At 41.6% G+C, this 144,179-nt stretch overlaps 3 protein-coding genes across 17 annotated transcripts in view; all 3 read right to left on the bottom strand.

Annotated features, from left to right (window-relative positions):
* LOC118401971 (protein-L-isoaspartate O-methyltransferase domain-containing protein 1-like) overlaps positions 1-14,178 on the bottom strand; it is a 20,200-nt gene extending 6,022 nt beyond the window's left edge. The window contains exons 1-8 of one of the 7 annotated variants that reach the window (XM_052476793.1): positions 13,774-14,178; positions 11,417-11,514; positions 11,035-11,073; positions 10,800-10,886; positions 9,855-10,177; positions 9,406-9,572; positions 9,075-9,177; positions 2,015-2,186 (exon numbers count right to left, since the gene is read on the bottom strand). In XM_052476793.1, the coding sequence (XP_052332753.1) occupies positions 2,015-2,186; positions 9,075-9,177; positions 9,406-9,572; positions 9,855-9,994 (582 nt within the window). In that variant the 5' untranslated portion in view covers positions 9,995-10,177; positions 10,800-10,886; positions 11,035-11,073; positions 11,417-11,514; positions 13,774-14,178. Of the gene's footprint in view, positions 1-2,014; positions 2,187-3,783; positions 6,858-9,074; positions 9,189-9,405; positions 9,573-9,854; positions 10,178-10,799; positions 10,887-11,034; positions 11,074-11,416; positions 11,515-13,773 lie in introns of those variants that run through there. The other 6 variants (XM_035799711.2, XM_035799710.2, XM_035799712.2 and 3 more) reach the window with 6 other exon arrangements.
* An 18,954-nt stretch (positions 14,179-33,132) lies between these two features.
* On the bottom strand, positions 33,133-97,408 carry LOC118401970 (suppression of tumorigenicity 18 protein-like). Of its 8 annotated transcripts, XM_035799704.2 has the most exons (24): positions 96,878-97,408; positions 96,423-96,508; positions 94,833-94,989; positions 61,463-61,581; positions 58,846-58,897; positions 57,885-57,915; positions 57,267-57,460; positions 51,483-52,289; positions 50,339-50,473; positions 46,828-46,918; positions 46,644-46,736; positions 45,571-45,857; positions 44,954-45,150; positions 42,933-43,181; positions 42,050-42,162; positions 41,314-41,376; positions 41,074-41,142; positions 40,679-40,741; positions 40,326-40,406; positions 37,672-37,896; positions 37,467-37,555; positions 37,172-37,275; positions 36,945-37,091; positions 33,133-35,408 (listed from the first exon to the last, which is right to left on the bottom strand). In XM_035799704.2, exons 3-24 carry the CDS (start codon positions 94,981-94,983, stop codon positions 35,268-35,270), a joined length of 3,501 nt encoding a protein of 1,166 aa, XP_035655597.1. In that variant the 5' UTR covers positions 94,984-94,989; positions 96,423-96,508; positions 96,878-97,408; the 3' UTR covers positions 33,133-35,267. The 8 variants fall into 8 exon arrangements, 7 of the variants coding, with proteins under 7 accessions (XP_035655597.1, XP_035655598.1, XP_035655594.1 ...); XM_035799705.2 differs by lacking the exons at positions 96,423-96,508; positions 96,878-97,408 and adding an exon at positions 95,432-95,877; XM_035799701.2 differs by lacking the exons at positions 94,833-94,989; positions 96,423-96,508; positions 96,878-97,408 and adding an exon at positions 79,319-79,506.
* A 6,128-nt stretch (positions 97,409-103,536) lies between these two features.
* LOC118401969 (RB1-inducible coiled-coil protein 1-like) lies at positions 103,537-125,295 on the bottom strand. Of its 2 annotated transcripts, none has more exons than XM_035799699.2 (23): positions 124,904-125,295; positions 123,363-123,495; positions 123,122-123,248; positions 122,767-122,937; positions 120,870-121,072; positions 116,868-117,285; positions 116,505-116,675; positions 116,121-116,305; positions 115,749-115,935; positions 115,494-115,575; positions 115,302-115,366; positions 115,088-115,191; positions 114,385-114,517; positions 112,344-114,271; positions 110,708-110,900; positions 109,537-109,645; positions 109,004-109,319; positions 108,378-108,432; positions 106,978-107,025; positions 105,474-105,532; positions 105,105-105,232; positions 104,672-104,760; positions 103,537-104,475 (listed from the first exon to the last, which is right to left on the bottom strand). In XM_035799699.2, the coding sequence occupies exons 2-23, from the start codon at positions 123,431-123,433 to the stop codon at positions 104,398-104,400; spliced, it is 4,920 nt and encodes a 1,639-aa protein (XP_035655592.1). In that variant the 5' UTR covers positions 123,434-123,495; positions 124,904-125,295; the 3' UTR covers positions 103,537-104,397. The 2 variants fall into 2 exon arrangements, with proteins under 2 accessions (XP_035655592.1, XP_035655593.1); XM_035799700.2 differs by having other exon boundaries at positions 104,672-104,742.
* Between the last annotated feature and the right edge of the window lie 18,884 nt (positions 125,296-144,179).

The following is a 144,179-nucleotide window of genomic DNA, read 5'->3' as shown; positions in this document are numbered from 1 at the left end:
ATGTTAACACCAACCCACTAGACGCATACCAATCATGTTAACATCATCATTCCACTAGACCAGAGGGTTATCCTACGAATCAGGTTTGAGGAGATAGCGAGGTAACTTTGGTCAACTCCGAGTTCAACTGCGGACTCCAATACAAGTGTCTGACCTTTCAGCCAGGTACATTTTTATGGCAATGAATCCTTCAATAATAACCTGCTCCGGGCAGGCTAACTCACGACTCCGCTTACCCTGAATGAAATGATTGAGCTGCGAGTTGATGACAAATTAAATCAGATTCCATCCCTCTTGCAAAGAATTTGCGTCATCATCACCTTCATTTGAGGAAGACTGATTAAATATTTTATTCATCAAATGTTTATTTGGTGTAAAAAAAATAGTGTTGGAATATATCACATTACACATTTAGTAAAGATAAAATGCATTTAAAACTTCACACAATGTAATACCTTTGTATGACTTTATAATTAAAAACAAATATTGATATGTGTTGGAGAAAAAAGTGTTTGTGCACACCAAAGAAGACATTACAAGTAAGTCATAAAATAAAGACGGTGCTTCTGAAAGCCTTTTTCACCTGCTGAATTTGCAAGATACATTTCCTTTCATTTTGATTTGATTTCGGCACAAATGAAAATTTCTCACTCACCCGCCCATGGATTTATGTTTCAGCATTGTCTGAATGAAGAGTTCGGCATTTGACTAGCCATGTGTGACATGCACGAGCAGTCACAAGCCTGCTAGAGTTAGCGGCAGGTGGACAATCAATATCAACCGTGGTAATACGGAGGAAGCCTGAGCTGGAATGTGAATCTAACTTGAAGCTGGTTAGCTTTAGAAAACCCAAAGTAGATCTAGCTTGCAGTGTCGGATATCCCTCAGGGGTCCCCAATTACATTCAGCTGCAGACCGATTTTTTTCTTGAGCGGATGGTTAGGGGGCCAGAACACAATTCTAAACGATTTGTACACTTCAAAATGAATGCAAGAAGCCCAAACAGATATAGTATTTGACAAAAACAGAATCATTCAAAACCTTGATTTCATTGGGATACGATCACGTATGCCTCTCTATTTATGCGTGGGAATACTTAAAATCACTGAGCTGATTTCTTGGTAATTTGACAGTCTTAATCTTCAACAACAATTTAGGATGTTTTTTTTTATTTTATTAGAAAGCTTGGGAGGGCCATATAAAAATCATGTTGAATTTGGAGTACCCAGCACTAGACAATGGAAAAGTTACACCAATCATAATAACACCACCACCAATACACCAAGACAAGAGGGACAAAAATCACATGTATTATATGCATCTTCAGTTCCACACCAGAAAGAGACATGGCTGCCTTCAAATATCTACTTGACAAAAAGCTGGTTTTGGCCATCACATGGAGGTGTTGATCCAGAGAAACTGTGGTGGACCTGAGCTTCTAAGCTGCCTCAGCCCTTGGCCTCAATTCTCCATATCAAAACCTCCCCCCTCTTTATTGCACCACCACACAAACCTGGCAATGCAGGAGTTCCAACTGTTTCCTGAAAAACAACATAAGCAGCTAGACTTTCCATTTCACAAGATGACAGACTGTGTGGGCTTGTGCAAGCCCTTCAAAAATGTTATTTCTCTGCTTGAGTGCCACACAACGTCATCCTTTTTCTAAAGTGTTTTTGCTATTTTCCAAGTTGTTAGAGGACAAAAATAGACCAGACTGATGGCGTAAGTACCAGTTCAGGGCCTTCTGAGGAACAATAACGATGGCGGGGTATCGTAACATCATTGGTCATGCAGGCCAGGGCTGTATCACTAACAGCATCCCAAATGGCACCCTATTACATATATAGTGCACTTCTTTAGATCAGGACCCATAGTGCTCTGATCAAAAGTATTGCACTATATAGTGAATAAGTTGCGACTTCAGACGCAGACTCTGATTACCAACGCAGAAGGCACCATCATGAATAATGATGTTTATAATATCTGCATTATTCAGAGACATTCTACCGCTTACCTGATCCTCTATAGGCATCACTAGAATACCCCCAACTTTGAGCAGGATTTTCATGTCATTTTCATGATCCTTCTGCACCCCCGCACCACAGTAGATACGGTCGTATTGGTGACTGTCTGACGAGATCTCCAGACAGTTGCCCACCACAAAGATGGGTTCACAGAACTCAAACCTGACAAAAACAAAATAAAGTAAAAAGGTAATAAAAGCAAGCCAAAAGGCATCCACAAAAAATGTGTTTTTCCATCAGTCAGAAATAATGTAAAAAAGATTTCAAAGCCTTAAAATGTATTCAAATGGCAAGACACGTCTTAAAAGATGCTGTCCAGGATCTTTAGCACTTACAAATTCGTAACATATTGTATGAATTAGTATCTGTAACATACATTAGGAATTGAAAATAAATTATATACGTACAAGTAAAAAGTTTGGACACACCTACTCATTCAAGGGTTTTTCTTTATTTATACTATGTTTTACATTGTAGAATAATAACTATGAAATAACACAAATGGAATCAAGTAAATAAAAATGTGTTAAACAACTCAAAATATATTTTAGATTTGAGATTCTTCAATGTAGCCACCCTTTGCCTTGATGACAGCGTCGCACACTCTTGGCATTCCCTCAAACAGCTTTGAGGTAGTCACCTGGATTGCATTTCAATGGACAGGTGTGCCTTGTTAAAAAAGTGAATTTGTGGAATTTCTTTCCTTCTTAATGCATTTGAGCTAATCAGATGTGTTGTGACAATAAGGGAAGATACAGAAGATTGCCCTATGGTAAAAGTCCAAGTCCATATTATGGCAAGAACAGCTCAAATAAGCAAAGAGAAATGACAGACCATCATTACTTTAAGACATGAAAGTCAGTAAATCCTGAACATTTCAAGAAATTCTGAAGTTTCTTCAAGCGCAGTCGTAAAAACCATCAAGCGCTATGATGAAACTGATTCATTTAGAATTCAAGGCACACTTAACGAAAACGGCTACCACAGCATTCTGCAGCAATATGCCATCCCATCTGGTTTGCACTTAGTGGGACTATCATTTGTTTTTCAACAGGACAATGACCCAAAACACCTCCAGACTGTTTAAGGGCTACTTGACCAATAAGGAGAATGATGGAGTGCTGCATCAGATGACCTCACCGACCTCACCGACGGTTTGGGATGAGTTGGACCGCAGAGTGAAGGTAAAGCATCCAACAAGTGCTCAGCATATGTGGGAACTCCTTCAAGACTGTTGGAAAGCATTCCTCATGAAGCTGGTTGAGAGAATACCAAGAGTGTGCAAAGCTGTCATCAAGGCAAAGGGTGGCTACTTTTAAGAATCTCAAATATATTTTAATTAGCTTAAGACTTTATTGGTTACTACATGATTCCATATGTGTTATTTCCTAGTATTTATGTCTTCACTATTATTTTAAAATGTAGAAAATAGTAAAAAATAAAGAATAACGCTGGAATGAGTAGGTGTGTCCAAACTTTTGACTGGTACTAAACTCAGCAACAACTGTGTTTATTTTAAGCTAATTTAACATGTGCAAATATTTGTACGAGATTCAACAACTGAGTACAAGATTCAACAACTGAGACATAAACAAGTTCCACAGACATGTGACGAACAGAGGGGGGTCAAAATCAAAGTAACAGTCAATGCAGCTGGTGCATCTCCTCACAGTTCTTGCTGTGAGATGTTACCCCACTCTTCCACCACGGCACCTGCAAGTTCCCAGACATTTCTGGGGGGAATGGCCGAAGCACTCACCCTCTGATCCAACAGGTCCCAGACGTGCTCAATGGGATTGAGATCCGGGCTCTTTGCTGGCCATGGCAGAACACTGACATTCCTGTCTTGCAGGAAATCACGCACAGAACGAGCAGTACGGCTGGTGGCATTGTCATGCTGGAGGGTCATTTCAGGATGAGCCTGCAGGAAGGGTACCACATGAGAGAAGATGTCTTCCCTGTAACGCACAGCGTTCAGATTGCCTGCAATGACAACAAGCTCAGTCAAATGATGCTGTGACACACCGCCCCAGACCATGACGGACCCTCCACCTCGATTCCGCTCCAGAACACAGGCCTCGGTGTCAACGCTCATTCCTTCGACGAGAAACGCGAATCCGACCATCACCCTTGGTGAGACAAAACCGCGACTCGTCAGAGAAGAGCACTTTTTGCCAGTCCTGCCTGGTACAGCGACGGTTGGTTTGTGCCCATAGGCGACGTTGTTGCCAGTGATGTCTGGTGAGGATCTGCCTTACAACAGGCCTACAAGCCCTCAGTCCAGCCTCTCTCAGCCCATTGCGGACAGTCTGAGCACTGATGGAGGGATTGTGTGTTCCTGGTGTAACTCGGGCAGTTGTTGCCATCCTGTACCTGTCCCACAGATGTGAGGTTTGGATGTACCGATCCTGTGCAGGTGTTGTTACACGTGGTCTGCCACTGCGAGGACAATCAGCTGTCTGCCCCGTCTCCCTTTAGTGCTGTCTCAGGCGTCTCACAGTACGGACATTGCAATTTATTGCCCTGGCCACATCTGCATTCTTCATGACTCCTTGCAGCATGCCTAAGGCACGTTCACGCAGGTGAGCAGGGACCCTGGGCATCTTTCTTTTGGCGTTTTTCAGTCAGTAGAAAGGCCTCTTTCGTGTCCTAAGCTTTCATAACTGTGACCTTAATTGCCTACCGTCTGTAAGCTATTCGTGTCTTAACGACCATTCCACAGGTGCATGTTCATTAATTGTTTATGGTTCATTGAACAAGCATGGGAAACAGTGTTTAAACCTTTTACAATGAAGATCTGTGGAGTTATTTGGATTTGTATGAATTATCTTTGAAAGACAGGGTCCTGAAAATGAACGTTTCTTTTTTTGCCGAGTTATATATATATATATATATATATATACATACACACACAGTTGAAGTCGGAAATGTACATACACCTTAGCCAAATACATTTCAACTCAGTTTTTCACAATTCCTGACATTTAATCCAAGTAGAAATTCCCTGTCTTAGGTCAGTTAGGATCACCACTTTAATTTAAGAATGTGAAATTTCAGAATAATAGTAGAGAGAATGATTTATTTCAGCTTTTATTTCTTTCATCACATTCCAAGTGGGTCAGAAGTGTACATACACTCAATTAGTATTTGGTAGCATTGCCTTTAAATTGTTGAACTTGGGTCAAACGTTTCAGGTAGCCTTCCACAACCTTCCTTGATGGCCACTCCGCTACCTTGGCTTTGTTGTCCTTAAGCCAGAACGAGTCTACTTATTGAGCGGTATGACGGCTGCGTGGTACCATGGTGTTTATACTTGTACTATTGTTTGTACAGATGAATGTGGTACCTTCAGGTGTTTGGAAATTAGTCCCAAGGATGAACCAGACTTGTGTAGGTCTACAAGTTTTTTCTGAGGTCTTGGCTGATTTCTTGTGATTTTCCCATGATGTAAGGCAAAGAGGCACTGAGTTTGAAGCTTGGCCTTGAAATACATCCACAGGTACACCTCCAATTGACTCAAATTATGTCAATTAGCCTATCAGAAGCGTCTAAAGCCATGACATCATTTTCTGGAATTTTCCAAGCTGTATAAAAGGCACAGTCAACTTAGTGTATGTAAACTTCTGACCCATTAGAATTGTGATACAGTGAATTATAAGTGAAATAATCTGTCTGTAAACAATTGTTGGAAAAATGACTTGCGTCATGCACAATTTAGAGGTCCATTTCAATTAATATTTTTGGTTTATATAAAATGTACCCATGGGATGCCACTCAAAAGAAAAACTCTATGTATTTCTTACTTTTGTTTAAGTAACAATAGATTCAGTATTAACCCACCCCCCCAAAACAATATACAAGTGGGCCTCCACCCCCAACCTCCCTCCTATTCACCGAACCAACATGTGTCCATCCAACCACAGTATATTTGTCCAGGCCTCAATTGTTCTTTGACTAGCACCATTAGTTATTGCTGTGGATAATTCTAATGTTTTAATATCTAATAGTAACTGTATCCACTGGCAAATTGGGAAAGAGTGAGGTGAATGCCATCGAAGAGCCAACATCAGTAATTGTCTTTGATTGATTGAGAGATTCAAGGAGCTATCATCATTAAGTAACATGGTAGATGAAAAGCATTTAACTGCAGGGCACTCCCACATGATATGAAGGAATGTGCCTACTTGATTTAGGGGACACAGTGAACAGTTGGGACGAATGTCATCGTAGAATGTTTCCTCTGTCTTAAATACAGTCTGTGAACAAACGTAAAATGTTTAAGTTTATGGTTTAGATTACAGGATGCCAAGGTCATATATTAACATATTCTGTTCTAGTTAAAAGGGTTGTTCAGATTCAATTAGATCTGGGGCCCATACTTTCTTTATGGCCAACTCCCAAAAGTTGTTTATATATTATAGAGATCAGTCCTCTTGGGAGCCCAGATCATGTATTTTTAAATCCCATAATTTTATGGGTTTCCCAAGGGCCTCCATAGGCTAGCATAGCTGACTTCAATTGTAAATATATACATAACCAAAATATAAACGCAACATGAAACAAACATTTTGTTTTGAGTCACAGTTCATTTAAGGAAATAAGTCAGTTGAAATAAATTCATTAAAAACGTGGGACCAACACTTTACATGTTGCGTTCATATTTTTGTTCATTGTAGTAAAATAGAATCTGTGTATAATGAAATGAGTGATCAGTAGATTTGAAAGAATGTGTGTTCTTTCCTTCGATTGATGAATTGCCTTGGGCAGGGGTTCCATGGATAATAAAAATAGCAAAGTAGAAATTGGATCGCCATGTCTGCTGCTTCTATTGATTCTGAAAGGAGAGGAGCAGATTTTGCCTGTTATAACTATGGTTGTGGAATTGGCATATAGCATTTTAATCATATTAATGAAATTGGAGACAATTCCCATAGGTTCTAAGACAGACCAGAGATGACCATTCTAGTCTATTAAAAGCTTTATCTGCATCGAGCGATTAAGCAGCCCAAGGAGCTGTATGTGTTTAAGATCTGTAATAATCGATGGAGGTTATCCAAGGAAAAACTTTTTTTAACAAACCCATCCTAATTGATTACAAAATTTGAAATAGAGCTCAGAAGAAATACCATCCCATCCAGGTCATTTGCCTTTATTCGTGATATCCAATGCCCTTTTGAGTTCATTGAGAGAGATTTGGGCTCCCAGCGAGGTGGCTTCCTCTGTTGAGAGAAGAGGAGTTCTTATTATTTTAGAAAGGATAGTCTTGGCTTGGTGTGGATTTAAAATCAGAGGTGTACAATTCTTTATAGAAGTGGGAGAATCTTTGATTCATTTGGGTTCTGATATTAATTCCCCTATTTCAGATTCAATAGTTGCTATATCAGTTAAATGATCATTATTGCATAGCTTTTTGGCCAGTAAACGCCTGGGACGATTTCCATGGAATTAATGGTTGAGTCTGACTCGATGAATGGAAAATTCTGCTCTCTGTATTATTCATAAATTAAGCTCGGTCTTGACTTAGAAAATAGTGTTTGTTGAGAACACTAACGCAAATAACAACATTTCCAATTCTGCTATCTTTTTTAATTGTGATTTATTCAACACAGATGCAAATGCAGTTCCATTATTTTTTATAAAATCTATGATGGCATCCCGTAGAATCCGGGGTTCATCGACTGAATCTTTATTGATCATTATGAATTAATTTAGTTCAATTTCAAATTGATCACAGAATGTAGGAGTTTGTAGTAATGAAACATTGAAACGCCATCTTGTTGCGTAGGAGATTCTGAAATTTAAAAAGTTGGCAGTAGTAAGCATGGTGGTCAGTAGTTGTAGACTGTAGTTGGTCTTATCAGATTTGTCCCGCATGTCCAAAATGGCATTCATGTCTGTCCCGATAACCAGATGGAATTCAGTTAATTTGGACAATATGCTATTCAGAGAATCAAAAAATGTAGGATCATGAGTTTAGAGTGTACACATGAATAAAAGGCCATTTTCTTTCCATTATGTATACATTTAAGGAAAGTGATTCTGCCTTCTTGGCCTTCGTCTTTACCCAAGATGGTGATTTTCAGTTTCTTATGTATCATTATGATTACACCTTTAGTTCTGTTTGGGGCTGATGAAAAAGCAGCCAGTTTGTACAAATGATTCTCTATTCTATGTGCACCCTTTTAGAGTAGGTGTGTTTCTTGGAGCATTGCAATATCAATATGGTTTCTTGCTAGGACATCAAGACAGCTGGAACATTTGATAGGACTATTAAGGTCTTTCAAATTCCAAGAGAGAATAGCTAGCGTTGCCATTGTTTTTCAAAAAACAATTCATTATTAATGATGAATCTTTAGTGTTAATAAGCCTATGGATGTGAAACAAAAATCAGGTCCCACAGGGGAACCAACCCATTCGTCGTTTCCCATCCAGAACCACTCCCCTGCCCCGCAGCCCCCCCCCCGGTTCTCCCCTACCTGCACTGTCATTACAGGGTTGCAGCATAACGGTGAGTGGCAGCTTTACATATGAAATCTCCAAAGCAGAATATTTTTGGGGTTATTGAGAAAGAAAGAAAAAGTAAAACATAAAATAAGTAACCATTTAACCTTTCAGACCTTTAAAGTTAAGTTTCCAGACTTGTTGAGTTAGGGTGGGTAATGAAGAAAAATAAAGGAAAAAAGTATTTCTATTAAGCATTTATGTGCTCTATACTATTTCCCAAAAAAGAAAGACGGTATCTACAAGAAATGCAGTCTATAATCTAGATCTTCACAATAGTTAATCATGGCCTGTAGGCCAAGTCCTCCCTGGGTGATACATTTAGTAGCGGAAACAGAGGGGGAAAGTCAACAACAACAAAAAAATAATAAAAGGCTGAAATTATACAAAAGCTCTGGAGCATCACTGTAAGGCAATTTCCATGTCTGAAAATTGGCAGGCAGAAAAATACTATCTGAACTGCATCTAGTTATTTAACCAGAGTTTCACTGCATGCACCATTACACCCTATATAACATGTGTAACGTTTTGATTAAGCTTCCAACTCACTTATCAAAGCTGTCACTATTCTTGATGAAGTCATCTAGTTTCTCCTTGGCGTATTCCACCACATCCGTATGGAGCTCCACTCCATGGTTCACACCAAATGGACCTGCAAAAAAACTATTAAAAGTTCATTTGCAGTGATTACACATCACTTACGACCGGTTAGGTGGGTCTGCGTTCGACTTCGTATGCTATCCATGTGTGTTGCCTTGTGTTGTTTAAGCATAGGTTAACTCATTAGGGCTAGAGCATTGATGTATACCATCACCATATAATTGTTAATCAAGATTTAAATGAATATCTCAACACATCATAAGACAGGGAAAATCGTTACCTATTATGAGTCCCACCATGGTGCTGAGGTATCCAGTCCCACTGCCCAGATTGAGGAAGGACAGTCCCTGCTGGAGCTTCAGAGCCTCCATCACCTCAGAGTAGATACAGGGGGCAGAAAGGTGGATGTTGCCATGCTTCCACGCCAGGTCCTTATAGGCATTGTCCCTGTAGTGTAGGTAAGGAGATGGAACACCCTTATGTTAGCTCCAGGAAAATGTTTACTAAGATAAAACCATTTTTTACAGAGCATTATAGGTAACAAGGTTGGGGCAATACCTTTTCAATTCAGTTGATTCAGGAAATACATTGAAATTCACATTGTATGTTTTGCTTATGAGAAAAATGAGGAATTGGAATTTCTGTTTACTTCCTGAATTGAAATGGACCCCAAACCTGATGTTGATAAAACTGTATAGGTTGTATAGAGCATTAAGGGTAGTGTAGTACCTGTAGCCATCCAGGTAGTAGTCCCCGCGGTCTATGGCCCTGAAGGCCTGCTCCACGCGACCTGTACGGATGTACTGCGCCTCCTTCAGGTTGTCAATCAGATCATTGTTGTCCTCCCCAGCACTCACTGCACCCCCCATGGCGAGAAAGAAACGGTAGAGCAAAAAGAGGGTGCAAAACTCCTCTTTCCACAAGTGGAACACTGTGTTGTCTTCTTAGCGGGGCATGGAGTGATGAAGAGGACAGTGGGACACCTGAGGGACTTGTGTTCTTCTTTCCTGAGAGCCACTTCACACCATTGTCATATCAAGATAGGCTAACTCCTGGGAATTGAGAGAGAGGGAGACAATGATAAAAGAGAGATAAGATGATATGTGTAGTAGGGGGTGTCAGTCTATGGAGAAACCATAACTACACAGCCTAGATGTCAATACCCATGTTTCTACAGTGCAAAGCAAGCAACTATGGAGAAAAATATATGTTGTGAGTTTCTGTGTAAGCACATGAAGCTAGTGTTAACCAAAATTGTTAGGAGTTCATTGATGTTAACTACAATGAGATCTTCATTAATAATTCTGTAAAACTGATGAAGTATAGTGTCCTGTTTTTATGAAGCGTGAAAAACACTGCGGGACGGGTGGCTACTTATCATTTCAGTTACTAAAAAACATAAGTGAAAAACCTAGCATGACTCGAATGAGTATGGTCTGTGAGGAGATCATAAAGCCCATCTACAGTGTATGAAAGACGGGGCAGAGGAAGACACGTTTTGAATTCTCTATCAGCCTTCTCAGCATCTCCACCTAACACATCTGAGTCAGCTAATAAAGATTGCATCCAGAGGTGACATTGTAGTACAGTAGCTAGTAGGGCTTGTCGAGAGGTAATTTTCCATTGGCTCTTCTTTCACACACTGGCAAAAATAAATAATTGATTCATTCTCACCCTTGTATGATAGTACTGTGTTACAGGAGCAGATTTTTGTTCTGGTTTTATTCATCCATCCCTGAAATGCATAGTCCTTTGAGTTTTCTGCAACCAAAAAAAAGGGCTGTCAAAATGGGTCAAGCAGTAAAGGACTGAGTAGAGTACTGCACTGCAACCATGCATGCTGCTGCTGACAAGCCTATGACTTGTCTTAAACATACAGACAGAGAAGGGTGGGAGCTAATTTAGTTACCTAAAATAGGTACATGTGGTTTGAACTTGATCTGAAATCCTGCAATAGATTCAGATAACCTAGTTAGCTAAATATACACACAGAGAGAAATTATATTTGCCTATGCTTTAAACACCTATGTTCAGGGCTGCATTCAGTTGGGCACAAAGTTGTGGACCGTTCAAATAAGCCAGAAAAATCCCATGTAGAACAAACACACCTCTAACAAGTAGAAGATGGCGCCGGGGAAGATGGCAGATGTTTTACGTGCCCCCAGCCGATTGTGTTTTTTTGTTTGCTTATTTGTGTTGTTTGTAATTTATTTTTTAAACTTATTTTGTACATAATGTTGCCGCTACCGTCTCTTATGACCGAAAATAACATCAGGACTGTGATTACTCACCACGGACAAGTAGAATCCTCTTTTTCCTTTCACGACTCTGACGAGCCCGACGCGAAGGATACACTGCTTCCTCAGGAACAGGCCCTGATCCCTGTGATCTGTGTGAAGAGGTGGAGAAAGAGGGGCCGAATGTCGGGCTACCTTCTGAGAATTCGTAGGCGATCGAATAAACCCCCACTTCCCTCCATTCTGCTAGCAAACGTGCACTCTTTGGACAATAAAATCGAAGAGTTACACGGAAGATGGAACTACCAACGGGACATTAAAAACTAACATCTTATACTTCACGGAATCGTGGCTGAACGACGACAACATCAACATACAGCTGGCTGGTTATACGATGTACTGGCAGGATAGAACAGCGGCGTCTGGTAAGACAAGGGGCGGCAGTCTATGTATATTTGTAAACAACAGCTGGTGCACAATATCTAAGGAAGTCTTGAGCTATTGCTCGCCTGAGGTAGAGCATCTCATGATAAGCTGTAGACCACACTACCTACCGAGAGAATTTTCATCTGTATTCTTTGTAGCTGTTTACATACCATCACAGTCAGAGGCTGGCACTAAGACAGCCAATACTTAGTCCAATACTCTACTCAGCAAATAGGATGCAGTCTATCACAGTGCCATCCATTTTGTTACCAAAACACCTTATACCACCTGTATGCTCTAGTCGGCTGGCCCTCGCTACATATTCGTCGCCAGACCCACTGGCTCCAGGTCATCTATAAGTCTATGCTAGGTAAAGCTCCTCCTTATCTCAGTTCACGATAACAACACCCACCTGTAACACACGTTCCAGAAGGTATATCTCACTGATCATTCCCAAAGCCAACACCTAATTTGATCACCTTTCCTTCCAGTTCTCTGCTGCCAGTGACTGGAATGAATTGCAAAAATCGCTGAAGCTGGAGACTTTTATTTCCCTCACCAACTTTAAACATCAGCTATCTGAGCAGCTAACCGATCGCTGCAGCTGTACATAGTCCATCTGTAAATAGCCCACCCAATCTACCTACTTCATCCGGTTTTTATTTACTTTTCTGCTCTTTTGCACACCAGTATCTCTACTTTCACATCATCATCTGCTCATTTATCACTCCAGTGTTAATCTGCTAAATTGTAATTCTTCACTACTATGGCTTATTTATTGCCTATCTCCTCATGCCTTTTGCACACACTGTATATAGACATTATTTTTGTCTACTGTGTCATTGACTTGTTTATTCCATGTGTAACTATGTGTTGTTGTCTGTGTCACACTGCTTTGCTTTATCTTGGCCAGGTCGCAGTTGTTCTCAACTAGCCTACCTGGTTAAATACAGGTGAAATAAAAATAAATAAATAGAAACTGCCTTGTCCAGGGGCAGAACGACAGATGTTTACCTTGTCAGATCCGGGATTTAATCCAGCAACCTTTCGGTTACTGGACCAATGCTCCAACCACTAGGCTACCTGCCTATTTTGGGTCAGTAGAAAGAAAAATCGACTTTTAATTCCCCTGCACTATTTACAGAGAGAATTGTCAAAGAACAGTAGACAGGCTGCCAGATGACGTTTTCCATCAAATCATCTTGCCCTGATATCTCAGCACTGCGTTTTGTGGAAAACAAAAAAACAAACAGGAAATGGGCTAGCCTCTTTTCTGGTTAATTACCTTTCAAATTGATAACAATAACTGTTTAAAATATTACATTGAATTGAGTGAGCTTCATTCATGATGTAACTCGTTGGCTAGCTAAGAAACATCAACTTGCTAAATTTCATACATTGGCTGAAACGGTGTTATTGTTGCGTTATTTTAATCATACAACGCATGAAACAAACAACACGACATTGCAGACAATTTAACGTTACCTAGTTAACGTAACTAGCTAGGCTTTTAGCTTCAACAAATGTCAGGTTAGTAGCTAGAAACTCTAGTGTTATGTAAGCAAGGCGTGACAAAACCAATTTCACAATGTTTGCGACATAGCTAATATCCATCAGCATTGCAGTAGGTTCGATAGTTAATGTGGACCAAATAGAACGATACATATTGAACGTTGCCAGCTAACGCCAGGCTCCATTTAGCAGTCTATTATGGCCATAATCAACTAACGTAGGCTAAACTAGCTAAGTATTAACGAAATCATTTGCAAAAAATACATTGCGATTCGTGGTGAAAGGAAGTGGAGTTGACAGATGGACATTGGTGTAAACAATGTCAATCGTCTCTAGAAATTAAGTTTTGAACACATGCAGGCCCAAACAGTCTGTGTGTCACCAATTCAGACAAAGCCATGGTAGTTAAGCGAGTAGCCACTTTATAAAAGACAAAATGTCGACATTGCACTTTTAGATTGGAAAATACTCACAGCGCAGAGTCAATGATTCAACGCAGTCCCAATAGCTATGGAGTTTGGGATTAGCAGGAATGCAGTCGGTTACACCACCTTCTCCGTTGTTATTGACTGGAATCCTTGCAAGAAATGGAAACAAAGACTGAATTTGTACTACTTAGCCAGAGGGATAAATGACAAGCCAAAGCCTAGGGAAATAGCAGTTTTTAGACGAGCTGGAGAGATCACATATACCGACCCGGAAAACAAGAAACTGGTCGAGGTGATGAAGGCATTGGACAACTACTGTGCACCACGCAGGAATACTGTGTTCGAGAGACATTAATTTTGGGCACACAACTTCAATGAACAGGCAGGTATTGACAAGTGTATAACCTTACTGAGAACACGCGGTTGTGAGTTCAAAGACACCGAGGATTTAACCCTAGCTAAGGCAATACATGTTTGCTGTACAAAATACATTACATCAACTCAGGCTACAGTACCAGTCAAAAGTTTGGACGCATCTACTCTTTATTTTTTTACAATTTTCTACATTGTAGAATAGCAGCCAAAAAGTACTCAGCATATGTGGGAACTCCTTCAAGACTGTTGGAAAATCATTCCAGGTGAAGCTGGTTAAGATAATGCCAAGAGTGTGCAAAGCTGTCAAGGCAAAGGGTGGCTACTTTGAATAATCTCAAATATATTTTGAAATATATTTATATTTGTTTAACACTTTTTGGGGGTTACGACATGATTCCATGTGTTATTTCATAGTTTTGACGTCTTCACTATTATTCTGCAATGTAGAAAATAAAGAAAAACACTTGAATGAGTAGGTGTGTCAAGTTTTGACTGATACTGTATGTTAGCTAGCAATAGCACAGAACAGTTTGTGCATGCTATGGAAGAAAAGGGCCGCCATTATACAATCACGAGCACAGTCAGAATAAAGGCCGCCCCCATGCTCAACAAGCGAGCAGCAGGCAAAGACTTGTGGAAAAACACACAAACCAAAGAGGTGTCCTGCATTCAATGTTGAATGTAAAAAATGTGGCAAGATAAATCACTTTGCAGCTGTGTGGAGGTCAAGGACAGATGTTGCTCCTTTTGAAACAGAGGTCAAGGAAGTGGACATGTTTTTCATAGGTGCAGTGACACAAGCGCTCAAAAAAGATGCTGGCTGGCACACAAACTTGCTTATAGGGGGACAGACAGTCAACTTTTCAGTTAGACACAGTAGCTGAAGCTTATGTGCTCCCACAGGCAATAGCTGACAAATTGCCCAAGCAATTCAAAGTGAAAGAGACTGAGACTGTACTCATAACCTATGGAGGCACCCGCATTAAACCAACGGGCATCATGATATTGCAAGTTGCCACGTGGCACAAACAAGCCCATCTACAGTTCTATGTTACAGATGCATCTGATACCACTACTAGGCAGAGACCTGTGTGCAGCTTGACCTCATCAGAAAAATGTCAACAGTTGCATGCCATGCTCTGCCATGCTCCAAGAAGAGCTACTCAAGCCTCTTAAGGATCTGCCCCCTTTTTTTCACCTAAAATGACATACCCAAACCTAACTGCCTGTAGCTCATGCCCTGAAGCAAGGATATGAATATTATTGGTACCATTTGAAAAAGTTTTTGGAAATGTGAAAGGGATGTAGGAGAATATAACACAGTAGATCTGGTAAAAGATAATACAAAGAAAAAACCAACTGTTCTTTTGTATTTTTTTTGTACCATCTTTGAAATGCAAGAAAAAGGCCATAATGTATTATTCCAGCCCTGGTGCAATTTAGAATTTGGCCGCTAGATGGCAGCAGTGTATGTGCAAAGTTTTAGACTGATCCAATGAACCATTGCATTTCTGTATAAAAAAAAATGTATCAAGACTGCCCAAATGTGCCTAATTAGTTTATGAATAACTTTTCATGTTCAAAATTGGGCACTCTTCTCAAACAATAACATGCTATTATTTCACTATAATAACTACTGTAAATTGGACAGTGCAGTTAGATTAACAATAATTTAATCTTTCTGCCAATATCAGATATGTCTATGTCCTGGGAAATGTTCTTGTTACTTACAACCTCATGCTAATCGCATTAGCCTATGTTAGCTCAGCTGTCCTGTGGATGGGACACCAATCCCAAAGAAGATTTATTAAAGGACTCTGAGTTTGCAGGCCTGCACCACATCTACATTGATCCAAAAGTCCCTCCTGTTGTTCATGGATGTAGGAAAATCCCATATGATGTGCTTGACCAGCTGAAAGAGACATTGGACAGTCAAGAGCAGAGGGGTGTGGTCAGCACAGTAAGAAAACCATCAGCGTGGTTGAAGTACCTTTGGCAGCAACTATAGCCTTGAGTCTTGGGTATGACGCTACAAGCTTGGCACCTGTATTTGGGGAGTTTCTCCCATTCTTCTCTGCAGATCGTCTCAAGCTCTGTCAGGTTGGATGGGGAGCATCTCTGCACAGCTATTGTCAGGTCTCTCCAAAGATGTTCTATCGTTCAAGTCCGGGCTCTGGCTGAAGCCACTTCTGTGTTGTCTTCGCTGTGTGCTTAGGGTCATTGTTCTGTTGGGAAGTGAACCTTCGCCCTGTCTGAAGTCCTGAGTGCTCTGGAGCAGGTTTTCATCAAGGATCTCTCTGTACTTTGCTCTGTTCACCTTTCCCTTGGTCCTGACTAGTCTCCCAGTCTCTGTCGCTTAAAAACCTCCCCACAGAAGGATTCTGCCACCACCATGCTTCACCGTAGGGATGGTGCCAGGTTTCCTCCAGACGTGATGCTTGGCATTCAGGCCAAAGAGTTCAATCCTGGTTTCATCAGACCAGAGAATCTTGTTTTTCATGGTCTGAGAGTCCTTTAGGTGCCTTTTGGTAAAATCCAAGCGGGCTGTCACGTGCCTTTTACTGAGGAGTGGCTTCTGTCTTGCCACTCTACTATAAAGGCCTGATTGGTGGAGTGCTGAAGAGATGGTTGTCCTTCTGGAAGGTTTTCCATTCTCCACAGAGGAACTTTGGAGCTCTGTCAGAGTGACCATCGGTTTCTTGGCCGCCTCCTTGACCAAGGCCCTTCTTCCCAGCTCTAGGAAGAGTCTTATGTGGTTCCAAACTTCTTCCATTTAAGAATGATTGAGGCCATTGTGTTCTTGGGGACCTTCAATGCTGCAGAAATGTTTTGGTACCCTTCCCCAGATCTGTGTCTCGACACAATCCTGTCTTGGAGCTCTACTGACAATTCCTTCGATCTCATGGCTTGGTTTTTTTCTCTGACGTGCACTGTCAACTGTAGGACCTTATATTGACAGGTGTGTGTGCCTTTCCAAATCATGTCCAATCAACTGCATTTACAACAGGCTGACTCCAATGAAGTTGTAGAAACATTTCAAGGATGATCAATGGAAACAGTATGAACCTGAGCTCAATTTCGAGTCACATAGCAAAGGGTATGAATACTTATGTAAATAAGGTATGTATGTGTTTATGTTTAATCAATTTGCAAAAATGTCTAAAAACCTGTTTTCTCTTTGTCATTATTGGATATTGTCTGTAAATTGATGAGGATTTTATTTATTTAATACATTTTATAATAACGTTGTAACGTAACAAAATGTGGAAAAAGTCAAGGGGTCTGAATACATTCCGAATGTACTGTATGGTCTATGGACCAACGTCTTTGAACGCAATATTTTCAAGTATGTAAAACAACTGACCAGTAAACTTTAATGTGGGCGTGGGCTGGCACATAAATGTATATACACCAGTACACATGTTACAAACCCTGACAAGACTCAACATATGCGAGCATGTTCAGATTGACCACAAGGGAGCACTACAACAAACACATATCTCTTGATCTGTTTGACTCAGTGTTGAAATTGGAAACCTGAGGTCTGGATTGTGATTCCTAGGATTTCAGTGACTACTTATTTTGAACTTTGTTTGTTTTATTCAAAAGGAGAAACACTTTTACATCCAAGGCTATAGATTACAGATTGAGAGACAGAGAAGTTTGTCATAAAGTGGCTGCAGCTTGCACCAGACAGAGGCAGAAAGGAGAGGACTGAACACAGCAAGGAAAGGGCAGCTAGAACCAGAGACACACATTTACATACACACATAAACTCAGCAAAAAAATAAATGTCCTCTCACTGTCAACTGCGTTTATTTTCAGCCAACTTAACATGTGGTAATATTTGTATGAACATAAGATTCAACATGTGAGACAAACTGAACAAGTTCCACAGACATGTGACTAAAAGAAGTGGAATAATGTATCCCTGAACAAAGGGGGGTCAAAATCAAAAGTAACAGTCAGTATCTGGTAGAGGTCGACCGATTATGATTTTTCAACGCCGATACGCCAAATTACAACCATACTGAATGAACACTTATTTTAACTTAATATAATACATCAATAAAAATCAATTTAGCCTCCAATAAACAATGAAACATGTTCAATTTGGTTTAAATAATGCAAAAACAAAGTGTTGGAGAAGAAAGTAAAAGTGCAATATGTGCCATGTAAGAAAGCTAATGTTTAAGTTCCTTGCTCAGAACATGAGAACATATGAAAGCTGGTGGTTCCTGTTAACATGAGTCTTCAATATTCCCAGGTAAGAAGTTTTAGGTTGTAGTTATTATAGGAATTATAGGACTATTTCTCTCTATACCATTTGTATTTCATATACCTTTGACTATTGGATGTTCTTATAGGCAATTTAGTATTGCCAGTGTAACAGTATAGCTTCCGTACCTCTCCTCGCTCCTACCTGGGCTCGAACCAGGAACACAACGACAACAGCCACCCTCGAAGTAGCGTTACCCATGTAGAGCAAGGGGAACAACTACTCCAAGTCTCAGAGCGAGTGACGTTTGAAACGTTATTAGCGCTCACCCCCCTAATTAGCTAAAGTGCTGTTTGAATGAATGCTTACGAGCCTGCTGCTGCCTACCATCGCTCAGTCAGACTGCTCCATCAAATCATAGACTTAATTATAACATAATAACACACAGAATTGCGAGCCTTAGGTCATTAATATGGTCGAATCCGGAAACTATCATCTTGAAAACAAGATGTTTATTCTTTCAGTGCAATACGGAACCGTTCCTTATTTTATCGGGTGGTATCCATCAGTCTAAATATTCCTGTTACATTGCACAACCTTCAATGTTATGTCATAATTACGTAAAATTCTGGCAAATTAGTTCGCAATGAGCCAGGTGGCCCAAACTGTTGCATATAGCCTGACTCTGCTTGCAATGAACGCAAGAGAAGTGACACAATTTCACCTGGTTGCCTGCTAACCTGGATTTCTTTTAGCTAAATATGCAGGTTCAAAAATCTATACTTTTGTGTAATGATTTAAGAAAGGCATTGGTGTTCATGGGTAGGTATACGTTGGAGCAACGACAGTCCTTTTTCGCGAATGCGCACTGCATCGATTATATGCAACGCAGGACACGCTAGATAAATTAGTAATATCATCAACCATGTATAGTTATAACTAGTGATTATGATTGATTAAGTTTAATGCTAGCTAGCAACTTACCTTGGCTTCTTTACTGCATTCGCGTAACAGGCGGGCTCCTTGTGAGGCAGGTGGTTAGAGCGTTGGACTAGTTAACCGTAAGGTTGCAAGATTGAATCCCTGAGCTGACAAGGTAAAAATCTGTCGTTCTGCCCCTGAACAAGGCAGTTAACCCACCGTTCCTAGGCCGTCATTGAAAGTAAGAATTTGTTCTTAACTGACTTGCCTCGTTTCATAAAGATTAAATAAAATCGGCGTCCAAAATTACCCATATCCGATTGTTATGAAAACTTGAAATCGCCCCTAATTAATCGGCCATTCCGATGAATCGGGTGACCTCTAGTATCTGGTGTGACCACCAGCTGCATGAAGTACTGCAGTGCATCTCCTCCTCATGGACTGCACCAGATTTGCCAGTTCTTGCTGTGAGATGTTACCCCACTCTTCCACCAAGGCACCTGCAAATTCCTGGACATTTCTGGGGGGAATGGCCCTAGCCCTCACCCTCCGATCCAACAGGTCCCAGACGTGCTCAATTGGATTGAGATCCGGGCTCTTCGCTGGCCATTGCAGAACACTGACATTCATGTCTTGCAGGAAATTACACACAGAACGAGCAGTATGACTGGTGGCATTGTCATGCTGGAAGGTCATGTCAAGATGAGCCTCCAGGAAGGGTACCACATGAGGGAGGAGGATGTCTTCCCTGTAACGCACAGCATTGAGATTGCCTGCAATGACAACATGTTCAGTCCGATGATGCTGTGACACACCGCCCCAGACCATGACGGACACTCCACCTCTGGATCCCGCTCCAGAGTACAGGCCTTGGTGTAACGCTCATTCCTTTGACGATAAACACAAATTCTACCATCACCCCTGTTGAGACAACACTTTTTGCCAGTCCTATCTGGTCCAGCGACGGTGGGTTTGTGCCCAAAGGCGACGTTGTTGCCGGTGATGTCTGGTGAAGACCTGCCTTACTACAGGCCTACAAGCCCTCAGTCCAGCCTCTCTCAGCCTATTGTGGACAGTCTGGACACTGATGGAGGGATTGTGCATTCCTGGTGTATCTCGGGCAGTTGTTGCTGCCATCCTGTACCTGTCCCGCAGGTGTGATGTTTCGGATGTACCGATCCTGTACAGGTGTTGTTACACATGCTCTGCCACTGCGAGGACGATCAGCTGTCCGCCCTGTCTCCCTGTAGCGCTGTCTTAGGCATCTCACAGTACGGACATTGCAATTTATTTCCCTGGCCACATCTACAGTCCTCATGCTTCCTTCCAGCACACCTAAGGCACGTTCACGCAGATGAGCAGGGACCCTGGGCATCTTTGTTTTGGTGTTTTTCAGAGTCAGTAGAAAGGCCTCTTTAGTGTCCTAAGCTTTCATAACTGTGACCTTAATTGCCTACCATCTGTAAGTTGTTAGTGTCTTAACGACCGTTCCGCAGGTGCATGTTCATTAATTGTTCATGGTTCATTGAACAAGCATGGGAAACAGTGTTTAAACCTTTTACAATGAAGATCTGTGGAGGTATTTGGATTTGTATGAATTATCTTTGAAATGCATTTGCATTTGTTTAAGCTGTTTTCTAGTGACATTTATTTGGATACATCCATGCTACTGTACATAAATAGTGCCTGTTAAGGGATGAAACCCACACAGTCAATGTCATCTATTTAGATAAAATCGAGTGAATTTGGGGCATTGCTGGGCCTAAAATGGCAGCTTTGGCTCAGTTCTGGCTGCCAGATCGGGCCCAAATGACTCGGGCCTATTCTGTACCGTCATTCATTTCAGACTCGGGCCGGATCCGGCTGCCAGTTTTAGATCTGGCATGCAGGAATCAGGCAGATGTCTGTGCCACCTGGGATGCAGCGAGTTTGTGAAGTGGTTGACTAGCCTACCAGCAGTTTCTCCAAGCCGAAGGAACACAGCTGAGAGGATGTTAACACGTCACATGGTGGTTAGCAGATGTAGACAGATATATGTGTGTTTTGCCCTACTGTAGAAATAGCCTGGTAAAGATGGATTCAAAGGAAATGTTTACCCGGGGACTCAGAGGTGAAAACATCAGAGATCAAATTAATGTGAATCTCTCGCTCTCTCTCTACTATGATAGACCCTATTATATAGGCTATTATACTCCTTTAAACTTCAACTTTAAAGTTTGCAATAGTATAATTTGCAAGAGGATGTGATCTGTTGATCAGTGTTATCATACCATCGGCTTGTTTATAATGAGAGCTACTCAGACCTGTGTTTCCTGAGTAAGTGTGAGGTCATAAAATGTAGTTTCCACACTGCCGTTCTGTGTCTGAAGGTACTCATCAAGCTGTGAAAAAGACAGATTGACATACAGTATATATTCAAAATTATGTGGGCACCCCTTCAAATGAGTGGATTTGGCTATTTTAGCCACACCTGCTGCTGACAGGTGTATAAAATTGAGCACACAGCCATGCAATCTGCATAGACAAACATAGGCAGTAGAATGGCCTTACTGAAGAGCCCAATGAGAGCCTTTACTGGAGTTTCCCTGATCAACTGGTAGTGCTGTTATTGTGAAGTGGAAACGTCTAGGAACAACAAGAGCTCAGCTATGAAGTGGTAGGTAGGCCACACAATTTCTTATGGGACCACAGAGTGCTGTAAGAAATGAAGTGCAAAGCGGGTAAAAATCGTCTGTCCTTGTTTGCAACACTCACTACCAAGTTCCAAACTATATCTGGAAGCAACGTCAAAACAACAACTGTTGTCGGGAGCATCATGAAATGGGTTTCTGTGGCCGAGCAGCCGCACACAAGCCTAAGATCACCTTGCGCAATACTATGCGTTGGCTAGAGTGGTGTAAGGCTCGCTGCCATTGGACTCTGGAGCAGTGGAAAGTGTTCTCTGGAGTGATGAATTACGCTTCACCATCTGGCAGTCCGACGGACAAATATGGGTTTGGCGGATGCCAGGAGAACGCTACCTGCCTAAATGTATAGTGCCAACTGTAAAATTTGGTGGAGGAGGAATAATGGTTTGGGCTAGGCCCCTTAGTTCCAGTGAAGGGACACTACAGCATACATTCTTACAATGACATTCTAGACGATTCTGTGCATCCAAATTTGTGGCAACAGTTTGGGGAAGGCCCTTTCCTGTTTCAGCATGACAATGCTCCTGTGCACAAAGTGAGGTCCATACAATCGAAATCGGTGTGAAAGAACTTGACTGGCCTGCACAGAGCTCTGACCTCAACCCCATCGAACACCTTTGGGATGGAATGCCGACTGAGGCAGTGAGCTCTTAAGGCCATTCTACTGCCAATGTTTTTCTATGTAGATTGCATATCTGTGTGCTTGATTGTAACCTCTACGGGATCGCCCCCCCACGGGACAATTGAGCTAACATAGGCTAACGTGATTAGCATGAGGTTGTAAGTATCAAGAAAATTTCCCAGGATATAGACATATCTGATATGGGCAGAAAACTTAAAATCTTGTTAATTTCACTGCACTGTCCAATTTAGAGTAGCTATTACAGTGCAATAATACCATGCTATTGTTTGAGGAGAGTGCACAGTTATGCACTTGAAAATGTATTAATAAACCAATTAGGCACATTTGGGCAGTCTTGATACAACATTTTGAACAGAAATACAATGATTCATTGAATCAGTCTAAAACTTTACACATAATCTGCTGCCATCTAGTGGCCAAGATCTAAATTGTGCCTAACCTGGAACAGTTATGGCTTTTGTCTTGCATTTCAAAGATGATGGAACAAAGAAAAACGTATGTTTTTATATTTGTATTATCTTCTACCAGATCTAATTTGTTATATTCTCCTACATTAATTTCACATTTCCACAAACTTCAGTGTTTCCTTTTCAAATGGTATCAAGAATATGCATATCCTTGCTTCAGGTCTGAGCTACAGGCAGTTAGATTTGGGCATGTCATTTTTGGAGATTAAAAAAAAAAAGGGTCCGATCCTTAACCTTAAGAGTAACTCCTGTCAGCAACAGGTGTGGCTGAAATAGTCAAATCCATTAATTTGAAGGGGTGGCCACATACTTTTGTATATATAGTGTATATCAGCATGGTAGGATTTAATGGCTAGTTCATTCTTGCATGTTCTTTGTTTTGAGCAGGTTTTGAAAGCAAAAGTCGAATTGAAAACATTTATGTTATTGGCATTGTTGAATTCAATTTTCATAATGGCAAGCAAGGACTGATGGTTTGGTTGGCTACGCATAGTCCCCTTGTTGATTATCCCTTACATATGCACGGTATATCAGCATGGTATAATTCAATGGCTATAGTTAATTCTTACATGTTCTATGTTTGATCTGCTCTAATTTAAAGCATTGTTGTCATTGGGAATTCGATTTTCATAATAGAAAGCTAGGACTCATGGTTGTTTAGCTAAATTAGCAAGTCTGTTTGTTTGGTCACCAAGGCAACTACTGTAGCTATCTAGTAAACTAACTTGCTAGCTACTTTAGTTGATGTTGAACACATTTCTAGTGGCTTATGTGTTCAATTAAAGCCATGGGATAAAAGGGATAATCAACACGGGGCTCTATGCGTTCTCTGGGAAATGAACAAGTAGAAATAGCCTGGTAAAGATGGATTCAGGGGAAATGTTTACCTGGGGAGTCGAAGGTGAAAACATCAAAGAGAGAGAACAAATGAATGTGAAGCTCTCTCTACTGTCATAGACCCTACTGTATAGGAAAATACACTCCTTTAAACTTCCACTTTAAACTTTGCAAGTTTGCAATAGAATGAATTGCAAGAGGATGTGATCTGTTGGTCAGTGTTATCAAACCATCTGCTGGTTTATCATGAGAGCTTCTCAGAACTCAGACCTGCGTTTCCTGAGTAACTGTTGGGTCACCTGATAGGTAGTTTCCACACTGCCTTTCTTTGTCTGAAGGGACTCAGTCCACACATCAAGCTGTGAAAAGGACAGACTGACATATATCACAAATGGGACTGATTGACATTATGTGCTTGATCTTAAGGATAGCTTTCCTCTTGGTCCAAGTAAGAGGTAAGTCTAGGCATAGCCAGGCATAGGCTTTTAGTGGAAAGGAGTATGTTGTTCTCTTTGTCATATTTCAAATGGATGAATAGGATGGATAAATAGGAAATAGAGCTTGGACCATCTTTGCTTATATCCTAACAAGTAGTTATAACAAGCTTATAAGTGGTTATAACACGCTTAACACAAGTGTTCTATTTTATAAAAAGTGGATGTTTCTGGATTAATAGGTCACTGTTACACCTCCATCAACTCAGCCCATGTGGACCAAATGATCCGGCCGGGCCACAGCTTCAGCCTGGCCTGTGAGTTTGTCTGCCTACAGCCCAGCCATGTGATGCAGTGGTGGAAGGATGGCCAGGTCCTACTTAACGCTAGCACCATCCTGCCCAACATTACTCTGTCTATGCATGTGAGTGGAGCTGGGGAGAAGGACAGTGGAAACTATAGCTGTAGGACAGAACCACCTGATGCCCTGGGCACCACAGCTGTTATTACAGTGGGAGGTAAGATCAAATCAAAATCGAATCCAATTTTATTTGTCACGTACACAGTTTACAGCAGGTGTAAAAGGGGCAGTGAAATGCTTGTGTGCTATCTCCCTCAACACTGCAGTACAATATTCAATATCAATAATAAGAGTCAAATAAAAACATACCACATTTAGGCATGTGTGATGTGTACAATTGTCATAGACCTGAATATTTATGTATCACCCTGAGCTAATACCTAGGGTTCAGCTCAGTGTGTTAATGCAGCCTTGTAGCACACAGATTACCCAGGTTACACCCCGTTGGTTACACATCTGTATGTATCTATATAAACTCGGCAAAAAAAGAAACGTCACTTTTTCAGGACCCTGTCTTTCAAAGATAATTCATACAAATCCAAATAACTCCACAGATCTTCATTGTAAAAGGTTTAAACACTGTTTCCCATGCTTGTTCAATGAACCATAAACAATTAATGAACATGCACCTGTGGAATGGTCGTTAAGACACGAACAGCTTACAGATGGTAGGCAATTAAAGTCACAGTTATGAAAGCTTAGGACACTAAAGAGGCATTTCTACTGACTCTGAAAAACACCAAAAGAAAGATACCCAGGGTCCCTGCCCATCTGCGTGAATGTGCCTTAAGCATACTGAAAGGAGGCATGAGGACTGAAGATGTTGCCAGGGCAATAAATTGCAATGTCTGTACTGTGAGACGCCTACTAAGACAGCGCTACAGGGAGACAGGACGGACAGCCGATCGTCCTCGCAGTGGCAGACCACATGTAACAACACCTGCACAGGATTGGGACATCCGAACATCACAGCTGTGGGACAGGTACAGGATGGCAACAACAACTGCCCGAGTTACACCAGGAACGCACAATCCCTCTATCAGTGCACAGACTGTCCACAATAGGCTGAGAGAGGCTGGACTGAGGGCTTGTAGGCCTGTTGTAAAGCAGATCCTCACCAGACATCACCGGCAACAATGTCGCCTTTGGGCACAAACCCACCGTCGCTGGACCAGATAGGACTGGCAAAAAGTGCTCCTCACTGACAAGCTGTGGTTTTGTCTCACCAAGGGTGATGGTCGGATTCGCGTTTCTCGTCGAAGGAATGAGCGTTAGACCGAGGCCTGCACTCTGGAGTGGGATCGATTTGGAGGTGGAGGGTCTGTCATGGTCTGGAGCGGTGTGTCACAGCATCATCAGACTGAGCTTGTTGTCATTGCAGGCAATCTCAACGCTGTGCGTTACAGGGAAGACATCTTCTCTCATGTGGTACCCTTCCTGCAGGCTCATCCTGAAATGACCCTCCAGCATGACAATGCCACCAGCCGTACTGCTCGTTCTGTGCGAGGACTAGGGCCATTTCCCCCATAAATGTCTAGGAACTTGCAGGTGTCTTGGTGGAAGAGTGGAGTAACATCCCACAGAACTGGCAAATCTGGTGCAGTCCATGAGGAGGAGATGCTCTTCAGTACTTAATGAAGTGCATTAAGTACCAGATATTGACTGTTACTTTTGATTTTGACCCCCCTTTGTTCAGGGACACATTATTCAATTTCTGTTAGTCACACGTCTGTGGAACTTGTTCAGTTTATGTCTCACTTGTTGAATCCTGTTATGTTCATACAAGCATTTACATGTTAAGTTTGCTGAAAAGAAACGCAGTTGACAGTGAGAGGACGTTTCTTTTGTTGCTGAGTTTAAAATGTTTTGATCTCTTTGTTTTTTTCTCCCCCAGACCTCCCTACCTCTGGGCCCTCTGTCAATACCCTTGAGCCCACAATAGAGTCAAAGCAGGGTATGTGTGAGGTGCATGGGGTTCGGGTTTCCACACAAGGTGAGATGTTCTTTCCCATCCACATGGTTTAGCAGCCCTAGATTTCACCACCCAGCATCAATGATATTGAGAACAATGTCCTCGTCTTTTCAATGATTTTAATTTCTCTCTTTCTCTCTCTTTCCTGTCTGTCTCTCCTTTCGACATTTCTTTAATTTTCTTTCTTTCTCTTTTCTACATGATCTCTTTCTCTCTCTCTCTTTCGCTCTTGCTCTCCCTCTATCTCTCTCTCAGGTGTTCTAGATGTTGTGATGGTGTGGTACCTACTGTTGAAGGCTATATTTCTCATCCTCATGGTGACCACTATAGCTCTGGTTCTAGCCTGCAGGCTCCGCTGAATACAGTATGGCTCTCAAGCTTATAACATGCTGCCATGTGGCTTTGCTTCCAGCTATTGTTGAATTTTAACAGCACATGCTGTGGAACACTGTAAATCAACTTCAAGTGCTCGTGATCTTAGTTTAACATGTTGATGGAACAGTTGGTTTTGATCTGTGTATTGTGTTTGTTCAATTATAACTTCTGTTATGAATCCTGTTAGCCTACATTATTAACTATTTGCTATAATTATTTATTCAAACCTGTACTGCTCCTGCAATAAACTCTATTTTTTTTTTCAATTTTATTTTGTCACATCAGTTTGTCAGAATAACCTAACACTGTGGCAAGACGACCAATAAGGTGCTTGGTGATGTTGTATCTGCTTTGTGGAATTCTCACCCCAAATGATATTTTGAATTATTTTAACTTTATTTTCCGTGAGGGAACTTCTTGTCTGATGTCGTTAAAAAATAAATAAACAAAATCCCTATGGATTTTACTCTTCGGGTATAATACACGATTAATTAGAGTCGAACATTGTGAATTGCAGTAGAATAGGCCTTAGTCTATGACCAGCATTGGCTCAATGTATTTGGGCCATAGACAAGATTATAGAATTTTGGGGTCTAGGTCAAAACAACAGGTGGGTCTAAACTTAGGTTTTGGGTTACCAGAACTGTTTCCTTTCATTGCATATTACGCACAACACCCATTATAGTGCCGTAATAGCTTGGCTCGCACCCGCCATTCATGTGTTCAACCATACCCCACCATGGTCCAGATTCACTACATCCATCAGACAGCGCCGTAACAGTAACTTTGCTTATCACTTCAACCCGAAGTCCCTATTGGTAAAGAACGCACAACCACCAGAACACCACTGGATCGAAGCTAAATCTACGTGTGCATCTTTGTCCCAGCTCCTCCCAGCGTCAGATGAGTTAGTCTCAGACGGGACCACCGGGTCCTTCAAACTACTGGTGCTTCTCCTCGCCATCCTCATCTTCTGGGCCATCCATCTGCAGAAAGACGATGTAAGTAGCCTGCAGTGCGACGACTACTTTTATGTACCGGTATTCGAAGCGGGCCAACCAGCCAGACAGGCAGAATTTAGTCTTTAAATGTGTATTTCAACATCCTTACAGACAATTGTGCATGAGATTGGTTTGTAAGTTTCCTCTGTCATAATTCATTGTGAATTCAAAGTGATGTTTCACGTGCATAAAAAAACAACATTGATAACCATTGAATAATTCAGAATTTAAACCCAAATAGCACCCTATTCCACCCACAGTGCACCAATTCTGATGAGGGTGCCATTTGGGACAGATCACCAGTCTTATCTTCTTAGGCTACTCAATTGTAATTGGTTTTATTTGTTAAGCACGTTGAATAGCATTTGTGGCAAGAAATTATATCTTGCAGAGACCTGGTAAACAAGTTCACAGAGGGTGTTAGCCTCAACTACAACTACCTCCAGCGCTGGAGAGGCGGTTGGGCATGAAGAAACTACAGTTAGACATCCTGACCACTGAGGGGAACCTCGCCTGCAGCTCTGGTTCTACTGACTCAGACTCCTGCTCTGGGAGGTCCTCCTGTAGCTACATCTCTGACTTCCCCCGGAACATCTAGAACTAAAACACTTTCTAGGAAACATTCTAGAACTTCTAGACATTATACACTGCTCAAAAAAAATAAAGGGAACACCAAAATAACACATCCTAGATCTGAATGAATGAAATATTCTTATTAAACACTTTTTTCTTTACATAGTTGAATGTGCTGACAACAAAATCACACAAAAATGATCAATGGAAATCAAATTTATCAACCCATGGAGGTCTGGATTTGGAGTCACACACACAATTAAAGTGGAAAACCACACTACAGGCTGATCCAACTTTGATGTAATGTCCTTAAAACAAGTCAAAATGAGGCTCAGTAGTGTGTGTGGCCTCCACATGCCTGTATGACCTCCCTATATCGCCTGGGCATGCTCCTGATGAGGTGGTGGATGGTCTCCTGAGGGATCTCCTCCCAGACCTGGACTAAAGCATGCGCCAACTCCTGGACAGTCTGTGGTGTAACGTGGCGTTGGTGGATGGAGCGAGACATGATGTCCCAGATGTGCTCAATTGGATTCAGGTCTGGGGAACGGGTGGGCCAGTCCATAGCATCAATGCCTTCCTCTTGCAGGAACTGCTGACACACTCAAGCCACATGATGTCCAGCATTGTCTTGCATTAGTAGGAACCCAGGGCCAAACACACCAGCATATGGTCTCACAAGGGGTCTGAGGATCTCATCTCTGTACCTAATAGCAGTCAGGCTACCTCTGGCGAGCACATGGAGGGCTGTGCGGCCCCCCCAAAGAAATGCCACCCAACACCATGACTGACCCACCGCCAAACTGGTCATGCTGGAGTATGTTGCAGGCAGCAGAACGTTCTCCACGGCGTCTCCAGACTCTGTCACGTATGTCACCTGCTCTCATCTGTGAAGAGCACAGGGCGCCAGTGGCGAATTTGCCAATCTTGGTGTTCTCTGGCAAATGCACAGTGTTGGGCTGTAAGCACAACCCCCAGCTGTGGATTTCGGGCCCTCATACCACCCTCATGGAGTCTGTTTCTGACCGTTTGAGCAGACACATGCACATTTGTGGCCTGCTGGAGGTCATTTTGCAGGGCTCTGGCAGTGCTCCTCCTTGCACAAAGGCAGAGGTAGCGGTCCTGCTGCTGGGTTGTTGCCCTCCTACGGCCTCCTCCATGTCTCCTGATGTACTGGCCTGTCTCCTGGTAGCGCCTCCATGCTCTGGACACTACGTTGATGTAACAGTATAAGACGGTCTAAAGTTATACTGTTACAGTGACAAACACAGCAAACCTTCTTGCCACAGCTCGCATTGATGTTCCATCCTGGATGAGCTGCACTACCTGAGCCACTTGTGTGGGTTGTAGACTCCATCTCATGCTACCACTAGAGTGAAAGCACCGCCAGCATTCAAAAGTGACCAAAACATCAGTCAGGAAGCATAGGAACTGAGAAGTGGTCTGTGGTCACCACCTGCAGAACCACTCCTTTATTGGGGGTGTCTTGCTAATTTCCTATAATTTCCACCTGTTGTCTATTCCATTTGCACAACAGCATGTGAAATATATTGTCAATCAGTGTTGCTTCCTAAGTGGACAGTTTGATTTCACAGAAGTGTGATTGACTTGGAGTTACATTGTGTTGTTTAAGTGTTCCCTTTATTTTTTTGAGCAGTGTATATCTTCTAGGTCCTCCAGATCTAGTGACAGACACTGTAACAAAACGACAGAAGCGACCACTGCAGCCTGACAGGTTGAAGATCCTGGGCGGTAGTCTGGATAGTCCCTACACCATTGGATAGTCCACCTGGTAGCTCCAGACAACCAGCTAGTCCTAGCCCACCAGCCACACTGAAGCCAAGGCCATGTCTCCAGCTACCAGGAGGTGATAAGGGTGACGGCAGACACCATAGCTCCACGCACGTCTCCTGCTACTCCTCCCCCATCTCCTTGAGGTTCAAGGCTCGTTCTGCCTCTGGAATACTAGCACTGCCCTCGTCTGCCTGCTATTGGTCATTACAAAACAGGCAAGATGGAGGACAAAGTGGAGTCTGTGGTTGTTTCCATGGCTGCTTCGACTGTCACATCTTCACCTGACTGCAAACACGGCATCAACAGCTCCAACTCCACTGTCCACTCCAAGACTCCAATTTCAGACCGCGTAGACCATTCCAACACTGATGACAGTGAGAAAGATTACTATGGTGAGAGAGCTGTTTGAGGTCGTGCCGGGGAAAGGTGACCCTCCCGTCCTGCACCGCTGGCAGCAACGACACCTGGAGGGCAATGTGTAACAGAAGGTCTGTACAAATTACCAGGCCCATAAAGAATGGCTATGGTCAAAAGTAGTGCACTATATAGGGAATTAGTGTGCCATTTTGTACGTACGCCTTGTCATGATTTGTGGGGTTTGGTGGTAATCTAATATAAAGTCATGTATTCTAAACTAAGGTCCCCCTTAAACGCTGGAGGATTGCCGTGTTGATGATCTCCATAATCAGGATGCTGCTGACAGCGAGACTGATGGGCAGAAGCACCCCCGCCTCCGGCTACGGCAAGATGGGGAAAAAAACAGGCAAGAACATGTTGGACGAGGACAGCAAAACACAGAGTTGTGTTTCAGGCTGAGTGACAAGACAAGACCAGGGGAGGAGAGAGAGAAGACTCAGGCCATGAGCCTTGCAGACACAGACCAGTCAAACCCAAGGACAGCACCCCTGACAATAGGCCTGTGGAGAAGACTCCCACCAGCAGCAACACTAGCACTATTCCCCAGCCAGCCGAGTCCCACGGTACCAAACTCACCCAGACCAGCTCCTCTCTGGACCAGTCCCCCCTCCACATGCCCCCGACCCCGGTGACCCCGACCTGGAAGAGACACCAGCAGGAGATGAGTGTAAGGAGGACGTTTCTGGAGGTCCAATCATACCACGCCACCCTCGCCCTCAGCAACCAGCCAACCAACCTGGAAGCCCATCCAGGAGGCAGCCCCGCCCCTCTGAAACACGCCTCTGATCTCCTCAGCCCACCCTCACAGCCCAGCTCTGATCAGCCAGCCTCTGATCTCCTCAGCCCACCCTCACAGCCCAGCTCTGATCAGCCAGCCTCTGATCTCCTCAGCCCACCCTCACAGCCCAGCTCTGGTCAGCCAGCTTCTGATCTCCTCAGCCCACACTCACAGCCCAGCTCTGGTCAGCCAGCTTCTGATCTCCTCAGCCCACCCTCACAGCCCAGCTCTGATCAGCCAGCCTCTGATCTCCTCAGCCCACCCTCACAGCCCAGCTCTGGTCAGCCAGCTTCTGATCTCCTCAGCCCACACTCACAGCCCAGCTCTGGTCAGCCAGCTTCTGATCTCCTCAGCCCACACTCACAGCCCAGCTCTGGTCAGCCAGCTTCTGATCTCCTCAGCCCACACTCACAGCCCAGCTCTGGTCAGCCAGCCTCTGATCTCCTCAGCCCACACTCACAGCCTCTGATTCTCTCGGCCTACCCTGACAGCCAGCCTCTGGTCTCCTTGACCGACACAGTCTTAGGAATCCACACTGCTTCCACCACCAAACGGCTAGTGCAGTGATGGAGGCGTGTCACTCGTAGGCTATTTGTATAGATCAACATGGAGAATTTGTTTTGGTGCCAAAGTATTCAGAACTAATACATATTCTATGGGGACATAGTCATGGTAGTAAAAATAATGGCCTGCCCAGCATTTTTATACATGACCCTAAGCATGATGGGATGTTAACTGCTTAATTAACTTAGGAACCACACCTGTGTGAAAGCACCTGCCTTCAATATACTTCGTATCCCTCATTTACTCGTGTTTCCATTATTTTAGCAGTTACCTATAGCTGGCCTATACTTGGTTATGAGGTGTGCTGAAATGTATACCGCTAAGTTGCTAACTGAATCTGAATGTCATGTAAGCTTAGCTAGCAAGAAATCTCAACATCAGGTGACAAGTTCAAATGGGTTGATTCTTACTGCTCTCTGCTTTTGTAATCTCTTTGAGAACTATCACTGTTGTAGTCTTGCTGCTTGGCAAGGCCTGCTGCTCACTCTAATCTAACTCCATTGTGAATAAACACAACATACTGTATTATACACAAACAATTCGATGAGGATTGTCAATTGATTGAATTTCAATGAGTATACTCCTTTGTCCACAACAAAATGGTCAACAATGCGCAAAGAATAGGCCTATTTAACTGAATTACACAGATGGTCTACTTTCTCATCTGAGATGTATTTGTCTTATTGATATCCGCCACCAGGTGGCAGACTTGTTATACTCGTATCAATCTCATGAAGCAACAATGAGAGTATGGGGATGAAAAGGAGGCACCAATATGGAAATTCTGGGTTAACCAATATTGAGCCATCTAATATTTTCTTTTCCATTTCCAGTAGATAATTACTGCTCAAGGAGCAGTTGTTAAATCTCATTCAAATATATTTTGAGAGATTATATAATACAGTGTGAAGTAGATTTCAATCAAAGAAGATTATTTGTGCTGTAAGGCATTGCCAACATACTACTTTACATCTGAGAATCACACGACCATTTAAAAAGTTTTATTTCTACCATACACAAACTGTACAGCACAGCGCATATCTGCTTATGAAATAGTAAAAGTAATAGGAACTTTCGATTTACAAACTACTTGAACTGAAAAAACAACATTTGAAAGAAAATGTCCAATACAGTTTCATCATACTAATATCATTCCACAAAAATCCAGTTCACATTACAAAACATCAAATACTAAACAGAGAAAAATAAATATTCTTCACAAAACTTCCTGAGCAAACAATGTGTGGTATGTTAATTAAATATTACGAATGATAAATTAACACAATTATTAAGTTAAACAAACCGTCAATGATTACATTTTTAAAGATTACAATTCTTTAGAATGAGTTGAGTATTTGGATAAAATAAAGTATTTTCCTCAACAAGTGTCCTAAATTTGGCTTTGTTTTGCAGATGTGTAGCAGGCCAAGTCAAACTCAATTTATTGTAACTTGATAAGACTATCAAACCCATGCAAACGTCAAAATAATAACATTTTCCTGTGACATCAAGAGCAATGCTTAGAAACAAAGAAAGCTTCATCTTTTTCTGGAACCCCAGGGCAATAGAACTCATCTGAAATACAAAATAAAAAAGTGCAACTGATTCACAACTCAATTTAAAAATAAATAATAAACAATTGAAAATAAACAGTTAAGAACTAACAATATCATTGTTTGTTTGTCTCTTTTTGCTTCATAATAGTGATGAACTGAACATTTATATTGACAGTTGTCCATTATTGACAATATGGCCTTGATTTACCAAGGTGCAAACGCTTATTGAATCTGGCCCTAAAGAACCTGCAGTGATATTTACGCCACCAAGTGCTTTGGGGGGATATTTTAAAATGGATGTGACATCCAGAAACTGAAATGCCACTGACCACCATTAAGTATATATTAGCTAACATTTTATGTATGTAAGGATGTCAGAATAGCTTAAACCAGAGTAAATGTTTGTATGGTGGTGTTACATTTCTTCGAGCAACTTCTGCATTCCCACGCTGAAGAGATGTAAAAAGTAGAAAAGCACTTCCTACCCTGTGAAACTTCAAGACCTGACTTTGAGATTACAGCTACAGTACCGAGACGATGCTTAAAGATTTGAAATGGCATATAAACATTAAGAACATTTTCTCCTTTGAAAAGTGTACTGTACAATAAATTAGACACCAGCCACATAACTGTCCTACCACAAAACAGAGTACCGTATATTTTATGTATTCATTTACATGTAGGCACATATATGCACACACAGCATGTGCACAGAAGGCAGTTTAATATCTATATCATTTAAGAAAAAAGTCGGTGGATTTTTCCATTTTCTTAGTGCCGTCAGTTGCTCTATTTGAGCGACACACTCAAGTTGAATCTGACATTCAGTTCATTGAATGAAATAAAATAATGTTGCATTTTGCGAACAGCTGAAAGCAATTCCCCTAATTGCAGTCAACTCAACATATTGTTGAATTAAGAGATGGACACTAACATTGCATTTTTAGATCTTACCATACATTCAGTGTTGAATATTAAATAGAAAGCAAAAGCAACAATTAAAAAACATGTTGATTCTGGATTATTCTGGTAGAGTTCTCCACCTTCATGGGAGATACAAATGATTCTATTATGACTTGATCTGATATATAAATAAACCACCACTAGATGACGAAAGAGAGCTATGGTTGAAACTGGAACGTGCTTCAATGTCATTTACAATGTGCAGAATTAGTCAAAAGATTAAATATTTAGCATTTTACAATGATAGAAATAAATACAAATGTGTGGAAATAAATACATTGATGAATAAGGATTATAAATAATAATAATATAAAAAAGACAAAAAATAAATAGATTTAAATCAAGCAAACCATTCAAAAGAATTAAGTGCAAGGGGGGTAGAAATCTCACCAGAAGAAACATGTCAAGTGAATACAGAAGCGTTAAAAAAACAATACAAATTATTTTGGCTGGTAATTGTCTCAGTACAATGTATTCAACGGTGAAATGTCGACACATTTCCCAAAGCCTCGTCTTATACATGCAACGAAGCCAGCACTGCACACAGCCATCCAGTGCCATTATCCCAACTCAAAGATACCTCCTCTTGATGGCTCAACAGCTTAAACGTGGATTCCCTTCATAGCCTGTTTGATATTATCCAAGAGAGCCTTACACTCGGGAGAGTAGTCATGCTCAGAGCTGTTGTACATATCTGTTAATGTGTTCACATAGGCTTCGAAATTATGCTCGCTGATGGGCCCCTGAAAAACAAACATTTTCAAATATTAGTTCACAAACTGAAGCTTATAGTGACAATAATAATTTAATGTCACTATAGATATAGACAGTCCGATCTAGAATTATTGCCACTCTTGATAAAGATGAGCGAAAAATACTGTGTAAAATAATACAATACTGAGCTATATTCTCAAAAACATTCAGAAATTATATTATTTTAGACTTACATAATTGCTCAGATAAAGAGATGTTGTCATTTGTTTTTCTCAAAAATATAGGGGTCAACATGACTGGCATCCCTGTTATCAATACCTCACCTTGCGGGCAGAATGGCACTGAGCCTTTTCCTAAAACGTTGTAAGAAATTGAAGGACACATTTGGAAGGATCTTAGACCAATCCTCCAAACTCCAGGCATTTAAATTGTAGGATGACATGAAAATAGAGCTCTTTGGCCCAGCACACCAGTGGTGGGTTTGGCGTCGAAATAGATATACATTAGCAGAAAATACCCCCAAACATATTGTAAAATATGGTGGTGAATCTTTGATGTTATGGGGCTTTCCACTGGTCCTGGGGCCCTTGTTAAGGTCAACGGCATAATCAACTTTACCCAGTTCCAGGGCTGTGTCCGAATACCTATACTTACGTCCTAAATAGTAGCCATTTTGGGTATGCGAAAATAGGCAGTTTTATAGTAGGTGACATTTTGATGTTGTATGCTTTAAATGCCAGGATGTCATACTCATTTGGGTTTCTCATCTAGAATTCACTGCACACTATTGAGGAAGACAATCGTCTTTTCACAGCTGAAAACAGGTGATAATCAGAATAGGGGACACACTTTACAAAAATGATGGAATGGTAGGGAACAAGGGCGAATGGGCATTAGATGACGCCTTATCAATATGAATGAGTATTATGTTGATATTTGTTGCTTACAGCATACCTTTTTACTCTGCAGTACGTTCTAAATAGTATGTAGTACGATTAGTACACAGTATGTCGTTTATGTAACTAGTAGGCAAGCCAGATTTCAGACACAGCCCAGGAAATTTTAGCCAAAAACCAGGTTGCCTCTGCCAGGAGGCTGAATCTTGGCTGCAAGTGGATCTTCCAGCAAGACAATAACTACAAGCACCCATCAAAATCCACAAAGAAATTGTTACTTGACCACAAAATCAACATTTTAAAATGGCCATCTCAGTGTCCGGACTTGAACCCCATTAAAAACCTGTGGTTTGAATTTGAGGGCAGTCTATAAGAGCAGGCGAATTATATCAAGGATCTGGAAAGATGTGGATAAACGGTCTAAACTCTCTCCAAATCTGTTCTCCAATCTCAAAACATTTGAGAAAAAGTCCCATTATCCTCACACGGTGAGGCATTAAAAGGTATTGAAAACAGGAGTGCCAATCATTTTGACCCCTATCTTTCTGAGAAAATAAATGATTACCTGTTAAATAAAATAATTTTATTAGCATACAATATAGCTCAGTATTTGTACTTATTTGATAAAAGCTGCATGTGCAAGTGAGGTTTGTATGAGGCCCACTGTACCATTTGAGGCAGTTGGATATCTGTGAGACTGTTGATGAGAGCTTGGCTGAGGTGACCTAACTCCTTCAGAAGGCTGTCGTTGTGCTGTTCAATCATCTTGTTCTCCTCCTCAATTGTCTTCAGGTTACATTCCATCGATGAAATCTGCTTTCAGGGGAGAGGAAAACTTGTCAACCTGAACCGGGCATGAATCCTTTAAAAAACATATCACAGTTGTGGATAGTTACTTGGGTCTGCAGTTGCATCATGTCAGCTTCTATTTTCAGGTTAGATTCATTCAGTTCTTTTATTTCATGATCCAAGTGTTGCACGTCATTGTTGTTGTCGACTCCTGTTTGAAAATAGGAAATACTCGCATGAAAATCAAGCTAAACCTGCTGCTTCAATGAATCAACTAGCAGGGGGACTAAACATACTTTGATGGTACTGAGATGAAATTTCCATAACATCCTGCCAAAGCATACATGTACAGTCCACCAGCACAAACATAACATGTTTGTAAACCATATATTAATGCCTTACCACTGCTGGCTTGAAGTTTAATAGTCATCATCTCCTCTCCTGTCATCTTCTTCTTAATACTCTGAGCATTAAGAGGGCATCCAGACAAACTATTTACATATAAAATGAAAAATAATGAGAAACTTCACTTACAAACTTTAAAATAACCTTGTTTCATTAGTATTGTATGGGACACAATGAATGGAGTGAATGCAGGCTAACTAACCTTCTATGGGTGACAAACACGTTATTGGCGTGTCCAAGGCCATTGCAACCGGGCAGGGGACAGTGGGGCAGTTCCTGTTTGCAGGCCTTATTCCAGGGGAAGGGGAGGCCATTGATGGATGACTCTTTATGCCTCTTGGCTGCAAGGGGGCAGCTCCCTGCACTGCGGTGAGATGTGTACTTCCCTGATGTGTGGCCCTGGCCATCACAACCCATCACTGGACACCTAGCAGGGAGACAAACAAGGGGTTCGTTAAGGAGGGTGATACATTTCTATCTGAACGTTCTGTAATGTATCGTATAGAACAGATATGCTTATATCAGGTCTATTCATTCTATTTTAGCAACATTCAGAACGTTTAACATTACTGAATACACCCCAGGAGTCAGGTTTATTACTACCTGGTGTCCTCCCCTTGTACTGCTACTGTAGTGGAGGGAGTCATGTTGTTACACAGACTGTTGACAATGATCTGAGTGCCCCTGTGAGAGATGCCTATTCTCATTCAGATGAGGCAGAGGAGAAAGATTGTCACCAGTAAGCTGTTTTTTGCAGTTGAAACCATTTGATATGACAGAGGTATAAATATCGTATGATCTGAGATATGTCAACATATCGCTGTTCACAGTTTCGGTACAATGGAAATGTAAGTAGATCAAAATGCTGTCCAACTGAGTTGAGACGACTTTACTTAACCTCTTAAACCACACATAATAAATGCATATATACTCAAACAAATCATTTTCACAGTTCATAAACATCCCTCACGAACTAGACCGGAAGATTTGTCAAACCATTATGTTGATTAATCCAGTAAAATGTTGATTAAAAATGTAGTCAACAAAACTGACAACAGGCTCAAATAATCGTAGCAACAAAGTTGTTAATCCACAAAAACTTTGGAATAATTTACACATTCAGATTGATATAACCTACATAAACAAAACATCTTGTTGAATATTATTAAGAGTTATAAGGGTAATTACATTTCTCAGGTCAGTAATGGAGTGACATGAATTACACATAATTGTCATGTAGGGTTTCCGACCCCTTCCCTTATTGGTAAAGGTGAAAGGCAGGCTGAGATGGTACATAGAACTAGTGTACAAACAGAACAGAGTGCTACTGTAACAAAGATTGTTGCACTCGGTTGTTCAGTAGAGCACCAGTAGCACTTAAGAGGACAAAACAACCCCAACCACATTACTTACATTCATCCATACACTACAGGTATATGTAGACTCCTAGGGAAAAATGCTATCTAGAACTTAAAAGGGTTCTTTGGCTGTCCCCATAGGAGGACCCTTTGAAGAACCCTTTTCCCTTTTTCATTCCACAGATGGTTCAACATGGAACCCAAAGTTACACCTGGAACCACAAAGGTTTATCCTTTGGGGACAGCTGAAGAACCCTTTTGGAACCCTTTTTTCTAAGAGTATAAGGCATCGGGACAATGGAATAATGCCATATGGCCTACATTTTACAATAATCTAATAGCCTTACAGATGCACTACATGTAGGTTCTCTCACCCACCCTCTTGTGCATGAGATATATTCCAGTCTAACTCCTAACGTTTTGGCCCTGCATTAGTATCTCAAAAGAAGGGTAAATTTGTCCAGATGTAGAAGTAAACAAGGTCTCATACATCTGAGCTTGGATTTAAGCAGTAATCAAGTACATTATTCCCCCCCCAATAATATTTTTTTTGCCAGTGGTGGAAAAAGTACCAAATGTCATACTTGAGTAAAAGTATAGATACCTTAATAGAAAGTTACTCAAGTAAAAGTGAAAGCCAGACATTAAAATACTACTTGAGTAAAAGTAAAAGTATTTGGTTTTAAATATACTTAAGTCTCAAAAGTACATATAATTGCTAAAATATACTTAAGTATAAAAAGTAAAAGTATAAATCATTTAATATCCTTATATTAAGCAAAGCAGATGGCACCATTTTCTTGTTTTTAAGATGTATGGATAGCCAGGGGTACACTCCAACATTATTTACAAAAGATGCATGTGTTTATTGAGTCCGCCAGTCCAGAGGCAGTAGGGATAACCACGTGTTCTCTTGACAAGTGCTTGAATTTGACAGTTTTCCTGTCTTGCTAAACATTCAAAATGTAACGGGTACTTTTGGTTGTCGGAGAAAATGTATGGAGTAAAAAGTACATGATTTTCTTTCGTCAGGGAAAAGTTAAAGTAGTCAAAAATATAAATAGTAAAGTACAGATACCCCAAAAACTACTTAGGTAGTACTTTAATATTTTTACTTAAGTACTTTACATACTGCTTTTTACAGAGACAACTGCATCTAGAATAATTCAGCTTTGATCACATCCCATAGTATGGTGGACCTTAAATAAACAATACAAGAACACAATGCACACAAGAGCATGATAAGCCAGATGTTCTATTAAGACAACAAAAAATATTACAACGTTTGAAACATGTTAACGTTGTTAATCCTTGAAAGATGAATTTAGTAAATTATGAACAGGAAAACTATATCCTTTTTGTCTTTCTGGTATAATGACCTCTTTACAACATGACACAAGTACTTTCATTCACATAGGCATGCATGCCAGCACTAGAATAGTTAACAAGAAAATGAAAAAACTAAAACAACAAATATGAAACAGAAATCATATCTTACTTTATTTCTTGGTCGTCTTTTTCATCTCTGTTTGGTGTAAGCTTCAAGCCTCCCTTTCTGGCACGTGGACATCCTGACAAACTACAAATGTTTAGAGACAATATGGTTTAACAATAATGAACACTACATTAGGGCTAAAATAAAGCAAACTCTTTCATCAGTGATAAGATGATGTTCTCACATCGTCTGTCATTGGAAACAACATGAAGCAACAACAAGAATCAATCAGTTAAATCGCAGTTTATTAATTGTCTAAAATGTATAAACTAATCAAAAATAAATACCTAGACAATGAGATTCAAACACATCCCTATTCATCTACTCAGTAATTTGTGTGATCCAGTCTAGACTACCTTCTGTGTGAAGAATAATTCCCTGTCACATGTCCAGATCCATCACAACTAGGTGTTGGGCACCTGCAGGCGGAGAGACCGACAGAACAGGCAAAGCTCAGTGCCACGTTGTCTGGGACAATGATATCATATTTAAATGCATGAATTAAAAAAAATAAACGTATGAGGTCAGTAGATACCCAGTACATTGCAGAATGTATATGTATGCAGCCTGATCACATGAATTGGAGAAAAGTCCATATTCAATATAGTCAATGTATGACTAAAACGACATGAGACCAGGAATGTATAATGCAAACAAATAAAACAGCACAAAGTTGAATCAGTGAACCCACACAGGTGAATGACATGTCTATAAACAGTGGTAAGATGAGGACTGACAGGACAACACATACTTTAGTTCCTGAGAGTTGGCTGCCATCAGTGATTTGAGAGTCTTGTCAGCCAGGGGACACCCAGATACACTACAGACAGAGGATCCACACCAGAGTTATCACAATGCTATTTGAAAAAAATAAAAATAAATCCCTTTCATTTTCAGCAGCATATAATACCGATCAATATGAAACAGTCAACATAGTTCCTCTGAACCAGGCCGTACAGTATTTACTAGCTGGTGTTAAGTGTCTAATTACCTTCGATGTGATGCATAATTTCCTGTAACATGGCCACTACCGTCACAGCCAGGGGTAGGACAGCTGCAGAGAACACAACACTTAGTTAGACCATATTCTACAATACATGGACTTCTGATACAGTGTATGAACCTTTTTAACATGACGTTGAATTGCATTAGTGGAAGCGGAAGTTAGTACAGCAGGAAATTTAGTCATTTCGATGTTTATTTTCAATGTTTATTTGGTGTGGCAAAAGTTGTTTGTAAATCCCTTGGCAGATCTAATTGTTTTCTGTAAACTACTCAATCATACCTTACCATAGAGTGGATACTAATTCCATAGAACATGCAGTCTAACTACAAAGTCAAGAGTGGTAAGCTCATTTTGAGGACATACGGACATGTAAAAACTCACTTTTAACAAGATACATTCTTCACAAGAACCTGCAGACATACCAGTCACAACAAAAGGTAATATATAATAGGTAACAATATAAGAGCTAATAACAGGAAAGATTGTGTCCAGCGCATTTCACTGGGCGTGTATTCATTCACCACAATTATAATGCCCTATTTAAAACAGGTCTGGTTTGGGAATTACACTTTTGTTATTGATACTGACCATCTGTCAGCTGACCTTTTTAGAGGGAAATGCACATGATACACAGAAGACTGAGCAAAGAAGCAGCAACATGTCAATTTCTCCCTTCCCTGGACCTCCAGAATGAGCAGACCCAACATTAAACATGATATACCTCATCAGCTCTTTCTTAGAGTCTCTTAAGAGCATATCAGTCTTGGGGCCGAACATGCTTGCGTCTCCAGAGTAGCCCTGGTCCTCCAGAGAAGCGTCATCAAAATCTTCCTGCTGAGACATAGGTATGTTTGAAATGGACCCTTCTCACTATATAGTGAAATACTTTTTAACAGAACCCTATGGGCCCTGGTTAAAAGTAGTGCATTACATAGGGAATAGGGTGCCATTACTGATGCAGTCTTATTAATAGTATCCTTAAAAATAATAATAGTGTCCTTAAAAATCTCCTTAACCCCATTACTTCTTGTGTCAGTCTTAAGTCTTGAACATGATCTAAAAGTGAATTATCAATGAAAACACCCCACTTAAAAAAACTCTTAATACACAAGCCTAGGAGTTGGGGGGTAAATCTGAGTGATTACGCTTAAGAATACTTACAGTAAACCATACATCCATTTAAAGTCGGATAATCCACATGGACGGTATTTATATGGATATGTAATGTAAAACATTTGGATTTACTTTCTCAAAGATTCTGTGTTCAGCACCAGATGTTGTCGTCAGTGAATTATTTACAGGACAAATGTCAACAACAACCAGGAATACCAGCTATGAAGTACATGCTCTTTAACATGAGATTTATTAGGAACATACACTGTGTTCACAATTATCTATCATTATATATTATATTGTATGCCCATATCACCCTTATAGATCAGGGACCTGTTGTTATGTTAATGTTCATATGTTTATCAATTAGCTATAATTTGTCTTCTTCAACAAATTTAACAAAACAAGCTTTCTTCTTCTGTTTCATAGGTACCTTATACAGTATTTCCTGTGTATTTAGAAGGAGGAACAGCAAAGTTGTTATTTTTTACCTCTCTGTCGTGCATTATTTGTTGCTGTGCTTTGCTGAAGTTGAGAGGGGTGTCCCAGGTGTCTCTCTCGCACAGGGCCTGGTAGAAGGCAGGGCTGATGTGCACACTTCCGGCCTGCTTGGACAGAGTGGACTCAGGAGGGGACTGGGTAGCGTCTCCCAAAGGCACCTGGGGTGGGGCTTTCACCTCCCGACCCTTCTTCATACTCAGGTCCAGAGTGCCGTTCTCATCCACTTCTATGGGCATGTCCTAAAGGAGAATAAATTCACAAGGTAGACTCAGTTATAGTCATAAGGTTACAATGAAGTCACTTTTATTAAATAGTCAACAGTTCACAAAAAAGGAGAGACTGATGTCAGTCTGTATTGGAATGAGAAATGAGAGTTACTGTACTGAAATGAATACACCACTATGATAAGCCCTTTTAACCTAACGCAATACTTTAACGGTATACCTTTCTAAAAATAACAACTTGTATAATTCCTGTGAGAAATAACTTCAATTGCCTCTCAAATATACATTTACATGAAAATAAGACATGTCGTGATTATCTAACACCAGGGTAAAGTATGGTGTTAAGCCAGCATTAATTCTGTTGAACAAAATAATAATCGCTCCTTGGTGTATAGTTTGTCAGTGACAGCTGTGTCATCGGTCTGTTTTCTAGGACACAATACCAAGATGGCAGCTGTGGGTGCTGGTTTTAGGTCATCACCATTAAAACAAAAATGAAAAGCTTAATGTAGCATAAGTTCTCTCATTGACAGATGTGTTACTCATTCTGTGCTAAGTCAAACGCTATGTGCACTTGTGGCTTATTAGTTTTTATAGTATTAGAAGTTTTACCTCATTAAATGCTGAAATGTGGCCTACATCTGACATATGTCCCATTATACCTATGTTCAATTATTTTTATTTATTTATTTTTTCTACATAAGACAGCCTTTCAAATGAATTAATGGGTATAATTTTCATGGACATTGCATGTGTGGCTATCCATTTTAATGATGTGTGTGATGGTGACGTGTGTAGACGTGTGCGGTAACATCTCAATCGCAGGAGAGATAGATGAACATTCGACATTGAGTTGTGATGCTTTTCTTGCCTTTACATTACTGGTAGCCTACAGAGGTACAGACACATCGGAGTTGCATGGCCCCATACGGAGTATGCTACATAAGTCTTCTGCAAAAGAGGACAGATGATTAACTTGTTAACACTGTTTTATTCATTCAGTGGGTTGGTACCTGGTACAAGGCCACATTATCAGCTCACCAAGCTGGGTCCTGTACTGTGTAGGTGTTGGAAACCTTGAATCATCTATCTATCATTATTCTGACATTAATTACATACTGTAGAGAGGCCTTGTTTGGGTTTTGAGACATTCATTGTCATGCAGTTAAACTTAATGCATAGGAAGGCCATGTTTCAGTTCAGTTGAGAGGATCACCGTTTTCTGCCTAGTGGAAAGGGCAGTGGGGGTTTTCCCACTAGAGATTATATAGGATGCGCACAAAGGGGTCAAATTGTAAACTAAACTGGTGCACATTTAATAAAATCGGGGAGATTTTGATTTTGTGAGAATAAAATATTTCAGCTAATGAGTTCTTCAGCTGTTGTATAGGCCACCTGATAGAGGCAGATCTTATCCTGGATAATATATTACTAAGCTAAATATCTTATGCCATCTGCAGCATGCAAGACACACTTTCATACAGTTATTTTTTTTCCCCCCTCTCTCTCTTTGTCTATTACCATGAAAGTAGACAGTAAATGCATGACCACATGTTTTACAGGAACTACAGACTCTTACTGTAATTGTCATTTCTTCTTATGATGTGATTACACAAATGTTATTTTGTGTACATTAATGCTTTACGGAGGGGGACCTCTTGTTTCACCGCCACCAGAGACAACGTTTCCTTTGCCAAAATCTGTCCTTTTGATGTTTCACCCTTTTTATAAACAAATTAGAGTTGCTTTAAAATGACCACATTAAATAATTGGTCTAATTTGACTACCTTTGTGGAGGACGCAAGGGGCCGACCCGAGATGGACTCCATGTTGCTTCGGGAGCGGGTGGAGAGGTTGAGGATGGCAGTGGTGGCTTGGAGCCCCTCACCTCCAGGTTTGTAATGGCTGGGTGGGCTGTGGCGTTCAGGGCCTGGCGTGGGCAGGCGGTTGCCGGGGGCGCCCAGAAAGCCAGTGTACTTTAGAGCTGTTGGATAACAGAACTCAGATACAGAAACTTTCACAAAGATGTGGGAACAGGTGATTATACCACCTACATTATAACATACAGTATGGTACATGTCATCAGCACGTTCATTTTTACACTGTGGTTGCAGTGGGATCAGTCTGTGCTTGAATAGAAAAGGTCTGTGTTGATAAAAAATATATATATATTAAACAAGCATGAATATCTTGTTTACAGGAACCTTGTAAGTGTGTTGCATACTCTTAGTTGGGTTGTTGTCTGATCATGTATTTACATAGTGTCCTACTGAGCTGCACATTTGTGGCAGAAGATGAGCAACGCTTGCACATTAAATCCCTTTAATGTGGCTTGACACGCTGTTATGGTACAGCCAATCTCCCTCCGCCCCCCTTTGAATCAAATCAAATGTGCGAAACTCACAGTCAGGGAAGTGTGAAGAAGAGATTTCTTGGTCCTGGTTGGGTGCCATCAGAGGTTGCTTGCCGAAGACCTGTGCATCAAAGCTGGCGTAATCAAAGCGGATCTTGCTGTACTTGTCCATGTCCTTGGTGAGGTTGGCTTGCAAGGCGGCGGTGACAGGATGGTGATGGGCGAACCTGTAGTTGTACTGATTCAACTCCAACTTCTTCATGAGGGGGCCGAGAGGCCTGGTTGGAGAAGAATCCAAGAAGACGAGGTGTTGTTGGATTTGATGAGGAAAGTGGCTACTGTATGTGTCAAATAAAACGCATGTAAGGATCCAGGAAATTGACACATGCACACAAGTGGGCAGGAAAGTGGCTACAGTGTCAAATAAAATGCATAGGATATGCTATTGACACATGAATGCACATTATGCATGGGCTGTGGAAGAGGTGGTGATGATTTTGGAAGTAATCTACATTATAGTGTGAATAATATCCATATGAGGTGGCTGTGAAGTAATGGACACAGTGTTGTTTGAATAATATCAATGTCCTCCTCCTGGATGTGGGATCTGATCTGTATTGTAGACGCACACACAGGCATGTTACCCAACTAATTCATTTTGTATGGGTTGGCAGTCTGCCTGTGATTTTTCTACAGGGAACAAAGAGTTGTGATGCTCTGTGTCCCTAATAGGGAGAATCTCATGGGACCTTAAACCATTGCTTAAGAACAAGTGATAGTGAGAAACCGTGTCTGTGAAGTTTTGATAGGCTATATATTGTAATTCCTTTTACAATACACTGCATAAATAAACTGGATACGATACTGTAAATTTTAACCAACATACCTCCTGATTTTATATGATATTGCAATTGACACACTTTGTTTTGTATCAAAGGGACTATGCTCTCTCCGAACTTCAATCAATTAGTTTCATAGTATAGCTTTCAATGTCTCAATGGTTTACTGTCATCATAATGTATTCGCACATACACGTCGATAATTGTCAACAGTCAAAATGACAATATTGCAAAATTACAGTATATAACACATATTATAACATACATTTCCCCTCGTGATTTTACCTGGACAATCGTTCAGGTGCTTGCCTGCATTTGGGGCTCTCCTCTTGAGGTTTGGAGACTTTCACTGCAGCAGCAATGGGGCAGCCTGAGAGACTGGGGGGGGAGGAGTAGGAGGAGATCAAACCCATTGAACCTGCCTATGTACAGTATGTCATGTTTAATGGGTTAGTCCTGCAGGATGTACCTCCGGTGGGTGCTACGGTTGCTGTTTACATGGCCCCTTCCTGTGCACCCGGGAGTAGGACACTTGAGGACGTTTTCATGCATAGCCAGGACTGGAGACAGACAGGAGAGGGACAGTAGGTGAAACAGTAGGCTCAGTAGAAGGAGAGATTTACTATACAATCAGTGGTGACGAATATACTGCGTCAGTGGTGATGAATATACTGCGTCAGTGGTGACGAATATACTGCGTCAGTGGTGACGAATATACTGCGTCAGTGGTGACTAATATACTGCGTCAGTGGTGACGAATATACTGCGTCAGTGGTGACGAATATACTGCGTCAGTGGTGACTAATATACTGCGTCAGTGGTGACTAATATACTGCGTCAGTGGTGACTAATATACTGCGTCAGTGGTGATGAATATACTGCGTCAGTGGTGACGAATATACTGCGTCAGTGGTGACTAATATACTGCGTCAGTGGTGACTAATATACTGCGTCAGTGGTGACTAATATACTGCGTCAGTGGTGACTAATATACTGCGTCAGTGGTGACGAATATACTGCGTCAGTGGTGACGAATATACTGCGTCAGTGGTGACGAATATACTGCGTCAGTGGTGACGAATATACTGCGTCAGTGGTGAGGAATATACTGCGTCAGTGGTGACGAATATACTGCGTCAGTGGTGACGAATATACTGCGTCAGTGGTGATGAATATACTGCGTCAGTGGTGACTAATATACTGCGTCAGTGGTGACGAATATACTGCGTCAGTGGTGACGAATATACTGCGTCAGTGGTGACGAATATACTGCGTCAGTGGTGACGAATATACTGCGTCAGTGGTGACGAATATACTGCGTCAGTGGTGACTAATATACTGCGTCAGTGGTGAGGAATATACTGCGTCAGTAGTGAGGAATATACTGCGTCAGTGGTGACTAATATACTGCGTCAGTGGTGACTAATATACTGCGTCAGTGGTGACTAATATACTGCGTCAGTGGTGACGAATATACTGCGTCAGTGGTGACGAATATACTGCGTCAGTGGTGACGAATATACTGCGTCAGTAGTGAGGAATATACTGCGTCAGTGGTGACTAATATACTGCGTCAGTGGTGACTAATATACTGCGTCAGTGGTGACTAATATACTGCGTCAGTGGTGACTAATATACTGCGTCAGTGGTGACTAATATACTGCGTCAGTGGTGACTAATATACTGCGTCAGTGGTGACTAATATACTGCGTCAGTGGTGACTAATATACTGCGTCAGTGGTGACGAATATACTGCGTCAGTGGTGACGAATATACTGCGTCAGTGGTGACGAATAAACTGCGTCAGTGGTGACGAATAAACTGCGTCAGTGGTGACGAATATACTGCGTCAGTGGTGACGAATAAACTGCGTCAGTAGTGACGAATATACTGCGTCAGTAGTGAGGAATATACTGCGTCAGTGGTGACGAATAAACTGCGTCAGTGGTGACGAATAAACTGCGTCAGTGGTGACGAATATACTGTGTCAGTAGTGAGGAATATACTGCGTCAGTGGTGACTAATATACTGCGTCAGTGGTGACTAATATACTGCGTCAGTGGTGATGAATATACTGCGTCAGTGGTGACTAATATACTGCGTCAGTGGTGACTAATATACTGCGTCAGTGGTGACTAATATACTGCGTCAGTGGTGACTAATATACTGCGTCAGTGGTGACTAATATACTGCGTCAGTGGTGACTAATATACTGCGTCAGTGGTGACTAATATACTGCGTCAGTGGTGACTAATATACTGCGTCAGTGGTGACGAATATACTGCGTCAGTGGTGACGAATATACTGCGTCAGTGGTGACGAATATACTGCGTCAGTGGTGACGAATATACTGCGTCAGTGGTGAGGAATATACTGCGTCAGTGGTGACGAATATACTGCGTCAGTGGTGACTAATATACTGCGTCAGTGGTGACGAATATACTGCGTCAGTGGTGACGAATATACTGCGTCAGTGGTGACGAATATACTGCGTCAGTAGTGAGGAATATACTGCGTCAGTGGTGACGAATATACTGCGTCAGTGGTGACGAATATACTGCGTCAGTGGTGACGAATATACTGCGTCAGTAGTGAGGAATATACTGCGTCAGTGGTGACTAATATATTGCATCAGTGGTGACGAATATACTGCGTCAGTAGTGAGGAATATACTGCGTCAGTGGTGACGAATAAACTGCGTCAGTGGTGAGGAATATACTATATCAGCGGTGACGAATATACTGCATCAGTGGTGACCGAGTTCATGGGGGGATCAAGAGTTAACACAATAACAGAGCACAAAATGGTAATACTGGAAAATAATAATGTATCCAGAGTGATCAAGGTAACCTAAAGGCATACAGTCTGCTTGTTCATTTATAGATACATCAATTCTATTCACACGTTCTTTGTACTGACATCAAAGAAAAACCAAGAGCACAGATCCTTAGAAAAGTCATACAATTATGGACACAAGCATATCTAACTAACACTGTTCCCATTGTCAGTGCACTGTGTGTTGGTCGCATAATATAAATACCTTAGTAGCAATAAAAATAGAACAAAAAGCACTACGTCATCACGCACAGCCTTTTATCCACCAGTTGATGGAAACATCTCTGGTGGGGAAAAGCTCATATGATTTCATGCAGATGTGTAAATATTCACATGAAAATCTGTGGCCAATTGGATGGAAACCTAGCTAGAGTTGGAGTTCTACTCTGTGTCCTTGGGAACTTTTCTCTTCTGTACATATTTTCCAATTAGTTTGCAGGAGTTGTCTATTTATTTTTGAATACGGCATTAGCAACCACTTTGATTTGCAAACATTGCTTCTGGTGTAAGAGCACATGCTTTCATATTGAAAAAAGTTAATTACTTTTTCTGTTCCTTTTGTAACATTACTGTTTAATGTTGGATGCTTGTTATGTTACATTGAAATGACTAAACCACAGCCAATAAAAAACCTTTACAATATTCAGAAATTACAAGAAAACTGTAGGTGACAACAAGTCTCACTTCATTATTCTATAAATGTAGAATGAATGGCCCTCAATCAGTTTCTGGAACCACTTGATAACTTTGAAGGTTTTATTTAAACATCAATAAAAAAGCATCACTTGCTATTCTATACATATGTAGGATCTTAATTTCACCTATATTGTTAGAGAAAAATAATCCTGCAGCAACATGATGTGAACATTTAGTCCATAATGTTGCTTGATCGGTGGTTAGGGCATTAGCTGGCCTAAAGTAGGCTACAGGGAAAGTACAATTCTGTTCATCTATAATGTATGTACATCACAAAGCTCATCTCCATTTACAGCTGTGCAGGAAAGTTCTCAGCAACAAAATAGTGATCAAATTAAGATCCTACACCTGTATGTACATGTAGATGTAAGTGAAGATACATTGGTGTTGTCCTGACTTTCAAGAATACCTGATGTACGTACATGTATGTGTATGTCTGAGTGACTTACTCTCTGGGGGGACTCTGACTTTGTGGGGACAGCCAGACAGACTCCTGTGGTGGGGGTACAGACCAGTGACATGGCCAGTGCCGTCACAACCAGGGGTAGGACACCTTATATCCTTCTTATCTGGTCGTGGAGAGTCTGGGAGGAGGAAAATAACAGGAGCGCTTAGATTAATACATAGACAATCACCTATACATTCCATAACAATCTTAGGACACCTTCAAGAGTGTTGCAGTATCATTCTTTAACATGCTTTGTAACCTTCATTACCCACACAAGCAAAGAGTGCAACAAAGGTAATAGCTTTTGGTAAAATTCTAATGAACTTGAGTTTGATTTTTCATTAAACTTGTAAAGAGTTGCTTGCATGAATGTTCCTCGAAACTATTTTAAGTGAGATTCTGAGAAATGCTACAATGAATCTGTATGTACATAGAAACAAATAGATTAAAGTACAGTATCATGCAAAGAGCCAGACACTTTTCGCAAAATGCTTCTATATTAATCTGTCCTTTTAGTTAAGGCTTCCAGTTCAACACATGGCATTGACTTCTTAATGCCCATCCATCGAAAGATTACATTTGGGATTACACATTAGGCTGCAGTCATTTGAAGAATCAGTGGAAAACATGAGGGGTACTTTGGGCGGATTTAAGACTTATGGTCATGGTTAAATATCCAGTTGATTCCTATCAAAATCCAATATTCTGGGAAGTAGCAATTCCATCAGAAGATTTTTTATTTATTTTTTATTTTAGTCTGGTTATTTATTACTTCAATTGTTGCCAAAATGTGTTTCGTACTTAAGAGGATTTCCCCTGCTGAATATGATTCTTTATTATTTTGACGTTTCGAAGCATCTCATCATTGAAATACAAGTGGTCTAATTCATACTAGATAAACATGCATAATCATGTCTGCTGCATACTTATTTGATGCCCACTACTCTTCATTAGAATAAGTGCAATATCCACTGTATGTAGTTCTATTGTTCTCAAGTGGCTTTAATAGTACACATACAAAACCAAAGGATGGACTTAAAAGGGTCCTCACTGTCATTACGTTGATAAAAAGCTGTTATAAAATAAAACATATAGAATGTTGAATTGACAAAGAAATAAGATATTTTCAAATGAAGTATTTGTACCTTTGCATCCATGATAGCCCACCCTGGTGTCCACATCCAGTAGCCGTTGGTGCCTCCTCTCATTGGTCATCTGCTCCAGTAGGAACCTATCCATCTCCCTGTAGGCATTGTGGAGGACCTGCCTCTGCTCTGACTGCAATGCCATGGCCTGTTCCAGGAGACTCAGGTTCACCCTCCCTCTGTCCCAGTCTCTGTCTCCTCTGTCTCTGTCTCCTCTGTCCATCTCCAGGCTCAGGGGTCTCTCCATCTCCTGCAGGCCCAGGGCCCAGGCCTCCAGCCGAGGAGGCCTCTCCACCTCTGGCTCCCCCTCACTGTCCTCCTCACTGGGGGTTGATCGGTAGAGCCGCAGGGTCCCTGTCTGGAAGGGACCTGCTCTGCCCATGTTGTACCCACTAAGGACAGAGTCAGGCTCATGGTCTCTCATGTGTAGGTAGTCGTTTCTCCCCAGTAGGTATCTTTCTCCGGTGGTGGCTTTGGAGGGGCTGCTGATAGAGCCATTGGAGCCATTCACCCTTGCAGAATGAGACAGGGACAGAGGCTCCCACTCGGCTTCCCAGCTGTCTCTGTATGGGCTTTTACGTGGCGACGATCTGCAAGTCATACTCATCCTGTCCTGACTTTGGTCTTCTTCCTCTTCTTCTTGGTTTCGTTCCGCCACTTCTTCGTCCTCCAGAGTTTCCGAGGCTGCAGCCTCCTGATGGGGAAAGTCAGTCACCACTTCAGACCATCCAAAGGAATCATGGGGTTTTGTTATTGCGTCCTGGCAGCCATTTCTCTTGGGCTCGTTAAGTGTTTCTGAGTATCCATCTTAGAAACAAAGTAAAAGCAAATGAGAACAAAAACTATGTTGTGATGTTTTTTTCAAGCTTGAGTCAATTGTTCATATTAAGGCCATGCTTTTCAGAGAACATTTGGTTAGGCAGAGAGAGTAACAATCTTGTATGTCCTCACTTCAGCTTAGCCATAATGTTTTGTAGAGACACTTTTTCCTATCTAGAAAATGCATGTCTTGTTGTCTGAAATGACTGTTAAGAGGATTGGCAAATACAATATGTAATGAACATAGTAATAGTATGGACAGGACAGCAACTGGAAGATTTCCTGGCAATTCCTCAAGTACATCAGAGATAATACACGAGACACTTGTTTTGGCTAGTTGAACATGAAACCTAAAGATGAGGAACAAGATTGTCTTCCTCTTCTTTGAAATCTCTAATCAGAATACAACAACTTGATGTGTATTTAGACGGACCAGACAATGACAGAGATTTACATGGGTTGTGGCACTGAACATCAGTTTTAGGTAGTTGGGGTGTACGTCAAGCAGGGCTTTGTGATTTTAAAGATATTAACTTGTCAATCACACACAACTCATTTAAGAACCCATATTCATATGTAAGCACAAGAACAAAGAAAGAGGAAAACATTTCAGTATTAGATTTTTTTTACAAAAATCCTGATTTCCCTTGATTCTTTCTTTCTTTTTATGAACCTTTTTTCAATAGGTCATTATACTGAGTGCACCTGAGAATTGATTTTTTACATTGATTCTTTACTAAAAGCTTTTAAAATAAAGCTTTTCCGCTTTTTATCAGTGGACATTTTTATGGACATATCAAAATGTTAACTATATCCCAGGACTGCGTGTAATAGTCAAATATATTTGACATGACATTTGAATTTCTGGTTTCAAGAATTGTTCAGTTTAAGTGAAACAAACAGAAAAGCTAGGCCCTTAGATCTCCAAAATGTATGTTAAATGACTCTTAATATAGTGACACCCCTGATTATATTAATATCAAGTCATGGTCAATGATTAACAATGGAGCGCTATCATTTGGATTGATTCACTAAAATATATTTTGATTCCCCAAATCATTGAAACTTATTTTCAGTGCGAAAGCTCTTTAGTGAGGCCATAAGAGTTGTTACTCTATAAATCATAAGTAGGCTGTACAGTACGTCACAGAGCAAATTAAAAGTAAGAGGGGGGGGTCCAATAGGTTGATAGATCTGGAGATAATTTAGGATGCAATTATGTAGGCTATATAATCTAGTAAGTGGATTCCACTGAGGATGATAAAGGCATTACCAAACCGATACTACTAGTCATTATCAGGCCATAGTATACAACTTAATCCCCCAAAATAAAAGCTGCTAAATGCAGGAAGTGTATCGCTCTGACTTATCTGGCGAACCTGTTTTGAAGCATATGATTTTGGATTGTGTAAATGTAGGGATGTGATGTATATTCACTACCACAATACAAGGCAGGCGAAGACAGACCAGCAACAGAGGAAGTAGGTGAATGAAATAGACATGGTTAAACTCCTTTTTTGATGCAAAATATGAAGCTGGATTTTTTTGAGACATACAATGACGTGGCTGATAATATTTTTGTTGCTAGAGACATTTCATTCTAAACAAAGGAATATGAATATCAGCCTGTTCAACAAAGATTAAAAGTCAGTTAGTTACAATTAGCAGAGCAGACAGAAAATAACTTATTTTTGTACAGATGGATGACACACACATACAGTTGAAGTCAGAAGTTTACATGCACCTTAGCCAAATACATTTAAACACAATTTTTCATAATTCCTGACATTTAATCAGTAGATATTCCCTGTCTTAGTTCAGTTAGGATCACCACTTTATTTTAAGAATGTGAAATGTCAGAATAATAGTAGATAAATCTTCCTATTTCAGATTTTATTTCTTTCATCACATTCCCAGTGGGTCAGAAGTTTACATACACTCAATTAGTATTTGGTAGCATTGCCTTTAAATTGTTGAACTTGGGTCAAACGTATCGGGTAGCCTTCCCCAAGGTTCCCACAATAAGTTAGGTCGGTGAATTTTGGCCCATTCCTCCTGACAGAGCTGGTGTAACTGAGTCCGGTTTGTAAGCCTCCTTGCTCGCACACGCCTTTTCAGTTCTGCCCACAAATGTTCAATAGGATTGAGGTCAGGGCTTTGTGATGGCAACTCCAATACCTTGACTTTGTTGTCCTTAAGACATTTTTCCACAACTCTGGAAGTATTCTTGGGGCCATTGTCCATTTGGAAGACCCATTTGCGACCAAGCTTTAACTTCCTGACTGATGTCTTGAGATGTTGCTTCAATATATCCACATAATTTTCCTACCTCATGATGCCATCTATTTTGTAAAGTGCACCAGTCCCTCCTGCAGCAAAGCACCCCCACAACATGATGCTGCCACCCCCATGCTTCACGGTTGGGATGGTGTTCTTCGGCTTGCAAGCCTCCCCCTTTTTCCTCCAAGCATAACAATGGTTATGGCCAAACAGTTCTATTTTTCTTTCATCAGACCAGAGGACATTTCTCCAGACAGTATGATCTTTGTCCCTATGTGCAGTTGCAAACCATAATCTGGTGGTGTTATGGTGGTTTTGGAGCAGTGGCTTCTTCCTTGCCAAGCGGCCTTTCAGGTTATGTCGATATAAGACTCGTTTATACTGTGGATATAGATACTTTTGTACTTTGCTGTTGTTCTGAGAAGGATTTGCACTTTTCACACCAAAGCACGTTCATCTCTAGGAGACAGAACGCATCTCTTTCCTGAGCAGAATGAAGGCTGTGTGGTCCATTGGTGTTTATACTTGCGTACTATTGTTTGTACAGATGAATGTGGTACCTTCAGGCATTTGGAAATTGCTCCCAAGGATGAACCAGACTTGTGGAGGTCTACAATTTGTTTTCTGAGGTCTTGGCTGATTTCTTTTGATTTTCCCATGATGTCAAGTAAAGAGGCACTGAGTTTGAAGGTAGGCCTTGAAATACATCCACAGGTACACCTCCAATTGACTCAAATTATGTAAATTAGCCTATCAGAAGCTTCTAAAGCCATGACGTCATTTTCTGATATCATGTCTTTTTAAAGACTGTTTAAAGGCACAGTCAACTTAGTGTTTGTAAACTTCTGACCCACTGGAATTGTGATACAGTGAATTATAAGTGATATAATCTGTATGTAAACAATTGTTGGAAAAATTACTTGTGTCATGCACAAAGTCGATGTCCTAACCGACCTGCAAAAACTATAGTTTGTTAAAAATACATTTGTGGAGTGGTTGAAAAACGAGTTTTAATGACTCCAACCTAAGTGTATGTAAACTTCCGACTTCAACTGTACACACAGTGAGAAGTGCAGTGGAAAAGAGACTGCATGGGAGAGAAAAACATGGATCCCTCCTGTGGTTTGTGTATTGGAACAGGTGAACAGTTTGTACTCCAGAATAGCCATTACAGGCGCTCCGCAGTGTGGTTGGAGCTTGGCTGGAGTTGAACGCAGTGCGGCTCGACCAAATTAGCGGCTTATTTTTCCCTCTTGTTTTAAAATGCAGATATGAACAGTATCCCGCTGTTACATTCTTATTGCTTTTTCTATCCACTTTAACTGTCATAGACATTTCACATAAAATATCCCCAGACCTGATTGTGACAAAAATATATTTACAGATGTATGTAGGCTTATGTTAATCACACAATGTTCAGTCATTGCTTTGTGTTGCCTGCCTTTTGACACATGTTCACTGTATTGTATAGGGCTTGCTGTTTGCAGGTGCCTTCTTTTGATAAAAAAGAGAAACTTTTCTGGATTAAAAGGTTATAATACAGAACAAGTAGGTAGTGGTGACTGAATACAGACACATAAAAGCTCTGCTTGAAACACAAACAGACCATGAGAGGGAGGTATATGAACAAAGGAAGATATCAAAGGGGAAAAAACAGATAGCGAAGCTAGTGCAGAAAGGGTTATGATAATTGTAATGTTATATGAACCCCAGAAACAAATACATTCCATTTCCAATTAATCTGCACAATTCATTGAGCTACTCTCTTGGTCCATTTAACTACCCACATGTGTACTATAATGAGCTGTAGACATTATGCCTAATTATGTATATTTGGACTGTGTTAAGAGGGCCTAACAAAAGCTTTCGAAGGGGACAATTACGTTTGTTGCTTAGTTACATCGTTAAAACTATACCAAATAAGTGCAGATTATAGTGGGTGAGAATGCACATGTAAACCATGGGTATTGTTGCCAGAATGCTCAAAATTCAATTCATTTGGAAATAGAAATGTTTTGCTTGGGGGGAGGGGCTCAATGAAATAAACAAACATTTCCTTAGGTCATTGTTGAGTACACACCTTGGTCTTAGTATCTTTCGACAAATAATCACAAATGTATTCTATTGTATCAGTAACATTGGTTTTATAAGAAGATGGTTAAGCAATAGCATACTTCAGAAGGGAACCTGGTTCTGTTTAAGATGCAACATTAGCTTGTGTTAATAATCAATAAATCGTGTGCATATTCTAAACTCAACTCACTTTACTAAACAAACATCAACAGAGGACATTCTAACCAGAATGGCCTAAAGCAAACATGATCATTATTCAATTCTCTGTGTTTTCAACCCATTTTTGAATGGCTTTTCAGAAAAACCAAACACAGACAAAAAGAAAAGGAGGAGTCTGAAATCTGGCCTCATCAAAAATAGGGGAAAAAGCCATGCCAAAAATATCATGGCAGATAAGCTGTCAAAAGTAGGACTGAGGACGTGAGACAGACACAACTAATGTGAACCCAGCAGTCTCGTCTTTCACTTCCAATACACAATGACTATGGGGTCTGGCTGATGGCGAGCAGACATGCAATAGAGAGGGAGGGAAATATGAATGCAACAGATGGGATTTTAAAATTCAGCGTCAATTGTTCATCAAAACAGACAAACAACAGGACATCTGTCTACCTGCTGGAGTGTCAATGTTCCTCAGCTCTTCTTTGTCCTGTGGCGGTGCCAGGTCCTCGTTCTCCTCCTCACAGCATGCCTCACTGGGGCTGTAGTGGCGGGGCCTCATCAGGAGAGACTTTCTCTTGTTGACGGGGGCGCCCTGCACCCCTTCCTGGGCGAGCCTCTTCCTAGCAGCCATAGACCCATATGTGCTGTTGTGGGGGGGATGAATGAATAAAAAGAGCAACGGGGTCAACAAAAGGCCATAGCCGTTACTTTGAACTGAAAGTGAACGTAAAATGTAACATTGTCAGTTTATTCCCAAACTGTATTTCAGGATTCAGAAAGTAAAATCAAGTGTTTTTTTGTAACTTGATTGAAAAGGTAAACATAAGGTTGAAGAAACTGTATATGGTCGAGATGATTAATACAAATGAAGTACCTAGAAGCGCAGTGAAAAGCTACAGGGCCAAATTCAATTATAACCGGTATTATCAAGATAAGAGAATGGCCAGCATACCACATCTACTAACAAAGGATGCCTATTTCATTCTGTATGCAAGGGCATAGAAACCTGGGGTGAATTAGAGGATACCTGTAAGTGTTTATTTTCACAAAGAGGTCATGAACCCTTACCTTGGAGCCTGGGTGATGCAGTCAGCTGGAACTGTAAACAGAAACAGAAGTATGTCAGGTAAATAGTAATGTTTACATTTCCACTGTGGAGTGACTACGCATCTGGCTACTGGAGAAACACAATCCCGATCAAAGCTACCAATCTACTGTACTAGCTCCATGTTTTTGATAAGCAGTTGTGGCCGACTACACTCATGGTAATGGGGTGTTCACCTAGTATGATTTTGGATTGTACTCTATCAAATGTTCTATGAAAAGATTACTTTTACAGCTACTTATCAAAATAGATTTTTTGCAACCTTTTATAATGAACTATTTTACTTCAACAAAAGCCTTCTGATATGATTAAAATCATCGGCAAGGTACCCTTTATATAGATTTTTATTTATTTATTTTTTTAAATATCCACAACCCCAATCTGCTCTCCTCTTTCTGAGATCTGCTGTAGCTCATCCTCCTGACAGCTTTGACAACATCATCTGAAAAGGCAAATCGATTTTCCCTGAGGGCCATGCACCACAGATGCAAATCTCATTCTCATTCAAGTCCACCGTATTCCCATGAAGCACAACCCCATAATAAAGCTTCCATGAATTTCCCAGACATAGTAATGGCTCTGGTGCCACCAGCCAGACCTTAGAGGCTTGGAACACTAGCATAATGGCATCCCCCTGTCTAGGGGTTTTCAATCACACTATATATATTCACTCCTTAACGAATTTGAGCCACAGTTCCAATTTGATGAAGTAATTCCCCATCTGAATAAAATAATGGCAATGCAGTGCTCTTCAAATTGGTAAGATAATTTGTAAAACTGACAGTTGTAAAGTTGGATTGTTGAACTGATTCCTCCCTAGACCCCATAGATGTATAAGTAGAATGTGCGTGAATTGCTGAAGTGCTTAGTTACTGCTATTGATGTGCTTGCTTGAACATGGTAAGAGTTGTCAACGCTGCTGACCTTTACCACCGTTGCATGTTTGGAGTGTGTTTTCCTCTCCTTCTGAATCCATCTGTTGATAAAGAACACACAATGTATTCTTTAGCATGTAACACTCATTTCTAACAAAATACAGATTCTGTTGACAACTGGGACTGGAATAATGATGTTAACATTTGCTCAGCAGATGCTGTATCCATCCAATTTGAGGGTTCTTGAAGTTTATTTGAAGTAACTTTGAACCTTCCTATCAACATTACCCTATATTTCCCGGAACATTTATGTATTTACGTGTTGATTATCTGCGGCATTTAATGGGTGTAGTCATGAAAACACATGTAAAAGCAAAACACCAACTGAAGGTGAAGTTAATAAAACAAAATAAACTTTGAGGTGGAAAAAACGTCATAATGCAAAATAATGACATTAAAGTGCAGGTGGTGGTACAGACAGACAACAGTGTCTGACCAAAATAGTTGTTCAAATCCATCCACTCTCCCTCGTCACCATCTCATGTGGATCCCAAATAAAACCTATTAAAGGTAATTATTCTGGGCTGATGGCAGTGTATAGTGGTCACAGGCCAGTGAAATTTGTGAGTCACAGGATAGATACGCTGTTACTTTTCCTGGTAATGGGAAACATGACTTCTCTCTCTGGTTTGCTGTTGTGATTGAAGGCACTGACCTGTCATACATTTATAATGGGGGAGCAGGTGTGGCAGTGATGGACCTTAATTTACTTTAATAAACCTTTTATGTGCCACACTCTTCAATGCCACGCCGGGCCCTCGGAGGACCTGCTCATAATAGGTTCATTACTTTTGATTACTAGGGCCCTATTGAGACAAACAACTACCCAAACACTAAAGATTACATTCTGTAAAAACTAATTTACCTCATTAGGTCATTACAATTTTTCCATCATCGTATGAACAGACAAACAAACAGACAAGAGATACTCACTCATTTTGTATACATTTTTTTATTAAACAAGATTTGTATAGATAGTGTATGTGTTACAATGTCTACTATAATATAAAATTAATTTCAATTTCAAATTCAGATAGTGTAATTTCACAGATTGACTAATATTTTCACATTAGGCACTTCTGTGTTACTGAGAGGCAACACTCACATTATGCAAATCTACTTGTTTTAAACACTTTTTAAATATTTCATAACATAACCTCTGATTTAATGCCTTATTAATGCTCTGTACACGAACCATTTAAATGCCTCTATCTTACAAGTAAAGCCAGAATATCATGTATTTTGAAAATACTTATTTGAATATATTGAAAATACTATATTGAATATAATAATGCTTCTATCTTCGTAAGATACCTGATGAACTTGGTTTTGACCCTGAGGAGTATACACTTGACTGATATTTTGTTAGTTCATAATTTTTCAACTGCGCTCAATATGTTAGTTAGAACGTTCAATTACATACTGTATTCCTTCAAAGGCCTGTATCTAGTCTTTCTAGGGAGTTTTTCCTAGCCACCGTGCTTCTACATCTGCATTGCTTGCTGTTTGGGGTTTTAGGCTGGGTTTCTGTACAGCACTTTGTGACATCAGCTGATGTAAGAAGGGAAATATAAATAAATGTGATTGACTGTCATCTGAGGGGAGATGGAGAAACAGCTCAAACTTTTTGTGTTCAGGTATTATATGTTCTGCTTTGTGAGCAGCACAGAGGTTCTGAGAGGGTATAGAGCATGTGCTTTTGACACCCATTCGACAAAAGCTATTGTTGGTCCTTCACAAACTCAAAGCTGTACCTAATTCTGAAGCAGGATGAATCAGAAGTAATGGAGCAACGTGGAAATCTCCTATGGATGTTTCCGAGTAAGAGAAGTAGACATGGAGAGAACACATGATGTTCAATGAATATATTTACACAGGCAGAACAAATACTGTAGATACAGTACATGCTATTCAAATAAGGCTTTGTTTGTATTAAATATTTACTACACTCTCAGATGGGGATTTGTTTATGTTATATATTCCTGACAATGCACAAAACTATAACACATACACATGATAGATCTTTGGTGGTCATTGGTACAAAATGTTTTCCCATTTCTTTATGGTTGACATTATGGTCATACTATTTCATCCAAGGCTGTCTGGACATTGTCATGGTTTCTGCCAGCCATTTTGGACTTAGGAACAGCTTTCAAAAGTAGAACACTGTGGCTACGATTACACAGGCAGGCCAATTCTGATTTTTCCCCCCACTAATTGGTCATTTGACCAATCACATCAAGTCTTTTTCATAGCTAATCTGATTGGTTAAAAGACCAATTAGTGAAAAAAAGATCAGAATTGGTCTGCTTGTCTAAATGCAGCCTGGGAGGCACGGTCACATTCAACGTACAGTAGGCTACAATACAAGTGCTGTGGTATAAAAATAAAGCAGCAGACTCAACATACTGCATATGTAAAACAATATCTGTGTCACATATTTTGCGGGGGTCAAAAGAGCATTGACACGACACTGCTAAACATGCTGCTTATCCCCCCCCCCCCTTATTGTAGAGGGCATCAACTAGCTCCATGCTCTTTCATCCAAATGTATAGTATCCAAACCCATCACTGGAAAATATATCATCAAATTACATTAAGCCTACCTTTATTTGCAGTTTTTTTGGAAATATATACGACGTGCTGCAAGGTCCACGCAGTCCACCTTGGTCGATTTGTGCACAATTCTTGACTTTTTTCAGGATGTGAGCATGAAATTCATTCTCTGTAACAAAAAAATAACAAAATAAATATACCTTTAATAAAAATAGATATAGGCCTACAAATCAAACGTGGAGTGGAAAGAAACAAACTTTTTACTGATTCTCAATTTCCAAGTTTTCAATCTAAATTGTAGTATACTGTAGGTTGGTTAACTAATTAATCATATTGATAATATTGTTCTCAATGCTAACGGTGCTGGTGGTGATAGACATGGTTGGTGAACGTGCAGTCAGTCAGAGATAGTGACGGGCAGGAAACAAGATAATACCTCACATGGTTGAATAAGGACCAAGATGCAAATTGATTGCTTGACAGAGATCAAATTGCTCACAGTCTCATTAACACAAAACATCCAAGAGGGAAAACAAGGACAAACACAATGAGTACATTAAGCCTCTTCACTTCACAGATCTTATTACAATAATTATTTATTTCTGTTAGCTTTGGGAAAAAAAGGAAAAAGAAAAAAACATCTTAATTACAGCACTCAGAGCATTTCCCCTCTGCAAACCAAAAGGGGGGGACTCGGAATCATTAGCATAAGAAAAAGAAAAAAGAGACTCACTACTATTTAAGGAAGGCCGGTGGGTTTGTCATCTGCTGAATCATTTTCCTGCCCCCCAACACAAATAGACAAATAATGTCTTGCTCTCTGAGGACTATTTGCCCATGTATGGGGCAGATTTCTCTGGGGATACTGAGCAGAGTTGCCTAATGCCTGATGTGCAGGGTTTCTATGGGATTCTCTATGTGCTAATCTGGCTGCTTTGCATGCTGTCCTTGGGACCAGCCCATTCCCCACCCTATTCCATCTGCTACCTTTCCCACCACAGAGGATAGGAGAGAATGGGCTGTGACGGACTGAGACTGGGAGAGGAGAGGGCTTCCCAGTCCAACAGTCATGAATAACCATGGCCTCACACACCGTTTGGAGAGGGGTTGAATGGGGACTGCTTATACGTTAGATCTGTTACTTTGGATCCAACTGTGGTTTTCCCTGCTCCAATACAAAATATAAATGCAATCAAGCATATTATTGTTCATAATTATTGTTCCTCATAGCCATACAAACTACAAGTGGCTAAATATACAAGTATGAGGTTATTTGTGTTATTGGAAATCAACTTCAAAAAGGTTAGCCATTGACAAGGTCATGCAGTTTTGTATATTGCTGATACTGAAGCTACATTCTACTGTTTAAAACAACTACTACTACAGGTGTAGGAGTGTAGTGTATTCACGATTTAAAAAGGCTTCTAAGGACTTGATTTGCCCTAACAAAAAATGGACCAACCCCTACAAAAATGTCCATTAATTATAATCCACACAAAAATTCACATTTCCTGTTGCTGCAGGATTATTTTCCTGCTATGAGAAACTGGTCAAATTAAGATCCTACATCTGTGCAACTATGACAACTAATACTGTTGCTGATTCCTAAGCCAAACGGTACTTGTATGTCACCATCAATACAAGTGGTGCTGTTACAATTTTTACCCACCCAACAACTGTAAAGCTACTGCTCCAACTAATAGTGATATTCATTAGTATAATAATAATCATCATTAACCTTGTCATTCAAATGTCCCCTTGTTCCCAGCTTATCCCTGCACTTGGGACACCCTTGTGTAATTAACAGACGAGTCAATGGTACTAGTGGTACTTAATTTAGAAAACAATATAACCTTACAGTTGGGTAAGTAAAAGTGCGAAGACCATAAACATGAATTACTTTGCTTACATTTCCTTTAGATTGGGGCAGATGTAAGATGATAGCTAGGCAAATGAGAATAACACCAAATAAGGTTTTAAAATGTCAGCTCCCGCATACTCCCCCAACCAACTGCTATGATTAGATTACACTTTTAACATAATTACTGTCTAAAGCTGTGTGGAAACAATGCATGTAGACAGAAGGGCTCTATCTGAACTGATACCATCCATTCTCTTCTCATTGAGCCTTTTCTCTTAACCTTTCTTCAGCAGTATCATTTTGAATTATGGGGATGGGTAGATGCTCTATGCAAGGTCACTGTCTGTTCGGTACCCGCTCCCTCCCCTCCCCTCCCCTCCTCCCTTGTTTTTGTTTCCTCTTCCAGAGGCAGACTATACGAATGAAGGGTTAAAACTGGAATGAATTTAATTATGGAATGAATGGAATTATAATGCGCCCGCAGCAAGTTTTCCTCCTTATTTATTAAAGCAGCTGATGGGCCAGGTTTGATGAGCCACTTCTGGCATAATTGAGTCATCACACAAAGAGGGTTCCTCGCATTCAGAGAGGTTTTATCAGCAGCAAACAGACCTGATTACTGGCAATTACACTCTGATCTAGAGGAAGGAGAAAAAAGGAGGGTAAATGTGCGGGGTAACTTCTGTGTTTATAGTTTACCCCGGGAATAATTTCCAGATTCATTTGACATGCTAAGTGTTTTCTGTTTCTGCATAATAAAGTGCAAACAGCAAACGATAGATAGTACAATTTACTTTCATATTTCCTTGTAATGAATGTCTAAGTCTATACGGTAAACTGATCATATTTTTATATGCAAACCGTGCTTAGAATCAGCAATATGTAGTGTAAAAAAAAAAGAAAAAAAGTGTGCTTTACAATAACGCTGGTTGCTTGTGTGCAGACAGCAATTCCTTGTCAGTGGAGAGCCAAACTGAGATGGTATATGATGATAAGGAACACAACTGATTTCACCACCTTTCATTGAAATGCTAATTCATTCATAGTGTAAGAGACTATTTTGATAAACAAGTTTTTGAAATAATTATTTTCATTTGCGGTGCTGCGACCAAGCAGCCATCAGATGATGCCCTCTGTTTAAAAAGCTAGCAGCTGGACATTAGAATAATAGCTAAGAAACGTTTTAGGAAGGGGAGGGTGAAAGCGAGGAAGGGGGGCTCTGATTTTCCAATTCATATCAAAGCCGGCGCTTAAAATGATGGTGATTCTTTTTTTATACAAGTGCATTTTATAAACTCTTGAAAATAATAATAGGGTAATGTTCCTATAAAAGTAATATATTTAATATTACTTAAATATAAACAAATGGGTCCAAAGATTTTCAGTTATTGGTGTCTTTCTTATGATGCAGAATTAATAGATATGATTGAACTAATAGTTTGACCTCTCAAGCAACACCTCTGTGAGCTCCAATTGTACTGAACATAGTCTTAGGGGTTATACAAGTTTAAAGTGTCATACAGAGTAGTTTGTTCTTTGTAACACTCCAAACTCATCCCATCAAAAATGTCACAGTATACCTCTTCCAATGAAAGATTGAATATTCAGTACCATGAGAAGATGATGGAATGGTGCTAAATACAGTAGAACCAACTGTGGACAGTGACAGCAAATAGGCTAAAGAGACTAACACAAGCTAAGCCAGGTAAGGTATGGAGGTAACCATACCGGACTTGCCCAATTCCACGCTATTTCTGTACTGATAATATAAGTTCAAAGACAGAGTGAGAAGGAGAGAAAACGTATGAACAATCGCCAAAGTGTAGAACACCAATCCATTCACATAAATACAGTAAAAGGGAAACAGAATATCTTCTGATCAGTGGGCACTTTTTACACACCAAAATCCTCATAGAGGGGCGCTTCCGGACTTCTAGAAACAACTGTGATTTCAGACATAACCATCTCCAATGCAGCCATCCTGTCCGCCAAGCAAAGTGTTTGTCTCATGCCAAATGAGTTACTTTTATACGGGGCTCTACAAACTGGCTTCTGTCTTATCACTTCCCCAAGACTGAGAAGCTTCAATAAAGAGAACGATGCTCCACAGAATACTTAACAGACAATTAGGAGCCTGGCTGGCCAGCCACTATCGCTTCAATGATTTGTTATGATGGCATAACTACAGGGGAAACTTGTTATTGGAGCCAGTTAGCAAAGCACCCCATAAAAGAGTCAGACGGTGACACCTGCGCTGAGGTGATTTAAAAATTGTGTAATCGCTTTCCAAAGTCATCCCAAAGCCTTCCCTTCTAAATTGAGTTAATCTGGACCAGGTCCACACAGTCACAGTGGCACAAAGTCCAGATTGGTTCTTCTTGTTCAGCCATCAGAGATATTTTTTTTCACTAAATTTGGGGCACTTTTATAGTAATATTATTCTATGAAAGATGGCTTTTTAGATGAATTGCAATTAATTATCAAATATCAATCTCAATCAGAACAGAAATGTTGAATATTCAAAAACAGCATATTGCTTTGTTTTATGGAATGGTTTCCTACCATGCTATCTATAACTACCAAGACTAATAATAACCCAAAGGAAATTAAACCTGTATCACAGGATTGCAGCTTCTACACAATCAATTAACACATACAGTGTCTTCAGAAAGTATTCATACCCCTTAACCGATTACACATTTTGTTGCGTTACCGCCTGAATTCAAAATTGATTACATTTGTTTCTCTCTCATCCAGATTCAAACAATACTCCATAATGAAAAAGTGAAAACATGTTAATTGAAATGTTTGCTAATTTATTGAAAATGAAACACAGAAATATTGCATTTACATAAGTATTCACACCCCTGAGTCAAAACATGTTAGAATCACCTTTGACAGCGATTACAGATGTGAGTCTTTCTTGTTAAGTCTGTAAGAGTCTTTGCACACCAGGATTGTACAATATTTGCATTTTATTTTATTTTAAATTGTTCAAGCTCTGTCAGAGTTTCAAGCTGATTTAAGTCAAAACTGTAACGAGGCAACTCATGAGCATTCAATGTCGTCTTGGTAAGACATTTGGCCTTATGTTTTAGGTTATAGTTTTGCTGAAAGGTAAATTTGTCTCCCAAGACTGAACCAGGTTTTCCTCTAGGATTTTGCCTGTGCTTAGCTCTATTCCGTTTTTTCTTTTATAAAATAAAAAATTCTAGTCCTTGCCGATGACAGGCATACCCATAACATGATGCAGCCACCACAATGCTTGAAAATGTGTTGCCCCAAACATAAAGCTTTGTACTCAGGACATACAGTAAATTTATTTGCCACATTTTTTGCAGTTTTACTTTAGTGCCTTATTGCAAACAGGATGCATGCTTTGGAATTTATTTATTTTTAAATTTAACCTTTATTTAACTAGGCAAGTCAGTTAAGACCAAATTATTATTTACAATGGGGCGGCAGGATAACCTTGTGGTTAGAGCGTTGGACTAGTAACCAAAAGGCTGTAAGTTCAAATCCCCGAGCTGACAAGGTACAAATTGACAAGGTTAACCCACTGTTCCTAGGCCAAAAATAAGAATTTGTTCTTAACTGACTTGCCTTGTTTTAAATAAAGGTAAAAAATAAATAAAAAATGACGACCTACCGTCAACAGGGGCAGAACGACAGATTTTTACCTTGTCAGCTCGGGGATTCAATCCAGCAACCTTTTGGTTACTGGCCCAATGCTCTAACCACTAGGCTACCTGCCGTCACAGAATATTCTTTATTCTGAACAGGCTTCCTTCTTTTCACTCTGTAATTTAGGTTAGTATTGTGGAGTAACTACAAAGTTGGTCCATCCTCAGTTTTCTCCTAGCACAGCCCTTAAACTCTGTAACTGTTTTAAAGTCACCATTGTTGGCCTCATGGTGAAATCCCTGAGCAGTTTCCTTCCTCTCCAGCAACTGAGTTAGGAAGGACACCTGTAGGTTTGTAATAACTGGGTGTATTGATACACCGTCTAAGGTGTAATTAATAACCTCACCATGCTCAAAGGGATATTAAATGTCTGATTTTTAATTTGTACCCATCTACCAATCGGTGCCCTTCTTCACGAGGCTTTGGAAAACCTCCCTGGTCTTTGTGGATGAATCTGTTTGAAATTGACTGCTCAACTGAGGGACCTTACAGATAATTGTGGGGTACAGAGATGAGCTAGTCATTATAACTTATGTGACTTGTTAAGCACATATTTACACCTAAACTTATTTAGGCTAGCTACAACAAGGTGGTTGAATACTTATTGACTCAAGACATTTCAGCTTTCATTTTTAAAAACAGAGTTCACTTTGAAGTTATGGGGAAAAGTCAAGGGGTGTGAATACTGTATGCTACGTTAGTTTGCATCTTTCAAATCGTTATTGAACATAAGTTTTTCAAAACACTAACGAGGACTAATTCATTGACAGGTGTTTGGGAGAAAAGAAGTTCCAGCCCGGGTGTCTGTCATCACTACAGAGTAATCCTGGCCATTGTTTCTTTCCAAGGAGACCCTTTTCATGCAGGAGGAGGGTTGCCTGAATGCTACCAGGTGGTCGGCAATTTGGAGAAACGTAGTAACCGTTCGAGCTAATCCCGTGCCACAAAAGGCAGGTCTCCCATGCCCAGAGGCCTCCGGGTGGGAAAAGTTTACCTAGAAAAAACACACACAGTACACACACACAGTGTGTCTGAAAGGAGCTAGGCAGCGCTGAAGCATTGATTCCTAATCAGATTGCACTGAAGTGAACAGCTCGCATGGCAGCTGTAGTTTTCCCAGGGTTAATTACCTTTCACTGCTCTCTAAACAAGTCAGCTGTTCCTGTCATTAAACAACTCCACTCCATCTCTGCTCCTCTGTCCTGTCCTCCAAACACACACACTTTAAGTGTGCACGGGCACGCAAACACGTGCACGCACATACAAACACACAAACTATTCCCGTCTTCTCATCCTCCACAGCCACACACATCCAAACATTTACAGTACATGGAGCTCATAGAGAGCAAACTGGGAAAAAGGGAAATGTATCCAATGACCACTTGGTCACTTTACTAATTAAGAGGTGGAGTCAACGGCTGTTAAAATAGAGGCCATTATCCTTTACTTTCAGCTACAAACATTTATTTCTGCTTATGCAGATGGGACGCTGAATTCCCAATACTATCCACTCGCCCTGTCAAAAGAGGATAATACCAATCTGTCAAGGTCTCATGTCGTTATCTGGCTTCCAATCATACTAATTGAGTATATAAAAGGAAGTAAATTATCCAAATAAACACACACACACACACACACACAGGTGGACAGGCGCTTGCACACGAGCGTGCACACGCACACAGGAAGAGTTCAGCTGTGCTGTCATAAATTCTGAAAAATCTCCCAGCTCTCTGAGCTCCATGGCTCAGGACGTTGGGGGAGTTTTAAGTGATTTCACTGTGTGGCAAAATCCCCTGGCCACCTGGATTACAAACTCTAGTCCTTTAACTCATGCCAGTATAAATCCGTGTTAACTGGGATTTACCTCTGGCATATGAATTCTCAGTCTGCGTAAGCTTTGTTTGGAATGAGTTGTACATAAGTATTTTATGCCTTATAGAGATGCCTGATGGTGAATTTCTTATTTTGTTGAAAAAAGGCAAGGAAATGGTTATAAAAGTGTTGTAATTTACTTATTCTAAATGGGGAAAGTAAATAAAATAGTTTTCATTGACCATGTTATGAACATTATTCCAAACCAGGAAAAAGAGTGAAATAATACAAACCTCTGTGCAGTTAAATGCCTGAAACCATGGCAATGTAGGTTGTAGTCCTACATGTGTCAAAAAGTTAGTAATGTGTACTCTTAGCCAGGCTGTTGCTAACATTGATCATGCTTAATATCATGGTGGTTATCGAAGTGACCGTGATATATTTAACACACATGGCAGGAGCAGCCCTAGAGGATCTGAATTAAGTATTATGCTAAATCTATACAATCTCCTCTAACACACACACTCTTCTGGGATAGCCGAGTTAAACCCTGACTATAGTATGTTGTACTTAAAGGTTAGCAGGACTGTTTTGTGAGTTTGAACCGAGCTTGCCAGATCAGCAGATGGTCTGTGATTATAATTATATGCATCAATAAAATGTAAATTTGAATTAACTCTAGGGTTTAATAAAAAATATGGACTTTAACCCACGCTGCAGTCTGCCGGTCGTGCATGATATTTTGATACAATATAAATGATGTAGGATACATAATATACTTATATGTAAAACAACCAGCTTAAACCAGTTGAGAGTACCTGCAAGCATAGGACAAGTACAAGGCAGTGACAGGTCTAAATGTCAAATTCAGGAGTATGGTTATACATACAAAAAAACGTCTACATATTGAATTGTCACGCACAATAACAAAATGTCTAAGCCAGAAATGAATTTAAGTCAGAAAAAAAACTATTATGGACACGAATTGAATGCACGAACCAGAGAGATGTCAATATGAAACTACCATCCTGTGATGGAAAATAGAAACTAAGGCACAACTTGTAGTAAAAAGTAACTTAAAAAACATGCATTGATAATATTTTCTGAGTAGAGGTGTAAGTAGAGCTGGAAAAAGACAAAACTACAGTACTTCCATAAAGAAGACATCAGACGTAAGTTCAGGGGGAAAATAATAGAGAGGGTTGCAAGCGAGTAAAGTTACAGTTAGGAAGCAAGCAAGAGGAAACAGCTGGGTCTTGTCCTCTGTCACATTAGCCAACATGTCTGGAAGTGACAGTCTCCTTAGGCACTGCGCTAACCTTTCATGAATCTATTTATCTGTCGAGAGCACTATTTACTCTGAGACTGAAAGCTCTGCATTCACTAAACAGGCACAGATACACTCACTCACTCACTCACTCACTCGCTCGCACTCTCATACGTAGACATGGAGACACAGAGACATTAACATTTCCGACAGGGCAGAATTGTTAGCCTGACTTACCATGCCCCTGTTAGCCTTTGTTTTGCCTTTCATAGAGGTGATGGTGTAGAAGGAAATCGAGGTGGGGTGGGTAGCCAGGCTAGTCCAGTGTGTCACTGCCGCGAGGTTTGTGTTTGTGTGTGTGTGTTTGAGTGTGTGTGTGTGTGTGTGTGTGTGTGTGTGTGTTTGTGTGTGTGTGTGAGGACACTGTAATATTCAACGGAGCCACTAAGCTCTTTTTGTAGCCTTTGTGTCATTCACTTAACGACCAATCTCATTAGCTAGCGGGCTACAATGGGCTGAATTATTTTCGGTGTAAATACACCACATGGTGACCCTCAAGGTAAGAACTCTGAAGGTCATTTTAAAATCACATAAAAGATGGAATCCCCCTCAAAAATCTATACCAAAATAATGAACAGATTGCCCCTAAAAAGGCTTGGAAAATGGTAGATATTCAGTATGATGTTTGATATTGACAGTTCATGACAGCTTTATATATTTAGAACACGTGATTATATTTATACATTTATAAGTTAGTGTATGTATGCATGTATGTAACGATAGATCTGTGTATGTATCTATGTAATAATAATTTTGGGGATGCTTATATTGCAAGAGCGCATTATACACGTGTGAAATTTAAATGTGTTTTTTGCAACTCCCTCTGAGACACCCTCGGAGATTGGGGTCATGGCCAGGGTCAGCCATTAACAATACCGACCCTGGAGCAAATACGGTTAAGTGCCTTGCTCAAGGGCTGATTTTTTTCCACCCTGTCAGCTCTGGGATTCGGACTAGAGACATTTTGGTACTGGCCCAACGCTCGAACCGCTACGCTACCTGCCACATACGTAGCTATGTATTTACAGTATATATGTATGTATGCATGTATGTATGTATTTACAGTATGTATGTATTTACAGTATGTATGTATGTATTTACAGTATGTATGTATTTACAGTATGTACAGTGGGGCAAAAAAGTATTTAGTCAGCCACCAATTGTGCAAGTTCTCCCACTTAAAAAGATGAGAGGGGCCTGTAATTTTCATCAGGTACACTTCAACTATGACAGACAAAATGAGAGAAAAAAATCCAGAAAAGCACATTGTAGGATTTTTAATGAATTTATTTGAAAATTGGAAAATAAGTATTTGGTCAATAACAAAAGTTTATCTCAATACTTTGTTATATACCCTTTGTTGGCAATGTCAGAGGTCAAACGTTTTCACACACTGTTGCTGGTATTTTGGACCATTCCTCCAGGCAGATATCCTCTAGAGCAGTGATGTTTTCGGGCTGTTGCTGGGCAACACTGACTTTCAACTCCCTCCAAAGATTTTCTATGGGGTTGAGATCTGGAGACTGGCTAGGCCACTCCAGGACCTTGAAATGCTTCTTACGAAGCCACTTCTTCGTTGCCCGGGCGGTGTGTTTGGGATCATTGTCATGCTGAAAGACCCAGCCACATTTCATCTTCAATGCCCTTGCTGATGGAAGGAGGTTTTCACTCAAAATCTCACGATACATGGCCCCATTCATTCTTTCCTTTACACGGATCAGTCGTCCTGGTCCCTTTGCAGAAAAACAGCCCCAAAGCATGATGTTTCCACCCCCATGCTTCACAGTAGGTATGGTGTTCTTTGGATGCAACTCAGCATTCTTTGTCCTCCAAACACGACGAGTTGAGTTTTTACCAAAAAGTTATATTTTGGTTTCATCTGACCATATGACATTCTCCCAATCTTCTTCTGGATCATCCAAATGCTCTCTAGCAAACTTCAGATGGGTCTGGACATGTACTGGCTTAAGCAGGGGGGGGGGGGACACGTCTGGCACTGCAGGATTTGAGTCCCTGGTGGCGTAGTGTGTTACTGATGGTAGGCTTTGTTACTTTGGTCCCAGCTCTCTGCAGGTCATTCACTAGGTCCACCCGTGTGGTTCTGGGATTTTTGATCACCGTTCTTGTGATCATTTTGACCCCACGGGGTGAGATCTTGCGTGGAGCCCCAGATCGAGGGAGATTATCAGTGGTCTTGTATGTCTTCCATTTTCTAATAATTGCTCCCACAGTTGATTTCTTCAAACCAAGCTGCTTACCTATTGCAGATTCAGTCTTCCCAGCCTGGTGCAGGTCTACAATTTTGTTTCTGGTGTCCTTTGACAGCTCTTTGGTCTTGGCCATAGTGGAGTTTGGAGTGTGACTGTTTGATAACAAGTTCAAACAGGTGCCATTAATACAGGTGACGAGTGGAGGACAGAGGAGCCTCTTAAAGAAGAAGTTACAGGTCTGTGAGAGCCAGAAATCTTGCTTGTTTGTAGGTGACCAAATACTTATTTTCCATCATAATTTGCAAATACATTCATTACAAATCCTACAATGTGATTTTCTGGATTGTTTTTCTTCTCATTTTGTCTGTCATAGTTGAAGTGTACCTATGATGAAAATTACAGGCCTCTCTCATTTTTAAGTGGGAGAACTTGCACAATTGGTGGCTGACTAAATACTTTTTTGCCCCACTGTATGTATTTACAGTATGCATGTATGTATGTATGTACATACAGTATCTATGTATGCATCTCAGGTACCAGTCAAAAGTTTGGACACCTACTCATGCAAGGGTTTTTCTTTATTAGTAATATTTTCTACATTCTACTATGAAATAACATGTGGAATCAAAAGTGTTAAATCCAAATATATCTGAGATTCTTCAAAGTAGCCACCTTTGTCTTGATGACAGCTTTGCACACTCTTGGCATTCTCTCAACCAGCTTCATAAGGTAGTCAACTGGAATGCATTTCAATTAACAGGTGTGCCTTGTTAAAAGTTAGTTTGTGGAATTTATTTCCTTCTTCATGTGTTTGAGCCATTCAGGTGTGTTGTGACCAGATAGGGGTAATATACAGAAGATGGTAAGGGCTAAGTCCATATTATGGCAAAAACAGCTCAAATAAGCAAAGACAGCCCATTACTTTAAGACATGAAGGTCAGTCAATACCCAAAAATGTCAATACCCAAAGTCCTGTTGCTAAAACCATGAAGCGCTATGATGAAACTGGCTCATGAGGACAGCCACAGGAAAAGAAGACCCACAGTTAGCTCTGCTGCAGAGGTTAAGTTCATTACAGTTAACTGCGCCTCAGATTGCAGCACAAATAAATGCTTCACAGAGTTCAAGTAACAGACACATTTCAACATCAACGGTTCAGAGGAGACTGTGTGAATCAGGCCTTCATGGCCGAATTTCTGCAAAGAAATCAATACTAAAAGGACAATATAAGAAGAAGAGATTTGCTTGGGCCAAGAAACACAAGCAATGGACATTAGAGCAGTGGAAATCTATCCTTTGGACTGATGAAATTTTTGGTTACAACCGCAGTGTCTTTGTAAGATGTAGGGAAGACGAATGGATAATCTCTGTACGTGTGGTTCCCACCGTGAAGCATGGAGGAGGTGGTGTGATGGTGCTTTGCTGGTGACACTGTCTGTTATTTATTTAGAAGTCAAGGCACACTTAACCAGCATGGCAACCACAGCATTCTCCTGGTTTGCACTTAGTGGGACTATCATTTGCTTTTCAATAGAATAATGACCCAACACACCTCCAGGCTGTGTAAGGGCTATTTGACCAAGAAGAAGAGTGATGGAGTGCTACATCAGAGAACCTAGCCTCCACAATCACCCGACCTCAAACCAATTGAGATGGTTTGGGATGAGTTGGACTGCAGAGTGAAGGAAACGCATTCAACAACTGCTCATATGTGGGAACTCCTTCAAGACTGTTGGAAAACTATCCCAGATTAAGCTGTTTGAGAGAATGCCAAGAGTGTGTATTTTGACCTTTATTTAACTAGGCAAGTCAGTTAAAAACAAATTCTTATTTTCAATGACGACCTTGGAACAGTGGGTTAACTGCCCGTTCAGGGGCAGAACGACAGATTTGTACCTTGTCAGCTCGGGGATTTGATCTTGCAACCTTTCAGTTACTAGTCCAACGCTCTAACCACTAGGCTACCCTGTTTGAGGGTGTGAGCTACCCTGCCATCATAAAGGCAAAGGGTGGCTACTTTGAAGAATTTAAAATAACATATTTCGATTTGTTCAAAACTTTTTTGGTTACAACATGATTGTGTTATTTCATAGTTTTGATGTCTTCACTATTATTCTACAATGTACAAAATAGTGATAATATAGAAAAAAACTTGAATGTGTAGGTGTCCAAACCTTTGAACCACACATGCAGAGATCATCCTTTCACCTACTCTGCGTCTCACAAAGAAACGGCAGTTGGAACCAAAAATCTAAAATTTGGACTCATCAGACCAAAGGACAGATTTCCACCGGTCTAATGTCCATTGCTCGTGTTTCTTGGCCCAAGCAAGTCTCTTCTTATTATTGGTGTCCTTTAGTAGTGGTTTCTTTGCAGCAATTCGACCATGAAGGCCTGACTCACGCAGTCTGCTCTGAACAGTTGATGTTGAGATGTGTCTGTTACTTGAACTCTGTGAATCTTTTATTTGGACTGCAATCTGAGGCTGGTAACTCTAATGAACTTATCCTCCGCAGCAGAGGTAATTCTGGGTCTTCCTTTCCTGTGGCGGTCCTCATGAGAGCCAGTTTCATTATAGCGCTTGATGGTTTTTGAGACTGTTAATGAAAAACGTTCAAAGTTCTTGAAATATTCTGGATTGACTGATCTTCATGTCTTAAAGTAATGGTGGGCTGTCGTTTCTCTTTGCTAATTTGAGCTGTTCTTGCCATAATATGGACTTGGTCTTTTACCAAGCGTATCTTCTGTATACCACCCCTACCTTGTCACAACACAACTGATTGGCTCAAACACATTCCAAAAACTTTTAAAAAGGCACAGCTGTTAATTGAAATGCATTCCAGGTGACAACCTCATGAAGCTGGTCAAGAGAATACCAAAAGCCAAAGGGTGACTACTTTGAATAATCTCTTAAAATATATTTGGATTTGTTTAACACTTTTTTGGTTACTATATGATTCCATATGTGTTATTTAATAGTTTTGATGTCTTCACTATTATTCTACAATGTAGAAAATAGTAAAAATGAAGAAAAACCCTGGAATGAGCAGTTGTGTCCAAACTTTTGACTGGTACTGTAAGTAAGCATGTGCATTAGTTTGTTCAAAATTGTTCAATCGTCGCACTTTTTATCATTAAAGTATTAACTCTTACATCATTTAATTTAAATTCATTCCAAAACTTTCATACACAAGTAGATAAAAAAAAAACATTTAAAGAAATTGTGAAGAAACATGAAGTGAAACCATTCGACAATAAAATGTCAAACAGACAAAGGCTGGACATTTTCAGAGAATGTTCTAGACATTTTACTTATCTTTTCACTATTTCCCTGATGCTGTGTTTCTGGTGCAGCAGAACTATAATTCCATGTAACATTAGTTATTGTAAGTACTTGCAGTCATGACAGCTGTCTATAAGCATCAGGGACATGTCTATCGGCCAACTTGACCCTTGTTAGAAAACAAAACACAAAAAGAGAATAGTGCAGCCTGGGACTGTTGTGCAGGGTCACTGGAGATTTTCCAGACAAACGCAGCAGAGGGGAGGGGGGAGAATAAAAAGGACAGGCTCAGAATCTCATTTTAACAGACCGCACACAATCTGGGCTCCCACAGAACTATCTCTGCCTGACCGCTTTCTATTTATCCCTTATCAGTGTTTACCAACCGCTAGTTTTCTTTCATTCACACTGTGAGGCAGTTCTCTTACTATCAGTCAACAGCTGACACCGTGGAACAGCCTCAAAGGCAAGAGGAAGGGATCAAAACTAAACCAAAGCTGTTTAAACAATACAACAGAGGAAATAAATTCATAAATCCTAATTCTTCTCAACCCACAAGGGTACAAGCAGATCCTTTATAGTTAGGCCAACAAACAAAACCACAGCCAATGAGGTAACATTACAATCAAGGTAAATTCTAAAATATATTTTGAATAAAAAAAGAGCGGAAAAAAATCCCATGTAATTTTAATTAGGGACATCGCTTATAGCGCCACCATGTCAAGCATATAAAACCCCTCACTAAAAAAACATTACATTTGACATGTATTCTCTTTAAAAAGAATACTACCTGTAATGTATTTATAGATCAATTATATTCAGATGATCTATACATGTTTTATATAATATTTCAATATTTCCTATTTGTTACTAAATACTTCATAGTCTGTGCATCAGGAAAACTCTAACTGCAACATGGCAACCAGGAAAGTATAGTCTATCCCAGTCAGACTCATTTTAAAACAGATATAACCTTAAGTAAACTTATCTTCAGAGGAGTACTGCTTTATCATTATATACAATCCATTGCATATATTTATGTAGGTTTCAAATTAAGTTGATATAGCCAAAGGACAAAGATGGGTTACTAAACAGATAGTATTTTTATGCCTCCTTTCTGAAGTCCTCTGCATATAGATCTATTAGAGGGCCTGTTTTAGACATTAAAAACACGTGTTTTCTGTCAATTCAAGTGATATTAATTTGTCCCAAACAAATCACACGCAGCAAAAAGGATCATTCAGCATTGTCATAACAAATACATATTTATGTTGTACATTTAGGATTGCAAATGTATTCCCAATCATACAAACATCACAGTTTCTCTGGAATACTGTTCAAAAGTGAAGTAATGAATTACATTTATCCTTTCCCCAGCTGCTCAAGAGCAGATGGAACATTTCTGAAACCTTGCTGAATTAAATCCACATAATTAATTTTCCTAGATGAACTAAGTGAAGTTTGAGTGGGGAAAAACAGGTAACACAGTACATGTTGGATGGATATTTACCACCATGGTTGCTACTGTAACTCTTTGCTGCTTGCAGTGTTTCACAATGCATGGCAGCTATTTTCTCTATATTTGACTCAATCTGGAAATTGAAAAGTAAAGAGTGCTCTTTTCTTGAATAACTCTGTTTGAATCTATTTGTTGAGTTATGGAAAGATTTGTCAAGTGAAAAGTGACAAAGTTAACAAGTCACAGCAGGGCACTTGATATCCTATAGAACAATCATTTTATCATCGTATAACTAAATAATCAAGTTTTACACAAATAAACGGGAGTTTGTAATTTCACCTCCCCCTCTGGACGACACAGTCTTTATTCTCTAGGTACCATGGACAGGTCCCGTTGTCAGTCTTTATTCTCTAGGTACCATGGACAGCTCCTGTTGTCAGTCTTTATTCTCTAGGTACCATGGACAGCTCCTGTTGTCGTACTGGAGTGCAGGCAAAGAGAGCTAACATTACTCTGTTGTGTAGCAACTGTATTAGTATCCTGCTTGGAGCAGGAAGGGGGCTGCATACAGTACAGTAAGAGGGTAGATGACTTCACTTCAATACCATATCATTTGTCATCTTTGTGTTGTTGTAACTGTGGTATTAAAATAACCTCCAAAGATCGACCATATGCTCATGATTTCAGTGGTTTGTCTCAGTATTATCACATTTCCAACTCTTTGTATTGGGCATACCTAACTTTGAAAAGATTTCACCTTGCAGCAATAATTATTATACAAGGCATATTATATATTATACATGGAAGATTACATATATTATATTTGGCATATTATATATTACACATGGCATATTGGTCTGTATATCACATTGCCTTGTTGAAATATCACAGCTCAAATGGGAGTCAGCGATTTGGGAGTTGATTAACAAGTTATTTTTTTGGTTTGTTTCAGTATGGCTTTTTTCATAAACATGACACAAAATGTAATATTTGAGAAATTTCTGAAAATCTCTAACATCTATTCAAATGTATGTTCTAAACAGTTCCAACAGGAACAGACTATTTAAATTAAAAGTTGGGATGTTCATTTTGCTCTGCACACTTACTCAAGCTTAAAATAACATAGTAGGTTGCAAAGACAGAACTACACAAACAACTATTTTTTTAAATGACATCTTGAAAATAAGTTTCAGCTGGAAGGAACTGACTAGAATGAAAGTATTCTTACCCACACAACATGTTACGCCTGAAGATATATTCATTTAATCATGTGGCCTATGCAAAGGCCTCAAAAAACAAGTTGTTTTTCTCAATACACAACTCACTTATCAACCCACCAGTTGTCTTGACAAAATCCCTAGCTGCAGTATGTTATGAAAAAATGTATACATTTTTTTCCAAATTATCCCTTAACATATTCTTCTATCTTTGCCCTTCCGAAGCATAGGCCTAAGTCTATTGACGGTCCTGATGATAAACCTTTGAAACATCCATCCTTCCCACTAAATCAACAGTTTCCCTGGAGACCTTGTACTGTCTCTTCAGAGTTTGTTCAAGTGTAAGGTCTGGACCATGTCTGCCACAGAAGTCTCAATGATCACTTATTATCGACCATAATACAGCATTTAGAATACAACAGGATTTCAACAAGCATTAATGCAACCTTCACCCAGCACAACCTGACAAAGCATTGCCTTCAACACAATACTAACGTGTTCTTCTAAGACCTTAGCTTATACTCTACCTGAATTAAACATACAGCATTTGTATCGACAGCATTTAACGCTATCTGGATGATCCAAATATAGGTTGTGCTTCTTAAAACCCCATTTGAGCAATATTAATGTCCTCTCTAGCGGTCTGAGACCCTTGTAGAAGCTGCACTTTTACTAAGAGCACTGATCCACATCATGGCAACAATCCTGTATTTAGCAGACAGATACTTTCTTGAAGTATGACATTTATAAATATAACAATTTATATTATTTCTGTATTCATATTGTACAATTATAGCAAACGTTTTAACACATTAGTAGTTACTGTCCTATAGCAATAAACATGTGCATTCACTTTTAAATATATATATATATATATATTCATATGACCTTTTTATGAAGTCATATGACAGCATTAAACATCAAGAGGATAAAATGCTTGTCTTTCACATGCACTCACACTCAGCGCTTGATGTCAATGACAAAACAAAAAAAACACCATAACCACTATACATTATTATTATTATTATAAAATTACTTTTGACACAAACCTACTTCTATGATCCAGAAAGTTTGATTTCCCCCCAGTCGCTTGATGGCCGAGCTGGTGCAGTGTCTTTGAAAGGTAGTCCCCAGGAATATGACATACTATGCCTTTGACAGCCTGGAGATAAGCACCTGCGTTCGGGTCCCTTTTTACGTCACACCTCCCCATTCACAGTCCTTCAATATGATGCACATTTGCACATCAACAGCAGACAACCCCCTCCTCATTCTACTCCCACATCCGCAAAACACACAAACAGGGAGGCAGATGCATGCGTTAGCCCTCTACACACACACATGCTTGATATAAGTATATATATATATATATTGTTTTTCTTACCCCTTACATTCTGATTCAAAAACTTTCACTTGCTTTGTCATAGGACTGACTGGGGCATACGCCCTCCCAAGCTTCCCATATCACTCATCATGCAAATGAGCAGGAATGTCAGTCCTCGGCAGCAGATGGCCAGGGATGATAACAATGGCTCAACAGACGAGTTTCAATGTCTGCGACTTTATCGCTACGGCAACAACAACCAAAGTATATGTCATGAAAGCCTTGTCGGTTAATTGGAATTTTTTTCCCCTTCTGTATCTTAGTACCTGTCTGTCTTATTTTATTACCCTCTCTCCTATTTGAATGAATGAAAACCCATTTTGTCCTAGATCTTTTCTGTTACCAGAGAGGACTAGCTATCATTAAAAGCCAGGGACCTGGAAATGATTTTTGGTGACTAAGGAAGGAAGGCTAGCTGCTGCACAGCAGTTATTTAAGTAATTAGGTGTAATTCCTCCCTGTAGGCCATGTTAGCCTCCTGAGTTAGCTCAGGCATTAGACAAGCCTGGATAGAGAAAATGGGGAATAAAGGGAGAGAAGACAGGGGCCTTCGAGACATCACAAACGCAGCTCCTACAAAAGCCCCCCAGCCCCAGCGCTAGTGATGTCATGCGCATCCTGCTGACTCCTGTTAATACAAGCCCCCGTAGCAGAGAGTAAACATTGGAAGCGTTTAGCAAACAGGGCCAGATTACAATGACAAAGGCAAGCCACACTTCTGGGTGGAGCCTGGGGCGGGAGGAGAGGTGAGGGGCGGGGGAGTGGAGAGTGGGTGTATGGGGGTAGGGGGCCGCGGTTTAGCATTTAAAATAAGGGATACCCATAAGGGGGCCTCTTAGAGATGCAAGCATCTCCTTCCCCAGCTGATGACAGAGGCCACCCAAAACACGCTTATGTCTAGGTTGTGTCATCCCGGTCTCTGGGGTGAGACATGTGAACACAGTGTGTAATAATAATAATCATAATAATAATGCTTTTTGATATCTACGCAATTTGGATAAGCAAGGCTGGGGACTTGAGGATGGCTGAGGCATATCATTACTTAAGGTTTGGCAGTTGATCATCACCTTGGTTAATGCCTAATTTAACGTTTAATTTTGTAACTGTCTTTCAAGAGCCATTTCATGGTACATACTGAAAAGCGGGACATCAAGAGTACATACTTGTTCTGCTTGATCTTTCTTATGCACCATTCGTGCGTGTTGGTGGTTTAGAAAATATGAAAGCATAGAGCCATCACTTTCAACATCATATAATAATAAAAACATGTTTTCTTTCTTAGCTGATGCAGACAATCATAGTGAAAGAACATCTTAAGCGCTTGTCCAAGAAAGTACTGATTACGTCATGTCCTGAACTATTGTAAGACAGCAATCCTAACTAAATGAAAAACATTACAGAGGACAGTGTAGTAAGCCCAGCAAGCTCAGTTATTCACAAATTCAGTGAAAGTAAAATGCAAAAATATGCGTTGTCCCTGATTAATCTACAAAAAGGTTTATTCCAAAGCCTACAACATGACCCATGAACCAGCATATAGTGTTTTTCAAAACTATTTCATCAACAGGAAAACTGAGGGGAGATAGCAGAGGAATGAAAAGAGGAGTGGGTTGGATGAAATTACATGTCAGACAAGGGTTCACATTTAAAAAGTCCTGCTCATGTTTGTAGAAAGTGTTTGATTGCATTTAGAAAAGTATTACAACGGGTCACATCTGTGTCTAAAAGCTTTTTGCATTCTGCTGCAAATTATGTAAGCAAAGAAGTGAAATGTCAAAGCACCCCATTGTTTTTGAGCACGATACGGGCTGTGTGTAAAGCCTACACAAATATAATGTTTTCCGGAATTCTTCTAATGTACTGTAAGAACAATAAATTATCTTTATGAAGTCAACCAATGATGCTTTAAAACAATCTCAATTCAAATCTAGGCAACCCAAAGCTGGTTCTAGTTCTAGGTTTCCATGTAATACAACAGAGTAGGTATGAATATTCATTCAGTCATTAATCTAAAATGTTGAAATCATTATATACTAAAATAAAGTGAGGTTAATTTAAGATAAAATGCTTCAGAATTGTGCTCAAATAATAGGAATAGTGTGAAACCCCATTTACTCATGTCTGCCATTGTGCAACCACTTGATGCCTTGTTCATCTCAGAAATAGTCACATGAAATTATTGGAATTAAAAAATGGTTTATCAATTTGCATATGCAAATAAAGAGCAACAGAGCATACAGTGCCTTCTGAAAGTATTCACACCCCTTGACTTTTTTCATATTTTGTGTTCCAGCCTGAATTTAAAATGGGTTCAATTTAGATGTTGTGTCACTGGCCTACATACAATACCCCATAATGTCAAAGTGGAATTGTATTTTTTGAAATTTGTACAACTTAATAAAAAATGAAAGCTGAAATGTATTCAGTCAATAGGTTTTCACCCACGTTGTTATGGCAAGCCTAAAAAAGTTCAGGAGTGAAAATAATCTGAACAAGTCATAAATTGCATGGACTAATGAATGACTACCTCATCTCAGTACCCCACACATACAGATAATTATATAAAGGTCCCTCAGTCAAGCTGTGAATTTCAAACTTGCTTAGTTAAATAAAAGGTTAAAAATATATTTTAAAAAACACAGATTCAACCACAAAGACAAGGAGGTTTTCCAAAGCCTCAAAGAAAGGCACCTATTGGTAGATGAAAACATTTAAAAAATAAAGCAGACATTGAATATTCTTTTGAGCATGGTGGAGTTATTAATTACACTTTGGATGGTGTATCAATACACCCAGTCACTACAAAGACACAGGCGTCCTTCCTAACTTAGTTGCCGGAGAAGAAGGAAACAGTTCAAGGATTTCACCATGGGGCCAATGGTGACTTTAAAACAGTTACAGAGTTTAATGGCTGTGATAGGAGAAAACTGAGAACGGATCAACAACATTGTTGTTATTCCACAACACTAACCTAAATGACAGATTGAAAAGAAGGAAGCCTGTACAGAATATAAATATTCCAAAACATCCATCCTGTTTGCAATAAGGCACTAAAGTAAAACTGGAAAACAATGTGGCAAAGAAAGTAAGTTTACGTCCTGAACACAAAGCGTTATGAGTGTGGCAAATCCAACAACACATCACTGAGTATGACTCCTCATATTTCAAGCATGGTGGTGGCTGCATCATTTTATGGAAATGTTTGTCATCGGCAAAGACTAGGGAGTTTTTTTAGGCTAAAAAGAAATGGAATAGAGCTAAGCAAAATCCTAGAGGAAAACTTGGTTCTGTCCACTTTCCTAGATGGCTTAGTTACAATTTGGACTTAAATTGTCTTGAAAATCTATGGCAAGACTTGAAAATGGCTATCTAGCATTGATAAACAACCAACTTGACAGAGCTTAAAGAATACCTTTTTGTACAATCCAGGTGTGCAAAGCTCCTAGAAGACTTACCCAGAAAGACTCACAGCAGTAATCGCTGCCAAAAGTGATGCTAACATGTATCGACTCAAAAGTGTGAATACTTATGTAAATGAGATATTTCTGCATTTAATTTTCAATAAATTTGCTAAAAACATGTTTTCACTTTGTCATTATGGATTATTGTTTGTCAATGGGAGAGAAAGGAAATCAACAAAACGTGGAATAAATCAAGGGGTATGAATACTTCTGAAGGCACTGTGTGCATGTTGATGATATAGCTCCAGGATGTGTAACTATCCTTATGTTGATGACATAGCTCCAGGATGTGTAACTATCCTTATGTTGATGATATAGCTCCAGGATGTGTAACTATCCTTATGTTGATGATATAGCTCCAGGAGATGTAACTATCCTTATGTTGATGATATAGCTCCAGGAGATGTAACTATCCTTATGTTGATGATATAGCTCCAGGATGTGTAACTATCCTTATGTTGATGATATAGCTCCAGGATGTGTAACTATCCTTATGTTGATGATATAGCTCCAGGAGATGTAACTATCCTTATGTTGATGATATAGCTCCAGGAGATGTAACTATCCTTATGTTGATGATATAGCTCCAGGAGATGTAACTATCCTTATGTTGATGATATAGCTCGAGGAGATGTAACTATCCTTATGTTGATGATATAGCTCCAGGAGATGTAACTATCCTTATGTTGATGATATAGCTCCAGGAGATGTAACTATCCTTATGTTGATGATATAGCTCCAGGATGTGTAACTATCCTTATGTTGATGATATAGCTCCAGGAGATGTAACTATCCTTATGTTGATGATATAGCTCCAGGATGTGTAACTATCCTTATGTTGATGATATAGCTCCAGGAGATGTAACTATCCTTATGTTGATGATATAGCTCCAGGATGTGTAACTATCCTTATGTTGATGATATAGCTCCAGGAGATGTAACTATCCTTATGTTGATGATATAGCTCCAGGATGTGTAACTATCCTTATGTTGATGTCAACAGGCAGGGAAAGTGTCTTTGAAAAGACAGCACATTTTCCATGGGGATCATTATCTTCACTGCATGTAACTAAATCACAGTTAAAGAAACAATTAGTACTACCCTACATTCCCCTTGGGGATAACTAGGGTATAACGGTGGGCGACCTTTAAAGACACACCCCCAATGCTTAATGACAACCTCGCGATTCTAGGACTTGAGGTACTGCAGTGATTAAAAAGCTACATAACACCGTTGGGTGATCTGCTGCTGTAGTAGTGAAGAAGTCAGATTGCAGACAAAAGTTTAACTGTTCTTTCATGCTTTACCATGGCATACACAATCTCTGGGAAAAGTTGTATGCTCAACAGTTCTGAATATCGTAGTATGCTAGGTGATATTAAAAGGGACTAGTTGTTCATCTTTTAGTGAAATGTAGCAAAGATGGAGACTTGATCTCATGGTCTAGGTCAACACCAAGACTGCATGGACCAGGGTTTCAGTGCCCAAGGTGTATGGATCGGTGTCTTTGGATCCAATACTTCTGGTCTGGGCTAATGTTTGGACAACATGGTCTTCGTAGTCACTCAACTTGTGGTCAATACCTCCTCTTGCCAGAGTTATGTGGCCAAGAAGGAATGATTTAACGCACAAGTGCCAGGGTGCCTTGCTTCCCTTATGTATGAGCTGGTAGGCAATGCAATGGCTTATGTTTAGGAAAAAGATGCCTGACTTCTTACAATTGTCTTGGCCTGGATCTCATTTTCAACATTTAAACTGGTCTTGACCTTGTCACAGTTTTGAAACACTAGGTCTAGTTCTGGGTCTAAGTGTTGGGTCTTGGGGACTGGTTTTCAACTGGGTCTACTCTAGCAGTCTCAGATATTGACTCGTTGCAACAGACCGACATAACCCCCGACCCATCCACAAAGTGGCTCCCCTGGGATGGCCAGGCAAAATAATGACCACAAACAATGGCAACAGGTGAGTCTGTGGCTTCTGTAATGATCATGCTGATGAGCAGTAGATTGTCTTGATAATAATAATAATGAATAATAAGTAGCATTCAGCAACACATTCTGTAGCTCACAGATTTGTCTCGATTTTATAACCAATGATCTTTAGCAGAAACTCTGCAGAGTTGGATTGCTTGTACTTGTGCTTAAAGGTCAGTATTATCAATGCCAGAATCATAAGTCTTAAATCACTAGACATAAGAGTCTGGCACAATGTTCCACCTCAATACCTTTTGTGTTGACAAATCAACACACGACCCTTATCAGTAGCGAAGTGGTCCATGTTAAAAACAGCTTTTTACAGCAGTTTGTAAGATGACTATTCAAAGACACTTGAAAATACAAAAATACTTTCATTAATGTGGTTTACAATATTTTGATTGCGCCCAATAAAATAAGCTTGCTGACATGAATCAGAATGCAAATGCCCTTTTGAGCAAAACAAAGAAATTGATTATGAAGTAAGTTTCTTCAGCACAAGTAGCTTGGTTTGAGTGATTAATGGGCTTGGCCATTGATTTCCTTTTGTTTAGATCTTTGTTAACTTTCTGGAGACAGAATTATAATTTGTTTCCAAACAATGAACGCAATCCAGCTGGAGCAAATTAAATCTCCCAACAGGCTCTTCCCAGTTATTTTACATATTTTCAACTTGATAGATATTACAAGGCACTTCCATATAAATGTGTTGCTGTTTTATGTTTTTATTAATTTCATTCTTGATTAAATCTTGTTTTCTACAAAATATTACAAGGACTTTGAGATTGGGAAGGGTTTTTGTTTATAGAAGTCTGGAAGATTGTCAATGACATGTAAGGTTCACCCATTGTGCCAATAGTTAAATCTTCATATGCTCAGTACAAAAGCTGTATATCACATGGGAGAACATTTTTGATAAGTTACAGTGCCTTGCGAAAGTATTCGGCCCCCTTGAACTTTGCGACCTTTTGCCACATTTCAGGCTTCAAACATAAAGATATAAAACTGTATTTTTTTGTGAAGAATCAACAACAAGTGGGACACAATCATGAAGTGGAACGACATTTTTGGATATTTCAAACTTTTTTAACAAATCAAAAACTGAAAAATTGGGCGTGCAAAATGATTCAGCCCCCTTAAGTTAATACTTTGTAGCGCCACCTTTTGCTGCGATTACAGCTGTAAGTCGCTTGGGGTATGTCTCTATCAGTTTTGCACATCGAAGACTTTCGCAAGGCACTGTATCTACCTAGCACATATTTGAGACTTCTGTACAGCCATTGTCTAGTTTTCTGAATAATATCACAGAAGGTATTTGATACATTCTGAGATTTCTCGATACAATGTACTATCGATATTTGCAAGTCAAATGTTACTGTTCTTCATAAATGGTCTTTTGCACTTAGAAAACTTCTACAGATCCAGACATTTATAGTTCCTGATTTCTCGCATCATCTCTCCAAGATAGTGATAATACGATTTCTGTGTTTTTCGCTGTTGAGAAACAAACTGGATTATGAACAGATCACTACATAAACAGCTTTCTAAAAGGAGGCAGCTATTTTAAAAGAGGCTGAAGAAATGCAAAGAGGGATTTAAATTTTAATTTGAATTTATTCCAGCAAGTGAAAGGTTCTTTTGAGAGGGGATTTCAGCAAAGATGATGGCATTTAAAAGAAACAAGCACCTAAACCTCCAGTGGAAAAGTATTTTTGCTTCGTTCTAGTGCAAGGCCTTGCTATAGTCACATCCCAAAAATAAGTAATAGTATTAATTCAAATGCAAATAAGTGGGATGCGTGGAGATATTTCAACTGTACTGTAAATTGAGTGATTAAAGAAAGATCTCGCCACACCTTGGTTTTCTAGTCTCTGTAAAATACTAGGTGTACAGTACACATGTGGGCCATGTACTGTATGCATTGTACAGTATACTTACTATACAGTATATTGTTTTTATGCATGATTGCAAAAAACAATGTGTCCATAGGAAGGGCTTAAAGGAGAACACCATATCAGCACATGTGTTTGCAAAAGAGGGCAACAGTATTAATAACTTGTCTCATACTAGTTCCTTTAATGTAAAGTATTGTATGTGTTACTATAAGAGATTGCTTCCATGGATGGTTGCCCAAGGGCATCTCACTCAGCAGGTCTCTAGTTTAACATGGTGCATTTTGGGGACAGACGTTTACAGTCAATTCATGTCCAATGATAAACCACAGAAGAGACAATCAGTCATGTATATTATATAGTGATACTTGTCTTATGGCTGAACTGCATGTTGGTTCTGTAACATCCCTGGCAACATACATTTTGAGCTGACCACTAAACTCATACAGAGGAAACCTATGCCACACAAGCAGACAAAGACTTACATCACTTTGTTTTACAGTTAATACGATCAGGGGGCAGTGTTTGTGCATTTGCTATCTTCGGAAAATGCCAGCAAAGGCGCTAAGTAAACCCATTTTACAAGACTCCCTCACAAGGACACAGTGCCAGTATCGGGATACAATTTCACACAGCAACCATGGCTCAGTCACATAACCTAAGCCAACAAGCTCTCACAGTCTCACTGCAGAATTAGATGTTCATCCACATTTCTCCAAAGACCAAATTTCAAAGTTGCTCCAAATAGAACATTTGGAAGTGTTTTGGACACCTTACTCTGTATCGTTCCATTTTGTCAAACGTCAAATTTTGAAGCTGCTGCTCAGTATTGTTCAATTTCTCCAAAAGTTTTGAATTTAAAAACGCCCACACGAATAGAAATGCACATTTTTGAGCTGAAAGACCATGGCCAGAGCTTACCCATAGTACCATTTGATATCCAAAGTGCTGGAGCCAAAACAGCAAGACATGTGTGTCACTGTCCCAATACTTTTGGAGCTCACTGTATTTGAAGTGCCAAATTCGAATGTGTGACTTCGAATGTTTTCGTGACTCTTACATGCTGACCACAACGCCCGCGTTGCATGCGCAAGCTTTGCAAAATAAATGTACACACACGTTATTCAATCATTGCACCCACACATCTGTGCAGCCAGGCAATAAAATAGAACTTGGTTCTAAACTCAGCAAAAAAAGAAACAGCCCTTTTTCAGGACCCTGTCTTTCAAAGAATTTGTACAAATCCAAATAACTTCACAGATCTTCATTGTAATGGGTTTAAACACTGTTTCCCATGCTTGTTCAATGAACCATAAACAATTAATGAACATGCACCTGTGGAACGGTCGTTATGAAACTAACAGCTTACAGGCGGTAGGCAATTAAGGTCACAGTTATGAAAACTTAGGACACTAAAGAGACCTTTCTACTGACTTGAAAAACACCAAAAGAAAGATGCCCAGGGTCCCTGCTCATCTGTGTGAACGTGCCTTAGGCATGCTGCAAGGAGGCATGAGGATTGCAGAGGTGGCTAGGGCAATAAATTGCAATGTCCGTACCGTGAGACGCCTAAGACAGCGCTACAGGGAGACAGGACGGACAGCTGATCGTCCTCGCAGTGGCAGAGCACGTGTAACAACACCTGCACAGGATCGGTATATCTGAACATCACACCTGCGGGACAGGTACAGGATGGCAACAACAACTGCCTGAGTTACACCAGGAACGCACAATCCCTCCATCAGTGCTCAGACTGTCCGCAATAGGCTGAGAGAGGCTGGACTGAGGGCTTGTAGGCCTGTTGTAAGGCAGGTCCTCACCAGACATCACCGGCAACAAATTCGCCTATGGGCACAAACTCACCGTTGCTGGACCAGACAGGACTGGCAAAAAGTGCTCATCACTGACGAGTCGCGGTTTTGTCTCACCAGGGGTGATGGTCAGATTCGGGTTTCTCGCCAAAGGAATGAGCGTTACACCGAGGCCTGTAATCTGGAGCGGGATTGGAGGTGGAGGGTCCGTCATGGTCTGGGGCGGTGTGTCACATTATCATTGGACTGAGCTTGTTGTCATCCTCCCTCAAGTGGTACCCTTCCTGCAGGCTCATCCTGTCATGACCCTCCAGCATGACAATGCCACCAGCCATACTACTCGTTCTGTGAGTGATGTCCTGCAAGACAGGAATGTCAGTGTTCTGCCATGGCCAGCCAAGAGCCTGGATCTCAATCTCATTGAGCACGTCTGGGACCTGTTGGACCGGAGGGCGAGGGCTAGGACCATTCCTCCCAGAAATGTCTGGGAACTTGCAGGCACCTTGGAGGAAGAGCGGTGTAACATCTCAAAGCAAGAACTGGCAAATCTGGTGCAGTCCATGATGACATGCACTGCAGTACTTAAAGCAGCTGGTGGCCAGATACCGACTGTTACTTTTGATTTTGACCCCCCACCTGTTCAGGGACACATAATTACATTTCTGTTAGTCACATGTCTGTGGAACTTGTAAAGTTTGTCTCACTTGTTGAATCTTATGTTCATACAAATATTTACACGTCAAGTTTTTTGAAAAGAACCGCAGTTGACAGTGAGAGGACGTTACTTTTTTTGCTGAGTTTATTTTTTAAGCTGGATGTGCTGCAAGTCCCGCCTCTCCCATCTCCTCATTGGTTTGTAGGAGCATATACCCACGTGGTTGATTGAAAGATGAACTGAGGTCGACACTCCAGTCCAGTTGGTGGTGGTAATGCACCTTAAGTTGGTTGCAAACCGCCATATAAAGTCCAAAGAAGAAGAGGCCTGAAGGAGGAGAGATTACGAGAAAGCTGCATGTCCTGATCGCATCTGGTGTGGGTTGACAAAAATCAACATGCGCGAGTGGTGTTGTCAGCATGTTACGTGTATTTTCCTATGAGATGTGCACTTCCTTTTCAGCCTACGTTTCATTTCAGGGCTGGATTTATGTCAAATGTTACAACCACCAGCATGGCATGTTAATTAAATCAGAAACACCTGCTGCAAAGTTCTTCCTAATCATGAGTCGTCTGAGAGCCAAATAGCTTTTCTCTGTAGCCTACACTTGGGTTTCCATTCAACAAAACAGTCAAAGTCGAAATTGGCTATAGCGTACAAATTTATGAGAACTAAAATGAGCTTTTACTTCTTAATTTAATGTTAGGCTAAGGTTAGCAGTGTGGTTAAAGTTAGGGTACATGTAAGAGATTTAAAATGCAATTTTAAGAAGAGAAAAAGTAGAAATAGATGGGGTTTGTGACTTTGTGGCTGTGTTAACTTGTGACGACCCAACCCTGCCTTTCCATTAAGATAGAGGGTGCAAACGAATGTTCTTGCAGCTCCCCATTTTTAACCAGCAAATAATCATAATCCTTTAGATAATTTGTTAAGATTTTCAAATTGTATAGCTAGTCTGCATAAAATAAAATAAATGGATGACCATTTTATATTTATAAATCTTTGCTAAATCTAGCTTGTTATCTTGTAGTGTCTGCATCGCCATTGTTTGGCTGGAAGCAGGTTGAGCATGTAGTGGGCATTTTAGTATAGCTGTAGCAGTCAACAGGCTATAGGAGATTCATTCATTCATTCATGTTTTAACCTATTTTTCTGGAATTTGTCTTTCTTTCAGTATAAACCTGCTCTCCGCCACCAATATAAGGAGATGATTGAGGGTGAACAAGCAACACTTTAGGTATTTTGCCTTCAACCCACTGGGATTGAACACGCAGCATTCTGACCCAGAGTCATGGGATTACTGACACCCATCCTCCAGCCATCTACACCACCCAAGCCTACTTGACCGTAATAGCTCTCACCGTTTCCCCTACTGACAGTTTTGAAGGCATTTCCCGACATAAGGAAATGGATAGACGTCCAATTTCGACTTAATCTTGAATGATCTCCCTGACCTAAACAGGCACCAAAGTATTGCGCTTTCTCCATTTCCCTCATGTTTTATTTGTATCAGCAGACAAATGGCTGATTTCAGGTTTCAACAAGAAAGAGAGAGAAATCTAAACTAATTACTGCCGACCTTAGAGATTAGGGTACATATTGTAGGCTACATAGTTACGGCTCTGTGAGTTTGTGGGAATGGGAGACACCGCCAGTGTGTACCTGGCATTCTGCATTATAGCCTGACAACAATCCTCCTTTATAATTACACTGAGCACACAGTAATTCAGGGTTGGAGCTGGGTTAGGAACACATCATGTCATTTGTGGTGGTTGGTTATACAGAAAATATGCTAGAGGTGCAGATGTTAATGCTGCCTTTGATGCTATTAATAGTTCACTCTAGAAGGTATGGAAATGTTTCTAGTACAGAGGAACCATATATCCCTTTCCAGAAACTGAATTTGAAAGAGACATATGCACATGTTTTTACTATGATGAAAGCTTATGATATCTTTTAAAGTTAGCTATTTACTGTAAGGTTGGAATTATGTGAGAGTAACAAGGTGGAGTATTGGTAAAGTGGACAGAATTGTGGGTCCATCGACCTAGATGGAATGAATGATCTTATTCGTATAATCCACATACTTCTCTGTTCATACTGTCCACATAGTGGTGCGTGTGAACAGAATGTGGAGCCTATCTCCCTCAACGTGATCAAGACAAAGGAGATGATTGTGAACTACAGGAAAAAGAGGACCGAGCACGCCCCCCATTCTCATCGACAGGGCTGCAGTGGAGCAGGCTGAGAGCTTCAATTTTCTTGGTGTCTACATCACCAACAAACTAACATGGTCCAAGCACACCAAGACAGTCGTGAAGAGGGCACGACAAAAACCTATTCCTTCTCAGGAGACTGAAAAGATTTGGCATGGGTCCTCAGATCCTCAAAAGGTTCTACAGCTGCACCATCGAGAGGATCCTGACTGGTTGCATCACTGCCTGGTATGGCAACTGCTCGGCCTCCGACCGCAAGGCACTACAGAGGGTAGTGTGAACGGCCCAGCACATCACTGGGGCAAAGCTTCCTGCCATCCAGGACCTCTATACCAGGCAGTGTCAGAGGAAGGCCCTAAAAATTGTCAGACTCCATCCACCGTAGTCATAGACTGTTCTCTCTGCTTCCGCATGGCAAACAGTAGCGGAGCGCCAAATGTAGATCTAAAAGGCTTCTAAACAACTTCTACCCGCATCGCTGTTGTTATCATCTATGCATAGTCACTTTAACTCTACCTCCACATACATACTACCTCAACTAACCGGTGCCCCCGTACATTGACTCTGTACCGGCACCCCCCTGTATATATTGTTATTTTATTTTTTACTGCTGCTCTTTAATTACTTGTTACTTTTATCCATATTTTTTTGAAACTGCACTGTTGGTTAGGGGCTCGTAAGTAAGCATTTCACTGTAAGGTCTACACCTGTGCATGTGACTAATACAATTTGATTTGACCTACCCTTTGCAAATATTTGGTGCCAACAGTGTATGCTGATAAGCCAAATACATGCGACTGTAATTGTGGACAAAATAGAGTTACATCAATTAAGGATGGAAAGTCAGACCCTACAGTACCAATAAAAAGGCCTGTTAATCTTTATGTAACACTGGACTGCCATCCTGCACACTAATTCAATTTCAATGCATATCATGAATTATTACATTGAATGTAAACGAGTTATCAAAATGCTTCTGTATGTTTTACGTTTTTCAAGTTTCAAGATGCATTCTTTATTAGTTGTATGTGCAGGATAGACATGGTATACACTATCCAACAAAAAGCTTACTTGCAGTAAGTTATAATAAAATATCAAAATACGAACATAAAGTAAATGGCTAAGAAGAATAGAATATGCATTTTTGCGTAAGTATAATACAGGAAGGCACCATTTATATAAACAAAAATAGAAATGCAACATGTAAAGTGTTGGTCCCATGTTTCATGAGCTGAACTAAAAGATCCCAGAAATGTTCCATGTGCACAAAAATGTTATTTCTTTCAAATGTTTGTTTACATTCCTGTTAGTGACCATTGCTCCTATGCCAACATAATCCATCCACCTGACAGGTGGAGCATATAGAAGCTGATTAAACAGCATGATCATTACACAGGTGCACCTTGTGCTGGTGGCAATAAAAGGCTACTCTAAAATGTGCAGTTTTGTCATACAACAATGCCACAGATGTCTCAGGTTGAGGGAGCGAGCAATTGCCATGCTGACTGCAGGAATGTCCACCAAAGCTGTTGCCAGAGACTTGAATGTTTATTTCTCTACCATAAGCCGCTTACAACATTGTTTTAGAGAATTTAGCGGTACGTCCAACGGGCCTCAAAACTGCAGACGCACGCGTAACCACGCCAGCCCAAGTCCTCCACATCCGGCTTCTTCACATGCGGGATGGTCTGAGACGAGCCATCCGGACAGCTGATGAAACTGTGGGTTTGCATGACCGAAAAATGTCTGAACAAACTGTCAGAAACTGTCTCAGGGTGCTCGTCGTACTCATCCGGGTACTGACCTGACTGCAGTTCAGTCTTAACCAACTTCAGTTGACAAATGCCTACCTTCGATGGCCACTGGCACGCTGGAGAAGTGTGCTCTTCATGGATGAATCCCAATTTCAACTGTTCCGGGCAAATGGCAGACAGCGTGTATGGCATTGTGTGGGCAAGCAGTTTGCTGATGTCAACGTTGTGAACAGAGAGCCCCATGGTAGGGTTATGGTATGGGCAGGCATAAGCCACAGACAACAAACACAATTGCATTTTATCAATGGTAATTTGAATACAAAGAGATACCGTGACGAGATCCAGAGGCCCATTGTTGTGCCATTCATCTGCTGCCATCACCTCATGTTTTAGCATGATAATGCACGGCCCCATGTCACAAGGATCTGTACACAATTACTGGAAGCTGAAAATGTCCAAGTTCTTCCATGGCCTGCATATTCATCAGACATGTCACCGATTGAGCATGTTTGGGATGCTCTGGATCGACGTGTACGACAGCGTTCCGGTTCCCGCCAATATCCAGAAACGTAACACAGCCATTGAAGAGGAGTGAGATAACATTCCACAGGCCACAATCAACATCCTGATCAACTCTACGCGAAGGAGATGTGTCGCACTGCATGAGGCAAATGGAGGTCACACCAGATACTGACTGGTTTTCTGATCCACAGCGCCACTTCCTTTTAAGATATCTGTGACCAACAGATACATATCTCTATTTCCAGTCATATGAAATACATACATTAGGGTCAAATGAATACATTTCAATTGACTGATTTCCTTATATGAACTGCAACTCTTTGAAAAATCTTTGAAATCATTGCATGTTGAGTTTATATTTGTAAGTGTAGTACAATATTTAGTGGGGATAAACGTAAATTAAAAGTAAAGTTTTTGCCACATAGAGAAGTCAGATTGGAGGTACATTAGCATGTGAAAAGAATAAACAGGAGCATTCACAGTTACACACTCCACCTGGCTGCTCACCAATGTCCTTGTCAGAAGTCCACCCACTGCACTGGCTTACACTGAAAGACCTCCTGGGGACTGCGGTGACCATTCACTGGGTTCTCTCTCAGTCCCATGCACCTGTGACTGTTTTTGTGTTAGCTATTTTTTGCTTTGTCTTTTTCCTGGCAGCGTGGTATCATTGGAGACACACTTTCCCTCAAAAGGAATTCTCCTGCCCAACAATGTGGTTTGTTTGTTTGTTTGTTCACTGGCTGGAAAGAGCAGGCTAGCTGGAGAGTCAAATGAAAAACAATGTTGCTAGTAATAATTAAAATGGCTACAAGAAAAATGAGCCGAGAGACATAGGCCTATGACTATTTGAAATAAGGTAGAGGCACTTTTCCTCCATCGGCTGTTGGTTCCATACCTTTTCGCAGGGACTCACAGGTGCATCTGGAAAGGTTCTCCTTGCTCTCCTCGGACGACTCATCCGGCTTCTCCATGGTCCTGGACCTTTGAGAGCTGCTTTTCCATATTCCAAAGGACTTTGCCACAATCGCTTTGTCTGCTCCTTTCATTGTTTCCTGTAAAACACATTTACAGCATGACTTCCCAGGTTTATCCCTCTTGTGAGTTATGTGCCCCCTTTTCTGGCTCTCAATAAACCTGTGCTCATCTTTCCCCATGCCCAAAGTAAGAGAGAATTAGGGCATTGTGTGCATATGCATTCTCTTAAGCTTTCCAGAAAATGGCCTGATTGCCGTGGCACATTTTGTTTTAGAGCACTTGAACATTGTTTCTTTGCTTGACATTTTGCATCTATGTATGCAGAGCATCATTGCCTGAATAAAACTGCTATAAAACAATACTTCAAAAAGTAAACAGTAGATATGCAAAAACTGCACATGATTTCAAATTTAATCCAACTTAAGAGGAAATTTTAAAAAGCACATTATGCCCTAATTGAGTGCTGTACAGTCCACAAATACTATTACAAGGCCGATCAGGATTAGCGGTGGAACGTACCTAGTTATCTATCCCTGGGTGCCAAGACAGCTAGCAGTGGGCAACTCAATTTCAAAAGCTGGCAAATCCAGTTGTCTCTTAAATACAGAAAGTACTTAAATCCAGAGCGAACACAAGAAAAAGACAGATAAAGGGTGCTCTGCATATCACGGCAAAAGCTTGTGCACTTTTCAGAATCACTGGCTAGGTTAAACAAATATGCTAAGTAGAGATCAAACCAATCCTTTGATCTGCAGCCTAGTTTCCAGAGGAATGGTTTGGCTGTTGTTGTAAATAACTTGTAGAAATCTGTACAATTTGCCTTCAGGTAATATCAAAAGTGTCAGGGATTCATAGGCAAATACCTTGTTAGAAAATAGATCAGATAAAAAAAAATTAAAAGCATATAAATATTTTAACTACTTAGCTTATACTCACTGTACCATCATTTGTATGCATTATATTCTGAGGGTTATATGAAGATTGTAGGCTACTGTACACTACTGTAGTAGATATATTTGAGAAGTGGCTGACTACGGAATTAGAATCTAGTTCTATCTAGTATTGGGGAGGTAAACAAATCTCTCCTACCTCCAGCATCCCAGTCCAGTCAAACACAGTGTCAAACATTGTTTCCAAACTTGAAACAAGAGAGGCTGGAAGAATTAGAATGCAGATAGCTATGCAACTTGCTGACTAACTTTGCCCCTCTGTTTTGATCGAGCACACAAAGAAAAACGCTGTCCATTCAAAGCAGACAGCATAACTCTTTTCAGAGAAGGGGGACCATGAACAAACAAGGCCATGTCCTGAGCTGTGACCAGCCATTAGCCACTCTCCCTCCCTTCAGCAGAGCATAGCCCGGTGAGGGCCACTGGGTCTGGGTCTGGGACCGGCTGACACCACACTCAACAGGCCAACAGTGCAACTTCTGTTGCAAAAAATCTTCCCTCCCTCCCAATTTGAACAGACAGTGAGCTTTTCAGTTTAGCAGCTGGCTTTAACACTTTACCTCTGCTCCTCATTCTTCTTTTTGGGGACACAGCCATGTTTGTCCTGTAGTCTCTCTATGAGTTGTGGTGGTCACTTGGAAAATAGCTGTAACAAATAAAGAAACAGGATGGATAAATTTTATCAACAGTTTGATTTCAGTAGCTACCTCTGGTGGTGTTCAGAAGTAGTATAGTTAGCTTTGTAAAGTTGTAGCTCATGTCACAAAAAAACATTGAAGACTACAAATTAACAAGTTATATTTTCACTTCTTATAGTTAAGCTTCACAAATTGTGGACTTCAACCACACACGTTTGTCATTTTTAACGTATTTCCTTAACGTTATATAGCTATTAACTCGCTTGCAAACTGGTGTAAAGTGCCCTTTTCATAGCATATTTTCTAAGCTAGCACACCAACCAACATGCTTATTGTAAGTTGTTCATGAAATCTTTTACTTCTGATCAATAAATTACCTTTGATGTCACTCCCCTATGTGTTGCGAAGGTATGCTGTGTCAAAGATGGTGGATCTCTAGTTCAGTGGTTACCAACCTGTGGTCCTTGTGGGTACTGCAGCAGGTCCGCAAAAAGTGTTGATAAAACATTATTATTATTTTTTGAATAATGACAGCTGCGACTATTAATCGTAGTATAAGCTATTTTAAAATAGTTTTCACAATGCAAACTGTTTAGAATAATAACAATAATACGTTCACTGCTAAAATTGACGTCCACGATATTTTATGTAAAAAAATATATATCCAGATCCAGGACTCCGCAAATAGTGGTTCTTTTGGCGGAGATTTGGTGGTCCCTGGAACGGTTGGGAAAGGTTGTAAACCAGTTAAACTTTGGGACGGCAGGTAGCTTAGTGGTTAGAGCGTTGGGCCAGCAGGTTGCTGGATCGAATCCCCGAGCTGACAAGATAAAAAAAAAAGTAAACTGTCATTCTGTCCCGGCCCCTGTACAAGGCACGTAACCCACTGTTCCCCGGTAGGACATCATTGTAAATAAGAATTTGTTCTTAACTGACTTGCCTAGTTACATTTTTTCTTTACACATGCCAAGTCGATTTCTGATGGTCTCCGCCTACTGTGACTGTTTGGAGGGAACTTCCTCTGACCTGTGCCACCTCCTAAAACACCCCACAATGCTTATAGCTCATACTGTTAAAGTATGAGGTTATGGAATTTAAGAGGCATAACTGTATGTGGATGTAGAGGTCTTCAGCCACTGGAAAGACACGTGTTACTTCATAGTCAGTGTTAAAACTGAACTAAAAAGCCTAGAACTTCTGTTGACATCATTTTTAGAGTCTACAATACATCTTCTATTGACATCATATTTAGTCTACAATACATATTTTATTGACATCATATTTAGAATCTACAATACATCTTCTATTGACATCATATTGAGAGTCTACAATACATCTTCTATTGACATCATATTTAGTCTACAGTACATATTCTATTGACATCATATTTAGAGTCTACAATACATCTTCTGTAGACATTTAGAGTCTACAATACATCTTCTATTGACATCATATTTAGAGTCTACAATACATCTTCTGCAGACATATTTAGAGTCTACAATACATCTTCTGTAGACATATTTAGAGTCTACAATACATCTTCTATTGACATCATATTTAGTCTACAGTACATATTCTATTGACATCATATTTAGAGTCTACAATACATCTTCTGTAGACATTTAGAGTCTACAATACATCTTCTATTGACATCATATTTAGAGTCTACAATACATCTTCTGCAGACATATTTAGAGTCTACAATACATCTTCTGTAGACATATTTAGAGTCTACAATACATCTTCTATTGACATCATATTTAGAGTCTACAATACATCTTCTATTGACATTATATTTAGTCTACAATACATCTTCTGTAGACATATTTAGAGTCTACAATACATCTTCAATTGACATTAACATGTGAGTCTACAATACATCTTCTGTAGACATATTTAGAGTCTACAATACATATTCTGTAGACATATTTAGAGTCTACAATACATCTTCTGTAGACATCTCACAGTCGATGACTGGTGGGCTACATCTTGATTCTGAACCCTAGAAAAAGCTGGAACTGAATCACATCCCTCTGTATCAACTTGTGAGATGGCAGTGGCTGTTGTGACGTGAGTGTGGTGTGAGGCACATATGCATTATAGAAGGAAATGGTGAAGTGACAGCTAGATTCTGGGTGTGATACAGTACATGTTGGAATGACTAACTAATAAGGGATGCATCAGGCTGTTAGCCTTTAAAAAAAAACATCTATGTGTTATACTTTATCTTGTCAATCAGATGCCTGGAGGGAGAGGTGACTGATAACTTGAATTAATCATTAAACATTATTGCACATGTTAATTAATTAATGGTAATTAATGCCTCTTAATAACATATCATGACGAGGGCAATATTCAAATGATCAAACTGATGTTTTGTCTGTCTGGCTTGCTACATGTCTGATTAATTACTGTCATAATGAGCTATAATGGGTAATGTGTTTTATGGGCATGGGAAAGCTAATCACTAATGTCATTGTGGGAATCAATGGGATACTTCTATAGCTGTAGATGTGACGTGACATAGTGCCCTTGATTAACCTACTTACTTAATCTAGAACGTAGAGTGCATATCTTCCATAATTTCATACAAAAGCATTCTAAGCCGTTTGACAAATCCCAAATCTCCCCCCTAGATGAAAACGCAAATGAGGAGAGAGGAGGGAAAGAAACATCTCTCCATCTCTCTGACGACGAGAACAGAAACAGCAAGAAGTTCTAACAAGGAAAAGCCTGCCAGGTGGCGAACTGGCTGCACCAACAGAACGCACAATCTGTCTGGCTTCTCCTTCCAAACCACTGACAGCTGCCATCACCAGCCTCGCACACTCGCACTCAGTGGCTCCTCAGCCTCTCTGCCCATCCCTCTTTAGTGGTAATCCTGCTAACCCCAGAGACAGGGTCACCTGGGCCCCATAGATGGCCGTCTGGGGCCCTGCTGGCCCCCTGGATACCTGCCTGTGGATGGGTGTGGGGCCCAATGCTGGGGCCATGGCTCAAGGAGGACCACGTTATTATATATACAAAGCAAAAAGATGCCTCTGACCTGCAAACATAGCTTCTTCTCTAAAATGAAACATCTACAGACCCAATGAGATGCATGATTTAGAAATTATTTTTGGTTGAATCTTTGATTTAATGTAATTTCACCTTGAAAACTGAATCCACAAGTAACATAAATGTTGCTATTTCATTGTCCATTTTGTACAAATGATATAACCCCCCCCCCCAAACCTAGCCTTACAGAGCACACAGGCAGTTTCCTTTTTTTTACAGTTTTCCAGAACGCTAGCATTGCAACTGGGGCTAAAAATAAAACCTTGGCAAAGTTATTATGATTCCTTATTGGTCCCATAGTTTGATTTCACATTTAGCATTTTGCATTCCCCTCTGCGTAAACAGTTCATTCTTCTCCTCCTGCGGTACAATGAAACTTGAGTGACTTTGGCAGCCGATTTTGGATCGGTGCTCCTGAATCCACCAGTGTATGTTATCAGCAGGTAAACAAGCTTTCGAACAATGCCATGATGGGACTGCAAGCAACATGAAGAGACTCGTCTCAAAAGCTATACAACCCATCAAAGCTGGTGTCATTTCCTCAACACTGCCACTGCAGCTGGAAAATGCATGGCTGTTAGTTACAGTTTAAATCACTGTCTATTTTCAGACACTCCAAAACTATTTGTATTGATTTAATTTACTTGTCAGTTACTAAGCAGCCAGATTACCCCAATAACACAACAGATTTGTAATGTTTACTGGCTTCTTTGCGGTTTTGTTTCGGAGGAGGAAATGGAAAAAAGTGTCATGCACACTAATCAATAGGATTTACAGTGTTGTGGTATTCAAATAATTATTCTCATTTGCAAATGGAATAGTTCACTCTATATTTGAGAGGATTACATACAATTCTGAACTGAATGTGAAAATTACTTGAGAAGCACTTCAAATGCAATTATTTATAATTTTGAATACTTTCTGTTGCACTTAAGAAAAAAATCTTGTTAACCACACGTTAGAATGTTACTTACCAAACTTTGCCTCATATGTGCCTTTAGGGCACAGCATAGCTACTCAACTACAAACCTACGCACTCTCTCTTGCTAGTGAGTGCAGGAGCCCCAAAGCCTCAGGCTTTCTATGGTGAATTATCTCTACGGTAGTGATTACCTACAAAGCTATGTCATCAGATGTAGATTTACACTAACAACACAGAAAATGTTTGAATAAAAAAATATCCATATTTATGTGAATGTGTTACTAATAGTGACATTGTGTGTGTGTGTGTGTGTAGGGGGGGTTCATGTGGTGGGTAGAACATATCAGATCCAGATATTGCTGCTTACTCCCTCATATTTCTCACTCGTTTCATCAGGAATTAAATCTGGGTTTGTGCCTGTAGTCGAATGAAAGAAGGGAAGAAGGGACAATAAAGGAGAAGATAGGAGCCATGTCTGTTTGATCATCATTCTGTTTCGGTGAAGTTCTCTGCTTGGTCTCTACAGTCTCTGACAGCAGATGTATAACCTAATCTCTTTCCCTAACCCCATTCTTATAGCATGAATAGGGGGAAATTTGATGGCATTAAGTCAATTCACTCCTTGGTTTGATATTTCAGCATTCTTGATGCCACTGGGTGTTCTTCAACAGACTCTTTTCATTTTGATTTCCCAAAAATAAGATTGTTATAATGCATTCCCATTCATTTATCCACCATTTTAAGTGCATATTTACTCCGTGAACAATACTTGTTTATTTGCTGCCCCGCTATCTAATGTATAGTGTCAAAGATGCGGAAAAATCTAATGCAACGTATGTATGATCTTGAATGAGATGAGTAACAAAGGATAGAATCTAACACTAAATATGACATTCTTTGTGTGTCCTGTCTTCACTTAATCTTTTTGATATGTCACTATAACTCTCTACAACATTAAGTGTTTCTATAGCATGATGACAGGTGAATAAATGCCTGGAGGAAAGAATCCTTTGACTATGCCATTTCAAGGCAGGGGTGGTTGGTTATCCCTTGCCTCTTACAGTTTGGAGTATCTTTGATGATTATTGTCGTTTCATACATGAGCTGAGAGTCAAGATCGTTCTTGTTGCACTGATGGTAATTCATGAGATCAATTCAATATGACAAGCTACTACTATTTTTTGCATAGCTAACATTCTGGTTATTATGCATGTAGCTTTCCAATCTCTAATATCACGTTTTAAAATGTTTTCTTGGATGTTTCTGGAAAAACAGGTTGCACATTACTGCAGATGGTTTTACAAATAACACAACCCTTATTGTATAGTTCCTTGTATGGTTCTATAAATAACTTAAAGTTCCTGCATTGCAGTCATTTTCTTTTCCTTTTCATTCCTACTCCTGCGGCCGACAAATACTGTATTAGACAGCCACTGTCTTCAGATGCTCCTCCACACACAGAGAACAACCTGTCTATTTAGACAGACAACACTTTCTTCCCTGCTAGCCATTTTTAGCTCCTTATTCACCTTGCACAACTACTTGAGATGTTGAATATTTTGTATGGTATAGCTCTAATCTGATGCATTTGGAGCAGCACAAGGCCTATATGGTTTTCCAGGAATAAAATAAAAAACACCTTTTCATGAATTTGATGATATAATCAAGCCCATTCAAAGGGTTAGGGGACAGGACCCTTAAGCATGACATCATCACTTGCCCATCGAATTGACAAGTCTATGTGGTGTGATAGTAAATATAGCTAGTGTTGAGAGACGCTTGAGGGAGCTAGCAGTCTTAAACTAATACTGGTGGAATCAATGGAAGTAGTTTGAGCACAATCCTAAGCCATTGACTGTTAACATGGCAATGCTAAAATCCCATTTAGCCTGATAAGTGACTCCAAGCAGCTCCAAGCTCAGAGGGGGGTTGTAAACATTTACACTAAGAGCCTGTCCAGTGCACATGGTTGGTGGGTGCCAGGCCACCTCGGTATCATCGAATACTGTGTTGTGTCGCATATTTTCTCATTCAGGCCCGTCCCGAAAAAAATTGTAGGAATCACACCATTCATTTATGAAGAAGCTGTCCAAATGTGACAACAGGCTTATGCTAAATGGAGAAAATAGAGCTAAACATTGTTAAAACACCCCTAGACCCACACGGTTATTGAGCGCTTGCTCTGCAGAGAGCTGCGATGCTCCCTGCTGTGATCTGGGAAAGTGATGTTGGTGCGCTTCCTCCTCCATGAGGGCCGCACCGTTCTTGGGTCCTGATTTGAAGCCTTTTTGAAGTCTGTTTCCTGCCATAGCATGCCAACACTACTGCCACGTTAGCTAATGCCTTCCACAAAAGCAGAAATTCTAAATCAAATAAGAATGTATTTTCTTTATAGCTTGTGGGAACTTACACGGATTTCCAAACCAATGATTTCTGAAACAACTGCTATTATCAAAACGTTACACATTTTCTTTGTCTATTTGTCATTTTTCAATTGGTTATACTGGTGGGGGAAAACACCATGCCATTCAAATAAATCCATAGCAATAAAGAGCCTTTTTCTTTGGTCTCTTATCAATGATTTTGTTGTTGTACAATGAAAATATTCAAATTAAATGTCCTTAGATAGTGAGCATTAATATTGGCCTACTATATTTCCTGAAGAGCCAACAAACCAGGTTTTAAAACAGGCAAGTTGTCACTGAGTGTAATGAATGTGTTGCTCATTCTTTCATGACAGAAGTAGCATTTTCCTTCCTATGTCCTTATGAGAATTCCAAAGGCAGGATCAGCTCAGTGACATGATTTCTATAAATGAGTTTCCACTGCAATCCTCATGTGCAGGTCATTAGAGGTATATTCGATATATGATATTCTTTCTAATGTTGCACTTTGAGATGTTGCTCATCATGGAAATGTTATATATAGCATCTTTTTAAAACATTGTCTATCTGTCATGTCTTTATGTCTATATTTTGTGTGTAAATATTTTGTAAACCACCAATGCTCTTACAGGTGAGTATTTCAGTTATGTATAGAAAAAACAGTGCAGTAAAGTTTTTTGGGGTCAATCTTTTATTGTTTCAAAACTCTAAACTCTTTTACAATACAGTCATTTATTGTTACTTGTGTAATTTGAATGATGGGTAATGTACAATGTCATCCAGTAATGAAACACGGTCACAAGCAAAGTATTCCATTCTACATATCAATATTCTATGATAGCGGGAATTTGAGCTGTTGTAGTTCATTTTTATGTATTTATTTTGTTTGACAGCACAATTCCTTCCCTTTTGAATCAACAAAAAGCGTTGTTTTTTTGAAAGTGCGTTTTCAAGGATTGTAATGACGACTGCTTTCACCAGTCGGCTAAAATGTACATGTCAGTATTAACACAGGGCCATACTGCGCTGTGAGTAACAAACAGCATTGACTACACTTCCAACTACGACATTTAACTGGATAAGTGAAATCAAAGAAAATATATCAATATGCATGCCATGAACATTCCTTCATAAACATTTATAATAAATGTATATTTTCATTTGTTGTTGGTAATGATACAGTATTCTCCACAAAGAGGACAAATGCTGATAATGAATGATAACTAAATATATAAACATCCAAATAATTTTTGTTCAATTTACACACAGGTATTAAAGGCGTTCTGCCAGTATTTAGGGCCATGCCCTAATAAAGAAATAGTGTTTGGTCCACAATAACAAATCTTCTGGATTAAAAAGAGAGAGGGCTGATTCGATGTTGAACTGAAAGCCCAAATAATAGCATGATTATTATATTTTTTTTCTTCCATTTTCAAGTTGATAAGAGATGTATTTATGAATTATGTATGACGTGAGAGTCTATTTCAAACTTTATTCAATATAAACATACATTTTAGCTCATAACTTGGCTATATTATACTTTCTTGTTCCATGAAACAGCTTTCACCCTGTAGAACTTGGTGCCCAAAGGAACTTTGAACCGGTTTTGAGCCTAAAGGAAACAGTCACCACATAGATATTCTTAAAACGTCACCATTTGATTGTTGATTATTTTAGTTGGTTATTCATTTACTATTATAATGATCATTTTACCTTCTTTAATGACAATCTATATTAAGAAAAGCTACTGTGCTATACTACTGGACTATTAAGTGACTATTACAATTCATTACCTATATACTAATTACCTTTTTCGCCTGGCAATATTCCTTCTCCATCACTTTTCCAAGAACCCACGGCCGTCTTGAGGCTCCTGATGCTGAAGTAAACATAGGATCTGTCAGTGATTGACAGAATAAAACCAATACAATCAATACACACAAACATTTTGACATAGGTTACTCCAATTCAGTTGTCCAAGTTAATCAATTCACCAATAGTTAGAATTTGTAAAGAGGAGATAAATGCTTGTTTTTGCACAACTTGTTCTACAAAACATATATCTTATTTTATACAATAACTTTGTATAATTGTATATTTTATATTGTATGCAACTTTGTCTCTACGCAACAAAAGTTAAAATTGTATATAACTTTGTATATTATAACTTAGTAAGTAAATATTCTATAATAACTTAGCTACATATTGTTTTTTAAGTATAGGCTATGATGATTGTCTGACCTGGTTTGAGGTCCAGGGCAGTGAGGGACTCGGAGTGGAGGAAGTACAGGGTGGGACCCACGGTGAACAGTACATAGTTGTCATGCCTTTCATCAAGGATGATCAGAACCAAGTCACCAACCTGGAAACTGAAAAGGACAGAGGTCAACCTTGACACAAAATGGTGCTAGATACTAGATACAACAAAAGGATGAACCAGATATTAAGAGACAAAAATGAAATAAAAAACACAAATAAAAAAACTTTGATGTTCATACTGCTGAAAAACAGAGACTTGCTGGATACATTTTTTACAAAGGAGAAAATGTACAAGCTCTGTATCTACACACTCTACACATCAGCACTTATGTGGCAATCTTATAAGCTTACTCTCTGATGGCGATTTTCTCTGAATGCCGTGACGACACCGAGGACATGCTTTGAGACATCTACAAAGAGAGAAAGGTAATGGTTGTTATGAGTGAGTATGATCTTCTTGACACTGCTGGTCATGGATGCTTTCCTAGTCTGACTGATCTTTGCATGGCAGCTGTCAATACCACCACTGTATGGCGTGAAATGTATTTGCTGGAACATATACATTTTGGCACTTATTTTGATGCCACTATGTGTGCAATAGTGGTGCAATATGTTTAACTGCCTGAAGGACTGTATTGATTTTCCTTTTGATGAAGGAAGTTACTGTTCGGGCTCAGAAATCTCCTAGGTCTGCTGGACAGGGACATAAGCTTTGATGCTACTGCCATCTAGTGGTGCTGTGGTAAAATAGACTGGGGTACACTGACAATACCTGCGTCTAAGCTAAATTAATTAAAATGGGATATACACTAACACAGTTTATTAGGTACTCCACCCCATTCATAAAAATGGTTAGCTCCAACAGACAGTGAGTCATGTGGCTTGCTATATAACACAGGCAGACAGGCGGAGAGGCATTCAGTAACTGCTGGCAAAAATCGTGTAAGCTAATAGGCGGGTCACAAATGGGCAAATAACAGCGCAGCACAACAGTGGTGTGCAGAACAGCATCTTGGAACGCACAACTCGTCAGTCCTTTTCAAGGACGGGCAATTCCAGCAGACGACCATACCGGGTTCCACTCCTATCAGCTAAAAACAAAAAGCAGCAACTCCAGTGGCACACTAACACCAACACTGGACAATTGAAGAAAAGAAAAACAGAATCCCAGTTCCTGTTGCATGATGCTGATGGCAGAGTCAGGATTTGGCCTAAGCAGCATGAGTCCATGGCCCCATCCATCCTGGTGTCAATGATACAGGCTGGTGGCAGTAGTGTAATGATGTGGGGAATGCTTTCCTGGCACACGTTAGGTCCCTTGATATCAATTGAGCAATGTTTCCATGCCCTGAAGAATTCAGGCTGTTCTGGAGGCAAAGGGGGGTCCAACCCAGTACAATATGGGTGTACCCAACAAACTGGCCAATGAGTATATATCCATAACTAACAAGGCGATAGTAAACATGCTGTCCCCCACAAATGATGCAGTGCCAATTAGTGACAATTCAAGCTCAAACGGTACAGGAGATACGGATGCCAAATTTTTTGAATTTCAGTTGATTCCTATAGGACCCCCATTGGGTCTATCAGTGTAACTTTGTAAAAGACGTATGTCTACGGCAAAACGCATCATTCACCCAAGTTTAATGAAAATCGGGCCGGTGTTGTCTGACATATCGCGTGTGACTAACTAGACATATGCACAGTCCCCTCCCCGATTTCATTGTGGGGGACATGTATCAAGAAATGGCTATATCTGGTTGTTTTTTTGCCTTAGAACAGTTAAACAATTACATTATATTAAAAGCAACATTTCCACATTTTCTAATCAGTCATGAAATTGAATCAAACCTACCAGTCTTTGACTGAGGCGCTTGTTTTCCTCTTCCTTCATATGTAAAGTCTGAAATATGACACCACACATTAGGACAAACAACTCAAGAACAACCCATATAAAATCAGCAAAAAAAGAAACGCCCCTTTTTCAGGACCCTGTCTTTCAAAGATAATTTGTAAAAATCCAAATAACTTCACAGATCGTCATTGTTAAGGGTTTAAACACTGTTTCCCATGCTTGTTCAATGAACCATAAACAATTAATGATCATGCACCTGTGGAACGGTCATTCGGACACTAACAGCTTACAGACGGTAGGCAATTAAGGTCACAGTTATGAAAACTTCGGACACTAAAAAAGCCTTTCTACTGACTCTGAAAAACACCAAAAGAAATATGCCCAGGGTCCCTGCTCATCTGTGTGAACGTGCCCGAGGAATACAGCAAGGAGGCATGAGGACTGCAGATGTGGCCAGGGCAATAAATTGCAATGTCTGTACTGTGAGACGCCAATGACAGCACTACAGGGAGACAGGACGGACAGCAGATCGTCCTCGCAGTGGCAGAGCAAGTGTAACACCACCTGCACAGGATCGGTACATCCGAACATCACACCTGCGGGACAGGTACAGGATGGCAACAACAACTGCCCGAGTTACACCAGGAACGCACAATCCCTCTATCAGTGCTCCGACTGTCCTCAATAGGCTGAGAGAGGCTGGACTGAGGGCTTGTAGGCCTGTTGTAAGGCAGGTCCTCCCCAGACATCACCGGCAACAACGTTGCCTATGGGCACAAACACACAGTCGCTGGACAAGACAGGACTGGCAAAAACTGCTCTTCACTGACGAGTCGCGGTTTAGTCTCACCAGGAGTGATGATCGGGTTTGTGTTTATCGTCACAGGAATGTCAGTGTTTTGCCATGGCCAGCCAAAAGCCCAGATCTCAATCCCATTGAGCACGTCTGGGACCTGTTGGATCAGAGGGTGAGGGATGGGGCCTTTCGCCCCAGAAATGTCCGGGAACTTGCAGGTGCCTTGGTGGAAGAGTGGGGTAACATCTCACAGCAAGAACTGGCAAATCTGGTGCAGTCCATGAGGAGGAGATGCACTGCAGTACTTAATGCATCTGGTGGCCACACCATTTTGACCCCCTGTTCAGGGACACATTATTCCATTTCTGTTAGTCACATGTCTGTGGAACTTGTTCAGTTTATGTCTCACTTGTTGAATCTTATGTTCATACAAATATTTATTTACACACGTTAAGTTTGCTGAAAATAAACGCAGTTGACAGTGAGAGAACATTTCTTTTTGTTGCGGAGTTTAGATCCTGTTAGTATTGTAATTCCTCATTCAATGAGCCCAACTTCCTCTAGTTCCTTTTAGAAGATTTATGTCATAGAGGTGTCTACTCACCCTCTCAAGTAACAGTATCCGCTGTTTCTCCTCTGACATCATCAGGATGTTATCGCTGATAAGGAAACAACGGACGAATAGTCAGATCACTGTGGTGACAGCTTTTAACACATTTGAGAATCATTCAAACAAATTCTTACTCTGAAATATGAAGATTCAACAAGCATAAATATGAATTTAGAGGGACCTTCTCTGGGGTAATAATGATTACTAGCCTGCTTGATTGTAGTTAAAAGTAAAAAATAAAAATAAATAACTTACATTTTCCAATCCTAGCCTCCCTTGTTCTGTCTTATTTGTCCTCACATTGTCCATCCTTGTCTGGCCATCTCTAACAAGTACTTTCAACATCCTTCTTAATCTTTTACACATTAAAACTGACATGCTACTACTATCTTCAACATTATTCTTTGACAGCTTACAACTTCTATTCATAAATTGGTCTAATGCCTTTCAAAGGCCGCCGCTGTCCTCAGTTCAACCAAATACCATTAGACAAATATTTTGACAAGTAGATCTGTCAAAGCTTAACTTATTTCTATAAAATGACAGATTCATTGCGATGTTAGGGGGTTGTTATGAGTCACTGTTTATTGGACTATTTATTTTGTTTGGGAGATGCTTACTGTACGGTCACCATACTGGCCTCTACAGCTGAGTCCACCTTGTCGTCCTCTCTGATGGCGGCCACAGAGGCCGGTCTGTCTGTGTCAAGGAAGGGCTCCGAGTAGCAGGCTCCAGCCCCAAACTCAACTTCAGTCCCAGGACCAGGACAATGCCCAGGTCCAGGCCCGGCTCCAGTGGGCTCCAGAGCTAAGAGGTTAGGGCTGTAGTAGGCCGAGGACACCAGGGCGGTGCTGCGCAGCCGGTTCAGGTCCTCCTCCAACTGCTTCTTCTCCTGCATGACGATGGCCCGGTCTTCAGACAGTGTCTCTATTAGACCTGGAGACACACAGTGAACATATCAGGATGAATGGACTGCAGCCAGACTGACTTTCAATACAATCAACCAACATATTCAAGGATTGAACGAACCACAAACCAATAACAGCATAGAAAATGCAATCTAGTTTCAGTATATCCAGCACATTAAGTTTTCAGAAGGCAGAAATCATTCTGTTCTCTCATAGTGTCATAACTGTACGTGTCTGTCCTGTACCTTTGTCCTTCTCCTGTTGCTGGGTAACCTTCCGCAGCTTCTCTGTCAGATCATTGATGATCTGTTCCTTTTTCAGCTTCTCTCTCGTCAGCACAGTGTTGAAGTTAGTCTGGGGAGTGGGGAATTAAGGCTTTCAGATACTGCTACTGCATTGTCTGGGAGGTAAATTAACACACAGCGAGGCAGTCACAGGGGACAAAGAACTACCAGACAGGTGACAGGCTCAGTGAGTCAACTGAGGGTTGAGTCATGTCTCAGAACAATAGACCACAATCAAGCCTGCTCCCTTTAGCATAAGACCTTAGGCTAGCTAGGAGGACCTTAGGCTAGCTAGGAGGACCTTAGGCTAGCTAGGAGGACCTTAGGCTAGCTAGGAGGACCTTAGGCTAGCTAGGAGGACCTTAGGCTAGCTAGGAGGACCTTAGGCTAGCTAGGAGGACCTTAGGCTAGCTAGGAGGACCTTAGGCTAGCTAGGAGGACCTTAGGCTAGCTAGGAGGACCTTAGGCTAGCTAGGAGGACCTTAGGCTAGCTAGGAGGACCTTGGATTTGGCTACCAAGCCGATAATTATTATAATAATTTATAGAAATAGTACAAAAATATATATTGGCAGAATGTGTTCTCACCAATGTTTCTAACGGCTTTTTACTCCCAACAATATGGTTAAGGCCTAACCAAGTTACACCAAGAGGGTCACACACAGTGGCCAGTATCATATTCCCATTTGGACTGCTCCCCAGCAAGCAAGATGACATGAGAACACTGTGCTCTAATTATAATACACACATACTGCTCCACAGACCTGCTTCATTAAGGGGTGACTAAGACTTAGTAGTAGTGATGTAATGGAGTATTTGAATAATTTTAGATATTGGTCACTAGTGGTCAGTTTGTTTGCAGTTGCCAGTGGATCACAATTAGACCTACTTAGAGGAAAGCTAATTGGAGACAAATGCTAAAAAACTGAAACATTTGGCTAACAATTAGATAAAAGCTAAACATTTTAGGCAGACAAACTACAGAGTATATGATTTAAATTGTACTGTATCTAGATAGGTGCTGCTCCTAGATAGGTGCTGCTCCTAGATTTGGTGCTGCTCCTAGATTTGGTGCTGGTCAATATTGACAGAGGAAGCTTCTGATGATCTGGGGAGGACTATCCTAACACTGACCTGTTGTTCTGCAATGAGGGAGGTCTTGAGGTTCTGCATCTCCTCGTTCTTCCTCCTCTCCAGGAGCTCCAGCTGGGTGTGCAGCGAGGCTGTCTCCTGCTGCAGATGCTCCTGCAATGCAGAGTCCAGGGAGAGAGGAGCCCCTGCATCAGACCCCCGACCCTCTGTCTGTACCTCCGACATCCCTGCCTCTCTGAGGGACACACACAGACACAAGTAACAGGCAGACAGACACAGACACAAGAAGCAGGCAGACAGACACAAGAAGCATGCAGACAGACAAGAAGCAGGCAGACCGACACAAGAAGCAGGCAGACCGACACAAGAAGCAGGCAGACCGACACAAGAAGCAGGCAGACAGACACAAGAAGCAGGCAGACAGACACAAGAAGCAGGCAGACAGACACAAGAAGCAGGCAGACAGACACAAGAAGCAGGCAGACAGACACAAGAAGCAGGCAGACAGATAGACACAAGAAGCAGGCAGACAGATAGACACAAGAAGCAGGCAGGCAGATAGACACAAGAAGCAGGCAGGCAGATAGACACAAGAAGCAGGCAGGCAGATAGACACAAGAAGCAGGCAGGCAGATAGACACAAGAAGCAGGCAGGCAGATAGACACAAGAAGCAGGCAGGCAGATAGACACAAGAAGCAGGCAGGCAGATAGACACAAGAAGAAGGCAGATAGACACAGAAGCAGGCAGGCAGATAGACACAAGAAGCAGGCAGGCAGATAGACACAAGAAGCAGGCAGGCAGATAGACACAAGAAGCAGGCAGGCAGATAGACACAAGAAGCAGGCAGGCAGATAGACACAAGAAGCAGGCAGGCAGATAGACACAAGAAGCAGGCAGGCAGATAGACACAAGAAGCAGGCAGGCAGATAGACACAAGAAGCAGGCAGGCAGATAGACACAAGAAGCAGGCAGGCAGACAGACACAAGAAGCAGGCGGGCAGAAAGAGACACGGGCAGACAGAGAGAGACGGGCAGACAGAGAGAGACGGGCAGGCAGGCAGACAGGCAGGCAGACACAGGCAGGCAGACACACAGGCAGGCAGGCAGGCAGGCAGACAGACAGACAGAGACACAGGCAGGCAGGCAGACAGACAGAGACACAGGCAGGCAGGCAGACAGACAGAGACACAGGCAGGCAGACAGACAGACACACAGGCAGACAGAGACACAGGCAGACAGAGACACACACACACCAGGTCAAAATATATACTAACTCCTCACAACTTAAAAACTCACGTTAATCCCTTTGGCAACAGGTATGTCAAAAACATCCAACCACATGCACACTTGACACAGTATACTGTACAAGCACTGGTCTCCCCTAGCATTTAACACTTAGCAGTACCCCAACCCAAAATGCAGCTATGCCACATTACAAAAGTGCTATTTTCAGCGTATACTACAGCTCACTGAAGTCAACACAGACTGAAGTCTGGGTGGGATTCACTCAAATGTTTGCTATATTAGATACAGTATATCACATGGAGAAGCTAATGTCACAGCTAATAATGATCTGTATAAATAGTTACCTTGTTCATTACAAGGCAAATGACATGTTTACAGCAAATCACTGTTTAATGCAAGTAGAGAGCAGTGGGGCATTCATCAGCTCTTACCTTTCAGAGGATTGTCTTTCCTGAAGGTCACATTCAAGTTGCCTAATTTTGTCTGACAGTCTTTTCTCCATCTCCTCCTTCTGTTGCTTTAAGTCTTTAAAGTCATCTGGTACAGCAGCCTTCAAGGCCTTCTCTTTCTCCAAACGTTCCTGGGTTGTTTGTGTGTCCTGCTCTATTCTTTTGGCGAGCAGGTCGTTCTCCACCTGCAAATGGCAGATAACAGTCCTTAAGTGTTGTTCCTGCTCCTCAGAACTCCCCCTCTGCTTCTCCTTATCTTCGCACAGTGCCACTGTCTGCAAGTCCAGGTCTCGCTGGAGGTTCTGCAGCTGCTCAACGCGGCTCCTCTCGGTGTCCAGGGTCTGCTGCTGCAGGGCGGTCAGCTCTCTGTGGAGTTGGTTCCTCTCCTCTTCGTGCCTGTCCACCAACTCAGAGATACACTGGTCCTTCTCCATCAGCCTCCTCAGCTCAGCCAGGTCGGTCTCGTACTCCTCGTTCCTGGCCTGCAGCTGCCTGTTAACCTGGGCTAGCTGTTCGCTGAGGGACTGGGTCTCAGCCTCCACAGTGGCCTTCTCCACATTGGCCTCCTGCTGCCCCTGCTTGGCCTCCTCGTACAGCAGCCTCACCTCCTCTGTCTCAGACTCCTTCAGGGCCAGCTCCACCTCCAGCTTGCAGCGCAGGTCAGCCAGCTCGATGACCCGGGCTTCCAGGTCCCTCAGCTGGCAGTCCCTCTCTGTCAGGGAGGCGGTGTGCAGGTCAGTGACCTCGCTCAGCTTGGCTCTGTTCTCTGTGGCCAGATGCTCCAGGGCCTCCTGATTCTCCCGGGCCAGGGTATCTAGCTGGGCCTGGTGCTGATGCCTCATCCTCTCCTCCAGCTCCTGCAGGTGGGACTGCTGGGCCCCCTCCAGATCCTGGCGGATCTTCTGCTGGCCGCGCTCGATCTCAATGTGCAGCGTCTCCAGCTGGCTGGCCAGGGAGTCTCTGGAGGCAGCCAGGGTCTGCACCTCTTGGGCCTGATCGCTGATCTTCTGCTCCAGGACCCTGGCCGTTTGAGTGTGTCCGTCCTCTGCCTCGGCCCAGTCCTCTCTCTCGACCTCCAGTTGGGTGAGCTCCTTCTTCTTGTGCTCCAGCAGCCCCTCCAGTTCCAGCATGGCCCGCTGCATGTCTTTCACAATGTTCTTGTTGACCTGGTTCTCTTCCATCAGGGCCTGAAGCTGATTCTCGTGGTCCTGCTGCAGGGAGAGTAGCTTGGCCTGGTGCTCCTCCTCCTCTCTCTTACGGATGGTGTCCACCATGTTGCGCACCTCAATGGTCATGGTCTTCAGGGCGAAGCCAAAGTCTCGCTGCTCTTTCAGCAGCAGGTCTCTGTGGCGGTACAGGTCATCCTTGACGCTCCGCAGGTTGGTCTGGGACTCCTCTGCAGCAGTGCGGTACTTCTCCATGCTCAGCTTTAGAGCGGCCATCTTAGAGTTCTCCCTCTCTAAAGTGGTGGTGTCATGCATGCGCTTGCTGTCGATGGCGTTGATGACCGAAGAGTACAGCGACTCCACCATCATCCCTGGGCTGGTGGGGTCGCTGATGGGGGTGGGCGAGTTTTCGATCACAAACTCGTTGACCGCCGACATGAAGTCTGACTCGGGGCTCTCAGCCAGGGAGTCCAGGTCCAGAGAACCGGCCTGCTGCAGGACAGGGTCCATGTTGGGGTGGCCAATGGTCTCAAAGTCGAAGGTTTGGGCGTCGATGCTGTCTGGGGACAGGTCCTCCAGCGTTGTGGGGCCGTGGCCAGGGAGGGGCTGGCAGAGTGGGCCCGGGAGACTGAGAGAGGATGGGGTCATGGAGGAGGTAAAGGTGGTCCCCGGGGTGCTGTTGGACCGCGTGGTTAATGGGGTCACCGCTGCCGTGGATCTCTGAGCACTCTGGCTGCACGACACCTGGAGGAACAGAAATGAGAAGGGGAGTGAGTGAAGAATATGCAATTAAGGGACAGTGATCTCTGTGCTTTGGGATTATTTCCAGTGCATATTCCATTGTAGATTGTGATTACCCTTTGTTCGCTCAGTAAGTCAGTGATAGTTCGAGACATCTCGTCCACACTGGCAGCTTGAGTAGCTAGCACCAACTGTTGAAGCATCTCCACGTGCTGGTGCAAAGGCTCAAAGTCACACAGTGTTGGAAGCCTGGGGAAAAGTACCAGGTTTATTGCACTGCATATTGGGTTATTGCGCTGCATATTGCGTTACTGCGCTGCATATTGGGTTATTGCGCTGCATATTGGGTTATTGCGCTGCATATTGGGTTATTGCGCTGCATATTGGGTTACTGCGCTGCATATTGGGTTATTGCGCTGCATATTGGGTTATTGCGCTGCATATTGGGTTATTGCGCTGCATATTGGGTTATTGCGCTGCATATTGGGTTATTGCGCTGCATATTGGGTTATTGCGCTGCATATTGGGTTACTGCGCTGCATATTGGGTTATTGCGCTGCATATTGGGTTATTGCGCTGCATATTGGGTTATTGCGCTGCATATTGGGTTATTGCGCTGCATATTGGGTTATTGCGCTGCATATTGGGTTATTGCGCTGCATATTGGGTTATTGCGCTGCATATTGGGTTATTGCACTGCATATTGGGTTATTGCACTGCATATTGCAACAGATAATACAGCCAAGTGTTCACAACTAAAACGTAAGGCAGGCATGCCTGGTTATTGCTTCACGATGCACGAGAGAAACCACGGCCTACCGGAGGAAAGGCTGCACCTCTGTAGGACAACAGGTCTTTAAGTACTGCAGGTCACCAAGGGAAATATCTGGAAGCTCAAAGTCAAACTTTCTGGGCTTTCGCGTCTACACGATAAAAGAGGGATAAACAACAAAAACAAGAGAAATATATTGGATTACAATATTTGGGGAATTAAATGGATGTTTAAAAAAAACACAATTGACTGACTACTTACGCAAAATGAAGTGGGGGGCCATGAGTCAAGTCCTCTAAACAAGCGATTTCTGAGAAAAGATTTCCCTGCAAAGAGGATCACAGAGCTTTATGTCAGCTCAGCTGTTGGTAGGAATGAACGTATGTTAATTTCAGAGGGGACACTCGTTAAATATCATCAAATATATATATTTTTTTAAATAAAGGAACTTACTGAACAACTTGCCAAACGTTTCCCTTTTATACTTCTCAGTCTCATAGAGACGTTTTCCATCCTTCACGAGAGCACAGGCCCACTGAGGAGAGAGAGAAGAACAGAAGAGCACAATTTACAACATTTTCCCTCCAATTTCAGTTTCACCGCATATCTGTAGGCCCAGCTGGAGGTTGAGGGTTGTTGGAACTGAGGGGAGATGTGGGTTGGGATTGGGTTTTGAGAAGTGGTCACACGATGGTCCTGTGCTCTGACCTCTCTGTAGTGGCCTATGAAGATCTTCCTGCGGACCACCTCCACCACGGCCAGGCAGTACATCTGAGGCACGGTGCTGAGGGCGTCCACCACCCGGACCCTCTCCATCAGCTCTGTCAGCAGCCTCAGCAAGGCCTGCAGCTTCTCTCCGTCCTGATCCGCGTGCAGCATCACATAGCAGCACCATCTACATTCACAGTGGTCAGGATGCTTTAGCTTGGCTGAGTTAGCATTATTTCTACAGTGTTAGCTTAGTTCGTTTCGTGCTTTCAGTGACTGTATTTGACCAGTTACACCTCTGGATTCAGTAGAGCAAGAAGATGCACGGAGAACATCCTAATAAAACATGACACAGATGAACAGGCGTCTTACTTGAGTCGAACTTGTAGGTTGTTCGCCAGTTCCTGTTTGGCAGTGGTACACTTCTGTTTGATGTCCAGCAGCTTCCGGTGGTTGGTCAGCATGATCATCAGCTGGTTGGCGTGACTAAGACACAGGTCAGGCAGCACGGACGTATCCTTCAGGTTCTCAGCACGCTTCTGATTAGCCAGAAATCCCTAACAGCCAATAGATTGATTAATAGGGGAGTTTAGTTAGATTTCATGTACACATTTTCAACTAAAAGCTTGATTGTAATATACCGTAAATAATTTTATCAAGTGGTCACTTGAATGATTAGGCACATTTCTATACCGTGTTTTTCACTATTGGCATTTGGTGCAATAACATAATTTAGATAAGATTTATTTTGCTTACCTGAGCAAGTTCCTTCTGTTCATTGACCAACTTGTTACAGCTTGCTATCATTTGGTCTAGAGCGTATAACCTGTCTTCAAGCCCTTTGATGGCTTTCATGTTCTGATTATCCAGTTTGGCTATCGTGTCTCGACATTCCGACAAGAATGGTTGAATGATCCGTGGGTCGAGCTGAAATAGAAAGGATGATGTGGCTCCATCCGAACTGTTTCTGAATAAACTCTCATAACAGACTGTGGACTCATGTTGATACAGAATTACACTGGAGTCATGGCAAGGCCACTGAGAGGCCTATTCAGTCACACAAATACAGACAGGCAAAGAAAAGACAACATACGGACACAAACAACAACAGTGACTCACTCTATTGATGGAGTCAAAGCATTTCCTCACAACTGATTCCACGTCATTGGGCCGGTCTTGAACGTTGATCCAGTCCAGCAGTGTGACGTTGAAGGACGGGGGGTTGGCCCTCTCTGGAGAGTCTGCCTCCTGAAGAGCTGCCCTCAGCCCACTACTGTCAGTCATCTCACTGCCTTCCTGGGCTTGGGCGGTGTCGGGTGAGCCCCCCGCCCCCGGAGCACAGACTGACGTAGGTAACTTGGTGGAGCTCCTTTGTGTTTCGGTGGGGGTGGGGCAGAGCACAGAGTCAGTAGACTTCTCCTCCTCGGAGTCCTTGGCAGGAGTGGAGCAGGACTTCTCTAGACATTCTCTGTAGCTGTGGCGGGTCAGACACTCCAGTAGGGGGATCTTGGCCATGACTGAGACTGCTGTCCCCAGTCTAGAAAAGGACATGCCAAATCTCAGTTCACAACCATAGACCAAGAGAGCGACAGACAGACAGACAGAGAGAGAGAGAGGGGCAGACAGACAGACCGAGAGAGAGAGAGGCAGACCGAGAGAAAGAAAGAGAGAGAAAGGGACAGACAGACCGAGAGAGGGACCGACAGACCGACAGAGAAAGAGAGAGAGACAGACAGAAAGAGAGAGATATACCGACAGAGAAAAAGAGCGAGAGAGACAGACCGACAGAGAAAGAGAGAGAGAGATAGACCGAGAGAGAGAGAGACAGAGACAGACCGAGAGAGACAGACAGACCGAGAGAGAGAGAGAGAGAGAGAGAGAGAGAGACAGACCGAGAGAGAGAGAGAGAGAGACAGACCGAGAGAGAGAGAGAGAGAGACAGACCGAGAGAGACAGACAGACCGAGAGAGAGAGAGAGAGAGACAGACCGAGAGAGACAGACAGACCGAGAGAGAGAGAGACAGACAGACCGAGAGAGAGAGACAGACCGAGAGAGAGAGAGACAGACCAGAGAGAGAGAGAGAGAGAGAGAGAGAGAGAGAGAGAGACCGAGAGAGAGAGACAGACCGAGAGAGAGAGAGACAGAGACAGACCGAGAGAGAGAGAGAGACAGACCGAGAGAGAGAGAGAGACAGACCGAGAGAGAGCTGGAGAGAGACCGCTAGAGAGAGACAGACCGAGAGAAAGAGAGAGAGACAGACCGAGAGAAAGAGAGAGAGAGAGGGACAGACAGACCGAGAGAGGGACAGACCGAGAGAGAGAGAGAGAGGCAGACAGACCGAGAGAAAGAGAGAGAAGGGACAGACAGAACGAGAGAGAGGCAGAGAGAGAGAGAGGGGCAGACAGACAGACCGAGAGAGAGAGAGAGACCGACAGAGAGAAACAGGCAGAGAGAGAGAGAGACCGACAGAGAGAGCGAGAGAGAGACCGACAGAGAGAGAGAGAGACCGACCGAGAGAGAGAGACCGACAGAGAGAGAGAGAGAGACCGACAGAGACCGAGAGAGAGAGATAGACCGACAGAGAGAGCGAGAGATAGACCGACAGAGAGAGAGAGACCGACAGAGAGAGAGAGAGACCGACAGAGAGAGAGGGAGAGAGGCCGACAGAGAGAGAGAGAGAGAGAGGCCGACAGAGAGAGAGAGGCCGACAGAGAGGCCGACAGAGAGACCGACAGAGAGAGAGAGACCGACAGAGAGAGAGAGACCGACAGAGAGAGAGAGAGAGAGACCGACAGAGAGAGAGAGAGAGACCGACAGAGAGAGAGAGAGACCGACAGAGAGAGAGAGAGACCGACAGAGAGAGAGAGAGAGAGAGACCGACAGAGAGAGAGAGAGAGAGAGAGACCGACAGAGAGAGAGACCGACAGAGAGAGAGAGAGAGAGAGAGACAGACCGAGAGAGAGAGAGACAGACCGAGAGAGAGCTGGAGAGAGACCGCTAGAGAGAGACAGACCGAGAGAAAGAGAGAGAGACAGACCGAGAGAAAGAGAGAGAGAGAGGGACAGACAGACCGAGAGAGGGACAGACCGAGAGAGAGAGAGAGGCAGACAGACCGAGAGAAAGAGAGAGAAGGGACAGACAGAACGAGAGACAGGCCGAGAGCGAGACAGGCCGAGAGCGAGAGAGAGAGACAGGCCGAGAGCGAGAGAGAGAGAGACAGGCCGAGAGCGAGAGAGAGAGAGACAGGCCGAGAGCGAGAGATCGAGACAGGCCGAGAGCGAGAGATCGAGACAGGCCGAGAGCGAGAGATCGAGACAGGCCGAGAGCGAGAGATCGAGACAGACCGAGAGAGCGAGACAGACCGAGAGAGCGAGACAGACCGAGAGAGCGAGACAGACCGAGAGAGCGAGACAGACCGAGAGAGCGAGACAGACCGAGAGAGCGAGACAGACCGAGAGAGCGAGACAGACCGAGAGAGCGAGACAGACCGAGAGAGCGAGACAGACCGAGAGAGCGAGACAGACCGAGAGAGCGAGAGCGAGACAGACCGAGAGAGCGAGAGCGAGACAGGCCGAGAGAGCGAGAGCGACAGACAGGCCGAGAGCGCGAGCGACAGACAGGCCGAGAGCGCGAGCGACAGACAGGCCGAGAGCGCGAGCGACAGACAGGCCGAGAGCGCGAGCGACAGACAGGCCGAGAGCGCGAGCGACAGACAGGCCGAGAGCGCGAGCGACAGACAGGCCGAGAGCGCGAGCGACAGACAGGCCGAGAGCGCGAGCGACAGACAGGCCGAGAGCGCGAGCGACAGACAGGCCGAGAGCGCGAGCGACAGACAGGCCGAGAGCGACAGACAGACCGACAGACAGACCGAGAGCGACAGACAGACCGAGAGCGACAGACAGACCGAGAGCGACAGACAGACCGAGAGCGACAGACAGACCGAGAGCGACAGACAGGCAGGCAGACAGACAGAGAGACAGACAGAGAGAGAGCGACAGACAGACCGAGAGCGACAGACAGACCGAGAGCGACAGACAGACCGAGAGCGACAGACAGACCGAGAGCGACAGACAGACCGAGAGCGACAGACAGACCGAGAGCGACAGACAGACAGACAGACCGAGAGCGACAGACAGACAGACAGACAGACAGACAGACAGACAGACAGACCGAGAGCGACAGACAGACAGACAGACAGACCGAGAGACAGACAGACCGAGAGACAGACAGACCGAGAGACAGACAGACCGAGAGACAGACAGACCGAGAGACAGACAGACCGAGAGACAGACAGACCGAGAGCGACAGACAGACCGAGAGCGACAGACAGACCGAGAGCGACAGACAGACAGACAGACCGAGAGCGACAGACAGACAGACAGACAGACAGACCGAGAGCGACAGACAGACAGACAGACAGACCGAGAGACAGACAGACCGAGAGACAGACAGACCGAGAGACAGACAGACCGAGAGACAGACAGACCGAGAGACAGACAGAACGAGAGACAGACAGAACGAGAGACAGACAGAACGAGAGACAGACAGAACGAGAGACAGACAGAACGAGAGACAGACAGAACGAGAGACAGACAGAACGAGAGACAGACAGAACGAGAGACAGACAGAACGAGAGACAGACAGAACGAGAGACAGACAGAACGAGAGACAGACAGAACGAGAGACAGACAGAACGAGAGACAGACAGAACGAGAGACAGACAGATCGACCGAGACAGAGAAAGAGTGTGTCTTAGTTGGTAGAGCAAGGCCCTTGCAACACCAGAGTTGTGGGTTTGATTCCCACGAGGACCAGTATAAAAGAAAAAAATGATAATATGAAAATGTATGCACTTAGTACTGTAAGTCAGTCTGGATAAGAGTGTCTGCTAAATGACTAAAATGAAATGAACATAATTAGTTGATGTGCCACACACAGAGAACTATAACCTGATACGGCCCTTTATCTGTGAGATACATTCATTTAACCTGAATAATTCATTGAAATTGAACCTATTGACTGAAGTATCACAGCAGGCCAACACATCCAAATTGCATTATTCACCCCCCACCCCCTTTCCAATTGCATTGAACTTAAAATGTATGCAGCGAGTCACTTACTTTGTCAGTTTCAATTTGATATCCTCAAAGTCTTGTTGATAATTAATGTATGCCGTGTCAAATTTCCACAGTAGCTTCTGATAGGACAGCGTGCAGTCATCCAGGTTGGCCATGATGGCAGCCCAGCCTTGGTGTTGGAGGTGTTCATCATGAACCAGGCGTTCGCAGAAAGAGCAAAGTTTCTTGGCAACTTCAAACATTTCCTAGAGAAGCATAATAAAAAGGTAGTCAGAAGTTTGATCACACTAAAAATTTGATTAGCTACACTGCCCTTCTCTCAGCACATTTCAAAGCTCCAGACTCAAGTTAAATCTAGACTTGGTTTGCTCTATTGTAATCGCTCCTCTTTCACCCCAGCTGTCAAACTAACCATGATTCAGATGACCATCCTACCCATGCTAGATTACGGAGACATAATTTACAGATCGCAGGAAAGGTTGCTCTCGAGCGGCTACATGTTCTTCACCATACAGCCATCAGATATCCACCAAATCAAAGTTTATTTCTCACGTGCTTACTTACAGGCTCTAACCAATAGTGCAACAAAGGTATTAGGTGAACAATAGGTAGGTAAAGAAATAAAACAACAGTAAAAGACAGGCTATATACAGTAGCGAGGCTATAAAAGTAGCGAGGCTACATACAGACACCGGTTAGTCAGGCTGATTGAGGTAGTATGTACATGTAGATATGGTTAAAGTGACTATGCATATATGATGAACAGAGTAGCAGTAGTGTAAAAGAGGGGATTGGCGGGTGGTGGGTGGGACACAATGCAGATAGCCAGGTTAGCCAATGTGTGGGAGCACTGGTTGGTCGGCCCAATTGAGGTAGTATGTACATGAATGTATAGTTAAAGTGACTATGCATATATGATAAACAGAGAGTAGCAGCAGAGTAAAAAGAGGAGTTGGGGGGGGGCACACAATGCAAATAGTCCAGGTAGTCATTTGATTACCTGTTCAGGAGTCTTATGGCTCGGAGGTAAAAACTGTTGAGAAGCCTTTTTGTCCTAGACTTGGCACTCCAGTACCGCTTGCCATGCGGTAGTAGAGAGAACAGTCTATGACTGGGGTGGCTGGGGTCTTTGAACATTTTTATGGCCTTCCTCTGACACAGCCAGTGCTCCTTAAAGGACACATCACTGCACTCTATACTCCTCTGTATATGGGTCATTTCTGTATGCCCGTCACAAGAACCACTGGTTGATGCTTATTTACAAAACCATCTTAGGCCTCACTCCCCCCTATCTGAGATACCTACTGCAGCCCTCATCCTCCACATACAACACCCGTTCTGCCAGTCACATTCTGTTAAAGGTCCCCAAAGCACACACATCCACGATCGCTCCTCTATTCAGTTCGCTGCAGTTAGCGACTAGAACGAGCTGCAAACACACTCTCAAACTGGACAGTTGTATCTCCATCTCTTCATTCAAAGACTCAATCATGGACACTCTTACTGACAGTTGTGGCTGCTTCACGTGATGTATTGTTGTATCTACCTTCTTGCCCTTTGTGCTGTTGTCTGTGCCCAATAATGTGTGTACCATGTTTTGTGCTGCTACCATGTTGTGTTGCAGCCTTGCTATGTTGTTGTCTTAGGTCTCTCTTTATGTAGCATTGTGTTGTCTCTCTTGTCATGATGTGTGTTTTGTCCTAAATATTTATTTATTTTTAATCCCAGCTCCCGTCCCCGCAGGAGGCCTTTTGCCTTTTGGTAGGCCGTCATTGTAAATAAGAATTTGTTCTGAACTGACTTGCCTAGTTAAATATAGGTTGAATAAAAAATAAAATACCCTTATTTTAATATCGAGCATGGTAAAACAAGGTAGAGCGACATTGATGGCTTATTTTGAGAATGTAGTAACTAGACCAGAAAGCAACAAAACATTTACCACAGCAAGTTGTGTTCGCGAGGCAACGGTGTGAAAGACTGCTGGCATCATTAGTGACTCCTCCACCTTGAGCTCCATCTCATTCTCAATAGAGAAGGTGGTTTTCGGGATAGTCGGAGCCCGGTCACACAAAATCATCTCTTTGTTGAACAGGAATATGGGGTTGGTGTCCTGGGAAACAAAATCAATGTGTCAACTTTGCACATCTGGAATTATGACGTCCTTTTTTTTTTGTCTTTCACAGAAAACTGCCATCAATCAAGTTAAAACCATCTCCTTTCTGCAACACAATCCACACCAAAAACAGACAATCACCTCCAAAAACACACAATAATTCCAAATGATGCAAATTTACCGTGCCAGCACTGTAGCTGCAGACACGCCTCTCTGCAACCATACACTCCCCTCCATTCACAACCAGGACTTGATGCTGGGTTGCAATCTTGTACTTGACCTGGATGGCATGTTTGAGGTCCAACACTCTGCAAGAAGACAGGTTCAGAGAATGTTTTAATTTCCGCACAAATTACATTTTCCATAGAGACTAGTAGAAAATGGATAAGGATAATCTGAAAGATTAAATAAATGGGTCTTACGTTTGGACAGCAAGTTCTGTGTCAAATGTCAGAGTGCTTCCATTGTTGACCTGGAATACATACAACTTCATGTTGAATCCTCCAGCGATCTTCACACTCTTTTATCTTGATCATTTAGTCATTCAACACCATCCTGTGAAGATAAAAATATGTATTAATAGCTAGGTATTTACTTTTGGTTGTGATTTTCTATACTGTTTACTATTCATACTACTGGAAGCTACCTTGGAGATTTATTGACACATAAACCACAATCTCTAGCTAATTTTCTTTGAAAGACAGTGGTCCTGTACAGGTAAGAAAACTAATCCCAAAAAGATCATGGATGGTTCGAGACCTGAATGATTGGCTGACAGTTGTAGTATATGAAAAAACATTTATATTTACTGGTCTAATTACGTTGGTAACCAGTTTATAATAACAATAAGGCACCCCAGGGGGTTGTGATATAAGGTCAATATACCATCGCTAAGGGCTGTGTCCAGGCACTCCGCGTTGTTTCGTGTGTAAGAACAGCCCTTTGCCTGGTATATTGTCCATATACCACACACCCTTGGACCTTATTGAGAAGATAACTAAAAAGCAGCCACACATGTGGAGCTTCTAACCTAAACTAATTCAGTAGTTGCTTGAACTCAACTAAAGAATGTTTATTTCAATTTGATAGCATCTGGCTAGTTCCAAAATGAATAGACGCTGCTACTTTCCTAGTTGGGCAAACGTTCATTGTCCAGCAAAATTATTATCAGGCGAAATGTACAATTAGACACTCACTAACTAGGCAGTCAGGGGGGTTAGCTACAGGCTGAGTCATGGTGGCTACTAGCTAGCAAGCAAAAGCTAACGTCGGCGAACTACATTGTAAACAAGATTGAGGACGCCTGTCTCACATTGAAACTGGTCTAGAAACAACAAGCAATATGGCTAGATGCCAACTAAATTAGAGGTTTGATCAGCCAAACACAACAGACACGTAAAACATTTGAAATACGCCCGAGCTAGCGAACACACTGTGTACGTTAGCAAACTAGCTAAAATGGCACGCACCATCGGGGATAACTAAATTGTCTACATGTGAAACATGCCCGTATGGCTCTCCGCGGATCAAATACGAAGCCTTGACACCGTCGGCGGTGGCTAGCAAGCTTTAACGTTATTAACTCGCTATGCCTGCGTAATAGACCATTAACGTTCGTAGCTAACGCTAGCCAGCTATCTTGAAGTCAAGGTTGGACAAAATAAAAGGCAAAGAAAAGTACGAACTAAAGACAAGTTTATATCGATATAGCTATTTGGTTAATGAACTAACTAATACATGTCTTAAATCCCTTTCCTCTGATGCTTCTCAGGAACTTAGCGTTGGCAGACGTTGCCTAACCACTACCTACTGTTAGCTAGTTTAGCTAACGTTGGCTAACTAACTAGCGTTATATTTCTGCAAGTTTACAACCATGACAGTGAATGGGTCCGCAAAGTGCCCTCTCCTATTTATATAAATGTTACATGACTGACATGTGTCTAACAAGAAGACAAACTCTTACCTTTTTTGTTTAATCCCATCTCCTCCTCCACCATGGCGAGCTACCGGTAGCACGCTAACTTAGCTGGCTAGCTTGGTTTAGCTTTAACGGCATCGAGTTAGCTGACGTTACAAGCTAGCTGGATTTAGAAAGCTAGCCGACAATATAGCTAGCTGTGTGGAATGATTAGCTAGTCTGACTCAATCTTAGTTTTTACGATCGATTCATATTGCTATGTAACTACACATTTGCATGGTTTGTTGCGGGTATCTTTTTTGCCCAGGGTTATGTGACAAGACTTAAGGTTTATTTCAAGTAACGTTAGCTAGCAAGCTAACACCCTACTCAGCAGCTGTGTTTTGTTGTTGTCTTCGTCGTCACTGCACAGCAAGGTGCATTCTGGGAGAAGAAAAAGTAATGGCTGTGTTTTTGCTGCAACATGTGAAGGGGTGTGGTAGAGAGGCTCCACATAAACTGGGGACCTTTAATTAATTATCTACCCCACCAATTTGATAATCCAACGACAAACACATATGGCATTGTATGTAGAGATTGCTAACTCTCCACCTCCAATACATATTTTACATTTTATTTTTTTTATTTTTTTTTATTTCACCTTTATTTAACTAGGTTGGCTAGTTGAGAACAAGTTCTCATTTGCAACTGCGACCTGGCCAAGATAAAGCATAGCAGTGTGAGCAGACAACACAGAGTTACACATGGAGTAAACAATTAACAAGTCAATAACACAATAGGAAGAAAAAAAAAGTGGAGTCTATATACATTGTGTGCAAAAGGCATGAGGTAGGCGAATAATTACAATTTTGCAGATTAACACTGGAGTATATTATAGTGGTATATTGGTGTGCAAAAGAGCAGAAAAGTAAATAAATAAAAACAGTATGGGGATGAGGTAGGTAAAAATGGGTGGGCTATTTGCCGATAGACTATGTACAGCTGCAGCGATCGGTTAGCTGCTCAGATAGCAGATGTTTGAAGTTGGTGAGGGAGATAAAAGTCTCCAACTTCAGCGATTTTTGCAATTCGTTCCAGTCACAGGCAGCAGAGAACTGGAACGAAAAGCTGCCAAATGAGGTGTTGGCTTTAGGGATGATCAGTGAGATACACCTGCTGGAGCGCGTGCTACGGATGGGTGTTGCCATCGTGACCAGTGAACTGAGATAAGGCGGAGCTTTACCTAGCATGGACTTGTAGATGACCTGGAGCCAGTGGGTCTGGCGACGAATATGTAGCGAGGGCCAGCCGACTAGAGCGTACAAGTCGCAGTGGTGAGTGGTATAAGGTGCTTTAGTGACAAAACGGATGGCACAGTGATAAACTGCATCCAGTTTGCTGAGAAGAGTGTTGGAAGCAATTTTGTAGATGACATCGCCGAAGTCGAGGATCGGTAGGATAGTCAGTTTTACTAGGGTAAGTTTGGCGGCGTGAGTGAAGGAGGCTTGGTTGTGGAATAGAAAGCCGACTCTTGATTTGATTTTCGATTGGAGATGTTTGATATGAGTCTGGAAGGAGAGTTTACAGTCCAGCCAGACACCTAGGTACGTATAGATGTCCACATATTCAAGGTTGGAACCATCCAGGGTGGTGATGCTGGTCAGGTGTGCGGGTGCAGGCAGCGAACGGTTGAAAAGCATGCATTTGGTTTTACTAGCGTTTAAGAGCAGTTGGAGGCCACGGAAGGAGTGTTGTATGGCATTGAAGCTCGTTTGGAGGTTCGATAGCACACTGTCCAAGGACGGGCCGGAAGTATATAGAATGGTGCCATCTGCGTAGAGGTGGATCAGGGAATCGCCCGCAGCAAGAGCAACATAATTGATATATACAGCAAAAAGAGTCGGCCCGAGGATTGAACCCTGAGGCACCCCCATAGAGACTTCCAGAGGACCGGACAGCATGCCCTCCGATTTGACACACTGAACTCTGTCTGCAAAGTCATTGGTGAACCAGGCAAGGCAGTCATCTGAAAAACCGAGGCTACTGAGTCTGCCGATAAGAATATGGTGATTGACCGAGTCGAAAGCCTTGGTAAGGTCGATGAAGACGGCTGCACAGTACTGTCTTTTATCGATGGCGGTTATGATATCGTTTAGTACCTTGAGCGTGGCTGAGGTGCACCCGTGACCGGCTCGGAAACCAGATTGCACAGCGGAGAAGGTACGATGGGATTCGAGATGGTCAGTGACCTGTTTGTTGACTTGGCTTTCGAAGACCTTAGATAGGCAGGGCAGGATGGATATAGGTCTGTAACAGTTTGGGTCCAGGGTGTCTCCCCCTTTGAAGAGGGGGATGGTTGCGGCAGCTTTCCAGTCCTTGGGGATCTCAGACGATATGAAAGAGAGGCTGAACAGGCTGGTAATAGGGGTTGCGACAATGGCGGCGGATAGTTTCAGAAATAGAGGGTCCAGATTGTCAAGCGCAGCTGATTTGTATGGATCCAGGTTTTGCAGCTCTTTCAGAACATCTGCTATCTGGATTTGGTTCAAGGAGCCCCTGGAGAGGCTTGGGCGAGTAGCTGCGGGGGGGGCGGAGCTGTTGGCCGAGGTTGGAGTAGCCAGGCGGAAGGCATGGCCAGCCGTTGAGAAATGCTTGTTGAAGTTTTCGATAATCATGGATTTATCGGTGGTGACCGTGTTACCTAGCCTCAGTGCAGTGGGCAGCTGGGAGGAGGTGCTCTTGTTCTCCATGGACTTCACAGTGTCCTAGAACTTTTTGGAGTTGGAGCTACAGGATGCAAACTTCTGCCTGAAGAAGCTGGCCTTAGCTTTCCTGACTGACTGCATGTATTGGTTCCTGACTTCCCTGAACAGTTGCATATCGCGGGGACTGTTCGATGCTATTGCAGTCCGCCACAGGATGTTTTTGTGCTGGTCGAGGGCAGTCAGGTCTGGAGTGAACCAAGGGCTATATCTGTTCTTAGTTCTGCATTTTTTGAACGGAGCATGCTTATCTAAAATGGTGAGGAAGTTACTTTTAAAGAATGACCGGGCATCCTCAACTGACGGGATGAGGTCAATGTCCTTCCAGGATACCCGGGCCAGGTCGATTAGAAAGGGCTGCTCACAGAAGTGTTTTAGTGAGCAACTGACAGTGATGAGGGGTGGTCGTTTGACTGCGGCTCCATAGCGGATACAAGCAATGAGGCAGTGATCGCTGAGATCCTTGTTGAAGACAGCGCAGGTGTATTTGGAGGGCCAGTTGGTCAGGATGACGTCTATGAGGGTGCCCTTGTTTACAAATTTAGGGTTGTACCTGGTGGGTTCCTTGATGATTTGTGTGAGATTGAGGGCATCTAGCTTAGATTGTAGGACTGCCGGGGTGTTAAGCATATCCCAGTTTAGGTCACCTAACAGAACAAAGGACATCAGGGTTAGCAGAGTGTGCTAAAGCAGTGAGTAAAACAAACTTAGGGAGGAGGCTTCTGATGTTGACATGCATGAAACCAAGGCTTTTTCGATCACAGAAGTCAACAAATGAGGGTGCCTGGGGACATGCAGGGCCTGGGTTTACCTCCACATCACCTGCGGAACAGAGGAGGAGTAGTATGAAGGTGTGGCTAAAGGCTATCAAAACTGGTCGCCTAGAGCGTTGGGGACAGAGAAGGAAAGGAGCAGATTTCTGGGCATGGTAGAATATATTCAGGGCATAATGCGCAGGTGCGGGTACAGCGGAGGTAAGCCCAGGCACTGGGTGATGATGAGAGAGGTTGTATCTCTGGACATGCTGGTTGTAATGGGTGAGGTCACCGCATGTGTGGGAGGTGGGACAAAGGAGGTATCAGGGGTATGAAGAGTGGATCTAGGGGCTCCATTTAGCAGATGCTCAAACCAGCGACCTTTTGGTTACTGGCCCAACACTTTTTACTGCTAGGCTACCTGCCTGCCTACACATTATACTTGAAAGCAGACATCCATGCAGCATTAGCATATATAAAAAAATACAGAATTTCAAAATAGTCATCTTTAAATATGGCAGACATGTCACTGGATTCGGGTTCACAGTCTTTCCTGGAGAACCTGTCTAAATGACTGTCGCCCCGTAGCACTCTGACGGACTTCCTGACGGGCCGCCTCCAGGTGATGAGGGTAGGAAACAAAACACCTGCCATGCTGACCCTCAACACGGGGGCCCCTCGGGTGCGTGCTTAGTCGCCTCCTGTACTCCCTGTTTACACAAGACTGTGTGTCCGCCCACGACTCCAACACCATTAAGTTCGCTGACAACACAACGGTGGTATGTTTGATCACCGACAACGATGAGACGGCTTATAGGGAGGAGGTCAGTGACCTGGCAATGTGGTGCCAGGACAACAACCTCTCCCTCAACATCAGCAAAACAAAGGAGCTGATAGTGGACTACAGGAAACTGAGGGGTGAGCACGCCCCCATCCATATCGACAGGGCTGTAGTGGAGTGGGTTGAGAGCTTCAAGGTCTTTGGTGTCCACATCATTAAGGAATGAACATGGTCCACACACACCAACACAGTTGTGAAGAAGGCACAACAACATCTCTTCCCCCTCAGGAGGCAGAAAATATTTGATTTGGGCCCTCAGATTCTGAAAAGGTTCTACAGCTTCACCATTGAGAGAATCTTGACTGTCTGCATCACCGCTTGGTATGGCAACTGACCGCAAGTGTGTATAGCCTAGTACATCACTGGGGCGAAGCAAGCTCCCTGCCATCCAGGACCTCTATACCAGGTGGTGTCAGAGGCTCAAAAAAATTGTCAAAGACTCCAGTCACCCAAGTCATAGACTGTTCTCTCTGCTACTGCATGGCACGCGGTGCCAGGGTACCAAGTCTGGAACCAGCAGGACCCTGAACAGCTTCTACATCCAAGCCAAAAGACTGCTATATAGTTAACCAAATAGCTACCCTGACGAGCTGCATTGATACTTTTTGCACTAAATCTTTTGACTCATCACATACTCTGCTGCTGTTTATTATATGTCCTGCTGCCTAGTCACTTTACCCCTACCTATATATACTGTACATATCTACCTCTATTACCTTGTACCCCTGCACATCGACTCGGAACTGGTACCCTGTGTATATAGCTAAGTTATCATTAGTCATTATGTATTTATTCCTTGTGTTATTTACAGTTGAAGTCAGAAGTTTACATACACCTTAGCCAAATACATTTAAACACAGTTTTTCACAATTCCTGACATTTAATCCTAGTAAAAATGTCATGTATTAGGTCAGTTAGGATCACCAAGTTATTTTAAGAATGTGAAATGTCAGAATAATAATAGAAAATGATTTATTTCAGCTTTTATTTCTTTCATCACATTCCCAGTGGGTCAGAAGTTTACATATACTCAATTAGTGTTTGGTAGCATTGCCTTTAAATTGTTTATCTTGGGTCAAACATTTCAGGTAGCCATCCACAAGCTTCCCACAATAAATTGGGTGAATTTTGGCCCATTCCTCCTGACAGAGCTGGTGTAACCGAGTCAGGTTTGTAAGGTCTCCTTGCTCGCACACTCTTTTTCAGTTCTGCCCACAAATTGTATATGGGATTGAGGTCAGGGCTTTGTGATGGCCACTCCAATACCTTGACTTTGTTGTCCTTAAGCCATTTTGCCACAACTTTGGAAGTATGCTTGGGGTCATTGTCCATTTGGAAGACCCATTTGCGACCAAGCTTTAACTTCCTGACTGATGTCTTGAGATGTTGCTTCAATATATCCACATAATTTTCCTCCTTATGATTCCATCGATTTTGTGAAGTGCACCAGTCCCTCCTGCAGCAAGGCACCCGCACAACATGATGCTGCCACCCCCGTGCTTCACGGTTGGGATTGCAAGTCTCCCACTTTTTCCTCCAAACATAACGATGGTCATTATGGCCAAACAGTTCTACTTTTGTTTCATCAGACCAGAGGACATTTCTCCAAAAAGTATGATCTTTGTCCCCATGTACAGTTGCAAACCGTAGTCTGGCTTTTTTATGGCGGTTTTGGAGCAGTGGCTTCTTCATTGCTGAGCGGACTTTCAGGTTATGTCGATATAGGACTCGTTTTACTGTGGATATAGATACTTTTGTACCTATTTCCTCCAGCATCTTCACAAGGTCCTTTACTGTTGTTCTGGGATTGATTTGCACTTTTCGCACCAAAGTACATTCATCTCCAGGAGACAGAATGCGTCTCCTTCCTGAGCGGTATGATGGCTGCGTGGTCCCATGGTGATTATACTTGCGTACGATTGTTTGTACAGATGAACGCGGTACCTTAAAGCATTTGGGCATTTCTTCCAAGGATAAACCAGACTTGTGGTAATTTCTGAGGTCTTGGCTGATTTCTTTTGATTTTCCCATGATGTCAAGCAAAGAGGCACTGAGTTTGAAAGTAGGCCTTGAAATACATCCACAGGTACACCTCCAATTCACTCAAATTATGTCAATTACCATATCAGAAGCTTCTAAAGCCATGACATCATTTTCTGGAATTTTCCAAGGTGTTTAAAGGCACAGTCAACTTAGTGTATGAAAACTTCTGACCCACTGAAATGGTGATACAACAATTGTTGGAAAAATTACTTGTGTCATGCACAATGTAGATGTCCTAACCAACTTCCCAAAACTATAATTTGTTAACACGAAATTTGTGGAATGGTTGAAAAACAAGTTTTAATGACTCCAACCTAAGTGTATGTAAACTTCTGACTTCAACTGTACATACAGTGGGGAAAACAGTATTTTATACACTGCTGATTTTGCAGGGTTTCCCAACTTACAAAGCATTTAGAGGTCTGTAATTTTTGTCATAGGTACACTTCAACTGTGAGAGACGAAATCTAAAACAAAAATCCAGAAAATAACATTGTATGAATTTTAAGTAAATAATTTGTATTTTATTGCATGACATAAGTATTTGATCACCTACCAACCAGTAAGAATTCCGGCTCTCACAGACCTATTAGTTTTTCTTTAAGAAGCCCTCCTGTTCTCCACTCATTACCTGTATTAACTGCACCTGTTTGAACTCATTACCTGTATAAAAGACACCTGTCCACACACTCAATCAAACAGACTCCAACCTCTCCACAATGGCCAAGATCAGAGAGCTGTGTAAGGACACAAGGAATAAATTGTAGACCTGCACAAGGCTGGGATGGGCTACAGGACAATAGGCAAGCAGCTTGGTGAGAAGGCATCAACTGTTGGTGCAATTATTAGAAAATGGAAGAAGTTCAAGATGACGTTTAATCACCTCGGTCTAGGGCTCCATGCAAGATCTCACCTCGTGGGGCATCAATGATCATGAGGAAGGTGAGGGATCAGCCCAGAACTACATGGCAGGACCTGGTCAAAGACCTGAAGAGAGCTGGGACCACAGTCTCAAAGAAAACCATTATTAACACACTACGCCGTCATGGATTAAAATCCTGCAGCGCACACAAGGTCTCCTTGCTCAAGCCAAGGCATGTCCAGGGCCGTCTGAAGTTTGCCAATGACCATCTGGATGATCCAGAGGAGGAATGGGAGAAGTTCATGTGGTCTGATGAGACAATAATATTGCTTTTTGGTCTAAACGCCACTCGCCGTGTTTGGAGGAAGAAGAAGGATGAGTACAACCCCAAGAACACCAACCCAACCGTGAAGCATGGAGGTGGAAACATCATTCTTTGGGGATGCTTTTCTGCAAAGGGGACAGGACGACTGCACCGTATTGAGGGGAGGATGGATGGAGCCATGTATCGCGAGATCTTGGCCAACAACCTCCTTCCCTCAGTAAGAGCATTGAAGATGGGTCAAGGCTGGGTCTTCCAGCATGACAACGACCCGAAACACACAGCCAGGGCAACTAAGGAGTGGCTCCGTAAGAAGCATCTCAAGGTCCCGGAGTGGCCTAGCCAGTCTCCGGACCTGATCCCAATAGAAAATCTTTGGAGGGAGCTGAAAGTCCGTATTGCCCAGCGACAGCCCCGAAACCTGAAGGATCTGGAGACGGTCTGTATGGAGGAGTGGGCCAAAATCCCTGCTGCAGTGTGTGCAAACCTGGTCAAGAACTACAGGAAACGTATGATCTCTGTAATTGCAAACAAAGGTTTCTGTACCAAATATTAAGTTCTGCTTTTCTGATGTATCAAATACTTCTGTCATGCAATAAAATGCTAATTAATTACTTAAAAATCATACAATGTGATTTTCTGGATTTTTGTTTTAGATTCTGTCTCTCACAGTTTGAAGTGTACATATGATAAAAAAAATTACAGACTTCTACATGCTTTGTAAGTAGGAAAACCTGCAAAATCGGCAGTGTATCAAATACTTGTTCTCCCCACTGTATATATATATATATATTTTCTGTTTTTTTTCTCTGCATTGTTGGGAAGGGCCCACAAGTTAGCATTTCACCGTTAGTCGACACTTGTTTACGAAGCATGTGACAAATCAAATATGATTTGATGATTTTTATTTAAGTATAATTGCAATCAACCCTTCAAGTAATAAAGTATTTGCTATCAGAATCAACTTAATTCACCATGAAGTTGCCTACACATGTACCAGGAATACGACCTGGTGAAATGGTGCTGACCACAACAAGCAGAATATAGAGACAGAATATATAAGAAAATGATTTACACATAGTCCACATACAGTATATTTATTTAACTAGGCAAGTCAGTTAAGAACAAATTCTTATTTTCAATGACGGCCTAGGGTTAACTGTCTGTTCAGGGGCAGAACGACAGATTTGTACCTTGTCAGCTCGAGGATTGGAACTTGCAACCTTCCGGTTACTAGCCCAACACTGTAACCACTAGGCTACCCTGCATCTATATGCACTATAGATACAGCAAAACAGAACAATTACACACCAAGGAAACCAATTTCACCTACCATACTCCTAGTCCTACTTTTGGTCATCTGAATATTCAATTCGGGACGGTTTATGTACAGTTAAAAATGACAAATAACTAGAGGGGCTTCTACAAGGCTTATATCGGGAAAGTAGTAGTCATAATAGCATTTATTTGTAGTTCGCAGTCATAGACTGAGTTCTAGACCAATTTACAATCATTCATTTCAATCAACAAGACAAGGCTATACTAATTACAGTTTTTCCCAGTTTATACACATTTTCTGAAACTACATCTCAGGTACTCAAAACTTGAAACACAAAACACAAAACAGTTAGCCAATTTCCCCAAACCCTACAGACATCTTGAGAATTTAACACAGCAATCAAAATCATGTACTCTATGCTCAAAATGAAACACACACACATCAAATGAATCTAATTTAGTGACTTCCGACGTCACACTAATGTGACATATTCATAACACTATTCTCAGAACCTATTTCATTGTGAAATGATTTTGTTGTTAAACTGTATATTGTTTTGTGTGTACTCAAACAAGAAAGGAACACATGTATTTTTTTTATATTACAACATGACTTTTTATACATAGTCAAACAGCATACTGTTAGCACAAATACAGTAAAAATGCAAACATACAGTACATATATTTTTTGCAAATGCAAAGGAAGATAGTCTTATTTGTACTACTGTACTGTATGTTAGATCAATTGTACAGAATAGATAAAGAATCTGTCAAAATACAGTCAAATTAAAATCATAAGTCAAGAAAGAAAGAAAGAAAAAGGAGAAGCATGCATGTCTGTTGTATTGGTCTAGCCAAAGCTTTTCATCAACATCACAGGCGATATTCTCCTTTGCCAGACATTGGGGGAAATATCTTCTGGCATGACGCATCCACCCCTGACAGGACTCTGCTGAAATGTCACCACAGCCCTCCTCTATTGCCTGGAGAAGGGCCATACGTTCATTGAGTTTACGATCATACACCTTCCACCGCCATGCTGAAAACAACTCCTCAGTGGGGTTGAGAATTGGGAAATATGGTGGGTGATAGAGAATTGTAAATCTGGGATGGTCATGGAACCAGTTGAGGACCTAAGCAGCCCATTGGAAAGTCACGTTGTCCTAAATTAGAACATACATTTGCTGCTAAATTTCACCTGGCCCTCTCTGCTCTGGCTGAAAAATATTGTAATGTAAGGTGTTCAGGAAATGAAGGAGATGGGCAGTGTTGTATGGTCCAAGGGAGGACCCCATTGTGGCTCATAGCTGCTCATGTGGTGATATTTCCCCCACACTGGCCAGGTACCTCAAGGATGGTGCTTTGACCGCTTATGTTATTATATTACCTCTGCTCCTCATCTTTGCTAAATTGAATCCAGCCTAATCTATAAATATGAGTTGCTGGGGGATGGGACTTGCATCCAACTCCATGATTCTCTGAAATGACAGTAAATACTGTAATTGCTGTTTAGTAAAGTTCACTGGCAACATCAATGAGTCTCTCATGTTTCAAGAGTGTAATACTAGTACATTACTTACTTACTTGCACATATTTGTACCGTTTATCCTTCACTCTTTGGGAATTCCTTTCAAATGGGATTTGCTTCATCCGGTGATGGTGTTTCTTAAGGATGCTGTCTATGGTTGATAAGCTCACTCTGATGTTATGGAAGATGGCAGGGTTTTCAATCATCTGTTTTTTGATTTCCCGCAGTTTTATGGCAGAATTTTCAACTACCATTTGTACAATGGCAGTCTCCTGTTCGTCTGAAAATAGACACGTTCTACCACCACTTTGTGGTTGTCTTTCAGTTCAATAAAACCAAAATAGCTTACAATACAGTAAACACTACAGTTATACAGTATACAAGATAAACATGTGACGAAGTAGTATAGCTCCCAATTGCATACATAACAGTAATACATGAAACAGTTTCCCCATACAGTATGTATTGGAATCTACAGTCTTTACTGTGCTTTATGTTGTACTACTGTCAACTAGTAAAAGTAGTAGATAGGTACAGTATGTACTGCAGACATAGGACCTATTCTCATTTAGGAATGTCCAGATGATGGATGCTACAGTGAAGTGGTTCAGATTGGGCTGCACTCTCTGCCCAGCCTCTCTCAAGGTCAAACCATGGTTGACCACATGGTCCACCACCATCGCCATTGTTCTTGGTCTTGATCAGTTGGTAATTGAGCTTAGCTTGTTGAACAGTGTTGCTTTTCATTTGCACACGAGAGATTTTAGTTGTGAAGGTTGTGCCAAATGTTTGTTACAGAATTTCAATCTGAGTGTAAAGCAAAATGTGCCAGTAGTATTGCAGATTCAGTGTATGGTTCTGCTAAATGAGTTACAGGTCTGGGTCATTGTGCCTCATGGGCCAGTTTCAGTTTGTAAACAGTTGGGGAAAACTAATGTAGTCAGTTCTGTGGTGCAGACAGCTGTGGATTGATGGTGATGTCAGAGACTCTGTTGCTCTGATGACCCAAGAGACGAAAAGCACAGGTGTTGCTACTGTTGGCAAACTGTGAGAGAACATTTGAATGTATTACATTTGCCTTTCAGCCATTTGATGTCATTATAAAGTGGCTTCAAATCAAATTAGATTGATATCATTGATAGCAATGGGAATTTTATTTGGTTTGAAACACTGTGCACAAGGTATGGGAACATACAGTATGTTTAAATCATTATTACAATCACTTACTGGCAGAAATTCCAACAGAATAGTAGAAAAAATTAAGGGAAAGAAAGGAGAAACTGTTTGTTTGTAGACCTCACATTAAATCTCACAGATGGTTAACTAGAGATAAAATAAATAATTATGTACCATTTTCATTTGGAAAACAACCAATTGGTTGCCATCCCACTCAAAATCCACTTTTACTGGGAAGAACAGTTTAATACTCCCCCATCCCTTGGAAACAAGTTTTTGGTTTGATTTATTAAACAACAGACTCCACAATCCAAATGTTTCAGTTGAAGATATTGTACACATTTCTGGCAACTAAAAATATGTTACAGCTACAGGGCATCAACTAATCGCCTTTGTGACATTTTTATTGTGTGGAAGTGGAGGATTTGTTAAATATTTTCAGTTATTTCAGTTATTTGCCCTTTTGGGCAAATGTACAGGTTACTTCCTGTTTTACCCGATTTTGTTATCTCTCCACAAACATTTCAAATGGGTGACCTTTAAGGGACAGACGCAACACGATATACAATCTCTTGATTCTGCTGGTAAAGGTTTTCATTTTTAAAACTCAGAAAGGTAATATGCTAGTATTGGATTCTTTCAAAATAACTGTCAACACTATTATACACTAAAATCATGGATTGCAAAAGAAAGTGGGAGGTCTAACATTTTTACTGATATATACATTCATATACAAAGGAAAGGTGCTCCAGATCGCCAGTAATACGACAATTCTAGTTATTGTTTGTTTTTGTTTGTTGAGTTGTATTTATTGTGGTTGTTATTTTTTTTGTATGTAATTCATTTTTATATCCTTTCTTAGTTTGTTAGGTTATTGCTTGTGTCCACCACATCGAGGTAGAGGTAGTGGGCTGGGTGGGGTGTGACGGGAATTCTGGGGGACCATGAAACTTTAGCTCCCACTTCCCTACGGTGTGAAGGTTATTTGTAATGGCTGTCAATGGTATTACTTGCCTACGACTGATTTTTTTTGGAGGATGAAAGACAAGGAAAATAATCCCTCCCCCCCCGAAATACAAAGAAAAGACATCTACTTGCAACAACAAAAAGAATACAGAAACAGACATTAAGACTAATAAATAAAACACGTAATAATAATAGTTTTGTCCCCCAGATGTGTGGGGGAGGAGGGGGTGGGTTTAATTTTTTAAATTATAATATTTGTCACAAGCGCCGAATAAATTAGGTGTCGACTTTACCGTGAAATGCTTGCTTACCTTCCCAATCATGCAGAGTTATAAAATAATAATAAAAGAAAAAATCGTAACAAGAGAGAAATAAAATACTATATATGGAGCTATATACTGGGAGTACCAGTACCAGATAAATGTGCAGGGGTATGAGGTATTTTAAGTAGGTATGTACACTACTGTTAAAAATGTTGAGGTCACTTAGAAATGTTCTTGTATCTGAAAGAAAACCATATTTTTTTGTCCATTCAAATATCAAATTGATCAAAAATACAGTGTAGACATCGTTAATGTTGTAAACAGCCAATTTTTTTTATGGGATATCTACATAGGCGTACAGAGGCCCATTATCAGCAACCATCACTCCTGTGTTCCAATGGCACGTTGTGTTAGCTAATCCAAGTTTATCATTTTAAAAGGCTAATTGATCATTATAAAACCCTTTTGCAATTATGTTAGCACAGCTGAAAACTGTAGTGGTGATTAAAGAAGCAATAAAACTGGCCTTCTTTAGACTAGTTGAGTACTTGGAGCATCAGAATTTGTGGGTTCGATTACAGGCTCAAAATAGCCAGAAACAAAGAACTTTCTTCTGAAACTCATCATTCTATTCTTGTTCTGAGAAATGAAGGCTATTCCATGTGAGAAATTGCCAAGAAACTGAAGATCTCGTATAACTCCCTTCACAAAACAGCGCAAACTGTCTCTAACTGAATAGAAAGACGAGTGGGAGGCCCCAGTGCACAACTGAGTAAGAGGACAAGTACATTAGTGTCTAGTTTGAGAAAGACGCCTCACAAGTCCTCAACTGGCAGCTTCATTAATTAGTACCCGCAAAACACCAGTCTCAACATCAACAGTGAAGAGGCGACTCTGGGATGCTGGCCTTCTAGGCAGAGTTGCAAAGAAAAAGCCATCTCCCTGTCCAGTGTCTGTTCTTTTGCCCATCTTAATCTTTTATTTTTATTGGCCAGTTTGAGACATGGCTTTTTCTTTGCAACTCTGCCTGGAAGGCCAGCATCCCATGGGTCACCTCTTCAATGTTGACGTTGAAACTGGTGTTTTGTAGGTACTATTTAATGCTGCCAGTTGAGGACTTTGGACCCTGATCTCTCTTTTAACAAACATATAAAAAATATTTCAAGAGCAGCTTTTTTTTCTATCTTCGTAACATTGCAAAAAAAATCTGAAATGTTTTATCACAAAATTATGCAGAAAAATGAATGTGTTTGTCACTTCAAGATTAGACTACTGCAATGCGCTACTCTTCGGTTACCCGGATAAAGCACTAAATAAAACTTCAGCTAGTGCTAAATTCGGCTGCTAGAATCTTGACGAGAACCCCAACATTTTAGCATGTTACTCCAGTGCAAGCCTCTGGCTTCCTGTTAAGGCTATGGTTGATTTCAAGGTTTTTACTGCTATCCTAAAATGCATTACACGGACTTGTTCCTATCTATCACTCCGATTTGGTCCGTACATACCTACACGTCTCTATGGTCACAAGATGCAGCTATCCTTATTGATCCTAGAATTTCTAAGCAAACAGCTGGAGGCAGGGCTTTCTCCTACAGAGTCCCATTTTTATGGAATGGTCTGCCGATCCATGTGAGAGACATACTCAGTCTCAACTTTTAAGTCTTCAGTAAGTCCTATGATTGAGTGTAGTCTGACCCAGGGGTGTGAAGATGAACGGTAAGGCACTGGAGTGACGAACCACCCTTGCTGTCTCTGCCTGCCAGGCTCCCCTCTCTCCACTGGGATTCTCTGTCTTACCCTATTGCTTTTTTGCTTTTTTCGCTATACCCGGCTTGAGTAGATTGAGTGTGCCCCCTTTTGCTTGAGCGGTGGGGGAGATCTTCGTGGGCTATACTTTGCCTTGTCTCAGGGAAGTAAGTTAGTGGTCTGTTTATCCCTTTGGTGGTGGGGGGACTTTTCTTTGGCAAAGTAGGTGAGGTTATATCCTGCCTGGTTGACCCTGTCTGGGGGATAACTTTGGACAGGGCCAGTGTCCCTAACCCCCCCGTCTGTCTCCAGTATCTATTCTGCAATAGTCAAATCAAAATCAAATCAAATGTATTGATATAGCCCTTCGTACATCAGCTGATATCTCAAAGTGCTGTACAGAAACCCAGCCTAAAACCCCAAACAGCAAGCAATGCAGGTGTAGAAGCACGGTGGCTAGGAAAAACTCCCTAGAAAGGCCAAAACCTAGGAAGAAACCTAGAGAGGAACCAGGCTATGAGGGGTGGCCAGTCCTCTTCTGGTTGTGCCGGGTGGAGATTATAACAGAACATGGCCAAGATGTTCAAATGTTCAAAAATGACCAGCATGGTCAAATAATAATAATCACAGTAGTTGTCGAGGGTGCAGCAAGACAGCACCTCAGGAGTAAATGTCAGTTGGCTTTTCATAGCCGATCATTAAGAGTATCTCTACCACTCCTGCTGCCTCTAGAGAGTTGAAAACAGCAGGTCTGGGACAGGTAGCACGTCCGGTGAACAGGTCAGGATTCCATAGCCGCAGGCAGAACAGTTGAAACTGGAGCAGCAGCACGGCCAGGTGGACTGGGGACATCAAGGAGTCATCATGCCAGGTAGTCCTGAGGCATGGTCCTAGGGCTCAGGTCCTCCGAGAGAGAAAGAGATGATTAGAGAGAGCATACTTAAATTCACACAGGTCACTGGATAAGACAGGAGAAGTACTCCAGATAACAAACTGACCCTAGCCCCCCGACACATAAACTACTGCAGCATAAATACTGGAGGCTGAGACAGGAGGGGTCAGGAGACACTGTGGCCCCATCCAATGATACCCCCGGACAATAGTCTATGTGCCATGGGGCTAGGGTCAGTCTGGCCTATCTGGTGTAATTCTTCAGTCTTGCTTCAGGAATACCTGGCCTGACAACTCTTAGTTGTCTCGTTCCCAGTCCACCTGGTCGTACTGCTGATCCAGTTTGTGCTCTTCTGCCTGTGGCTATGGAACCCCAAACTGTTCACTGGTCGTGCTACCTTGTCCCAGACCTGCTGTTTCAACCCACTCTCTCGACCTCTGAATGCTCAGCTATGGTGCTGACCTGTTCCACCCTCTATAACTACCATGATTATTATTTGACCCTGCGTCTATGAAGATTTGAACATCTTGAAGAACGATCTGGATTTCTTCCTAGTTTCCTGCCTTTCTATGGAACTTTTCATAGCCACCATGCTTCTACATTGCTTGCTCTGTGGGGTTTTAGGCTGGGTTTCTGTATAAACACTGAAAACTGTTGATGATTGATTGAATGTATTGTGGATTAACTTGCATCTGGTTTTAATCTCTTTGTATACTATTTGGAGATGTACTGTAGTAATTCAATATAATGACACATTCAATTGCTTAAATATGAAAGGATGGGAACCTTTGTTTTTGTCACTATTTCTGATGAGACTAATTAGCGTGGAACAGCTGGTTGTTTGCGGTTGGTCCTTCAGCTCCTCGAAATGAGACAAAAATAGCCACAGGACAGTATTGTTTGCCTGACTTTTTATAGTGCCTGTACTGAAGTTAACATTTCTATCACCTGTTACATGCGCAAAAACATGTTAGCCTGTTAGTATGCATGCATCGTGTGCATGTACTTCTGTCTTGTGCACATGCCTTCGGTCATGAACACATTGTAATAAGATGGTGGACAGAGCTGGTTTCAAGCGCAGGGCGCAGCAGGTGTTTATTTATAAAGGACCACAGGAGGAGGCAGGTAGCTTGGTCCAGGGGCAGGCAGAAGTTCATACACAGGTGTCCAAAAAGGCAACAGTACAGGAAGGGAGGCTAATGACATAGTCCAGGAGATCAGGCAAGAGGTTGAGGGGAGGGAACACAGCGCGCCAAATAGAAATGTGTATAAAAACAAACAATACCTCACAATGATGGGGGTGCAAAGAACTGAACTAAATAGTGTGTGTAAATGGCATACAGGTGATCAGAATTCAGGTGATTGGGATCTGGAGAGTGAGCTGCATTCAGGGAATCCATGTGTTTGAGAGTGTGAGCTGGAAAGTGAGCTGCATTCAGGGGATCCATGTGTTTGAGAGTGTGAGCTGGAGAGTGAGCTGCATTCAGGGAATCCATGTGTTTGAGAGTGTGAGCTGGAAAGTGAGCTGCATTCAGGGGATCCATGTGTTTGAGAGTGTGAGCTGGAGAGTGAGCTGCATTCAGGGAATCCATGTGTTTGAGAGTGTGAGCTGGAAAGTGAGCTGCATTCAGGGGATCCATGTGTTTGAGAGTGTGAGCTGGAAAGTGAGCTGCATTCAGGGGATCTACGTGTTTGAGAGTGTGAGCTGGAAGCAGACGTTACACACATCTTGATTGCCACACGCATAGACCCATGTTTTGAAGTTGGTTTAACAATACTTTCCTGTGGATATTTTGTCTCAAATTTCGACCAACTGAAGGACCAACCCCACGGACAATCGGCAGAGTAAGTTAAAATATAATTTTATTCAACATTTAATGTTTTTTTCTATGTAAATGTTCTAGGTGTTGCCTACACGATTGAAGGCATCTCCACACTTTGTGACTATGCTGTGATTAAACACTCCAGCAGAAGTAGAACTGAGAACATCTTGAGTAGCCTACACCACTCCTGCTTGTCCACAGTTTATACAGTTACCTATTCACTACAAGCAAACTTAAACCCCAATCCTTTAATAAACGTTGCTTGTTCTTTTATATCTACTTCACTGTTTCCCTAGAAATGGGCATAGAACCTGGGGTTAGTAATAATAAATGTCACAGTATTGAATCAGTTACACAATAGTAGTCTATTGTAGGCTTAGCCATATTTATTCTACAATAGCTTCTACGAATCCGGGTGTAGACTGGTCCACTCATCTCTCTCTAACTTTTAGATTAAAAAAAAATCCAAACTGTCCTTTTATAGGTCAGAATGTTGAATAAACTTAATTTGAACTTTACCTGTTGTCCAATGATTTCGTCCTTATCCTGGTGGAAAGTTTTGAAAAATATTCACAGGGAAGTTTTATTAAACCGACTTCAAAACGTGTGTCTCTGTGTGTGTCACGATTTGTTTGCTCATCACCTAAGGCACGTGCACAAGATTGAACAAAAATAAAAGATTTTACGGAGTTACATTTCATAGAAGGAAATCAGTCAATTGAAATAAATTCATTCGGCCCTAATCTGTTGATTTCACATGACTGGGAAGGGGCGTAGCCATGGGTGGGCCTGGGAGGACATAGGCCCACCCACTTGGGAGCCAGGTCCACTGACTGGGAAGCCAGGCCCAGCCAATCAGAATGAGTTTTTCCTCACAAAAGGACTTTATTACAGACAGAAATTACATTTTACATTACATTTAAGTCATTTAGCAGACGCTCTTATCCAGAGCGACTTACAAATTGGTGCATTCACCTTATGACATCCAGTGGAACAGCCACTTTACAATAGTGCATCTAAATCTTTTAAGGGGGGGTGAGAAGGATTACTTTATCCTATCCTAGGTATTCCTTAAAGAGGTGGGGTTTCAGGTGTCTCCGGAAGGTGGTGATTGACTCCGCTGTCCTGGCGTCGTGAGGGAGTGTGTTCCACCATTGGGGAGCCAGAGCAGCGAACAGTTTTGACTGGGCTGAGCGGGAACTGTACTTCCTCAGTGGTAGGGAGGCGAGCAGGCCAGAGGTGGATGAACGCAGTGCCCTTGTTTGGGTGTAGGGCCTGATCAGAGCCTGGAGGTACTGAGGTGCCGTTCCCCTCACAGCTCCGTAGGCAAGCACCATGGTCTTGTAGCGGATGCGAGCTTCAACTGGAAGCCAGTGGAGAAAGCGGAGGAGCGGGGTGACGTGAGAGAACTTGGGAAGGTTGAACACCAGACGGGCTGCGGCGTTCTGGATGAGTTGTAGGGGTTTAATGGCACAGGCAGGGAGCCCAGCCAACAGCGAGTTGCAGTAATCCAGACGGGAGATGACAAGTGCCTGGATTAGGACCTGCGCCGCTTCCTGTGTGAGGCAGGGTCGTACTCTGCGGATGTTGTAGAGCATGAACCTACAGGAACGGGCCACCGCCTTGATGTTAGTTGAGAACGACAGGGTGTTGTCCAGGATCACGCCAAGGTTCTTAGCGCTCTGGGAGGAGGACACAATGGAGTTGTCAACCGTGATGGCGAGATCATGGAACGGGCAGTCCTTCCCCGGGAGGAAGAGCAGCTCCGTCTTGCCGAGGTTCAGCTTGAGGTGGTGATCCGTCATCCACACTGATATGTCTGCCAGACATGCAGAGATGCGATTCGCCACCTGGTCATCAGAAGGGGGAAAGGAGAAGATTAATTGTGTGTCGTCTGCATAGCAATGATAGGAGAGACCATGTGAGGTTATGACAGAGCCAAATGACTTGGTGTATAGCGAGAATAGGAGAGGGACCTAGAACAGAGCCCTGGGGGACACCAGTGGTGAGAGCGCGTGGTGAGGAGACAGATTCTCGCCACGCCACCTGGTAGGAGCGACCTGTCAGGTAGGACGCAATCCAAGC

The sequence above is a fragment of the Oncorhynchus keta genome, chromosome 23 (assembly GCF_023373465.1).
Source record: "Oncorhynchus keta strain PuntledgeMale-10-30-2019 chromosome 23, Oket_V2, whole genome shotgun sequence".
Classification (NCBI taxonomy): Eukaryota; Metazoa; Chordata; class Actinopteri; order Salmoniformes; family Salmonidae; genus Oncorhynchus; species Oncorhynchus keta.
The sequence above is the reverse complement of the archived record's forward strand: the minus strand, read 5'-3'. Positions and strand labels throughout refer to the sequence as shown.

Coding starts and splice junctions, on each gene's coding strand:
- LOC118401970 (XM_035799701.2), bottom strand. CDS start 79,478: ATGGGGAGGTGTGACGTAAAAAGGGACCCGAACGCAGGTGCTTATCTC. Junction 57,916..58,845: donor AACATGCAACGGTGGTAAAG/GTCAGCAGCGTT, acceptor TTCTGTTTACAG/TTCCAGCTGACTGCATCACC. Junction 37,556..37,671: donor GTGTTTGTCACCCATAGAAG/GTTAGTTAGCCT, acceptor ATATGTAAATAG/TTTGTCTGGATGCCCTCTTA.
- LOC118401969 (XM_035799699.2), bottom strand. CDS start 123,433: ATGAAGTTGTATGTATTCCAGGTCAACAATGGAAGCACTCTGACATTT. Junction 109,320..109,536: donor GCAACAGGAGAAGGACAAAG/GTACAGGACAGA, acceptor GTGTGTCTCCAG/GTCTAATAGAGACACTGTCT. Junction 108,433..109,003: donor GCCAGTATGGTGACCGTACA/GTAAGCATCTCC, acceptor TTTCCTTATCAG/CGATAACATCCTGATGATGT.